Source organism: Crinia signifera, chromosome 4 (assembly GCF_055691185.1).
Source record: "Crinia signifera chromosome 4, ASM5569118v1, whole genome shotgun sequence".
NCBI classification, from domain to species: domain Eukaryota; kingdom Metazoa; phylum Chordata; class Amphibia; order Anura; family Myobatrachidae; genus Crinia; species Crinia signifera.
The window spans coordinates 305,625,225-305,769,403 of record NC_139220.1 but is presented as its reverse complement, the minus strand read 5'-3'; the positions used below and the strand labels follow the sequence as shown (position 1 = coordinate 305,769,403).

The 144,179-nt window shown below is 40.9% G+C and overlaps 3 protein-coding genes and 1 pseudogene across 3 annotated transcripts; 1 reads left to right on the top strand and 3 right to left on the bottom strand.

The window, feature by feature from the left end:
* Window positions 1-25,778: 25,778 nt before the first annotated feature.
* LOC146073303 (uncharacterized) lies at window positions 25,779-26,468 on the bottom strand. Its single transcript, XM_083180481.1, has one exon. It carries the CDS (start codon window positions 26,466-26,468, stop codon window positions 25,779-25,781), a length of 690 nt encoding a protein of 229 aa, XP_083036607.1.
* Window positions 26,469-46,139: 19,671 nt separating this feature from the next.
* On the top strand, window positions 46,140-62,520 carry LOC146073302 (uncharacterized). The gene is made up of 4 exons (XM_083180480.1): window positions 46,140-46,202; window positions 48,802-49,028; window positions 60,611-61,110; window positions 62,459-62,520. The coding sequence occupies exons 1-4, from the start codon at window positions 46,140-46,142 to the stop codon at window positions 62,518-62,520; spliced, it is 852 nt and encodes a 283-aa protein (XP_083036606.1).
* A 2,521-nt stretch (window positions 62,521-65,041) lies between these two features.
* Window positions 65,042-110,556, bottom strand: LOC146073301 (uncharacterized; annotated as a pseudogene).
* A 30,178-nt stretch (window positions 110,557-140,734) lies between these two features.
* Window positions 140,735-141,676, bottom strand: LOC146073300 (uncharacterized). The gene has a single exon (XM_083180477.1). It carries the CDS (start codon window positions 141,674-141,676, stop codon window positions 140,735-140,737), a length of 942 nt encoding a protein of 313 aa, XP_083036603.1.
* Window positions 141,677-144,179: the final 2,503 nt, after the last annotated feature.

The window sequence follows — 144,179 nt, the reverse complement described above, 5'->3', positions numbered from 1 at the left end:
TGGTCAGAAAGAGTGAACTAGAATAAGGGCCTCAGTTCCTGCTGGAGCCTGCTGAAAAATAGCCCTGGTGTTTGTCCCCCTGATAATGTCATATGTGTGTACATATGTTACATGTATGTTTTGAGAATAATAGAAAGGTGTGTTTGTAGATAGTGCTACACTTCAATGTCACATGTGAACACAACCATGTCTAATAACCCACATTGATATATGAAACATGCACCATTGGTGTGATGTGAGGTTATGGGCACAGTTCTGCTCATGTGAAGTATGTGATGGGACAAGAGAAAGTGTGTTTTGGAAAGAGTTGTTGTAACATGTTCCATATGATGCTACTGAAACAAGAATGAGCAAACTGTGCACATGTAGCTGGTGAGAAACTACACATCCCAGTATGCCATCCCATAGTTAAATTACTCCATAATAACCACATTGTGAAGCTATGGTGGAATGTGTAGTTTCACAACAGGTGGAGGTGCATAATTTGGCCATGGATGATGTCATTTCTGCATAGTGATGTATGTATGTGCATTTAGTGGCCTAATGAATGAGATGAGACACTGAAATGCCTCCTAATGGAGACATTAATGTGTGTGTGGGACACATATGGCTAAAAAACATAAGATCACCCACACTAGGAAATGTCACGTAGCTAGGGGTACCACCTAGTCCCTTTAATTCCGGACACATATTAATTACACAGGTTCTGTGGCTGGCTGACTTCAAGACTCCACTTCACCTAATTTTAAACTGCCACAGAACCTGTGTAATTAACATGTGTCCGGAATTAAAGGGACTAGGTGGTAACCCTACACGTAGCACAGTGGTGCACATATCTCATGGTGATATTTTTATTTTTAAACTTGTAGGTGGACTGACTTCAAAACGGCAATGAAGAGGAAGATGACTGACCGGTACAACCACAGCATGTCCACCGGGAGAGGGCCTATGCCCGATCATTTGGAGTATACCCCCCTGGAGCAGGACGCCTTGGACGTAATTGATGTGGGCGAGGTCAGGGGGATCTCCAATATGGACAGTGAGCTCCCGGCGGAGGTCTTTGCTGCTGCTTTTGATGGTAAGTCACAGTAATGCATTGTATTTTGAAAGATATTTTTTAGTGCGTATGTGATGGTGACATTGTTTTCAATTATTATCCTAGCAGAAGCAGAAACCCAGGATGCACCGGCAGCATCTTCCTCTGCAGAGCCACAGGTGGAGCAAGTGGTCCAGCCTCCACCAAGACGTCACCCCCAGCCCCAGCCACAGGAGACATGGGATGAGAGCGTGTTGGTGATGCTGGAGAGGATCGAGCAGCAAGGGGTGGATGCTGCGATCCGTCAGCAGCAGGTGGGGGAATTTCTGGCGGAGTGGAAGGCCACAAACAGGCTGCAGTGTGAGGCCTTGAACCGCATTAATGACACTCTGGCGGCTGGCATGCAAAGCATTTGCCAACACCTCAGCCGCCAGAATGAACTTCTTGCGGAGCAGCTGACCACCGCCAGGTCCCTAAGGGACAATCCCCCATCTGCTGGCCCACCCCAAGCTGCTCCCCAACCTTCCACCTCTGCTGACCCTCCTGTGTCCACTAGGGGAAGACGCCGCAAGCCAGCTGAGCCAAAGGCCCCTGTCCCCAAGGCCCCATCTAAAAGGGGGAAAAAAGGGCCCAAATAATGAGACCTGGTTCACTTCCTCTGTGGTTGGACCCCAAATGTTTAAATTGCACTGGACATCCACTTCCTGAGTTGGCCATCTATCCATTTGCGTGCCATGGGCATTAAAGTTTGTATTTTGACCTCTACAAATGCAGGATAAATTTTTGGTGGTGTGTATCTTGCTTAGTATTCACCCTAGTTGTTGCAGTACGTATTCTGGTGTCCCCATTTCTTTCACCATTGCATTTGCAGGGTAACACATGTTTGGAGATATGCAACCTCTTGTTCTGGCTGTTTTTTTTATTTTTGTGTCTATTTTATTTGTTTATTTGATTTCTTACATTAAAGTGTGAAATAAGCTGTGATGCTGAACAGCAAATAAATTTATTTTACCAATTAAATCAAAATTGTGGTATGTGTAATTTCTTGTGTGAAACAAATACTAGATTTATGTGTACTTACTGACCAGGGTATTTTTGAACATTTGTTGAAGTGTGGTAGAAGTTTCCCATGTGTAACCCTCTCCATGGCCATTCCCATGTTCCTATCCAACTTTTCCCTGCTAATTAGTTTGTGTCAGCACATGTGCAGAGCAACTTAATAGGTGAGAAAGCAGTTTGTGTGCAGGTGAGGTAGCTCCTACAGTAGTAGGTAAAAGCAGGTCCAGAACAATGCTTTCCTCATGGAGTGGGTGAGGCAGACAAACAAGGGTGAAAAGGTAAATTTGTGTAGGAATGCATATGTGTCCTCCCTAAAAAAAGATGTGTGAATGGGCCAAACATGATAAAATTGCTTGTGAACAAACATGTATAACTTTTTAAATATATATGATTTTACAGTGTCATAAGCAGATGTAGGAATCCTTTGTTAGAGAGATGTGAGTGCAATAATGTGATTGGTGGCATCTTACATCCAGAGTGTAGTCAAATCCAATTCATAGCAGATGAGATAGTGGTACAGTTCAGTATTTTGGGTACTATACAAAGATTGTGTGCAAAATAGTGGGCATGGGCTTCAAACATTGCTGAAACATCCTTTGTAGGTGTTAGATGTGGTTTATGTTATTGTATCCTAAATACAAAACCTATGTTTGTATTAGAGTGAACACGTTGACACATGTTGACTTGTGTAGATTGAGTGTGCTACTGTGTAAAGTCTATTAAAGCACGTAGTGAATGTGTCTAACTGTTTAGCAAATAGCTACCTTAGCATATATAAGCAGGTCTTAAAAAGATTCTTACCTTAAATTAAACAAACCTTTAAATGTCGAGAAGTATAGAAAGATAAGCTTCCAATGTGTTTGCGTGCTGTGTGTGGCTTGCAGGTAGTGAAATAATGGTTTGGACTTAATAGACTGCAGCATTGCTTATTACATTCAGGTGTATGTGTTTGAGTAGTAATCAGCGTTAATTAGCAAACTCAGGCGCACGCTGGCATGCGGTATCTGTAGGGGTGGTCTGAGCTGGCGGTTGGCGGCCGCCTGTCTGGTGTCCGAAATGAACGGTGCTTTAGGCGATCGTGCGGTAGTAGCACCGCTCATTTTTGGTGCACACCCCCGTGTACGCCCATATTTACGCCCATTTTCCCTCATTATTTCGGCCGCTCCCCTCAACACGCCCCTATGCCGCCCCCAATACCCGTACACTCGCGTACAGGTTTTTTCGCACGTTGAGACCCGTCCGTAAGCGTTGTTGAGTGGTCGCGCCTGCGCATTAGCGAATTTGCGCATGCGCAGATCATGAAAAACCCCGGAACGTACGCGTACGGCCCGGCCGCACCAACCAGAATAAGGCCCAATATCCCTTAAATGCAGGATGTGCAACAATGCTCAATATCTTAAACATACATGGTACCGCCCTTAATGCAGGAGGTGCAAAAATTTATGGATATGACTATAATCAAAATTTAAGATAGCAAGGAAGAACCCCCTGGACTTATCTTATGCAGGTTGCAGTGAGCAAAATAGTCACAGGTATCTCCAGGGAAAGAAGGGAACAGAAAAACCACGGTATAACTGAGTAGGTCAAACAGGATTCTATAACCGGCATCACTGAGAAGGCTGAGCCAGGTTTTATTTGAAAAAAAGCCTGTCTCCATCCAATGCGGGACGAAACAGCTGAGACCGCCTGCCTAGCAGTGTCTCCAACACTTCTGCCCTGCTACCCGGCAGACATAAGAAGAATATGACCGCCACAGACCCCCATCCCAGAGCTCCAATGCGGCCACCCTACCCAGGGTGCTGGGATGGACCTGCCACCCAGCTTCCCCCTAACAGTGCTGCTCTTCTGAGCATTGCCTCTATAGACTGTGCCTTTGTGAATTTCTGTGAGTGCTGTTTCTTTTGAGTGCTTTTCCTTGTTACTATCTCTGTGAGTGCTGTTCCTGATAGAAACATAGAATTAGATGTAAGATAGGAACCATTTGGCCCATAGTATAATAGTATAATGTATAATAAATAGTATCATAAAAAATAATAATAATTTAAAAAAAAATGATAAAGAATATAATATAATCAATTAGATGGCTTAGTCCATGAGATAATAGCCAGGTATCTGCCCAATTACGAAAGTTGACTCCCATAATTGTTGAGGAATCAAATTAGAGTTGAGTCTAATGTACACAATAACCTTGTACCAGAATCTCTTCAGTCTCTAACAGTCCCACATACAATGCAAAAAATTGGCTGTAGTTATACCACATTTAAGGCACAATCAATTTCCTTTAAATTGGAATATAACAATACTGACAGATTCCACCTCTATACAGACAATATATCTTCCCAGGTGCAGTAGTTACCCCCCCCCCCCCCCCCCCCCCAAAAAAAAAACCACAGGTTAAATTTTTTTTTTAAAATCTGAATCCAAACAGACATAATCGGCTTCTTTCCCCCCATTGCTGGGTCCGCACATGATTCCTTTCACTGCAAGACACTGCAGCCAATCAGAGTGTGCTATAGTAGCAGAGCTCCCTTGATTGGCCTAGCTCCACTGACCTGTCAGTCAGGTGGAGCATTTTTCTGTTTAGAACAGGGAGGGAATCCTCAAAACCACAAAGGTTAATTAGATCAGACCACACATTGGAAATCACAAAGTTTCCGTGGCTATTTAGAGTGGAGAATCCCTCCCCATTCTAAATAGAAAAAGTGCTCCGCTTGAGTGACAGGTCAGCAGAATTTAGCCAATCAATAAATCACGAGGGGACCCAGCATTAAGGGGAAGGAAGCCCTTGTATATACTACAGAACCCAATATCTCATTTTTACACTTATTGACATCTCTGGGCATCAGTCAGGACTGGAGGTACTGTAAAGGGTGGCCACCAGTCCCCCAGGGTCCCAGCATGTACATACCAGCCACAGTTCTCATGCTTTGGCCATGGGACCTAAGGGGTGATTCTGCTTGACCCAAAAAGCTGCAAAATTCATAGCTATGAGGGTTTTTAAATGCCCCCCACAAAAATGCCCGCTCCCCTTGCACGCAAATTTTCCCACATGCATGTGAATGGATGTTTATCATAAATATCCATTTGCAGCCCATTTAAGGCCTGGTGGCACCGCTCTGGTGTCTTAGATGTGTGGCATCCCTGTTTATGAAGTGGGCGACCAGCTGACAACCGCTGACGTCAACTGCCTGCCCCCGACACCCATGTCACAGGTGCATTTCCATGGGAACACCCAGAGTTTTCATGGGAACGAGAATGAATGCTGGGCATTCCCATAGGTGCGACCCTCCCACTGCTAGGTGAAAATGGGCTATTTAATAAGCAATATGCCACACCCGATCGCACCAAGTGGCATGCGCAGTCTCCAACTATCGCTCCCCTGTGCGAACACACAGGGGAGCGTATCGATGAGAATCAGAGCCCTTATGTAAAAAGTGTGCCCTGGATGTGGCATGACATCACTGGCTGTTTGAGCCTGGTGCTGGTTTCCCAAATATGGGGGAAACTACTCCTTTTGTCCATCATAGTTTGGAAACCAGAACTGGACCAAGAGCCTGCTTCTGGTTATTGAAATACAGGAGTCCCATTTTATTTCCCCCCTGTATTTCTGCAAACTGGACCAGACTCAATGAGCCCAAGGCTGATTATGCTCATGGGGTGGACCCCATGAAATTTTTAAAAATTATTATTTTTCTATTTTTATACAGAGAAGCATCGCGTAGATCTGACTGATACGTGCAGGATTCAGCCAAATACGCCTGGAAAATGCTGAGTGTTTCCAGTTGTATTTCCTGCTGAATAACAGGCCAAATTCATCAGTGCCAATGTTATTAAATGAGCACTTCACCATAGAAATCGGGGGAAATTTACTAAAAGAGGAATTTGGTACTCACCGGTAATTCCGTTTCTCCTAATCCGCAGGGGACACTGCCTTATACCATGGGGATTGGGATGTGGTCTGGAGGAGCCGGCACTTTAAGAAAATCTGTCCTGCTGGCTACTTCCCCTCCCATTCCCCATCAGACTCCAGTCTTACGGAAAAAACTGTGTCCGAGAGGAGAGGAGACCCGGAACCTCAGAGAGGAAAGCCAACAGTTAATATTACCAACCATAGGCGAATCTAGAATTATGGTAATGGGTGGTCCCAGATCTAGACATAACAGTAGGGGGGAAACAAAGTTATTCACAAGGAATAATCAGGCGCCTGGTGTAGAGCTGAATCTCCAAATAAAAGCAGCTGCTCAGATGTGGGGGTAGTCACTCCCCACTTTAGTGAAAACGAAAAAGAAACGACACGCACTAGGCGAGTCGAGCAGCGCTTAACACAATGAATACTACCACTGGGTATAAAGGTAACAATTTTTACTGTTAAAAATGCATACAAATAATACAATAATGTAAATGAATAAAAAGTATTAGGTGGGGAAATAAACGTAAATTGGAATTAATACAACCAATAATAAAGAGATAAAATTGAAGAATATGAATCCTCGTCTCAGTGGACACAACTGTGGAGTCTATAATTCACTTATTGGAGATCGGGTAAGTGCACATTACCAGAATGAACAATGATGTCCCACGGGAAGTGTAGCAAAACTGGGAATCCTCACGATGTAGATGGCCAGGTGGAATGGCCACTGGAGGAAGTAATTGAATTCGGATGGAATCAGTCCTCTAATTGAACAGCGAGAGAAGATGTATATTCTTGGTCTCAGATCGCCGGAGGGTCCAAAACAAAATGCCCAGTAGATGTTGTTATAGTGGGTTAGGCTTCCGTGTCTACAGTGACTCACACTGGTATGGATGTTGTGACCAGGAGTTGCTGACCACGGTGTCCGCCGTTTTGAAGAAACCACAGTGGGAATTATAGATGGTGATGTTCACAAATAGTGAAATGTCCACAGTGAAGTCCAAGGGTTTGAGGAAAATCAACTAACGCGTTTCACTGCGTCCTGCAGCTTTATCAAAGGTGTGGGGAACTGGTTACCTGGTACAGGTATATATACCCCTACTAATGGGGGAAGCGATACACCTGTGGGATACACTTATCATTTTATTTCATAAACCATAATACAAATTAATAAGAAAATAAGAAGGCAGACATACATCATAATAAAAGGTTAAAAACATTTAATGTATCATGAAAAAACGTAATAGAAACTATAAAACAAGATATTATCTATGCTGGTGATTCCGGTCACGTGACTAGAGCCAGGTCACATGATCGGAAAGATGACAGCATAACCAGCAAAAATACATCTAAAATGCACAATATAGCAAGGATCTCACTTTGCTGAGAGTGAGATAGTACAGCGCTTCTAATAGGAGGGAGGTATATGTAAATAATCGCCACATAATTGCAGTAGTAAACGTAATTAAAGCGGTGGAACGCTTATGCGTTCCAACCATGTAAACGGATCACTTCCGCTTCCATCCTGGAAGTGATACATACGTCAATGCGCTCTGTGTATTCGTGCGCTCTGTGCGTGTGGGGCGGACGTCAGTACCATCACCATGGAAATGTAACCATGGCGATGGATGCGGCGTCTGAGGCCGGAGACGTAGTTAGGAACAAGAGGAGGTCACGTGACCATATGTAATACATTGACTCCAGCGGAACTGAATACCTCCCATCTAATGGAGCGCACATGCGTTCCAAATGAATGGTACATAATTTTAAATAGATTTTTATGGGAGAATATTCAAAGAAGATTAGAAGAAATACTGTTAAACAACAAATGTTTTAAACCTTTTTAAACCTTTTTAATATTTGTCTCAGTACTATCTTAAAAAGATAACTTTCCTCTTAGGGATACATTGCATAGACAAGAGGAGTGGGAAGGAACCATCATTAGAGAAGATAAATGAATGGCACATAGTTACAGGGTACATAACAATAGAAGCAGCTCATAGTTTCAAAACATTATAGAGTTATCATAATGAATACTGGATACATTAGATCTATTTTGACTCTCAACTAGGCAAACATTGTTTGCATTGTCACATTGTAAGTATTCTCATTTGAAAAAAGAGACCACATCAGGGAAATAGCAAGAAATATATTATGTATGTGTAAAGGAAAATAATTTCTCTTCACACATGGGTACGGAAGGGTAATGGTGAAAATCATTATACTGTAATCAGGTAAGTTACTTCAATCATTTAAAAATGTATATACCGGCCAGAGGATATATATTATATTATCATAACATGTACATATATATTTTGTATAACCAGATTATATTAAAGGACAATATTAAGTTCCATTGCTTCGTTCAAACCCCTTGGGAAGAGGCAGTCCATTTTAAAGGTCCAAAAAATTTCCTGTTTACATAAAGTTCGGAACCTGTCCCCGCCCCTTTTTGTGGGTGGGACATGTTCCAGTCCTGTTAATTTTAGATGTTTAGGATCTTTTTCATGACATTCGGAAAAATGTCTGGAGACACTATGTAATAAGGAACCCTTGAGAATATTGCGACGATGTTCGAGGAACCTGGTTCTTAGAGATCGGGTGGTCCTGCCCACGTATTTTAAATTACAGGGACAGGTGAGAAGATAGATGGCAAATGATGTATTACAATTTATGAATCCTTTTATGTTGATTTTTTCTGTAGGTGTGTTTATTATAGTCAATTTATTGGTTATAAAGTTGCATGTAATGCATTGGTTGCCACCACACTTGTAACACCCTAAGGGTTTTGTTGGGAGCCAAACTGAAGAGGTGATGGATATTTTAGAACTGGGCACTGGGCATTTCGTTTTGGACCCTCCGGCGATCTGAGACCAAGAATATACATCTTCTCTCGTTGTTCAATTAGAGGACTGATTCCATCCGAATTCAATTACTTCCTCCAGTGGCCATTCCACATGGCCATCTACATCGTGAGGATTCCCAGTTTTGCTACACTTCCCGTGGGACATCATTGTTCATTCTGGTAATGTGCACTTACCCGATCTCCAATAAGTGAATTATAGACTCCACAGTTGTGTCCACTGAGACGAGGATTCATATTCTTCAATTTTATCTCTTTATTATTGGTTGTATTAATTCCAATTTACGTTTATTTCCCCACCTAATACTTTTTATTCAATTACATTATTGTATTATTTGTATGCATTTTTAACAGTAAAAATTGTTACCTTTATACCCAGTGGTAGTATTCATTGTGTTAAGCGCTGCTCGACTCGCCTAGTGCGTGTCGTCTCTTTTTCGTTTTCACTAAAGTGTGGAGTGACTACCCCCACATCTGAGCAGCTGCTTTTATTTGGAGATTCAGCTCTACACCAGGCGCCTGATTATTCCTTGTGAATAACTTTGTTTCTCCCCTTTTTAAGTCCATCAGGCTGCCAGTATGAGCTGCTTCTCCAACTTCAATGAAAGACAGAGTAGGAGGCAGACATACATCTCAAAGTGGGATCAACCCCAAGAATCAATAGTGAGTAAAAGTAATGATGAATGTATTACTCTTTTTGAAAAATTGGAGGACTTGTTGAGAGACGAGACAAAACAATGGCTTGATAGTACCAATTTACAAAAATATGCCGAGAAAAAGATGTTACCAAGAGGTCTTCGTCTACACAAGCCCTCCATTTTTCAGGAAAATTCGGATTTTCAGACCAAATGGGATACTATCCTTGACAATTGTTCATTCTTATTGATGGATTTGGTGATAGATTATAGAAATAAAAAGGTTAAAGATTTGGAAACTGAAATAGAATGTATAAAGACCAAATTAGAGCCCTTTAACCAAACGAGAGAATTCAAAGAAAAAGATACCAGAGTCATAGAAAGACTCATGAAGTTCGAACAAGAAGTTATAGACAACAAATGTAAAAAGTTTCAGAGAGACCTTACAGATTATCAATCTAACAATGTTCGGAACTATAGACTTAAACACAGGAACTCTAATCAATCAAGATCCAACAATCAGACATATAATAACAGTAGAAACAGATATAATGACAATAGAAGACAATCGGAAAGAGTAGCCGAAATTAAAGTATATGATTCACCTCAATACAGGGAAAAATATTCCAGTAAACTAAAAAATACTCCATCAGATTTGAGAAATTCCCAAAGAAGACCTTATCAGGGATCAAATACCAATTCTGAATCTAGCCATCAAGCATCAGGAGCCAGACCCAAGGACCCTATAAATAGAACTCCAAAAAATTCTAACACAGACCATTTTTTAGGATCCCGCCAATACAGGGAAATGGGGAAATACCAGGGGGGCGGCACCCCCAAAAAAAGACGCCACTCGAGTATAGAGGAGCAAGAGGAGGAAAGAGGGTTCAACGTAAGAAATTAATTTAAAAAAAAACGATCACTAATATTTTTAATATCTCCTCGAGAAAACTTAACGAAGCAGAGTCCCGATTGTTACAAAAAGGTTTAAAATTTTCGCCCTCCACGGACGCTAATATTTTCACACTCTTTGTTGAGCTTAACAGATATATTCGAACATTATGCAGACAAAGATATTTTGCGTCCCAAAAATCCAGCAAAGACTATGACCCGGGATTCCCCATCCTCCTCGACAGTGGTGACCAAACTTCATTGGACACACTGGCCGAGTTGTGGATGGAGAGTAACAACTCCCCTCAAAAAATCTTTGACATAGATAAATCGAAACTGAGAAACAAATCAGATTTTTACCCTATTAAGGCGAAGGGAACTAGTATCGAGTCTTTTTATAAGACAACACTTGATGATTTCAAATCACTTTGCTCTTCTGAGAAACAAAAATCTAAAATTAAATTTAGAGACAATCTCACAACATGGGAGAAAAAAGCCCTTATCGGTCTCCTCCATAGTCTTCAGGGAGGCCGATAAGGGCGGAGGGATTGTCATCCAGGATAGAGTGTGCTATATAGATGAAGCACTTCGACAATTATCTAATCCTTCTTTCTATACCAAATTGTCTAACAATCCCACCCAAAAGTACATCATGGAGCTAAAAACTTTTCTTGATCAAGCCACCTTGAATTCTATTATCACAAAAAATGAGTATCATTTTTTATTTAATCCTCACCCTTTGGTCCCCATTTTTTATCACCTCCCCAAAATCCACAAACACCTCACTTCACCCCCTGGTCGTCCTATTATTTCTGGTGTCCAATCACTCACCTCCAACCTTTCCCAATTTGTCGATGCCCACTTACAATCTAGAGTAACCACCCTCAGATCACACATCCGTGACTCTACACACTTTTTGAACCTTATTAAGGATATCACCTGGAAAGAGACATATCACTTTTTGACCCTTGATGTGGAGAGTCTTTACTCTAATATACCACACGAACTGGGTGTTAAAACTATAATAAAAAGATTGAGGGAAGATGGTGATCTGACGGTGGAGTTATAGCAGTTTCTTACAGATTCCATTTCCTTTATCCTTAAACACAATTATTTTCTTTTCCAAGACACTTTTTATTTACAGGTGATGGGAACGGCCATGGGGACCAGATTCGCGCCAAGTTATGCCAATCTTTACATGGGGGAGGTCGAGGACCAATTAATCTGGGAGTCCCCCTTTGGCGCGAATCTGGTCCTCTATGGCCGTTATATAGATGATTTGTTTTTCATTTGGGACGGGGACCTTACTTCTATCACTCATTTTGTTTCACATTTAAACTCTAATTCTTTTAATCTTAAATTCACTTTTGATTCTCACCCACACACAATTAATTTTCTTGATCTTACTTTGGTGAGCACCAATGGCTCAATACAAACTAGTAATTATCAGAAACCTGTTAACACCAACTCATACTTAAATTTTAGAAGTGCCCATTACCCCCCTTGGGTGAAAAATATCCCCAAGGGACAGATGCTCAGACTTAGACGGAATTGTTCTGAATTGTCATTTTTTGACAAACAAGCCAAGGATTTAATCACTGCCTTCCAGGACTGTGGATATCCGTCCCAGTTAGTACAGGAAGCCTACAAATTTGGTAGAGAAAAGGATAGAGATTCCCTCCTTTGTGACAAACCCCCAAAAAATTCCCTCCCGACAAAAAATAATCAGATCTCATTTATCTCTACGTTCAATAGAAATTATCAGGATATACAAAAAATTATAAGAAAAAATCACTCGATACTAAAACAGGATCCCTTGTTAAGAGAGTCGTTACCCCCTCAACCCTCCTTTATCTTCAGAAAAAATAAATCACTAAAGAACCTCTTGGCCCCCAGTTGCTTGAAGGATCCCAAAGTTATTTCTAAAATATCCATCACCTCTTCAGTTTGGCTCCCAACAAAACCCTTAGGGTGTTACAAGTGTGGTGGCAACCAATGCATTACATGCAACTTTATAACCAATAAATTGACTATAATAAACACACCTACAGAAAAAATCAACATAAAAGGATTCATAAATTGTAATACATCATTTGCCATCTATCTTCTCACCTGTCCCTGTAATTTAAAATACGTGGGCAGGACCACCCGATCTCTAAGAACCAGGTTCCTCGAACATCGTCGCAATATTCTCAAGGGTTCCTTATTACATAGTGTCTCCAGACATTTTTCCGAATGTCATGAAAAAGATCCTAAACATCTAAAATTAACAGGACTGGAACATGTCCCACCCACAAAAAGGGGCGGGGACAGGTTCCGAACTTTATGTAAACAGGAAATTTTTTGGACCTTTAAAATGGACTGCCTCTTCCCAAGGGGTTTGAACGAAGCAATGGAACTTAATATTGTCCTTTAATATAATCTGGTTATACAAAATATATATGTACATGTTATGATAATATAATATATATCCTCTGGCCGGTATATACATTTTTAAATGATTGAAGTAACTTACCTGATTACAGTATAATGATTTTCACCATTACCCTTCCGTACCCATGTGTGAAGAGAAATTATTTTCCTTTACACATACATAATATATTTCTTGCTATTTCCCTGATGTGGTCTCTTTTTTCAAATGAGAATACTTACAATGTGACAATGCAAACAATGTTTGCCTAGTTGAGAGTCAAAATAGATCTAATGTATCCCGTATTCATTATGATAACTCTATAATGTTTTGAAACTATGAGCTGCTTCTATTGTTATGTACCCTGTAACTATGTGCCATTCATTTATCTTCTCTAATGATGGTTCCTTCCCACTCCTCTTGTCTATGCAATGTATCCCTAAGAGGAAAGTTATCTTTTTAAGATAGTACTGAGACAAATATTAAAAAGGTTTAAAAAGGTTTAAAACATTTGTTGTTTAACAGTATTTCTTCTAATCTTCTTTGAATATTCTCCCATAAAAATCTATTTAAAATTATGTACCATTCATTTGGAACGCATGTGCGCTCCATTAGATGGGAGGTATTCAGTTCCGCTGGAGTCAATGTATTACATATGGTCACGTGACCTCCTCTTGTTCCTAACTACGTCTCCGGCCTCAGACGCCGCATCCATCGCCATGGTTACATTTCCATGGTGATGGTACTGACGTCCGCCCCACACGCACAGAGCGCACGAATACACAGAGCGCATTGACGTATGTATCACTTCCAGGATGGAAGCGGAAGTGATCCGTTTACATGGTTGGAACGCATAAGCGTTCCACCGCTTTAATTACGTTTACTACTGCAATTATGTGGCGATTATTTACATATACCTCCCTCCTATTAGAAGCGCTGTACTATCTCACTCTCAGCAAAGTGAGATCCTTGCTATATTGTGCATTTTAGATGTATTTTTGCTGGTTATGCTGTCATCTTTCCGATCATGTGACCTGGCTCTAGTCACGTGACCGGAATCACCAGCATAGATAATATCTCGTTTTATAGTTTCTATTACGTTTTTTCATGATACATTAAATGTTTTTAACCTTTTATTATGATGTATGTCTGCCTTCTTATTTTCTTATTAATTTGTATTATGGTTTATGAAATAAAATGATAAGTGTATCCCACAGGTGTATCGCTTCCCCCATTAGTAGGGGTATATATACCTGTACCAGGTAACCAGTTCCCCACACCTTTGATAAAGCTGCAGGATGCAGTGAAACGCGTTAGGTGATTTTCCTCAAACCCTTGGACTTCACTGTGGACATTTCACTATTTGTGAACATCACCATCTATAATTCCCACTGTGGTTTCTTCAAAACGGCGGACACCGTGGTCAGCAACTCCTGGTCACAACATCCATACCAGTGTGAGTCGCTGTAGACACGGAAGCCTAACCCACTATAACAACATCTACTGGGCATTTTGTTTTGGACCCTCCGGCGATCTGAGACCAAGAATATACATCTTCTCTCGCTGTTCAATTAGAGGACTGATTCCATCCGAATTCAATTACTTCCTCCAGTGGCCATTCCACCTGGCCATCTACATCGTGAGGATTCCCAGTTTTGCTACACTTCCCGTGGGACATCATTGTTCATTCTGGTAATGTGCACTTACCCGATCTCCAATAAGTGAATTATAGACTCCACAGTTGTGTCCACTGAGACGAGGATTCATATTCTTCAATTTTATCTCTTTATTATTGGTTGTATTAATTCCAATTTACGTTTATTTCCCCACCTAATACTTTTTATTCATTTACATTATTGTATTATTTGTATGCATTTTTAACAGTAAAAATTGTTACCTTTATACCCAGTGGTAGTATTCATTGTGTTAAGCGCTGCTCGACTCGCCTAGTGCGTGTCGTCTCTTTTTCGATAACAGTAGGGGGACCTTTGCGCGGCGCAGTCGCGCGGCAAAAAGGGGGCGTGGCCTCATGGGAAGGAGGCATGGCATCACAAAAAGGGGTGTGGTATTACACTTTAGACCATACACAGTAATGCCCATTACACATTTTAGCAAACTCCATAATACCCATTACACATAAAGCCACACGCCGTAATGCCAATTACACATAAGGCCACAGACCATAATGCCCATTACACATTGTGCCACATATCATGATGCCCATTACATGCTATATAACAAACCGTAATGCACATTACATATTTGCCACATAAGTGCTGCTTACCTACGTGCTCATTGCTAGGGGGTTCTTGCTTGATGGCACCATAGTACCCATTACATATGATGCCGTACACCATAGTACCCATTACACATGATGCCGCACACCATAGTACCCATTACACATGATGCCGCACACCGTAGTACCCATTACACATGATGCCGTGCACCATAGTACCCATTACACATGATGCTGCACACATAATGCCCCTTACACATGATGCAGCACACATAATGCCCCTTACACATGATGCTGCACACATAATGCCGCTTACACATGATGCTGCACACCGTAATGCCCCTTTGAAATAATACCCCTTTCACAACAGAAAATGCAGGGATTTACCCTGGAATATGGTTTACCCTGGAATATGGTTTACCCTGGAATATGGTTTGTTAATAGGATCATGCATGGACATTCCCAGGTTGACCCTTTATACACCAGCCTAGTCCCTGCATTTTCTGGTGTGAGGGGGAGAGACAACCACTCTCCCTAACCCCCTTTAACAAACCAGCTATATCTTTGGAACCAACTGACCCATTTACATGAGACCAGTATCATATTGAAGAACTTTTGAGTTGGCTTCGAATGATTTTGGTCCCGTGAAACTGGGCTGTTTGGTTCCAGAGAAATCTGCCCTCAAAGAACATAAACAGTCATGAAATTACATTTAAGAAATGAAAAAAAAAAAAAACGGTTTAACCTCAATATCCCTGGAACCAATTACCCATATAGATCCAGCCTGGTATCAGATTGAAGGCCCAGCGATTTGGGTTCGACTGAGATCAACCTTGAGCTTCAGTGATGCCGAAGGGGGAACTGGCAGCCGTTGAACTGGGTGGGGGTCCCATGTTATCCTATAGGGAAAACATTCCAGCTTTGCCTTGCTGTATCTCCGGTTCCCAGAGGGCTAGAGACACGGGGCTGGGCTCGTTGGAAAGCCCCATCCCTCAGCTACAAAATGGGCTAATGGGTGGTCCTGTGCACCCCCGGACCACCCCCTAGATTCGCCTATGTTACCAACAAAAAAACCATCACCAGTGAAATCACTCAGACACACTTTCTTACTGGTCCATGCAGTAAATTAGACATAACCAAAAATATGATAAGAAAAAAAGAAGAAGCGCTGGGAGGGCGCGCAGTGTCCCCTGCGGATTAGGAGAAATGGAATTACCGGTGAGTACCAAATTCCTCTTTTCTCCCACATCCAGCAGGGGACACTGCCTTATACCATGGGGATATTACCAAAGCTACCCCCACGGGTGGGTCAGCGCTACTCTCCCTGCAACACGGCCCTGCCAAAATATGCCTCTGGCCGTGCAAAAGTGTCAAATTTGTAAAACCTGACAAAAGTATTTGACCCTGCCCAAGTAGCCGCCCGGCATACCTGGGATAAGGACACTCCTCTGGCTGCCGCCCAAGACGTCCCCACTGACCTAGTGGAGTGGGCTGACACTCCTGCCGGAGTTGGCTGAGAAGCAAAACAATAAGCCTCTCGAATAGCTAGGCATATCCAGCGAGCTAATGTCGCCTTAGACGCTGGAGATCCCCTTTTTGCTGCATCATAAAGGACAAACAAGGAATCAGTCCTCCTGACCGATTCTGTACGTCGCACGTAGCACCTTAATGCTCGGACGACATCCAAGGATGCCAATTCTCCTGAAAATGCTGGTACTACAATTGGCTCATTAATATGAAATGCCGAGACAACCTTTGGTAAAAAATCCTGTCGAGTTCTGAGCTCCGCTCTGTCTGGATGGAAAACTAGAAAAGGCGAACGACAAGATAAGGCGCCTAGATCTGAGACTCTACGCGCTGAAGCTAACGCCAGAAGCATCAGAATCTTCCATGTCAGATATCGTAGATCCACCACTTCCAAAGGCTCAAATCTTTCTGACCGTAGGAAATCCAAAACTAAACCAAGGTCCCATGGTTCTGTGGGTGCAGAAAAAGGTGGTCTTAATCTAAGCACCCCCTTCAAGAACGTCTGCACTTCTGGAATCAGAGCCAACCTTCTATGAAAGAAGACTGATAGAGCTTACACTTGAACCTTTAAAGTGCTCAAACTCAAACCAGACGAAAATCCTGATTGCAAAAAACGTAGAAACCGAGGCAAAGAGAATACTGCCTTTGGAAGCTGCTGACCACACAATGTATGCCTTCCAGATCCTATGATAATGGGCTGAAGTGACATCCTTCCTTGGTCTCACCATCGTAGGAATTACTGCGGACGGAATACCTCGCCTTCTCAGTAATTCGGACTCAACAGCCAGGCCGTTAAATGAAGCCGACGTAAGCCTGGGTAAATGCACGGCCCTTGAAGAAGCAAATCCTCTCTCAGCGGTAGTCTGTATGGATCGTCCACCAGTAGGCCTCGCTGGTCTGCGTACCACAATCTTATCGGCCAATCTGGAGCGATCAGAATGACTATTGATGACTCTCTCTTGATCTTCTTGAGCAACCGAGGAAGAAGCGGGAAAGGCGGGAATGCATAGGCTAGCTTGAATTGCCACTGAACGGAGAATACGTCTGTCGCCACTGCCGCCGGGTCTCTGGACCGAGCAAAATACAGAGGCACCTTGTTGTTCCTTCTGGATGCCATCAGGTCGACCTGAGGCACCCCCCACCTGACCGTCAACTGGTGGAACACCTCTGGATTCAATTCCCATTCTCCGGGGTGAAGATCTTTCCGACTCAAATAATCCGCTTCCCAATTGTCCACCCCCGGGATGAACACAGCTGACAGGCTCAAGGCATGCCGCTCTGCCCACTGAAAAATTGGCCGAACCTCCTTCATTGCTGCACGACTCCTCGTGCCCCCTTGCCTGTTGAGGTAGGCCACTGCCGTGGCATTATCGGATTGAACTTGGATCACTCTTTCCTGAAGAAGCTGGGATGCATGAAACAATACCAACCGAATTGCCCTCAATTCGAGAATATTGATGTGAACCTGGGCTTCCTGCCAGGACCAACGACCCTGAAATGAATGACCCATGACCACCGCTCCCCAGCCTCTGGTGTTGGCATTGGTTGTCACCAATGTCCAATCCGTAGGACCGAATTGGCGACCCTCTGACAGATGGTCCCTGTCCAACCACCACAGCAAGGACAGCCTCGTACTGGGCTTCAGCCTTATCCGTTTTTTCATGTGGAGGTGAGACCCCGACCACTGGGAAAGGATATCCAACTGGAACTCCCTGGATCGGAACCTCCCGTATTGTAGGGCTTCGAACGAGGATACCATCTTCCCCAGAAGCTTGATGGCCAGATGAACTGTTAAGAATTTCTCTTCCAGTACCAGCTTCACCATTGTCTGCAGGGACAAGATCTTCTCCCGAGGAAGATAAATCCTCTGTTGGACCGTGTCCAATAACAGCCCAAGGAACACCAGGGTCTGTGTCGGATGCAACTGAGACTTCGGGAAATTTATTATCCACCCGTGCTGTATCAGAAAACGGTAAGTGAGTAAAGAATCTGACATCAACTTCTCCTTCGATGGAGCCTTGATCAGTAGATCGTCCAAATATGGTATGATCACAATCCCTTGCCGACGAAGCGCTGCCACCATGCACGCCATTATCTTTGTGAAAATACGAGGCGCAGACGACAGGCCGAATGGGAGAGCGCGAAACTGGAAATGAGTTTCCTGAATAGCGAACCGAAGAAACTGCTGATGATGTTCCCAAATGGGAATGTGGAGATAAGCGTCTCTTATATCCAGGGACATCAAAAATTCCCCTGGCTTGCCACTACCGACCGCACTGATTCCATTTTGAATCTGCGGTACAAAATTAACTGATTTAAGCTCTTTAGGTTGAGAACTGGTCGAAACGTCCCATTTGTTTTGGGCACTAGAAATAGATTCGAATAAAATCCTAGCCCCCGTTGATCTGCTGGAACTGTCACAATTACCCTTGATTGTACCAGTTTTTCTACTGCCAGATTGAGAGCTTCTCTCTTTTGCTCTCTTAACGGGAGACCTGTAGAAAAAAATTTTTTGGGAGGGAACGCTGTAAGCTCCAGTCGATAACCCTCTGAAATAACTTGGAGAATCCAAGGATCTATACAAACCTGCTGCCAAACTCCTACGAATGACAGCAGCCTTGCACCCACCTGGGAACTCCCCAGATGGTCGGGCAACCCGTCATGCAACGGGCTTCTCAGGGGGCTTCTGCTCCTGACGGCGAGCTGAGGGCGCTGCAGGCAAAGACACGGCTGCTCCTCTGCCGCGTTTACCTCTGAAGGCAGAAAACCCTCTGCCTCTATCTCTGTTCGCCCCTGCACCTCGAAAGGCCCGAAAGGAAGGACCCCCATAAGGTCTCTTGGAAGCTGGTGCCTGAGTCGGCAAAAAAGTCGACTTCCCACCTGTGGCCTGGGAAATTAATTTGTCTAACTCAGGACCGAACAAAATTTCTCCATTAAATGGAAGAGCCTCCACTGCCTTTTTAATCTCTGCTTCCGCTTGCCAAGAACGGAGCCACATAGAAGGCCTGGCCAGCACCGAGGATGCAGAAATCTTGGCACCTAAGGTAGCTGAATCCGTGGCGGCCTCCACCAAATATCCAGCTGCATCCTGGATATACTCAGCCAAAGGTATCAGCTCCGATCTAGGCCTATCACCTTTCAGGCCCGCCGCCAATTGGGCTGCCCATTTCTCAACCGCCTTACTCACCCACACTCCCGCCAAAGCGGGTCTTAGGAGAAAACCAGAGGCTGAGTAAATAGACTTCAGAGTAGACTCCAGTCTACGATCTGGAGCTTCCTTTAGCGCCACAGCCCCTGGAATAGGAAGGGTTGTGCGTTTTGACAGCCTGGACACAGATGTATCCGCCGGAGGCGGGGATTCCCATCTATTCCTAGAATCCTGCAAAGGGATACAAAATTTTAAACCTCCTGGAAACTTGGAACTTTTTATCTGGAGACTGCCAAGCCTCCAATAAAATTCTATCCAGTTCAGGAGATTCAGGAAAATAAACCTGACGTTTAGGAATCTTCCCAAAAATGGACACCGGAGCTGGGATCTCTGGATCAGAGACTTCCAAGGTTTCTTTTACTGTCCTAATAAGAGCGTCCATGCCCTGAGGATCCTCCTCAATAAATTCCTCCACTGGAGCCTCAAAGTATTCTCCAGCAACTTCACCTTCTTCAGCCGAGGAATTATCCTCATCTGACTGAAATAAAACCTCAGCCCTCCTAATCCTAGGAGAGCCCTGAGAAACAGAGGGAAAAGATCTCACTAAAGAATCTACTGACCTCAATAGAGATGTCGCCCAGGGAGGCTCGGCTGATGATAGGGACTGTATCTGAGTATGCAGAACTTCTCTTTCTCTGCGAGACGCTGCCAGTTCTGCTGTTAGATTTGCCAGAACTGCAGTTAAGTCCGACGTCTGCTGATGCATACCTGCAGACTGCGGTGCATTATAACATGACTCACAAACAGACACACCTTCTAGATGCTGTTTAAACTGCACCTTGCATTTCTTACATGTATAACGCTTGAGAGAAGCCTTAGAAGCCCTCCTTTCAGCCATGATCATTCACAGTGCACACCCACAGTGAATCTATGCTGTGTCTGTCAGGGAACAGGTGAGAAGCTCCAGCAACCCTGCTTTTTCTTCCACTCCCCAGTCCAACTCCCCAGACCACAATACCTTTCTTGGGGATGGGAGAGGGACAAACGAATCATGCAGCACAGGTACCCTGCCACTGGGAGCTGCCGCAGCTGAGGAGACCAGACACCGCTTATCGACTGTATGCTATGCCGACCAGAAGGCAGACTCACTTCAGTGAACTGCCCTTCCGGCTTTAAGGCCTACTTCCTGTTTCCAGCCAGCCGTCCGCCCTGTAAACCTCCTTTCCGGGAACAGTGCACACGGAACCAAGACGCTGGCCAGAACCTACACACGCTCAGGTAAGCGTGCCCCGCATATCAGTCATGCCGCTGCTCGCCCCCAACGAGTTGGAACAGGGCCCGGGTGCTGCCTATATCCCAGCAATGCCAGGACCACACCAAAAAATAAAAATCCTATAAGGGGTGTGTTGGATAGCCTATGGGACCGTAACGCAAGCCGCGTGCAGCTGCGGCGGTCCCCCGGGATTTCTTCAAAAGATAACTCCGGTGGCCGAGTCCAGGAGGTGCCCTGCAAGCAGCGCCGACCTGGCTCCCCCCTAAGGTACCGTAGACTATTGCTACAAAAATAAAAATAAAATAAAAAATCTTCGGTCTCCAGAGAGACGTGGCCGGGACTCCTCCGGACACTTTTTTCCAAAGACTGGAGTCTGATGGGGAATGGGAGGGGAAGTAGCCAGCAGGACAGATTTTCTTAAAGTGCCGGCTCCTCCAGACCACATCCCAATCCCCATGGTATAAGGCAGTGTCCCCTGCTGGATGTGGGAGAAAGGAAATTTGTAAAAAAAATAGGTGTATTTGTATTCAGAAATACACTTATTGTTGACATTTACTATCCCGAAACTACGGCAATTCGTATTCGTATCGATGTGCTATCAAGGAGGAGGACAAATAACGATACGATCCTTGGAAAGTTACTAAGATGTGATTGCTATTTCAGATGGGATGTTGATATGGGCCATCAATCAATAGCTAAACTGAGCTGATTGGACTTTCTATAGCAGCATTCTTTTACACCAGCGCTGCTGACACTATAACATATTCTGCACTATATAATTAGAGGACAGATTATCATTCCAACCAGCAGCTCATTAGATGCTCACACAACTTCCCCATTGTCTAAGTATTAGATAGCTTAATGAGATGTTGGTTAATGCTGGCTGGTCACCCCAACCTCTCGCCTACACCTTCCCCCTCCCCTGGGAGACTGCTCTTTTCACAGTCAATGTAGAAAGCTTAAATACTGTATATTGCATCCAAGTGCTCTAAATCAAGTAAAATGGGGATTGGGGGAGGGGGATTGGGGAGAGTTAAATCTGCACTGGCCAGTGGTAATAAGCCACTGTTTACGTTTTTTTTTGTGAAGGTGTTCTGAGAAGCCTGTGAAAGACTGGCAAAAAAAATCCTGTTATGGATAGATTGGTCCTAGACACCAAAATAAATGTGTGGTGTATTTTTTATTGGACCACCAGTGATGCACCCCTGAGTATATGAAGTATTAGGTAACACTTATTCCAAGAGAGGAGGAGAAAAAAAGAAGTACTCTGGGTGGGGGCACCCTTATATCACAGCCAATACATTTGTTTTTATTGCTTATGTCTAAAACATAGGATTTTTATTAGAGGAATTATTAAAATCTTTAGTGCAATATTATTTCCTTGTTTCACAGTAGCGCTCTGCAAAATTATGGTGTTTGGTAATAAGGTTTTTTTTATTGCCTGGCAGCTGTCACACAGATCTCTGAAACTCTATGTGTGACAGTTGCGATCCTCATATATCCCAAATAATTGTACCAATGTGCAGGTAAGTTATTCTTGGGGGATTTGAAGCATAGGTCACATATAGGGCCTTATTCTGGTCGATGCGTAAATTTCCAAATTCTTTCGGATGGCGTTTTTTAGCCATCTGCGCATGCGTGGGCAACGCTATGCGCATGTGCCACGCAAGGTCTCCGTACTTGTTCTCACTAATACCATACAGAAAAGTGCACCGCATTCACTCTGGAAATATGGGCGTAATATGGGCGTCATTCGGAACTACACAGCGGCGTAGTTTCAAAGTGGGCTAAACTGGGCGTAAACATGGGCGTACACAAGGGAGTGCACTAATTCTGGTAGGCGTGCATTCGGACAGAACACCAACTGCAAATGAACCAAAAGCCAGAAAATATGCGGTCTCCATAAGCAAGTATTGCTTTGTGGACACCACTCGGTCATGCGCTAGGCAATCGGAATGCACCTGAACCAATGTCAGCTGAACACAATACAATCCACTCCTCTACTCATTTCTCATTACTCATTAATTACACTCTTGTCATTTCTTCAATTGGAAACATTGCAGCTTAAATGGACCATTACAAAACACACAAATATATGCTCAAAGCACGGCTGCATTTTTTACACACATTACCAATGTTGCCTAATTGCATAAGTGGGTCATGTGACCAATTTGTGAGTTCCGATAATAGTGGTGAGTTTTGCGCTAATACACCGCATCGGTGTGTACGGGCAGATTCCCGTATGTTCTGACGTGGTAAGACCATGCAGACGCTGTAAGAATATGTGTGTGTCCACCGCACACGCAAGGTTTGGATGTTGTCCGTAAACACGCCCTCTTCTTAAAGTGTGAGTCCGTCTGAATGCGGAGGACTGGTGGGCGTTTCTTCGTACAATGTCCGCACAGCGTGGTGTGCGGTCCGCTCTGAAAGAATTCAGAAATTTACGTACCAACCAGAATAACCTCCATAGAGAGGCAGGTCGTGCTTCCCTTAAAATAGAAGTTAGTCTGCCCTGAAAGCCAAGAGTCTCCTCTTTTATATAGTACTGGTTTTGCTGGTATATAATGCCATATGCCATATACCATGCTGTGCTAGTTATGGCAGGAGAAACGCCATAGGCAGGCTAGATGATTGTGGCTCCATCTGTATCTCCCCTGGTCCCATCATCTAATACATGGGTCCTCAAACTGCGGCCCTCCAGATGTGGTGGAACTACAATTCCCAGCATGCCTTGCCACAGATTTAACACTCCCTTATAGGAAAACTGTGGCAAGGCATGCTGGGATTTGTAGTTTCACCACATCTGGAGGGCCGCAGTTTGAGGACCCATGATCTAATATGTAGAACAATGTACAAAAGGATTTAATACTTATAAAATATATTAGATCAGCAGCCAAAAACAGAATCATATCATTTATAAAGATAATTTTTTATTCAACTACAAGTATTATGGGGATAACTGTCAGTAACATAAATAGTAGTTACTGATATTGTTTGATTATAATCACTGTCATTTTAATTAAATTCTTGATCATAAACATGGTAAACAATGTGTTATCAATGGGATTTTATTCAAAACATGGTGTAAAAACAAAATATGTGCTGTTACCCACAGCAACCAGATATCAGCTTTAATCACCCAGTGCCAGCAAGCAAACAACTGTATAATCAGTGATTAATATGGGATACAGGGGACTGATGTCCTAGTTGCACCATTATACAATATAATACATAGTATATGAATCAGAGGGAGGTAAGACAGCAATAGGAATGTATGAGGGATAGAATAAGGAGGTATAATAGGGACTGGGAGGAGATGCTGGGACTCTGTAATGGATATAAAGCTCGGTACTTGTTTAGATTCATGGCGGCTGATATATCGGATGCAATATCGGCCGATATATCAACCGATCCGATGCGATCCGATTTTTTACCTGTACATAATCCCACTATCCACAACACATGGAGTTGATTTTAGATAGTGTGACGAGAAATCCGCATACGCTCGCCACGCTTCGGGCTCGGTAGCTTGCTGCGCTCACCACACTATATAAGATCAACTCCATGCGTAGTGGATAGTGGGGTTACGAACAGATAAAAAAATCACATCGGATCGCATTGGCAGATATCGCATCCAATATATCAGCCGCCATGAAACTAAACAAGTACCTAAAGCTCTTTCCTGTACTATCCCCAGCACCAGTGTGAGCAGAACAGCTGTATATTACAGGGCACAGTAATGGCAGCCACATCGTCATTGTCTGTTATACTGCAGCTCTATTTCCCAACAGAGAGATTGTCCCAAGGGTAAAGCAGCCCCCAGCTTACTGGTCACAGCTCTCCTGTCTTTAGCAAGATGGATTTATATCAACTTATTGCCATATTCATACTGTAACAATAAAGTTACCTTCCTGAACACATAATGTGGTGATACAACTTACTATTGATTCGCATGCAACAGTCAGACCCTCAGAGTGACTATGTATGTGAGTAATAAGGTTGATCTCTTTAGTAAAACACTTGCTGCACTCAGAGCATTTATATGGCTGATCCCCTGTGTGACTCATTGGATGTATAACAAGTTTTTGGGGTTTATTCTAATTGCCTCACAAGGTTGCAAATTCACAGCCTTGTGAGTCCACCAAACCCCACCTGTGAATGCCGGGCTGCTCGCCGAAACTTGCAGCCGGTGTTCCCACGGACAGGCTGCAAATGGATGTTTAATATAAACATCCATTCGCAGGCTGTTATGAAACACCTACATCATTCCATGGTCGCCGACCATCAAATGATGTGGAAGGCACATGCACATCTAAGGTTGCTCAGAGAAACTGTAGATGTGTGTGCATTCTGAAGGAATTGGGCAAGCAGCTGATATCTGGTGATTTTAAGCCACCTGCCCCCTCACCTGCATCATCAGCCCATTAGAATGAGCACACCCAGCATTCTCAATGAAGCGCTGGGTATTCCCATATGAAAATGGACCAGTTCAGTGCCCCCTGTCTTTCCGCCCTCTGCCCACAAGGTTAGTTGGGTGTGAGCACCCAGCGAAAAGGTTGATTGCCATGGGTGCACGCACCCAGCATCTGCACATGCGCAGAACTGACCCTACACATGTACAGACACATAACATCTGTGTCGCCCGGCTCTGCTGTAAAATGTAATCTTATGCTGTGCCAAAAGCCCAACATCAAACACCTTGCGAACGAAGGGGTCCGAATGTACGGACTTAAATAAGGTCCCTTGTTTCTTAGTGAAACACTTGCTACATTTAGAGCATCAATGTGTTTTTATCCTGTGTGAATCCTCTGATGAAGAAGAAGACTTTTCTTTACTGTAAAACACTTTCTGCATTCAAAGCATTGAAATGGTTTCTCTCCTGTATGACTCCTCTGATGTTCAGAAAGATGTGATTTCTGAGAAAAACACTTGCTACATTCAGAGCATTTATATGGTCTCTCTCCTGTGTGACTCCTCTGATGTACACCAAGTGCTTGCCTGGTGATAAAACACTTGCTACATTCAGCACATTTATATGGTCTCTCCCCTGTGTGACTCCTCTGATGTCTGAGAAGATGTGATTTACATGTAAAGCGTTTGTCACACTCAGAGCACAGATATGGCTTCTCTCCTGTGTGACTCCTCTGATGTCTGAGAAGATGTGAGTTAGATGTAAAGCGTTTGTCACACTGAGAGCACAGATGTGGTCTCTCTCCTGTGTGACTCCTATGATGGATGAGAAGATCTAATTTGTTTGCAAAGCCTTTGTCACACTCAGAGCAATTATATGGTCTCTCTCCTGTGTGAATCCTCTGATGTATAATAAGAATTGACTTACGGGTAAAACTCTTGTTACACTCAGAACATGTAAATGGCTTCTCTCCTGTGTGAATCCTCTGATGGATGAGAAGATCTGATTTACATGTAAAGCGTTTGTCACACTCAGAGCACAGATATGGTCTCTCTCCTGTGTGACTCATCTGATGTATAACAAGTGCTTGCCTGGTGATAAAACACTTGCTACACTCAGAACATGTAAATGGTTTCTCTCCTGTGTGACTCCTCTGATGTGTGAGAAGCTGTGATTTATATCTAAAGCGTTTGTCACACTCAGAGCACAGATGTGGTTTCTCTCCTGTCAGACTCATCCTGTCATAGATAAGATACAAATTAGCTCTGGAAGGTTTCTCCCATGCAGAAAATGAAAATGTCTTAAGAGAATCCTCCAGAGGTGTATAGGAAAACACTATCTATAGTTGGTTTGAACCGTGAATAATGTCCTTTTAACAATAGTCTTGTAATGTTCTTAGCAGAATTTCTGGATTAAATCTGTAACATAAAAAAATAAAAATTTGAATTTCAAATACAATTGTATTGCATAAAGCACGACAAGTAATAATAGATTATTCAATGCATGTCAGACTGATATATATCCATGGCAATAGGCAAACATCCAAATGGTATATCATAGCAAATACAGTGGGCAAGAAATAGCACAATATAATAGTCAGTAATGTCATTCCATTAATATACCAAATAAATATGAGGCAGTTTGTCATAAATGAGGAATTAATACATGAAAACTCTTCCAAGATCCCTTTGTGGAGATAATCGCAGTATTGCTGTCCATAAATATATCACAATCCAATGCATGTCATATGTTGTAGGGAATATTTCCCAAGACTCTCTGTTGTTCACACCACGTGGAATATTTTAGAGCATCTGCTATTCTACATTGGAATTCCCTTGGTAGAGTGGAAACATAACCTTCCTACATATCAAATACACCTGGTGCTAAGTGTTCTTCATTCAGAGAAGTTTCTATCCAGGCCCAGACAGATATTGGCCCCAGGATTATAGTCTATAAAGTGTAATTTGTCATAAACAAAGTTCCCATTTCCCATGAAGCAATGTATAGATTGAGTAGTGCGGCCAGTGCTGCTGACTGTCTGAGAAAGGGGAGGGGCCCTGTCTATTATGTCAGTCCAGGGTCCCACATATTCTGATGGCAGCCCTGATCCTAATGATTGCTTATCAGCTGGGAATGGAATATAAATGACTGTGATCTAATGAGAAATTCCTAATAAAATGCCAAAATTGACATAGTAATGGGCAAATATAGAAGCAATGGAGGAACTATATCCTCTACAAGGACTGGCTATTTGGGCCACTACCTGTATATTGTTTCTGTGCTACCATTACCTCTTGTTCCTGTGTGTTATCTATATCTGTTTGTGGTGACAAATCAACTGATATTTCTGTTTCATGTGCGCAGTGTTTGGGAGATAGAAGTTCCCGTATCCTCACACTTTAATCATGATATATGTTACTAGTATGTTATTGCAACAATCTTAATGAATCACCATTCCTTGATTATATTTTACATACAAAAAACGGATATATATATATATATATATATATATATATATATATATATATATATATATATATATATGGATGCCATGACCTGAAGAAATTGCTTATTAAAAAGCAACGAAACATTGTCCTTATAGGATGGCCTGAGAGTTTCATTTATTCAAGATGCTTGGAGTACTGCTCCCCCCCCCTTCCCTCTCTCTCTCTCTATATATATATACTAGGTGATTCATCGCACCCTACGGGCGCTCTTCACACCGTCGTAAGGGGCTGCCCCCTCTTAATTTGTGAACATTTGCATATGAGAAAGATGGTTAGAATTGTATGAAAGATGCCTGTATTGCAACTTGAGTTATAGGTGAAATGTGTTAAATAGAGAGCATATATGTGGAAGGGGGTGTGTATTGTTTTGTTTAATTAAAAAGCGGTTACAGAGTAAGATGTACATTGATAGTGTGGATGGTACAGTGACATTTGTGGGTGTGGGGGGGCTGTGTGTGCATGTTGTTTAGGTGTGTGTGTGCAATAGTATAGTAGGGTGTTTCTGAGTCAGAGGCTCCCCACTGGCGGAGGTCATGAGACAGGAAAACAGAAGGCTGGGTAGTGATAGGGGTGTGTGGGCATAAGGGGGACTAAAGAGGAGGGTGGGAGATACTGTGCAGCTTCTGCCAGTGGGTGAGGGTCCAGCGTGGCAGTACAGGATGGTGGCCCTTAGTCAGTGTCTCCTCCTACTGGGTGGGAGTTCGGGTGCATGAGAGCAGGAGGCTGGGCTATGAGGCATGATAGGGGCATGTGGGCAAAACAGCGTCAGCGACTCCCCAGTGGTGGAAGTTACGGTTCAGGAGAGCAGGAAGCTGGGTAGTTATAGGGGTGTGTGAGTATACGGGGGACTAAAGAGGGGCTTAGGGGTGCTGCCGTGGGTGGATGCCGTGAATTGCGGGAGGGGGGGTCGCGGGGGGGTGTGTGGGTACTGCTAATTGTGGGAGGGGGGGGCGCGGGGGGTTGCCGCAATGACAGGAGGGGGGGTCAGGGGTGGGGAATCGCGGTAGGGGGGTCGTGGGGGGCACCGTGAACAGCGGGAAGGGGGGCCCGGGGGTTGGCGCGAATCATGGGAGGGGGGGTCGCGGGGTGCCGCAATCGCAGGGGGGGGGTGTCACGGGGTGGGGCCGCAAATCGCGGGAGTCACCGGGGGTGCCGCGAATTGCGGGGGGTGTGCTGCAAATCGTGGGAGGGGGGTCGCGGTGGGGTGCCGCGAATCGCCACAAGAAAAAATCAACACAGAAAGTTCAACACATGTAAATGTTGACATAAGTGTGGCACTTCATCGATGTCCATATCGACACATGAGAATGAATATGAAAACATTAAAAAAAAGAAAAATAAATCTTCAAAAACTCATGTCAACTTTTTTCATTGTCGACCATAGCCGTGCCAGTGTTTTGCATGTGCCATTTAATCCTGGGGTTGCCGTGAATCGCGCGCGGGGGTGGGGGGGAGGGAGGAGGGGAGGGGTGTCCGCGAATCACGGGAGGAGGGGTCGCGGGGGGGGTGTGGGTGCCGCGAATTGTGGGAGGGGGGGCACGGGAGGTTGCAGTGAATCGCGGGAGGGTGGGTCGCGGGGGCGGGGGGTTGCCACAATGACAGGAGGGGGGTCAGGGGTGGGGAATCGCGGTAGATGGGGTCGTGGGGGGACCCGGGGGGTGGCGCGAATCGTGGGAGGTGGGGTCGCGGGGTGCCGCGAATCGCAGGAGGGGGGGGTGTCACGGGGTGGGGCCGCGAATCGCGGGAGACACCAGGGGTGCCGCGAATTGCGGGGGGTGTGCTGCAAATCGCGGGAGGGGGGTCGCGGGGGGTGCCCCGAATTGCCACAAGAAAAAATAACACAGAAAGGTCAACACATGTAAATGTTGACATAAGTGTGGCACTTCATTGGTGTCCATGTCGACACATGAGAATGAATATGAAAACATTGAAAAAGTGAAAAATAAATCTTGTCAACCTTTTTCATTGTCGACCATAGCCATGTCAGTGTTTTGCATGTGCCATTTAATCGTGGGGATGCCGTGAATGGGAGAGGGGGGGGGGGTGGTGCATACCTCCCAACATTACCCTCTCCAGGAGGGACACATTGCTCTGTTTCTGGACTTTCTTCTTAATTTATGGATTACCATCACCTGTGCTTAAACACCTTTCTTATCAATTACCCTGTTTAAAACAGGTGATGACAATCATAAATTAAGATGGAAGTCCACAACCCAGCGTTACAGCTCCAGACACACTTTGAGTGACAGATGTAGCCAAATATATAAGAGATATATATATACACAAGTAACTAGCCAACATAACCATAATGTTGGCTCCCAAACAGGGCAAAACGTGAAGCTCCATTGGGCGCCATCTAGTGACTGCCAGCATGCACAACACTCCAATTCCCCATAAAGGTGAGGAGCAGCATTATCCTTTTATTACGTCAGATATATTATACAAATGATCCCACAGTATGATAGAGAATATATAGATATAGTCCATATGGTACTTATACATGATATCATATAACGGATAAAGAACACATAGAGATATATAATGTACATATTACTGATTATATATATTGTATCACATATGGTATTATACAGTATAACTATGTGACATGTAAATGATTCCTGCCCCTACATTACTGACACATACAATTTAGATGAAAAATGATAAAGTCCATTTAATATATTTATACATATAATGTGAACTTTCATGAATTTGTATATTGATTTATGAATACTTAACTGCAATGTCACACATAGGATAAGGCCATATTATTCTATAATATAGTAATATTAACTAATTATATATTGGTCAAATAAAATGTAATCACTAATAACAAGGCAATATTCACGAAAGAATAGTAAAATTGATTGTGTAATTATCAGCATAATAGGCATAATAGGCATAATATATTATGTATAATATAATCACCTTACTCTGGGGATCCTTCCTCTGTCTCTCTCTTACTCCTCCGTCCTCCCAGCTCTCCAACCAGTAACTGATCCAACAGCTCCTCCATCAGCTCCCAGTGGCCTGATACAGCCTATTTATAGTCACTCCTCACCATCTCTCCCCAGTAGTTCCCAGGATGCCCTGCAGGAATTCTTACACTGAGAGGTGACATGCAAATTAGGGTCACATGACATTAGTATACAGTCATTCACCACAGCAGCTCCTCCTGCCCAGCTCCTTGTCTTGTAAATGAGGTATAAATATTCCTAAAGTGACTTACTACAATGATAAATGCTAATTACACCCTGGCAGGGTAACACCTTGTATAGTAATTAGATCACAACAGCCTCTGGCATCCTGTTATGTCACCAAAGGGACCTTTTGTTTAGGAGTCACCTATTGTCTGGCCAGAGTTTCAGCAGAAAGACTTGTTCTACATATCGTTAATAGAAGGAAAATCACTCTCTTTTTATTGGGGGCACTCTTTTAAATTTATCTCCTCTATTCACATAATAGAAGATATTAATTGAAAATAGTATTAGTGGCTATCTACATTAGGACAGCGATTATAGCCCCTATCGCCCCCGTGTGTACACAGCATTAGTCTGCAAGTAAGATCTAAATATACATAGTAAATAATCCAGTTATACAGTTGCTGAATGGAAAGTGCCTGTAATTATAATCCTGTCAGCACTGGATACATATAGTTAGTTTCACAGACTGTACAAAAGGGAAACACATAGATATTACCAGTGATAATCTAATTAGGTATAAACTGTGCTCAACATGTACAAGTATATCAAGGGCCAATATAAGGGACTGTCACACACCCTATTTTCTACTAGAAAGGAATCTAGGATGCGAGGGCATGAGTATAGATTAGAAGAAAAAAGATTTCATTCAGCTAGTAGAAAGAATTTCTTTACGGTCAGAACAGTCAAACTCTGGAACTCTCTTCCCGGAGAGGTGGTAACGGCTGGCTCATTAAATGCGTTCAAGGCAAAGTTGGACAAACATTTACTGGAGAAAAACATCCATGGGTACAAATAAGAAATATAATCTGTCTGTAAAATACCAGAACCTACCAAATCAGCAATGGATATCTATACCAGGTTGAACTAGATGGACGCAAGTCTTTTTTCAGCCTTACCTACTATGTAACTATGTAACTATGTCTGTTTATAGTACATCACATATGGGCAAGGTGGCAAAAGACAATGCTAAGAACACTTCAGCAATAGTAATAGTCTTATTTCATGTTTGAATGTTGCCTTCAGCCCGAGAGTAGTCACGTGATTTGATATGAGAGCACACAATTAGTGGTGTAATTACACAATTATCCCAGTGTAAGTGCTTTTACATGGAAACATCACATTTCTAGTGCAAGACAAGTAACTATGACACTATCGGGATATAATCTCACACTGTCTTGTCTGCTGTAGGTATATATTTTTCCCATGATTATCAATCAGTGACTAGTCTAATGTAAGATTATTAATTAAAGAATTTCACATAATTTGTATGGACAATTTGTATTTTACATATCCATAGAGGCAGGTAGCCAGGGAATATATTGTCAGGTAACTCAAGAGGTATAATGGCGTCAGTGTCCGTCTTATTACCTGACAGCAGCTTTTATATAACCAAACGTAGTAATAGCAAAGCGCTGGAAATTGTTTGTCCCTGCTGCCGTCTAGAGGGGATAGTCAACCCCTCTTTAGAAGAAAAGACAGTAAATACAAGGTAGACGACGCGAAGGGACACTGGATACTTGGTTTGATAAAAATCAATATAATTTTGATTACTAATACAAAAAAAAATTTAAACACTTTTAAAAAGTGAGAACACCGGCCGGTGAAATTTACATAAAACAAAATAAATCACATAAAAAAGCATTTATATTCAGCATACTATTCACTATTCTTAGTGTGCTTTTGGTGTGTTCAGCACAAGCAGGTATTTTTCAGGTGGTTCATATCCACACTCTATCTATCTTTCACATTCAGAATGCAGATAGAAAGCAAAGACAAATAAATTGCAGGCTTTTGGCTTGGTTAGGCATGCATGGGGTTAACTTCTGCAAAGCAGGGATTAACGGCAGTCTGGTACTTATGTAATATGTGGGCTCCCGTTTTTCTTATGAGACCGCTGCACTCGCCACGCTTTGGGCACGGTGGCTCGCTGTGCTCTTCACACTATATAAACTCAACTCCATGCGTAGTTGGATAGTAGGGGTATGAAAAAATGGGGTGCATTTAACATGGGAGCCCAGATAATACATAAGTACCGGCAGTCTTTTGTGAGACAATATTAGTCTGTAGATATAAATGTTAGATCTCTCCAAAATCACACTCCAATGCAAACAAATTGCTAGTTTCCAGCCAGATGTTAATGCTCAGTCACTTAGCCATAAAAATAGGCTTTTAGTTGTTAGTAAGCTTTAGAAGTATAAATGCGAAGAAAGTAAGAGTTATACTTATGCTCCGTGGCTATTCATTTTGTAATCCACTTTAGGGGAGTTTTTGTTCAATTGCCCACGCCGTGAGCGGGGTTCCCGGCTGCTCCGTTTGTCTTGTCAATCTTGATTCTGAGATAGGACGTTGTCTAAAGTGCGCTTAAGCAGAACTTGATCACCTAAAGTTGGACACTTCCTGGGGAGGGCTGACAGACTGCCGTCATATACTGAGGGATGCTTCGAAATATATGGGAGAACATTGGAGAGCAATGTACCCGTAGTGGTGATATGCCATTTTTATATGTTTTTATGTGAGTGCAATTTTATAATAAATATAATTGTTGCGAATATGGAGTTGTCCTGCGTATATTTGCTTTGTTTCCCACAGGGTGCAAGAAATAAACATGAGGGATGAGCCAGAGCTTTGTAATTGGTCCTATTTACGACCTCAAAGCTGTTTGCTTTGAACAGAATGTGAGTGCAGCTAGAGGAATTAAAGACCTTTCAAAATCTTATTGTGCAGAGAAAAAGCACAGTACACCACCTTTCAAGTATTGTGACAAGGAAAGTACTATTATTGTATAAAGAGGTGGTGGGATAACTATCAGCAGCGCCACTGTGACGCACAACTGTTTGTTTGCGGTCTTCATATCTAAAAGCAAAGACAGAATATCCTATCTGTGATAACTTGATCTGTTCTTAATCTATTTTTGAGTTTTACATCAAGTTTTACATCAAGAAAACTTAAAATCAATTTAAGACCCAACATATCCTTTTATATCATTACTGATTGGCATTATGGTTGTGTAAATATGTCTATAACTGTTATAATTTAAAACACTTATTTTCCTGCTGATATGTAGAACAAGTCTTTCTGCTGAAACTCTGCCCAAACAATAAATAAAAAAGGTCCAATTAATCTAATTAGAATACAAGGTGTTAACCTGCCAGCGTGTAATTAGCATTTCCTATTGTAGTAAGTGACTTTAGGAATATATACACCTCATTTACAAGACAAGGAGCTGGGCAGGAGGAGCTGCTGTGGTGAATGACTGTATACTAATGTTATGTGACCCTAATTTACATGTCACCTCTCAGTGTGATAATTCCTGCAGGGCATCCACGGAACTACTGGGGAGGGATGGGGAGGAGTCACTATAAATAGGCTGTGTCAGGCCACTGGGAGCTGATGGAGGAGCTGCTGGATCAGTTACTGGTTGGAGAGCTGGGAGGACGGAGGAGCAAGGGAGAGACAGAGGAAGGATCCCCAGAGTAAGGTAATTATATTATACATGATAATATACTGATAAATATACAATCATTTTTAGATATTATTTTAGAGATATCATCTTATCAGTAAGTCAAGTTTTATTTGACAAATATATAAATTGTTATTATTACTATATGATAGAATTTTATTTAAAAGGTGCATTACTGTGAACGTTGGACCTAATTCAACATGGGTTACTATTTATTGAAATTGCAATCCTACCGATTATTGAATAACTGCAATTTGTGAATAAATATCCATATACATAGCCGTCACAGATTGATTGAAAGGAAGGCGATGTTTAGGAGTGGAAACATGGGGTTCTCTGGTTGTGCTTGTAAATATGCTGGGGTGCCAATGTGATTCTGGGGAGGGTCTCTGATGTCAGCGATGACCACTTCCAGCCTGGCTCTTTATCAGATTATTGGAAGCTTTGGGCAACCCATACAATAGGGCAATATCACATACAATCCTTCGATTTTGATCGCATCTGTGCGATAAATCGAAGGACAGTATGCAAAATTATGGGTCCCCTGATGCGATGCGTGGGCCCGCCTATTGTATGTAGCATCGAAAAATATTATGTCCTGCACATAATATTTATCTAAATGCATGAACGATGGCATGTGGTTTTTAACAAACATAGCCTTACCTTGTCCCCATAAAATTCAGCTGGGGACAAGGAATGTCTCATAGGGTTGTGTTAACCCGCAATCTGAGAAACATCAAACATCCCTGCTGATACATTTATATATTTTTTTGGTACGTGGTCAAGTGTTCAGCTGGCAATATCAGTGCACCCAGACTTAATGAGACTGTCAATTAAAATGTCTTAATACATATACTAGCAAATTATAAAAAATATTTAAAGAGTGCCCCAAAAAGAGAGTCATCTTTTCTCCTTTTGTTTTTTTGACTATTATATTGCACTATTACTTGACCACTGTATTTGCTATAATATACCATTCAGATATTTGACTATTGCCCTGCATATATAACATTCTTGCATGTATAGAATAATGTACCATTACAATGGAGTTTAATTTAAAAAAGTATTAAATCTACCCTAGTAATCTTTATAATTAATAAGTTGACTTTTTCTTGTTACAGGACAATTAAAATACAGGATATTAGAATACATTGTTGAATGGACAATCTCTGATAAATCCAACCACAGACGTAATTTCTTCTTACACCGCTGGAGGATTCACTAAAGTTACTCTCATATTCTGCCTATTTGTATCTCATATAATATATGATGAGTCTGACAGAAGAGAGACCACATCTGTGCTCGGAGTGTGACAAATGCTTTACATGTAAATCACATCTTCTCATCCATCAGAGGAGTCACACAGGAGAGAGACCGTATCTGTGCTCTGAGTGTGACAAATGCTTTACATGTAAATCAGATCTTCACAGACATCAGAGGAGTCACACAGGAGAGAGACCACATCTGTGCTCTGAGTGTGGCAAACGCTTTACACGTAAATCATATCTTCTCATCCATCAGATGAGTCATACAGGAGTGCAACCATTTACATGTTCTGAGTGTAGCAAATGTTTTTCTCAGAAGTCACATCTTGTTACACATCAGAGGACTCACACAGGAGAGAAACCATTTACATGCTCAGAATGTAGCAAATGTTTTACCTCCAGTCAAGATCTTGTTCGACATCAGAGGATTCACACAGGAGAGAAACCATTTACATGCTCTGAATGTAGCAAGTGTTTTTCCCAGATGTCATATCTTGTTATACATCAGATGAGTCACACAGGAGCAAGATCACATATGTGCTCTGAGTGTGAAAAATGCTTTACATGTAAATCTAATCTTCTCAGACATCAGAGGATTCACACAGGAGAGAAACCATTTACATGTTCTGAATGTAACAAGTGTTTTATCACCAAACTAGAACTTGTTCGACACCAGAGGAGTCACACAGGAGAGAGACCACATATGTGCTGAGTGTGAAAAAAGCTTTACATGTAAATCTAATCTTCTCAGACATCAGATGAGTCACGCAGGAGAGAAACCATTCATATGTTCTGATTGTAACAAGTGTTTTATCACCAAACCAGAACTTGGAAGTAAGACAAGACATTTATTCCTCCAGCACACAGAGTGGTATTAGTAACCAATCTTGAACACTACATGATAATAAAATTCAGAGATATTGGTTACATATATACCTGCACAGGTGTATGATATGCCCCCAAGCCACATCAAGTCTTCTCTGTATATTGGGGGTCATAAGCTAGGAAGCCCAGTGCAGCACGCCAGTAAGATACTATAGTGTTAATAAATATTAGTGATAGGAAGCCGAAGCTATATATAGAGAGAGATAAAATAAAAAAAAAATGAAATGTAATTAAAATAGAAGAGAGATAGTGTTAGTGAGTGAAAAGACCCCACGATCTGGTAGAGATGGGACCCAATCGCCTGATCCTATATACCACTGCAACCACCCGCCGATGGTGGGCATAGGGTGGAACATATGATCTCTTATACACTGGGATGTAATATGTGTAAATAAGCGAGCGCTTTATATATAAAGATCTGGCCTGGTCTCGATAGGGCAGATATATAGTCAAGGAGTGTTTAGATCTTTCCAACAACTGAAGGAGAGTTATGGAATATCAAACAATAACCTGTACAGGTATCTTCAATTAAGACACGCAGTAGAAGCCCAGTTTCCACAGGGCCCCCCGGAGATTTGTAATTCACCCATAAAGAAGGTGTTACTTAAACTAGGACAGAAAGGAAAAATGTCTAAACTATATGAATTAATTAATCAAGAGGTTATCCCGGATCAATTTGCCAAGCTTCGGTTGAAGTGGGAAATAGATCTGGGATCTCTCTCTAATGAACAATGGGAACAAATACTAGGATCAATAAGGCACACTACTCCGTGCATTAGATTCAGGCAAACTTTTTTTTACATCCTTCATAGAGCCTATCGGACGCCGGTATTTCTCCGGCGGGTAGGCTTTACGGATAACTCCAGTTGCCCGAGGTGTGGGAGCGGGGTTCTGGCATATGTTATGGGAATGTTCGAGTATATATGGTTTCTGGGAGGCTGTGTGGAGGGATATACAACTCACAACTCCGTCACTTCCTATTATTAATCCAATAACTTGTCTATTTGCGGTAGATTTGGAAAATTCACACTCATTAAATGTATATGAATATGTACTATGCCTTACCACATTAGCCAAAGTAATAATAGCGAGAGTATGGTTCTCCGCAGATACTCCTAACATATATAAATGGAGAGCGTTGGTTAACGAGGTTGCTCGACATGAACGGCATATGTTTAAAATTCGTGGAGCCATTCATAAATATTAGGAAAAGTGGGATAGATGGTGTACATCAAGATTAAGCAGGGAGGTGGAATGTAGTGAGCCTAGATAGAAGAAGGCAAAGGCATAGATAAGATAACATGGAAATCTGTATATGACCAAAATTAAGAATTAGGAATTAGATCATAGTAATTTCTGTTAATTAGGGAGAGTTTATGAATGATCGCTGTTATTGTACTTGGCTAATGCATACATTTAAGTAAAATGGGAAGAGAGAAAGAGGAGAAAGGAAAAAAAAGAAGATATAAGTAAAATTAATAAAATGTAAATTGATAACAGATGAGGGCTGCTAGGATGGCGAACAAACCAAAATTTTATTTGCTAATTAGATTTATTTATTTATTTATTTTTTGGTAACTCCACTGTGTATAATTGAGGAACAATGTTATATAGAGTCTTGGCTTAAGGGTCCCTTACACAATAGGATAAGGGAAGAATAGAAAGGGAAGTTAAGAGGGAGGGGGGTATATAAATAAATGATTATATAGGGGCACGTAAATTTGACACATAGTAAACACAACTAGTCTATGAAAATAAAAGGAAGACTAGCTGATAAATACACTATATCTCCACGGCACAAATGATTATATTAAGCAGATTAAGGAAAGGGAAGGGAGGACGGGGGGGGGGGGGGGGGGGAATTACATTAAGTATAAATCACAACACTTTATTTTTTTTTTATTTTTTTGGAGTGAAAACTGCTTAGGACTATCTGGGCCAGGCTGTGCATACTATGTATCCATATCTGTAAAAAGTGGAAAATGTATGTTTGTTTGTTATTAATTTGGTTGTTAATTGTTTGTATTTTGCTTTGTATTTTAAAAGTATGAAAACAATAAAAAAATTACTTAATTAAAAAAAGAATCCCATCTACCAAATGGTTCTCGGGACTAGGGGATCAGAATTCAGGAGGCAGAGCAATCTGTCAACGAGTATATAAAACTACATACCAGGTGTGTGGAGCTAGAGCAGTAACCAGCTGCTGGAAGACTGATATCTCTGATTCTGGGAACAGTAGAGACAAGCTACTAGTGTCTTTTGAAGGGGGGGAAGTACCAGCTTTTGGAATATACTCTCAGAAAAACTCTAAGTCAGAGAGAACCTGAAATATCTGACTGGGAAGAGCAATAAACAGGCTTGGATGGGGACCACTGCTTTGAAGTCAGATGTCTCTGGTTCCCAAGGGCCGATTTTTTTAATTCTTGTACCCATGGAAAAAGGGTACCCTCAGTTTTCATGCTAGGGCCCTTAGACTCCTAGGGGGTTTTCAGGGTACTCAGAAACCCCCCTACGTGCGCTACTGAGAAGTACCCGTATCCTCACACTTTAATCATAGTGGGGCAGATGTATTAAGCCTTAACAAGCGATAAATCCAAGGGTAATAAGGAGAGATAAACGTCCAGCCAATCACCTGCCTTCTGCCATGTTACAGCCTGTGTTTGAAAAAAGTCAGTAAGGAGCTGATTGGCTGGATGTTTATCTCTCCTTATCACCCTTGCATTTATCTCTTGATAAGGCTTAATACATCTGCCCAAATATGTGTTACTAGTATGTTATTGCAATAATCTTAATGAAACATTATTTTTTTTTTAAATTCAATATTCTTTATTTGTTTGCTATTTTTCATATAAAAAGATTTGACATAATTTACATACACACATGACATAACTTTACATTGACATGACATTCAGTACATACCTAACATACAACCCCTTAAACATATTCGTGTTACCAAGTCTCATTATTGTACCATTATTTCCTTTCCTAACTCAGCTGTCAAGTCTCAATCATTGTTTCTATTATTTGTTGCATAGTCTTTTTTTTTTTTAAGCTATTATTGGTTCTTCATTGTCTGTACTTGCTAAATACAGGTTCCGCCATCTATCCCACTTATCATGAAATTTCTTACACGTATTTCTAGAGTAAAACATATATTTTTCATGTTTCCTTAATGAAACATTATTACTTGATAATATTTGTACAAACAAAAATCTGATAATTTTAAATATTTGTATTCCAAAATGCAAGTTATTTGATCTTATTTTATCTAATTATATTAATGTAGAATGTATAATTACAGTGTACACTTTGAAGACACTGCCCTGGCGTAGAATTAATGTAGAATGTATAATTACAGTGTACACTTTGAAGACACTGCCCTGGCGTAGAACATATGTTCACACGAAGTCCACGTGACGAAACGCATTGGGGCGTGGCCTGGCGTTGATCGTTCCTGAAGGAGTGTAACCTTTCCAAACAGCTGTGCCTCGTGAGGCTACATGACACTGGGTGTGCTCTAACTTTACTATGAGGTCTGTTTACTGATCCATATTCACTCTTCTTTACGAAAAGACTGAAGAATATCAATTAACTGTTTAATTTCTGGCATAAATATGGTATTAGTATGGCCAGTATGTTTCCACTTATATAGATGTCCAAGATCGGGACCTCAATTAAGTATTTTTCAGAAATTTTTCTCCAATGGATAGATCATTTTATGGTCCTTAGAGATTAAATTCAATTTTTCAAAGGAACAAATAAAGATTCCTGGTATCACCAGCAGTAGTGTTATCCTCTGTGTCCAATGTGAAAGAAACCGAGGAGAACACTACTGCTGGTGATACCAGGAATCTTTTATTTGTTCCTTTGAAAAATTGAATTTAATCTCTAAGGACCATAAAATGATCTATCCATTGGAGAAAAAATTCTGAAAAATACTTAATTGAGGTCAAGATCTTGAACATATATATAAGTGGAAACATACTGGCCATACTAATACCATATTTATGCCAGAAATCAAACAATTCATTGATATTCTTCAGTCTTTTCTTAAAGAAGAGTGAATATGGATCAGTAAACAGACCTCATAGTAAAGTTAGAGCACACCCAGTGGAGAGCTCATTCATTCCTGAGCCACTAACAATAATACCAATACTGACAATTATCCATTGTTGAAATAAGGAGAAACCCCTATACAGATCAATAAAGATATTTTTAAAGCACCCCTGATGAAGTCTCGTAGTGAGACGAAACGCGTAAGTATTTTGTACACCACTATCTAAAAGAAAATCTGTTAAGAAACTATTGTGTGAAAAATTACTTGTTTTAAAAGTGTTTTTTAAAATAAATGTTTTATATTTGAGAAATGTGTCTATGGATGTTTTGAGATAGGAAAGACAATTATAATTACTGTGCGCTATATAGCACTATTGTGGTCGTAATATATATATATATATATTTTTATATATATATATATATATATACACACACACACACACACAAGTAACTAGCTAACATAACCATAATGTCGGCTCGCGAACAGGGCAAAACGTGAAGCTCCATTGGGCGCCATCTAGTGACTGCCAGCATGCACAACATTCTAATTCCCCATAAAGGTGAGGAGCAGCATTATCCTTTTATTATGTCAGATATATTATACAAATGATCCCACAGTATGATAGAGAATATATAGATATAGTCCATATGGTGCTTATACATGATATCATAGAACTGATAAAGAACACATAGAGATATATAATGTACATATTACTGATTATATATATTGTATCACATATGGTATTATACAGTATAATTATGTGACATGTAAATGATTCCTGCCCCTACATTACTGACACATACAATTTTGATGAAAAAGTCTCTTTTTTATACATATAATGTGAACTTTCATGAATTTGTATATTGATTTATGAATACTACACTGTCACACGTAGGATAACACCATATTATTCTATTATATAGTAATATTAACTAATTATATATTGGTCAAATAAAATGTAATCACTAATAACAAGGCAATATTCACAAAAGAATAGTAAAATTGATTGTGTAATTATCAGCATAATCCTATGTATAATATAATTACCTTACTCTGGGGATCATTCCTCTGTCTCTCTCTTACTCCTCCGTCCTCCCAGCTCTCCAACCAGTAACTGATCCTGCAGCTCCTCCATCAGCTCCCAGTGGCCTGATACAGCCTATTTATAGTCACTCCTCCCCATCTCTCCCCAGTAGTTCCCAGGATGCTCTGCAGGAATTCTTACACTAAGAGGTGACATGTAAATTAGGGGCCCATAACATGAGTATACAGTCGAACATAGGTCACAGAAATGCTCTAGGACACTGGCGCATTGAATTACCCTACATACAGAGGATCAACATATGGAGACCTTTAAGATTTTCAGAAAGAATGACTGACAAATCTCTAGGGTGGCAAGCCAATTCTCTTGAATCCGGCTTGGTCAACCGGATAATTTTTTAAATGGAGAGTATAAAGAGAATCTAGGCGCCTTATGTGGTTTATAAAAATATATACAATTTTATTACACCGACAATAAAAAATATATATCAAGAATTCATAAAAAATGCATAAAACAAGTTTTAGCACATACAAGATTTTTTGGGGCAATGCCCGGTATGTTAGGGCAGGTAATGGGGGTTAGGGGAAGGCGAGAAGGTAAGAATGGGGAAAAAAACAGGGAGCAAGTGGGAAATAGTAGGCACTTTAAAACAATAATATATATCACAAAAATTGGACTCTTCTATATATATTTATCTCTTAAAACTGCAGTGAGTACTTAGCTGGGTATGTAGTAAAAAAAATGGTTTCTTTGAAAAAGAAAGTAGAAGTCCTTTCCCTTGGTTAGGAACCAGGAGGTAGAGCAGTAGTCTCTGGGCACAAATGGCAAGGAGGATTGGAGGGTGGTCCCGACGCGTTTCGTCCACTAATGGACTTCTTCTGCTCCCCTTGAAGAAGTCCATTAGTGGACGAAACGCGTCGGGACCACCCTCCAATCCTCCTTGCCATTTGTGCCCAGAGACTACTGCTCTACCTCCTGGTTCCTAACCAAGGGAAAGGACTTCTACTTTCTTTTTCAAAGAAACCATTTTTTTTACTACATACCCAGCTAAGTACTCACTGCAGTTTTAAGAGATAAATATATATAGAAGAGTCCAATTTTTGTGATATATATTATTGTTTTAAAGTGCCTACTATTTCCCACTTGCTCCCTGTTTTTTTCCCCATTCTTACCTTCTCGCCTTCCCCTAACCCCCATTACCTGCCCTAACATACCGGGCATTGCCCCAAAAAATCTTGTATGTGCTAAAACTTGTTTTATGCATTTTTTATGAATTCTTGATATATATTTTTTATTGTCGGTGTAATAAAATTGTATATATTTTTATAAACCACATAAGGCGCCTAGATTCTCTTTATACTCTCCATGAGTATACAGTCATTCACCACAGCAGCTCCTCCTGCCTAGTCCTTGTCTTTTAAATGAGGTATAAATATTCCTTAAGTGACTTACTACAATGATAAATGCTAATTACACCCTGGCAGGGTAACACCTTGTATAGTAATTAGATCACAGCAGCCTCTGGCATCCTGTTATGTCACCAAAGGGGCCTTTTGTTTAGGAGTCACCTATTGTCTGGCCATAGTTTCAGCAGAAAGACTTGTTGTACATATAATTAATATAAGGAAAATCACTCTCTTTTTGTTGGGACACTCTTTTAAATGTATCTCCTCTATTCACATAATAAAATATATTAATTGAAAATAGTATTAGTGGCTATCTACATTAGGACATGTGATAATGCTAGGCAAGTTCTAGAGTTTGTAACCAGTAATGGATAGGAAGGGGAGTTATTCCCACCTATTGAAGGTTACACTAAAACTAAGCTTTTAAAAATCATATATTAAAATATTGCACATATACACACATATATAACTGTCACAGAGAGAAACAAAACATCAATGGTCAAATAATCACATTCAGAGGGATAGTAACAAGTTTGTATATCCCAGGGAGGTGATGTAAAGCGCACTGTTGTTTAGTACAATCTAATTAATTATACTGATACTATGGGGGACATTTTGTAGGATGAGAGATCGGGAAAGTGAGAGATTTGGTAAGAAAACTCCAGTTATTTTAAAGCGGCAATCATTTACTCTGCAAAACCAGTTTGATTTTGCAGTGTAAATGATTGCCACTTAAAAAAAAAAACTATTGATTTCTTAACATATCTCTCACTTTCTAAATCTCTCATCCTATTACATTTCACCCCTATGTATCACTTAGGGCAGTATTCAATGAGGCTGATTCGCCATGTTCTATGGCGATTTTGTGCTATTTTCGTGCTGTAAGGCGATTTTTTGACTAAAACGGTGAATCACCCTAATCAATGACCAGATGGCAAATACATTTCAAGGTTATTATCGCCATGCTTCACCGAGTAGCAATCACTATCTTTTTATGGTGAAGTGGAATGTGAACTTTTAAAATAAAGTGTTTTGTTTTTTACATTTGGTGTAAAAAAATCAGGAATTTTATTCTGAGAAGGGGCATGCTATTTGTATTCATGTGCTTACAGTACATGAATATATATTTAATAAAAAAAAAATATATATATATATTTTTTACACAGAGCAGCCAGCAGGGGGCCGGGGGCCGGGAGCCGAGCCGCTCATTAGATATTCATATATTCACTGCACCCATCATATATAGTGCATCACATAGGGGCGGGTGGCAAAAGACAATGCTAAGAACACTTCAGCAATAGTAATAGTCTTATTTCATGTTTGAATGTTGCCTTCAGCCCGAGAGTAGTCACGTGACTTGATATGAGAGCACACAATTAGTGGTGTAATTACATAATTATCCCAGTGAATGTGCTTTTAGATGGAAACATCACATTTCTAGTGCAAGACAAGTAACTATGACAATATCGGATATAATCTCACACTGTCTTGTCTGCTGTAGGTATATATTTTTCCCAAGATTATCAATCAGTGACTAGTCTAATTTAAGATTATTAATAAAACAATTTCACATCATTTGTATGGACAATTTGTATTTTACATATCCATAAAGGCAGGTAGCCAGGGAATATATTGTCAGGTAACGCAAGAGTTATAATGGCGTCAGTGTCCGTCTTATTACCTGACAGCAGCTTTTATATAACCAAACGTAGTAATAGCAAAGCGCTGGAAATTGTTTTTCCCTGCTGCCGTCTAGAGGGGATACTCAACCCCTCTTTAGAAGTAAATACAAGGTAGATGACGCAAAGGGACACTGGATACTTGGTTTGATAAAAATCAATATAATTTTGATTACTAATACAAACATTTTTTAAACACTTTTAAAAAGTGAGAACACCGGCCGGTGAAATTTACATAAAACAAAATAAATCACATAAAAAAAAGCATTTATATTCAACATACTATTCACTATTCTTAGTGTGCTTTTGGTGTTTTCAGCACAAGCAGGTATTTTTCAGGTGGTTCATATCCACACTCTATCTATCTTTCACATTCAGAATGCAGATAGAAAGCAAAGACAAATATATTGCAGGCTTTTGGCTTGGTTAGGCATGCATGGGGTTAACTTCTGCAAAGCAGGGATTAACGGCAGTCTGGTACTTATGTAATATCTGGGCTCCCGTTTTTCTTATGAGACCGCTGCGCTCGCCATGCTTCGGGCACGGTGGCTCACTGCGCTCTCCACACTATATAAACTCAACTCCATGCGTAGTTGGATAGTAGGGGTATGAAAAAATGGGGTGCATTTAACATGGGAGCCCAGATAATACATAAGTACCGGCAGTCTTTTGTGAGACAATATTAGTCTGTAGATATAAATGTTAGATCTCTCCAAAATCACACTCCAATGCAAACAAATTGCTAGTTTCCAGCCAGATGTTAATGCTCAGTCACTTAGCCATAAAAATAGGCTTTTAGTTGTTAGTGAGCTTTAGAAATATAAATGCGAATAAAGTAAGAGTTATACTTATGCTCCGTGGCTATTCATTTTGTAATCCACTTTAGGGGAGTTTTTGTTCAATTGCCCACGCCGTGAGCGGGGTTCCCGGCTGCTCCGTTTGTCTTGTCAGTCTTGATTCTGAGATAGGACGTTGTCTGAAAGTGCGCTTAAGCAGAACTTGATCACCTAAAGTTGGACACTTCCTGGGGAGGACTGACAGACTGCCGTCATATACTGAGGGATGTTCCGAAATATATGGGAGAACATTGGAGACCAACGTACCCGTAGTGGTGATATGCCATTTTTATATGTTTTTATGTGAGTGCAATTTTATAATAAATATAATTGTTGCGAATATGGAGTTGCCCTATGTATATTTGCTTTGTTTCCCCCAGGGTGCAAGAAATAAACACGAGGGATGAGTCAGAGCTTTGTAATTGGTCCTATATACGACCTCAAAGCTGTTTGCTTTGAACAGAATGTGAGCGCAGCTAGAGGAATTAAAGACATGTCCCTTTTCCCCAAAATCTTATTGTGCGCTATCTTTGTTTCATTTGAGTTACAGAGAAAAAGTACAGTACACCACCTTTCATGTATTGTGACAAGGAAAGTACTATTATTGTATAAAGAGGAGAATGATCAACAAGATGACATCATTATTGGATAATGCTTCACACCCGCTCAAAAACATTTTGACAGATCTGTGTAGCACTTTCAGTGATAGGCTACTTCACCCTCGATGCTCAACGGAGAGATATCGCAGATCGTTCCTTCCGGCTGCAATTAGAATGTACAACTGTCATGGTCTGAAGAAGACCTGCATGTTCCTAGATTCTTGAGTTATATTGTTTGGATCTTATCTTTTTATGTGTGTTCGTATTATTATGCTACTACTCTTATCTGTACTTGAACCTTGCTGTAACACTGAAATTTCTCCATTGTGAGACGAATAAAGGGATTCTATTTCTATTTCTATTTGGGATAACTATCAGCAGCACCACTGTGACGCACAACTGTTTGTTTGCAGTCTTCATATCTAAAAGCAAAGACAGAATATCCTCTATCTATTTTTGAGTTTTACATCAAGTTTTACATCAGAGAAAGATAACTTAAAATCAATTTAAGACCCAACATATCCTTTTATATCATTACTGATTGGCATTATGGTTGTGTAAATATGTCTATAACTGTTATAATTTAAAACACTTTCATTTTCCTGCTGATATGTAGAACAAGTCTTTCTGCTGAAACTCTGCCCAAACAATAAATAAAAGGTCCAATTAATCTAATTACAATACAAGGTGTTACCCTGCCAGTGTAAAATTAGCATTTCCTATTGTAGTAAGTGACTTTAGGAATATTTACACCTCATTTACAAGACAAGGAGCTCGGCAGGAGGAGCTGCTGTGGTGAATGACTGTATACTAATGTTATGTGACCCTAATTTACATGTCACCTCTCAGTGTAAGAATTCCTGCAGGGCATCCTGGGAACTACTGGGGAGAGATGGGGAGGAGTGACTATAAATAGGCTGTATCAGGCCACTGGGAGCTGATGGAGGAGCTGCTGGATCAGTTACTGGTTGGAGAGCTGGGAGGACGGAGGAGTAAGAGAGACAGAGGAAGGATCCCCAGAGTAAGGTAATTATATTATACATGATAATATACTGATAAATATACAATCATTTTTAGATATTATTTTAGAGATATCATCTTATCAGTAAGTCAAGTTTTATTTGACAAATATATAAATTGTTATTATTACTATATGATAGAATTTTATTTAAAAGGTGCATTACTGTGAACGTTGGGCCTAATTCAACATGGGTCACTATTTATTATAATTGCAATCCTACCGATTATTGAATAACTGCGCATGTGTAGCATCCACATTGCACATTGACACATGCAGTTTGTGAATAAATATCCATATACATAGCCGTCACAGATTGATTGAAAGGAAGACAATGTTTAGGAGTGGAAACATGGGGTTCTCTAGTTGTGCTTGTGAATATGCTGGGGTGCCAATGTGATTCTGGGGAGGGTCTCTGATGTCAGCGATGACCACTTCCAGTCTGGCTCTTTATCAGATTATTGGAAGCTTTGGGCAACCCATACAATAGGGCAATATCACATACAATCCTTCGATTTTGATCGCATCTGTGCGATAAATCGAAGGACAGTATGCAAAATTATGGGTCCCCTGATGCGATGCGTGGGCCCGCCTATTGTATGTAGCATCGAAAGATATTATGTCCTGCACATAATATTTATCTAAATGCATGAACGATGGCATGTGGTTTTTAACAAACATAGCCTTACCTTGTCCCCATAAAATTCAGCTGGGGACAAGAAATGTCTCATAGGGTTGTGTTAACCCGCAATCTGAGAAACATCAAACATCCCTGCTGATACATTTATACATTTTTTTGGTACGTGGTCAAGTGTTCAGCTGGCAATATCAGTGCACCCAGACTTAATGAGACAAGTGTTCAGCTGGCAATATCAGTGCACCCAGACTTAATGAGACAAGTGTTCAGCTGGCAATATCAGTGCACCCAGACTTAATGAGACTGTCAATTAAAATGTCTTAATACATATACTAGCAAATTATAAAAAATATTTAAAGAGTGCCCCAAAAAGAGAGTCATCTTTTCTCCTTTGTTTTTTTTGACTATTATATTGCACTATTACTTGACCACTGTATTTGCTATGATATACCATTTAGATATTTGCCTATTGCCCTGCATATATAACACTCTTGCATGTATAGAATAATGTACCATTACAATGGAGTTTAATTTAAAAAAGTATTAAATCTAACCTAGTAATCTTTATAATTAATAAGTTGACTTTTTCTTGTTACAGGACAATTAAAATACAGGATATTAGAATACATTGTTGAATGGACAATCTCTGATAAATCCAACCACAGACGTAATTTCTTCTTACACCGCTGGAGGATTCACTAAAGTTACTCTCATATTCTGCCTATTTGTATCTCATATAATGATGAGTCTGACAGAAGAGAGACCACATCTGTGCTCGGAGTGTGACAAATGCTTTACATGTAAATCACAGCTTCTCAGACATCAGAGGAATCACACAGGAGAGAGACCATATCTGTGCTCTGAGTGTGACAAATGCTTTACACAAAAATCATATCTTCTCATCCATCAGAGGAGTCACACAGGAGAGAGACCGTATCTGTGCTCTGAGTGTGACAAATGCTTTACATGTAAATCAGATCTTCACAGACATCAGAGGAGTCACACAGGAGAGAGACCACATCTGTGCTCTGAGTGTGGCAAACGCTTTACACGTAAATCATATCTTCTCATCCATCAGATGAGTCATACAGGAGTGCAACCATTTACATGTTCTGAGTGTAGCAAATGTTTTTCTCAGAAGTCACATCTTGTCACACATCAGAGGACTCACACAGGGGAGAAACCATTTACATGCTCTGAATGTAGCAAATGTTTTACTTCCAAGCGAGATCTTGTTCGACATCACGGGACTCACACAGGAGAGAAACCATTTACATGCTCTGAATGTAGCAAATGTTTTACCTCCAGTCAAGATCTTGTTCGACATCAGAGGATTCACACAGGAGAGAAACCATTTACATGCTCTGAATGTAGCAAGTGTTTTTCCCAGATGTCATATCTTGTTATACATCAGATGAGTCACACAGGAGCAAGACCACATATGTGCTCTGAGTGTGAAAAATGCTTTACATGTAAATCTAATCTTTTCAGACATCAGAGGATTCACACAGGAGAGAAACCATTTACATGTTCTGAATGTAACAAGTGTTTTATCACCAAACTAGAACTTGTTCGACACCAGATGAGTCACACAGGAGAGAGACCACATATGTGCTGAGTGTGAAAAAAGCTTTACATGTAAATCTAATCTTCTCAGACATCAGATGAGTCATGCAGGAGAGAAACCATTCATATGTTCTGATTGTAACAAGTGTTTTATCACCAAACCAGAACTTGGAAGTAAGACAAGACATTTATTCCTCCAGCACACAGAGTGGTATTAGTAACCAATCTTGAACACTACATGATAATAAAATTCAGAGATATTGGTTACATATATACCTGCACAGGAGTATGATATGCCCCCAAGCCACATCAAGTCTTCTCTGTATATTGGGGGTCATAAGCTAGGAAGCCCAGTGCAGCACGCCAGTAAGATACTATAGTGTTAATAAATATTAGTGATAGGAAGCCGAAGCTATATATAGAGAGAGATAAAATAAAAAAAAAATGAAATGTAATTAAAATAGAAGAGAGATAGTGTTAGTGAGTGAAAAGACCCCACGATCTGGTAGAGATGGGACCCAATCGCCTGATCCTATATACCACTGCAACCACCCGCCGATGGTGGGCATAGGGTGGAACATATGATCTCTTATACACTGGGATGTAATATGTGTAAATAAGCGAGCGCTTTATATATAAAGATCTGGCCTGGTCTCGATAGGGCAGATATATAGTCAAGGAGTGTTTAGATCTTTCCAACAACTGAAGGAGAGTTATGGAATATCAAACAATAACCTGTACAGGTATCTTCAATTAAGACACGCAGTAGAAGCCCAGTTTCCACAGGGCCCCCCGGAGATTTGTAATTCACCCATAAAGAAGGTGTTACTTAAACTAGGACAGAAAGGAAAAATGTCTAAACTATATGAATTAATTAATCAAGAGGTTATCCCGGATCAATTTGCCAAGCTTCGGTTGAAGTGGGAAATAGATCTGGGATCTCTCTCTAATGAACAATGGGAACAAATACTAGGATCAATAAGGCACACTACTCCGTGCATTAGATTCAGGCAAACTTTTTTTTACATCCTTCATAGAGCCTATCGGACGCCGGTATTTCTCCGGCGGGTAGGCTTTACGGATAACTCCAGTTGCCCGAGGTGTGGGAGCGGGGTTCTGGCATATGTTATGGGAATGTTCGAGTATATATGGTTTCTGGGAGGCTGTGTGGAGGGATATACAACTCACAACTCCGTCACTTCCTATTATTAATCCAATAACTTGTCTATTTGCGGTAGATTTGGAAAATTCATACTCATTAAATGTATATGAATATGTACTATGCCTTACCACATTAGCCAAAGTAATAATAGCGAGAGTATGGTTCTCCGCAGATACTCCTAACATATATAAATGGAGAGCGTTGGTTAACGAGGTTGCTCGACATGAACGGCATATGTTTAAAATTCGTGGAGCCATTCATAAATATTAGGAAAAGTGGGATAGATGGTGTACATCAAGATTAAGCAGGGAGGTGGAATGTAGTGAGCCTAGATAGAAGAAGGCAAAGGCATAGATAAGATAACATGGAAATCTGTATATGACCAAAATTAAGAATTAGGAATTAGATCATAGTAATTTCTGTTAATTAGGGAGAGTTTATGAATGATCGCTGTTATTGTACTTGGCTAATGCATACATTTAAGTAAAATGGGAAGAGAGAAAGAGGAGAAAGGAAAAAAAAGAAGATATAAGTAAAATTAATAAAATGTAAATTGATAACAGATGAGGGCTGCTAGGATGGCGAACAAACCAAAATTTTATTTGCTAATTAGATTTATTTATTTATTTATTTTTTGGTAACTCCACTGTGTATAATTGAGGAACAATGTTATATAGAGTCTTGGCTTAAGGGTCCCTTACACAATAGGATAAGGGAAGAATAGAAAGGGAAGTTAAGAGGGAGGGGGGTATATAAATAAATGATTATATAGGGGCACGTAAATTTGACACATAGTAAACACAACTAGTCTATGAAAATAAAAGGAAGACTAGCTGATAAATACACTATATCTCCACGGCACAAATGATTATATTAAGCAGATTAAGGAAAGGGAAGGGAGGAAGGGGGGGGGGGGGAATTACATTAAGTATAAATCACAACACTTTATTTTTTTTTATTTTTTTGGAGTGAAAACTGCTTAGGACTATCTGGGCCAGGCTGTGCATACTATGTATCCATATCTGTAAAAAGTGGAAAATTTATGTTTGTTTGTTATTAATTTGGTTGTTAATTGTTTGTATTTTGCTTTGTATTTTAAAAGTATGAAAACAATAAAAAAATTACTTAATTAAAAAAAGAATCCCATCTACCAAATGGTTCTCGGGACTAGGGGATCAGAATTCAGGAGGCAGAGCAATCTGTCAACGAGTATATAAAACTACATACCAGGTGTGTGGAGCTAGAGCAGTAACCAGCTGCTGGAAGACTGATATCTCTGATTCTGGGAACAGTAGAGACAAGCTACTAGTGTCTTTTGAAGGGGGGGAAGTACCAGCTTTTGGAATATACTCTCAGAAAAACTCTAAGTCAGAGAGAACCTGAAATATCTGACTGGGAAGAGCAATAAACAGGCTTGGATGGGGACCACTGCTTTGAAGTCAGATGTCTCTGGTTCCCAAGGGCCGATTTTTTTAATTCTTGTACCCATGGAAAAAGGGTACCCTCAGTTTTCATGCTAGGGCCCTTAGACTCCTAGGGGGTTTTCAGGGTACTCAGAAACCCCCCTACGTGCGCTACTGAGAAGTACCCGTATCCTCACACTTTAATCATAGTGGGGCAGATGTATTAAGCCTTAACAAGCGATAAATCCAAGGGTAATAAGGAGAGATAAACGTCCAGCCAATCACCTGCCTTCTGCCATGTTACAGCCTGTGTTTGAAAAAAGTCAGTAAGGAGCTGATTGGCTGGATGTTTATCTCTCCTTATCACCCTTGCATTTATCTCTTGATAAGGCTTAATACATCTGCCCAAATATGTGTTACTAGTATGTTATTGCAATAATCTTAATGAAACATTATTTTTTTTTTAAATTCAATATTCTTTATTTGTTTGCTATTTTTCATATAAAAAGATTTGACATAATTTACATACACACATGACATAACTTTACATTGACATGACATTCAGTACATACCTAACATACAACCCCTTAAACATATTCGTGTTACCAAGTCTCATTATTGTACCATTATTTCCTTTCCTAACTCAGCTGTCAAGTCTCAATCATTGTTTCTATTATTTGTTGCATAGTCTTTTTTTTTTTTAAGCTATTATTGGTTCTTCATTGTCTGTACTTGCTAAATACAGGTTCCGCCATCTATCCCACTTATCATGAAATTTCTTACACGTATTTCTAGAGTAAAACATATATTTTTCATGTTTCCTTAATGAAACATTATTACTTGATAATATTTGTACAAACAAAAATCTGATAATTTTAAATATTTGTATTCCAAAATGCAAGTTATTTGATCTTATTTTATCTAATTATATTAATGTAGAATGTATAATTACAGTGTACACTTTGAAGACACTGCCCTGGCGTAGAATTAATGAAGAATGTATAATTACAGTGTACACTTTGAAGACACTGCCCTGGCGTAGAACATATGTTCACACGAAGTCCACGTGACGAAACGCATTGGGGCGTGGCCTGGCGTTGATCGTTCCTGAAGGAGTGTAACCTTTCCAAACAGCTGTGCCTCGTGAGGCTACATGACACTGGGTGTGCTCTAACTTTACTATGAGGTCTGTTTACTGATCCATATTCACTCTTCTTTACGAAAAGACTGAAGAATATCAATTAACTGTTTAATTTCTGGCATAAATATGGTATTAGTATGGCCAGTATGTTTCCACTTATATAGATGTCCAAGATCGGGACCTCAATTAAGTATTTTTCAGAAATTTTTCTCCAATGGATAGATCATTTTATGGTCCTTAGAGATTAAATTCAATTTTTCAAAGGAACAAATAAAGATTCCTGGTATCACCAGCAGTAGTGTTATCCTCTGTGTCCAATGTGAAAGAAACCGAGGAGAACACTACTGCTGGTGATACCAGGAATCTTTTATTTGTTCCTTTGAAAAATTGAATTTAATCTCTAAGGACCATAAAATGATCTATCCATTGGAGAAAAAATTCTGAAAAATACTTAATTGAGGTCAAGATCTTGAACATATATATAAGTGGAAACATACTGGCCATACTAATACCATATTTATGCCAGAAATCAAACAATTCATTGATATTCTTCAGTCTTTTCTTAAAGAAGAGTGAATATGGATCAGTAAACAGACCTCATAGTAAAGTTAGAGCACACCCAGTGGAGAGCTCATTCATTCCTGAGCCACTAACAATAATACCAATACTGACAATTATCCATTGTTGAAATAAGGAGAAACCCCTATACAGATCAATAAAGATATTTTTAAAGCACCCCTGATGAAGTCTCGTAGTGAGACGAAACGCGTAAGTATTTTGTACACCACTATCTAAAAGAAAATCTGTTAAGAAACTATTGTGTGAAAAATTACTTGTTTTAAAAGTGTTTTTTAAAATAAATGTTTTATATTTGAGAAATGTGTCTATGGATGTTTTGAGATAGGAAAGACAATTATAATTACTGTGCGCTATATAGCACTATTGTGGTCGTAATATATATATATATATATATATATATATATATATATATATATATATATATATTTTTATATATATATATATATATATATATATACACACACACACACACACAAGTAACTAGCTAACATAACCATAATGTCGGCTCGCGAACAGGGCAAAACGTGAAGCTCCATTGGGCGCCATCTAGTGACTGCCAGCATGCACAACATTCTAATTCCCCATAAAGGTGAGGAGCAGCATTATCCTTTTATTATGTCAGATATATTATACAAATTATCCCACAGTATGATAGAGAATATATAGATATAGTCCATATGGTGCTTATACATGATATCATAGAACTGATAAAGAACACATAGAGATATATAATGTACATATTACTGATTATATATATTGTATCACATATGGTATTATACAGTATAATTATGTGACATGTAAATGATTCCTGCCCCTACATTACTGACACATACAATTTTGATGAAAAAGTCTCTTTTTTATACATATAATGTGAACTTTCATGAATTTGTATATTGATTTATGAATACTACACTGTCACACGTAGGATAACACCATATTATTCTATTATATAGTAATATTAACTAATTATATATTGGTCAAATAAAATGTAATCACTAATAACAAGGCAATATTCACAAAAGAATAGTAAAATTGATTGTGTAATTATCAGCATAATCCTATGTATAATATAATTACCTTACTCTGGGGATCCTTCCTCTGTCTCTCTCTTACTCCTCCGTCCTCCCAGCTCTCCAACCAGTAACTGATCCTGCAGCTCCTCCATCAGCTCCCAGTGGCCTGATACAGCCTATTTATAGTCACTCCTCCCCATCTCTCCCCAGTAGTTCCCAGGATGCTCTGCAGGAATTCTTACACTAAGAGGTGACATGTAAATTAGGGGCCCATAACATGAGTATACAGTCATTCACCACAGCAGCTCCTCCTGCCTAGTCCTTGTCTTTTAAATGAGGTATAAATATTCCTTAAGTGACTTACTACAATGATAAATGCTAATTACACCCTGGCAGGGTAACACCTTGTATAGTAATTAGATCACAGCAGCCTCTGGCATCCTGTTATGTCACCAAAGGGGCCTTTTGTTTAGGAGTCACCTATTGTCTGGCCATAGTTTCAGCAGAAAGACTTGTTGTACATATAATTAATATAAGGAAAATCACTCTCTTTTTGTTGGGACACTCTTTTAAATGTATCTCCTCTATTCACATAATAAAATATATTAATTGAAAATAGTATTAGTGGCTATCTACATTAGGACATGTGATAATGCTAGGCAAGTTCTAGAGTTTGTAACCAGTAATGGATAGGAAGGGGAGTTATTCCCACCTATTGAAGGTTACACTAAAACTAAGCTTTTAAAAATCATATATTAAAATATTGCACATATACACACATATATAACTGTCACAGAGAGAAACAAAACATCAATGGTCAAATAATCACATTCAGAGGGATAGTAACAAGTTTGTATATCCCAGGGAGGTGATGTAAAGCGCACTGTTGTTTAGTACAATCTAATTAATTATACTGATACTATGGGGGACATTTTGTAGGATGAGAGATCGGGAAAGTGAGAGATTTGGTAAGAAAACTCCAGTTATTTTAAAGCGGCAATCATTTACTCTGCAAAACCAGTTTGATTTTGCAGTGTAAATGATTGCCACTTTAAAAAAAAAACTATTGATTTCTTAACATATCTCTCACTTTCTAAATCTCTCATCCTATTACATTTCACCCCTATGTATCACTTAGGGCAGTATTCAATGAGGCTGATTCGCCATGTTCTATGGCGATTTTGTGCTATTTTCGTGCTGTAAGGCGATTTTTTGACTAAAACGGTGAATCACCCTAATCAATGACCAGATGGCAAATACATTTCAAGGTTATTATCGCCATGCTTCACCGAGTAGCAATCACTATCTTTTTATGGTGAAGTGGAATGTGAACTTTTAAAATAAAGTGTTTTGTTTTTTACATTTGGTGTAAAAAAATCAGGAATTTTATTCTGAGAAGGGGCATGCTATTTGTATTCATGTGCTTACAGTACATGAATATATATTTAATAAAAAAAAAAAATATATATATATTTTTTACACAGAGCAGCCAGCAGGGGGCCGGGGGCCGGGAGCCGAGCCGCTCATTAGATATTCATATATTCACTGCACCCATCATATATAGTGCATCACATAGGGGCGGGTGGCAAAAGACAATGCTAAGAACACTTCAGCAATAGTAATAGTCTTATTTCATGTTTGAATGTTGCCTTCAGCCCGAGAGTAGTCACGTGACTTGATATGAGAGCACACAATTAGTGGTGTAATTACATAATTATCCCAGTGAATGTGCTTTTAGATGGAAACATCACATTTCTAGTGCAAGACAAGTAACTATGACAATATCGGATATAATCTCACACTGTCTTGTCTGCTGTAGGTATATATTTTTCCCAAGATTATCAATCAGTGACTAGTCTAATTTAAGATTATTAATAAAACAATTTCACATCATTTGTATGGACAATTTGTATTTTACATATCCATAAAGGCAGGTAGCCAGGGAATATATTGTCAGGTAACGCAAGAGTTATAATGGCGTCAGTGTCCGTCTTATTACCTGACAGCAGCTTTTATATAACCAAACGTAGTAATAGCAAAGCGCTGGAAATTGTTTTTCCCTGCTGCCGTCTAGAGGGGATACTCAACCCCTCTTTAGAAGTAAATACAAGGTAGATGACGCAAAGGGACACTGGATACTTGGTTTGATAAAAATCAATATAATTTTGATTACTAATACAAACATTTTTTAAACACTTTTAAAAAGTGAGAACACCGGCCGGTGAAATTTACATAAAACAAAATAAATCACATAAAAAAAAGCATTTATATTCAACATACTATTCACTATTCTTAGTGTGCTTTTGGTGTTTTCAGCACAAGCAGGTATTTTTCAGGTGGTTCATATCCACACTCTATCTATCTTTCACATTCAGAATGCAGATAGAAAGCAAAGACAAATATATTGCAGGCTTTTGGCTTGGTTAGGCATGCATGGGGTTAACTTCTGCAAAGCAGGGATTAACGGCAGTCTGGTACTTATGTAATATCTGGGCTCCCGTTTTTCTTATGAGACCGCTGCGCTCGCCATGCTTCGGGCACGGTGGCTCACTGCGCTCTCTACACTATATAAACTCAACTCCATGCGTAGTTGGATAGTAGGGGTATGAAAAAATGGGGTGCATTTAACATGGGAGCCCAGATAATACATAAGTACCGGCAGTCTTTTGTGAGACAATATTAGTCTGTAGATATAAATGTTAGATCTCTCCAAAATCACACTCCAATGCAAACAAATTGCTAGTTTCCAGCCAGATGTTAATGCTCAGTCACTTAGCCATAAAAATAGGCTTTTAGTTGTTAGTGAGCTTTAGAAATATAAATGCGAATAAAGTAAGAGTTATACTTATGCTCCGTGGCTATTCATTTTGTAATCCACTTTAGGGGAGTTTTTGTTCAATTGCCCACGCCGTGAGCGGGGTTCCCGGCTGCTCCGTTTGTCTTGTCAGTCTTGATTCTGAGATAGGACGTTGTCTGAAAGTGCGCTTAAGCAGAACTTGATCACCTAAAGTTGGACACTTCCTGGGGAGGACTGACAGACTGCCGTCATATACTGAGGGATGTTCCGAAATATATGGGAGAACATTGGAGACCAACGTACCCGTAGTGGTGATATGCCATTTTTATATGTTTTTATGTGAGTGCAATTTTATAATAAATATAATTGTTGCGAATATGGAGTTGCCCTATGTATATTTGCTTTGTTTCCCCCAGGGTGCAAGAAATAAACACGAGGGATGAGTCAGAGCTTTGTAATTGGTCCTATATACGACCTCAAAGCTGTTTGCTTTGAACAGAATGTGAGCGCAGCTAGAGGAATTAAAGACATGTCCCTTTTCCCCAAAATCTTATTGTGCGCTATCTTTGTTTCATTTGAGTTACAGAGAAAAAGTACAGTACACCACCTTTCATGTATTGTGACAAGGAAAGTACTATTATTGTATAAAGAGGAGAATGATCAACAAGATGACATCATTATTGGATAATGCTTCACACCCGCTCAAAAACATTTTGACAGATCTGTGTAGCACTTTCAGTGATAGGCTACTTCACCCTCGATGCTCAACGGAGAGATATCGCAGATCGTTCCTTCCGGCTGCAATTAGAATGTACAACTGTCATGGTCTGAAGAAGACCTGCATGTTCCTAGATTCTTGAGTTATATTGTTTGGATCTTATCTTTTTATGTGTGTTCGTATTATTATGCTACTACTCTTATCTGTACTTGAACCTTGCTGTAACACTGAAATTTCTCCATTGTGAGACGAATAAAGGGATTCTATTTCTATTTCTATTTGGGATAACTATCAGCAGCACCACTGTGACGCACAACTGTTTGTTTGCAGTCTTCATATCTAAAAGCAAAGACAGAATATCCTCTATCTATTTTTGAGTTTTACATCAAGTTTTACATCAGAGAAAGATAACTTAAAATCAATTTAAGACCCAACATATCCTTTTATATCATTACTGATTGGCATTATGGTTGTGTAAATATGTCTATAACTGTTATAATTTAAAACACTTTCATTTTCCTGCTGATATGTAGAACAAGTCTTTCTGCTGAAACTCTGCCCAAACAATAAATAAAAGGTCCAATTAATCTAATTACAATACAAGGTGTTACCCTGCCAGTGTAAAATTAGCATTTCCTATTGTAGTAAGTGACTTTAGGAATATTTACACCTCATTTACAAGACAAGGAGCTCGGCAGGAGGAGCTGCTGTGGTGAATGACTGTATACTAATGTTATGTGACCCTAATTTACATGTCACCTCTCAGTGTAAGAATTCCTGCAGGGCATCCTGGGAACTACTGGGGAGAGATGGGGAGGAGTGACTATAAATAGGCTGTATCAGGCCACTGGGAGCTGATGAAGGAGCTGCTGGGTCAGTTACTGGTTGGAGAGCTAAGAAGACGGAGGAGTAAGAGAGAGACAGAGGAAGGATCCCCAGAGTAAGGTAATTATATTATACATGATAATATACTGATAAATATACAATCATTTTTAGATATTATTTTAGAGATATCATCTTATCAGTAAGTCAAGTTTTATTTGACAAATATATAAATTGTTATTATTACTATATGATAGAATTTTATTTAAAAGGTGCATTACTGGGAACGTTGGACCTAATTCAACATGGGTTACTATTTATTGAAATTGCAATCCTACCGATTATTGAATAACTGCAATTTGTGAATAAATATCCATATACATAGCCGTCACAGATTGATTGAAAGGAAGACAATGTTTAGGAGTGGAAACATGGGGTTCTCTGGTTGTGCTTGTGAATATGCTGGGGTGCCAATGTGATTCTGGGGAGGGTCTCTGATGTCAGCGATGAACACTTCCAGTCTGGCTCTTTATCAGATTATTGTAAGCTTTGGGCAACCCATACAATAGGGCAATATCACATCCAATCCTTCGATTTTGATCGCATCTGTGCGATAAATCGAAGGACAGTATGCAAAATTATGGGTCCCCTGATGCGATGCGTGGGCCCGCCTATTGTATGTAGCATCGAAAAATATTATGTCCTGCACATAATATTTATCTAAATGCATGAACGATGGCATGTGGTTTTTAACAAACATAGCCTTACCTTGTCCCCATAAAATTCAGCTGGGGACAAGGAATGTCTCATAGGGTTGTGTTAACCCGCAATCTGAGAAACATCAAACATCCCTGCTGATACATTTATAAATTTTTTGGTACGTGGTCAAGTGTTTAGCTGGCAATATCAGTGCACCCAGACTTAATGAGACTGTCAATTAAAATGTCTTAATACATATACTAGCAAATTATGAAAATTATTTAAAGAGTGCCCCAAAAAGAGAGTCATCTTTTCTCCTTTTGTTTTTTTGACTATTATATTGCACTATTACTTGACCACTGTATTTGCTATGATATACCATTCAGATATTTGCCTATTGCCCTGCATATACAACACTCTTGCATGTATAGAATAATGTACCATTACAATGGAGTTTAATTTAAAAAAAAGTATTAAATCTACCCTAGTAATCTTTATAATTAATAAGTTGACTTTTTCTTGTTACAGGACAATTAAAATACAGGATATTAGAATACATTGTTGAATGGACAATCTCTGATAAATCCAACCACAGACGTAATTTCTTCTTACACCGCTGGAGGATTCACTAAAGTTACTCTCATATTCTGCCTATTTGTATCTCATATAATATATGATGAGTCTGACAGAAGAAAGACCACATCTGTGCCTGGAGTGTGACAAATGCTTTACATGTAAATCACAGCTTCTCAGACATCAGAGGAATCACACAGGAGAGAGACCATATCTGTGCTCTGAGTGTGACAAATGCTTTACACAAAAATCATATCTTCTCATCCATCAGAGGAGTCACACAGGAGAGAGACCATATCTGTGCTCTGAGTGTGACAAATGCTTTACATGTAAATCAGATCTTCACAGACATCAGAGGAGTCACACAGGAGAGAGACCACATCTGTGCTCTGAGTGTGGCAAACGCTTTACACGTAAATCATATCTTCTCATCCATCAGATGAGTCATACAGGAGTGCAACCATTTACATGTTCTGAGTGTAGCAAATGTTTTTCTCAGAAGTCACATCTTGTCACACATCAGAGGACTCACACAGGGGAGAAACCATTTACATGCTCTGAATGTAGCAAATGTTTTACTTCCAAGCGAGATCTTGTTCGACATCACGGGACTCACACAGGAGAGAAACCATTTACATGCTCTGAATGTAGCAAATGTTTTACCTCCAGTCAAGATCTTGTTCGACATCAGAGGATTCACACAGGACAGAAACCATTTACATGCTCTGAATGTAGCAAGTGTTTTTCCCAGATGTCATATCTTGTTATACATCAGATGAGTCACACAGGAGCAAGACCACATATGTGCTCTGAGTGTGAAAAATGCTTTACATGTAAATCTAATCTTCTCAGACATCAGATGAGTCACGCAGGAGAGAAACCATTCATATGTTCTGATTGTAACAAGTGTTTTATCACCAAACCAGAACTTGGAAGTAAGACAAGACATTTATTCCTCCAGCACACAGAGTGGTATTAGTAACCAATCTTGAACACTACATGATAATAAAATTCAGAGATATTGGTTACATATATACCTGCGCAGGTGTATGATATGCCCCCAAGCCACATCAAGGCTTCTCTGTATATTGGGGGTCATAAGCTAGGAAGCCCAGTGCAGCACGCCAGTAAGATACTATAGTGTTAATAAATATTAGTGATAGGAAGCCGAAGCTATATATAGAGAGAGATAAAAAAAAAAATGAAATGTAATTAAAATAGAAGAGAGATAGTGTTAGTGAGTGAAAAGACCCCACGATCTGGTAGAGATGGGACCCAATCGCCTGATCCTATATACCACTGCAACCACCCACCGATGGTGGGCATAGGGTGGAACATATGATCTCTTATACACTGGGATGTAATATGTGTAAATAAGCGAGCGCTTTATATATAAAGATCTGCTGAGCAGCACACACCTGGTGATTTCCGCCTGCTGCCCTGAATCCAACCTCACCACTGTGCTGGTCCAGTAATAGGATCGATACGCTACACAGTGAATACCACTAGTATTGCCGTATAATAGAGATTGTTATAAACAAACCCCAGTAACTCTGTGACAACTAGTTCACTCGCTACTTATATAATTGAAAATTTAAATTGATACAGCTTTCTTCTGGATGTGAGCCAATTTGATACTGTGTATACACTCAAGCAAGACACCGACAGGCAGCCACTGTTTGGTATATGACTATAACGTCCCCCGAGTGTGATATAGGCAACACAGCCAACACGCAGGGAAGAGACTCTTTAATAATAAAAGTTCAATAAAGAATAAAAGTGCTAAGGGACGCCGCATGAGCCCAAGTTTTTAAATTGCACTTATCCTCACTTGTCCTTGTTTCATGTTTTATGTAGTATTGTCATATTTCTCAGCTCTTTTTTAAACATTTGACCCAATAAAAGGTATATTTTAAGTCTTGTAATTTACCTAAGGTGCACCACTACTGAGACAAACTTTGCTTCCTCTCCATTTCTTGCCCTCTCAATTATTAGGGCAGAGCAACTTGTTTGAATATTTGGCAGATCTGACAGTGTGTTATGAAGAAAATGGTTAAGTGAGGGGCCCTATAGAGACTCAGGTAGACCTGTTAGCCTTAGGTTATTCCTTCTGGACCAGTTATCTCTGGTTATGGTATAAAACATCTACAGTGTCTAGGTCTACTAATGGTCGACAGTTACAAGGTCGTCAAGGTCAAAAGGTGGACAGGGTCTAAAGGTCGATATTGAAAAGGTCGACAGGGTCTAAAGATCGACAGTCAAAAGGTTGACAGGGTCCAAAGGTCAGCAGGGAAAAGGTCGACAGAGTTAAAAGGTCAACATAAAAAAGGTTGACATGGTCAAAAGGTCGAGATGGAAAAAGTTCGACATGAGTTTTTCTTTCTTTTTGTTGTTGTCTATGTCAACATAGGTCGACATGGACACTGTCTAAGTGTACCGCGTTCCCTCACATGGCTCGCTGCACTCACCTTGCTTCGGGCTCAGTGTTTCGCTGTGCTCGGCACACTTTTATTCTCCCTCAACGCCCTAGTGGATGGTAAGGCATGAAATACCGCCTATCAGCACATGTCGGCTCAAAACTTTGTAAAAAATACATGTCGACTGTTTCCATGTCGACCTTTTAACCATGTTGACCTATTGACAATGTTGACCTGTACAGCTATCGTGGAGTCCATTCTATGTTCCTCTATTACAATCTGGTATGGAGGGGCCAATGAATCTGACAAACGAAGACTGCAAAGAGTGGTGAGGACAGCTGAGAAGATTATTGGGACGGACCTCCCCATGTCAGGGAACAATACTTAAGTAGGGTCAAGAAGCGAGCTGGGAAGATCGTGGCGGACAAACTCCACCCTGGTCATAACTTGTTTGATATTCTCCCATTAGGTAGACGCTTCAGGTCCATCCCTGGCAAGTCATCAAGAACCGCAAAAAGCTTCTTCCCGTTTGCTATTCAGCTATTGAACAATGTACTCTAAGATACTGCTAATCTAACACCTGACTGCTCTATCTAACCTTGCAAATTCTAACATGTGAATTTACTTTTGTATGCGCAACTGATGCAATGTATGTATGTCCTGTTATCCCTCATGCTTGAAGCTGCACTGTATCCATGAAAAGTTCCTAGTATACGAGAGTATACATGGCCAATAAAGAGATTCTGATTCTATTGTCTGTCAACCTTTAGACCCTGTCGACCTTTTGACTGTTGACCGTTAAACCCTGTCAACCTTTTAACTGTCGACCTTTGGAGCCTGTTGACCATTAGTGGTCGACCATATGACTGTCAACCTATAGTAATTCTATGACCAGTTTGGATTCCATTTTCTATCTTGTCCAATTTTAACCAAATCTGTTGTTGTGCTTTCTGCATTTCTGAAGTTTAGTTTTTTTAGAACTTCTTTGGAACAGTTCTCTGACTTTTTGTTCTTTCTCTTGGACCCGGTCAGAGATCTGTTTTCTCTGGCCTCTTATTTCCTCTACGGCCTGTTTCATAACCTCAGCCTGGGTCTGCAATATGGGTTCTAAGGTTTGTTTAATTGCTTGTACCATTGCTTGGAAATCCACACCTACCATACTATGCATTGGTGGAGATGATATACCCTCTTCCTGCCTGGTGGTGGCCAGGGGAGCTCGATTTCCTTGCTGCATTGCTAGGATTTGGGGTAGCACTGGCCATATTTGCTGTCTGGCGTATGTGTTCAGCTCAGTCCATCTGGGCTTTTTAGGGCATAACTGGTGAAAGGAATTTCTCCAGACATCGGGTATACCCAGTACATATTACAGTAGCTGTATTATCAGCACATTTAACTGCTCCTTAGACCCTCTATTTTTCAAGCACTGTCATCAAGGAGATACAAGGTTGGCATGATGTAGTTGTGAAATCAAGTGATAAGGGAGGTAATACGGTCATTTGTTCAGAAGAAAAATTTTAAAGGAAGCATATCACCAATTAAATGACATTTTTTTTACAATTCTACCCTTTTCAATCCAATGGAGAACTAAAAATATCAATATCATAATTTTTTTAATAAAGCTAAATCAGAAGGAACAATCACACAAAAAGAACATGAGTACATACAAAGTAACACTCCCAAAATGCCAACCTATTATATGTTAACAAAAATACATAAAAAATGGACAATCCACCTGGAAGGCCTATCTTATCAGAAAAGGCAGGATTGACAGAAAAAGCGTGCACATTTCTTGACCTTCATTTGAGACATTTTATACTCAACCTACCCTCATATGTGCAAGATATGGCAGATGTCCTATGTAGACTTCATGACATCAGTCTTGAGGACAACCAGTTTTTGTTCTCACTGGATGTAGATGCGTTATACACCTAAAGCAACCACAAGCAAGGTGTGGTAGCCGTTAAATACTTTAGGTAACAGGTAAATAATAGGTAAACAGTTTATTTTACAACTTTTGAAATTTTTACTACACCATAATGTGAAGGACATCATATCCCACAGACCTCGGGTGATATACAGAAGAGCCCCTACACTCAAGACCACCCTGGTGAAAAGCCACATTAAGACACAAGAGAAAACCACCAAACAAGGATCCGGCTTCTCAAGATGCTGCATGTGTACAGCATGCAGAAAAACCAGATACACCAGCACTAATCTGATCAAAGAAGTCCCCTCTTCCACTAATGATTTCATACATACCATCAAAGAGAGGATAAGCTGTAACACCAGTGGCGTCCTGTACCTTCTCCAATGCCTGTGCGGACTCCAGTATGTCGGAAACATTAAGAGAAAACTCCATACTAGGATCCAAGAACATCTGTGCAACATCAGTAATAAAAAAGAGAACCATAGTATACCGGCACACTTTACAGAAAAACATAATGCCAACCCCAAAGACCTGACATTTATAGGTCTGAAAAAAATACAGACCTCATGGAGAGGAGGAAACTATGAGACGATGTTGTCCAAAGAAGAAACAAAGATGATCTACGAAATGGGTACCCTCGCACCGAACGGGTTAAACATCGACTTCGAGATCGCCGCATTCCTCAAAGATTGACAAAGCCTACCTTATCACACCATCACTCACCCCACATACCTGATGGACCTCGCATCATATGCAGCCAGCACTATATTCTCATTTTTATGATAATCTTTTTGAGATACTCTAGTGTTATCCCCATACAACACTAGACCCCTCTATATTACCTATGACATACATAGAGCTCAATGTCAATGAGATGTTCCCCTTTTTGTTGCACTACTAAAATGTTTTGACATACTCTTCATCCCCCTCCCCCCCATATATACTATCCACCTGTACGAACTTTTAAAATATTTATTATATTATATATTTCCTTTTTCCTCTAAAATTCTCCTATTACCCTACAAATAATTATTTACTCACAGCCAATTCATTATTTGATAAAACTCTCCAGGACGCTTCAGATCAGACTGTGTATATTCACATACATGTATATATATTTTTTACCCACAAGATGGCACTGGACACTGTGTCCCCAGCAAACTACTAGTTTGTCTGCAAAACGCCGATACCTTGCCTTATTAGCACTCTAATACCATCTGTCACTCGTGTATATGTTAGTAGTTATATGTTGTTTGCTATCCCACCACCAAGACCGTACAGGTAGCACACATTTTGCCTAAAGAGGGCGGAAGTCAATACATGAAGCCAAATCCTACAAGGGCGGATATACCTTAACACAGAGCTCACTACAGGAGTGAGGGCGGAAGCTGTATCTGGGCGGAAATGACGCAAGCGGCAACCGCGTCACACCAGCCCAGCTTAAATAGAGACAGAGATGGTTACCAGTCACTCTGCACATCCGGACAAAGCCCGCTTGACGGGTGAAACGCGTTGATCTCCAGAGACCTCCCTGACCGCTGCCTTACTTCACTGCAGCCGCGGGATTAGGACGAGTCTGCCGGCAGACACCACTCTATCTCTTAAAGAGATACACACAGTAATTTCCATCCATACCTGTTAAGGACCACAGATTGCGGGCAATAGTGTGGAACACTTCCACCAACCCCAACCTACCTTTTGCTCACTCAAGGCCTCAGAACTTTTGGCTCAAAGACTATTTGCTTTCCATACTCTGGACTTTATTTATGTTATATGTCTGTTTGTCATTGTATTATAGAACGTATACCGGTATTAGATCACCACCTTCCCCCCTTGTTTTAACAATTTCTGACCTACCTATGCAATTTACATACGTCTTTTTTTACCTGTTTTTATTTCATAATAAAAGCACTATCTTTATTATATACACAGACAGTCTGAAGTTTTCATTTGTATTATTGTGTGGTAAAGGTATGCACAGGAGTGCCTATTCACTCTAACCATAAAATAGAAGTTAGTCTGCCCTGAAAGCCAAGAGTCTCCTCTTTTATATAGTACTGGTCTTGCTGGTATATAATGCCATATGCCATATACCATGCTGTGCAACCTATGGCAGGACAAACGCCATAGGCAGGCTAGATGATGGAGGCTCCATCTGTATCTCCCCTGGTCCCATCGTCTAATATGTAGAACAATGTACAAAAGGATTTAATACTTATAAAATATATTAGATCAGCAGCCAAAAACAGAATCATATCATTTATAAGGATCAGTATTTATTCAACAACAAGTATTATGGTGATAACTGTCAGTAACATAAATAGTAGTTACTGATATTGTTTGATTATAACTACTGTCATTTTAAGTAAGTTCTTGATCATAAACATGGTAAACAATGTGTTATCAATGGGATTTTATTCAAAACAAAATATTTGCTGTTGCCCATAGCAACCAGATATCAGCTTTAATCACCTAGTGCCAGCAAACAAACAACTGTATAATCATTGATTAATATGGGATACAGGGGACTGATGTCTTAGTTGCACCATTATACAATATAATACATAGTATATGAATCAGAGGGAGGTAAGACAGCAATAGGAATGTATGAGGACGGAGGTATAATAGGGACTGGGAGGAGCTGCTGGAACTCTGTAATGGATATAAAGCTTGGTACTTGTTTAGATTCATGGCGGCCGATATATCGGATGCAATATCGGCCGATATATCAACCGATCCGATGCGATCCGATTTTTTACCTGTACATAATCCCACTATCCACAACGCATGGAGTTGATATTAGATAGTGTGACGAGAAATCCGCATACGCTCGCCACGCTTCGGGCTCGGTGGATTGCTGCACTCACCACACTATATAAGATCAACTCCATGCGTAGTGGATAGTGGGGTTACGAACAGATAAAAAAATCACATTGGATCGCATTGGCAGATATCGCATCCGATATATCAGCCGCCATGAAACTAAACAAGTACTTAAAGTTCTTTCCTGTACTGGCCCCAGCACCAGTGTGAGCAGAACAGCTTTATATTACAGGGCACAGTAATGGCAGCCACATCGTCATTGTCTGTTATACTGCAGCTCTATATCCCAACAGAGAGATTGTCCCAAGGGAAAAGCAGCCCCCAGCTTACTGGTCACAGCTCTCCTGTCTTTAGCAAGATGGATTTATATCAACTTATTGCCATATTCATACTGTAACATTAAAGTTACCTTCCTGAAACACATAATGTGGTGATACAACTTACTTATGAAACGCCTGCAACAGTCAGACCCTCAGAGTGACTATGTATGTGAGTAATAAGGTTGATCTCTTTAGTAAAACACTTGCTGCACTCAGAGCATTTATATGGCTGATCCCCTGTGTGACTCATTGGATGTATAACAAGTTTTTGGGGTTTATTCTAATTGCCTCACAAGGTTGCAAATTCACAGCCTTGTGAGTCCACCAAACCCCACCTGTGAATGCCGGGCTGCTCGCCCAAACTTGCAGCCGGTGTTCCCACGGACAGGCTGCAAATGGATGTTTAATATAAACTTCCATTCGCAGGCTGTTATGAAACACCTACATCATTCCATGGTCGCCGACCATCAAATGATGTGGAAGGCACATGCACATCTAAGGTTGCTCACAGTAACTGTGGATGTGTGTGCATTCTGAAGGAATTGGACGGGCAGCTGATATCTGGTGATTTCAGCCGCCTTCCCCCTCACCCGCATCATCAGCCCGTTAGAATGAGCACACCCAGCATTCTCAATGAAGCGCTGGGTATTCCCATATGAAAATGGACCAGTTCAGTGCACCCTGTCCTTCCGCCCTCTGCCCACAAGGATAGTTGGGAGCAACCAGCGAATAGGTTGTTCGCCATGGGTGCACGCACCCAGCATCTGCACATGCTCAGAACTGACCCTACACATGTGCAGACACATAACATCAGAGTCGCCCAGCTCTGCTGTAAAATGTCATCTTATGCTGTGCCAAAAGCCCAACATCAGACACCTTGCGAACGAAGGAGTCCGAATGTACGGACTTGAATAAGGTCCATTGTTTATAAGTGAAACACTTGCTACATTTAGAACATTAATGTGTTTTTATCCTGTGTGAATCCTCTGATGAAGAAGAAGATTTCTCTTTACTGTAAAACACTTTCTGCATTCAAAGCATTTAAATGGTTTCTCTCCTGTGTGACTCCTCTGATGTTCAGAAAGCTGTGATTTCTGAGAAAAACACTTGCTACATTCAGAGCATTTATATGGTCTCTCTCCTGTGTGACTCCTCTGATGTCTGAGAAGATGTGATTTACATGTAAAGCGTTTGAGACACTCAGAGCACAGATATGGTCTCTCTCCTGTGTGACTCCTCTGATGTCTGAGAAGCGCTGATTTACATGTAAAGTGTTTGTCACACTCAGAGCACAGATGTGGTCTCTCTCCTGTGTGACTCCTCTGATGTGTGAGAAGCTGTGATTTATATGTAAAGCGTTTGTCACACTCAGAGCACAGATGTGGTCTCTCTCCTGTGTGACTCCTCTGATGTGTGAGAAGCTGTGATTTATATGTAAAGCGTTTGTCACACTCAGAGCACAGATGTGGTCTCTCTCCTGTGTGACTCCTCTGATGTATGAGAAGCTGTGATTTATATGTAAAGCGTTTGTCACACTCAGAGCACAGATGTTGTCTCTCTCCTGTCAGACTCATCCTGTCATAGATAAGATACAAATTAGCTGTGGAAGGTTTCTCCCATGCAGAAAATGAGAATGTCTTTAGAGAATCCTCCAGAGGTGTATAGGAAAACACTATCTATAGTTGGTTTGATCTGAGAATAATGTCCTTTTAACAATGTCTTGTAATGTTCTTAGCAGAATTTCTGGATTAAACCTGTAACATAAAAAAAAAAAAAATGAATTTCAAATACAATTGTATTGCATAAAGCACAACATGTAATAATAGATTATTCAATGCACGTGAGACTGTTATATAGCCATGGCAATAGGCAAACATCCAAATGGAATACCATAGCAAATACAGTGGACAAGAAAAAGCACAATATAATAGTCAGCAATGTCATTCCATTAATATACCAAATAAATATGAGGCAGTTTGTCATAAATCATGAATTACTACATGAAAACTCTTCCAAGATCCCTTTGTGGAGATAATAGCAGTATTGCTGTCCATGAATATATCATAAGCCAATGCATGAAAAGATAAGAAAGGGGCAGGGGGTGAGAGGAGCCGCAAATGAGAAGGCTGAAATTACCCCATGTCCTATGTTGTAGGGAATATATCCCAAGACTCTCTGTTGTTCACACCACGGGGAATATTTTAGAGTATCTGCTATTCTACATTGGAATTCCCTTGGTAGAGTGGAAACATAACCTTCCTACATATCAAATACACCTGGTGCTAAGTGTTCTCCATTCAGAGAAGTTTCTATCCAGTCCCAGACAGAAATTGGCCCCAGGATTATAGTCTATAAAGTGTAATTTGTCATAAACAAAGTTCACATTTCCCATGAATCAATGTATAGATTGAGTAGTGTGGCCAGTGCTGCTGACTGTCTAATGCCCCGTACACACGGGGAGATATATTGTTCAGCAATATAATGCTCAGTAGTGTCTCCTTTTCATTAGCAACTAGAGATGGTCGCTGATGAAAGTGAACCTCTGCTGGGGGAGCCACAGAGGTAATCAGCTAGTCGCAGGAGCAAGCTCCTGCGACCAGCGATTAGAGTGGGGCTGAAAACAGAAGCGCACCCTGCATTTTATCGACGGGGGACACTCCCATCACTGGCAATATGGTCACCAGCGACCATATTTCCAGCGATTTCAGCCCCTATCGCCCCCATGTGTACACAGCTTTAGAAAGGGAAGGGGACCTGTCTATTATGTCAGTCCAGGGTCCCACATATTCTGATGGCAGCCCTGATCCCAATGATTGCCCATCAGCTGTGAATGGAATATAAATGACTATGTGATCTAATGAGAAATTCCTAATAAAATGCCAAAATTGACATAGTAATGGGCAAATATAGAAGCAATGGAGGAACTATATCCTCTACAAGGACTGGCTATTTGGGCCACTACCTGTATATTGTTTCTGTGCTACCATTACCTCTTGTTCCTGTGTGTTATCTATAGCTGTTTGTGGTGACAAATCAACTGATATTTTTGTTTCATGTGCGCAGTGTCTGGGTGATAGAAGTTCCCGTATCCTCACACTTTAATCATAATATATGTTACTAGTATGTTATTGCAACAATCTTAATGAATCATCATTCCTTGATTATATTTTACATACAAAAAACGGATAAATAAATAAATATATATATATATATATATATATATATATATATATATATATATATATATATATATATATATAATCCCCAATACTTCTCTCGCGCTTATATGCACAATACAAATTGGAACAACTTTAAATGACTTTAAATTCCAATTACGGCTGCTTAACCACCAGGTTTCCTGAGGGCTAGGAAACAATACCCACAATATACTTCCCAAATGGTGGTATAGCGCCTAAATCAAATGTCCATGTGTCACATCAGTGTTCATAAAACCATAATCGTTGGATTTCCAAGAGGTTCTTTATTCAACTCTTATAAAGTTCAAACAATGTCCCCATTGGAGTGGGCGTGAACCCCTGCGCCAAGTGTATTTCAAAGAAAGTCACCAGTAAATGCAAAGCCCCAGTAACTGGACAAGGGGATGCTTAGCACCAAAGTTAGTATTTCAAACTGCTGCTGCTTCTCTCTATGGGGTGAGAACTCTGGAATCCACAGAGCGAAGGATATCTAGAAGAAGGCAGAGAGAAGGCGCTTCATGGTGCAATAACATTAAAAAAGCTTTTTAATGGACAATGGTAAAATCCAGGCACAGGCAAATATGAGAGGGGACAGAAATGGATTAGTATACCACTAAATCCTAGGAGTGAGACCTGGGATGGCAAAAATAAAAAACCCGGGGGAAGAAAAGATGGGAAGAAAAATAAGGATTTGAAGCAAAAATGGTATAGGAAATATAGAAGGGAGGTACAGGATACAAAGTCAAGGCAAATACAAAGAGGGAACAAGAATTATATACGCAAACATAAACAGGAAGAGAGAGCTAAAAATAAAGGCTACTGTAAGAAGGAGACTAGAGGGAGAAGAATCAAGGAGGGGTCTAAGTTAGGATGAGTAAACCGGAAAAATTGAATATAGCCACCTGGAATGTTAATGGGTTAAATACGCCAGTAAAACGTAAAAAAGTTACTCAACATATTAAAAGGATAGGGGTAGATATTTTATTTATTCAGGAAACACATTGGAAGAAGGGCGATGAAAACACTTTAAAGAATAATTGGATAGGGGAATGCCTGGCAGCATCATATCACAATAAGACACGAGGAGTGGCAATTATCTTTGCGAAACACTTAACATATACAATTGAAGACACTAAATTAGATACACAGGGGAGATACATGATAATAGATGTAAGAATCAATGATTTAAAATATACCCTAGTAAATATTTACGCACCCAATGAAGCACAAAGTGTATTTTTTGCTCACATTTCACAAATATTATTAAGTAGGGAAACAGCAAATTTGATTATAGGGGGGGATTTTAATGAGGTGATAAACCCGCACATAGATAGATCAATTCAATCAAAAACGAGTAACCATAAATATAACCCAATGATACAAATGATGGAAGACCTAGGGGTGAGTGACCCATGGAGAATAGCCCACAGAACCGAAAGAGCATATACGTTCTGCTCAGGAGTATACCATTCTTCCTCGAGATTAGACTATATACTGGTCGAAAATAATTTGATTCCCAAAATAACGACAAGTAAAATAGACACTATTTTGATCTCGGACCACGCGGTAGCTTCCATTACCATGAGTCTACCCCAAGACAGGGGAAAAACCAGAATATGGAGGTTTCCTAGTTATCTCTATCAATCGGACCAGTTTCGGAGTTTCCTTGAAGATAAATGGGAAGACTATAGAGAGAATAATAAGGAACACATGGGAAACCCAATCCTACTGTGGGAGGCCTCAAAGGCAGTAATAAGAGGAGAGATAATAGCCTATACATCTAAACAAAGAAAAATAGCACAAGAAAAATTAATATACTAAAAAAATCAACCACATTGGCATACCAGAATTATATTAACAACCCAATAGAGGAGCTATTAGAAAAATACCAACAAGAAAAACAACTACTTGAAAGCTACCTACTGGCACAAGCAAAACAAAACCTAGACTATACTAAAAACCACTTTTTTAGGTGGGGGAATAAAACGGGGGCCTTATTGGCAAATATGTCTAAACCACCCAAAAGTAAAAATCACATAACTGCAGTGAGAGGAGAAAGTATAGGGACAATCTGGACCAAACCTCAGGAAATAATAAAGAAATTTGAAAATTATTATCAGGATATATACGAAGCGCATCCCACAGACCAAGACAAAATAGACGAAACACTTAAGGAAGCAAAACTTCCAAAACTCTCACAGAGCCAGAAAGAGCTGTTAGAGGAGGAAATTAGAGAAGAAGAGATTATAGACACCATTGCCAATATGGCGCTAGGGAAAGCACCCGGACCCGACGGGTTATCAATAGAATATTATAGGATACTCCAAAAGGAAGTGACCCCGATTCTTCTGTTGATATTTCGTCAAATACACAAAAACCATATCCTATACCCAGCATTCAATTATGCACACAATATAATGATACCCAAAGCCGGGAAAGACCCCTTAGAACCCTCATCTTACCGTCCGATAACCCTCCTTAATGTAGACTTTAAAATAATGGCCAAAATTATGGCAACAAGACTACAGAATATAATAGCCCCAATTCTAACAGAACACCAACTAGGCTTTGTGAGTGGGCGACATGCGGTTAAAGGGATTAGAACTGCCATAACAGCGATAATAGCGGGTGCCAAACAGGGGACAAATATACTCTTAAGCTTAGATGCACAAAAAGCATTCGATACTGTCTCATGGCAGTATCTGGAAAAAGTCCTGCAACATAGGGGATTTGGGATTAACTTTAGAGAGGTAGTCAAGTTATTTTACACCACCCCAGTTACATCGCTTATGATAAATGGCCAAAAAAGTAGAAACATAGAAATGTCTAGAGGAACAAGACAGGGCTGTCCCCTATCACCCCTCCTTTTCAATTTAACATTAGATCCAATGCTACGTATAATACAAAACTGGACCCCACTTAAAGGTATCCAAGTGGGAGCCCAGACCGTCAAAATAACAGCTTTTGCAGATGATCTCCTGCTCTATGTGGCAAATCCGGAGGAATCTCTGAAACCTCTTATGATAAAGCTAAAAGAGATTGGTACTCAATCTGGGTTCGGGGTAAATTTCGAGAAATCAACTGCAATGACCCTAGATACCAAATGCATCAAACCCAAGTGGGCACAAGATGTAAATCTAAAATGGGCAAAAGAAGGATTCAGATATCTAGGGGTTTATCTCCCCAAAGATATAACGTGCCTACATGACTTAAACATAAACAATGCTATAAACCAATTAAAAAAAGAGATCAGAGGATGGAAACATCTAAAATTGTCATATACAGGGGCTACCGACATCTTGCAGAAGACACTTTTGAATAAATGTTGTTTTTTTTAAAAACATTATATAGTATTTCATTGAAATATTATTTGTGATTGTAATTAGAGGCGCACTCTGAACTCCCTTCTATCTCATTTCTATTACTTTGGTTCCTGTCTAACAGAGGATCCCTCAGAGTTGCTGCCACTAGCAAACGTTAGCGCGGTTTGGGTATCTTTTTCTTTAATATATATATATATATATATATATACACAAGTAACTAGCCAACATAACCATAATGTCAGATCCCAAACAGTGCAAAACGTGAAGCTCCATTGGGCGCCATCTAGTGACTGCCAGCATGCACAACACTCCAATTCCCCCATAAAGGTGAGGAGCAGCATTATCCTTTTATTACGTCAGATATATTATACAAATGATCCCACAGTATGATAGAGAATATATAGATATAGTCCATATGGTACTTATACATGATATCATATAACTGATAAAGAACACATAGAGATATATAATGTACATATTACTGATTATATATATTGTATCCCATATGTATCCCATACAGTATAATTATGTGACATCTAAATGATTCCTGCCCCTATATTACTGACACATACAATTTAGATGTAAAATGATAAAGTTCCTTTAATATATTTATACATATAATGTGAACTTTCATGAATTGGTATATTGATTTATGAATACTTAACTGCAATATCACACATAGAATAAGGTCATATTATTATATTATATAGTAATAATAACTTATATATTGGTCAAATAAAATGTAATCACTAATAACAAGGCAATATTCACAAAAGCATAGTAAAATTGATTGTGTAATTATCAGCATAATCTTATGTATAATATAATTACCTTACTCTGGGGATCCTTCCTCTGTATCTCTCTTACTCCTCCGTCCTCCCAGCTCTCCAACCAGTAACTGATCCAGCAGCTCCTCCATCAGCTCCAAGTGGCCTGATACAGCCTATTTATAGTCACTCCTCCCCATCTCTCCCCAGTAGTTCCCAGGATGCCCTGCAGGAATTCTTACACTGAGAGGTGACATGTAAATTAGGGTCACATAACATTAGTATATAGTCATTCACCACAGCAGCTCCTGCCCAGCTCCTTGTCATGTAAATGAGGTGTAAATATTCCTTAAGTGACTTACTACAATGGGAAATGCTAATTACACCCTGGCAGGGTAACACCTTGTATAGTAATTAGATCACAGCAGCCTCTGGCCTCCTGTTATGTCACCAAAGGGACCTTTTGTTTAGGAGTCACCTATTGTCTGGCCATAGTTTAATTGGGGCACTGTTTTAAATGTATCTCCTCTATTCACATAATAGATTATATTAATTGAAAATAGTATTAGTGGCTATCTATATTAGGACAGCGATTATAGCCCCTATCGCCCCCGTGTGTACACAGCATTAGTCTGCAAGTAAGATCTAAATATACGTAGTAAATAATCCAGTTAAACAGTTGCTGAATGGAAAGTGCCTGTAATTATAATCCTGTCAGCACTGGATACATATAGTTAGTATCACAGACTGTACAAAAGGGAAACACATAGATGTTACCAGTGATAATCTAATTAGGTATAAACAGAGTGTCTATAATACATCACATACGGGCCGGTGGCAAAAGACAATGCTAAGAACACTTCAGCAATAGTAATAGTCTTATTTGATGTTTGAATGTTGCCTTCAGCCCGAGAGTAGTCACGTGACTTGATATGAGAGCACACAATTAGTGGTGCAATTACACAATTATCCCAGTGAATGTGCTTTTAGATGGAAACATCACATTTCTAGTGCAAGACAAGTAACTATGACAAATGTTAGCAAGTGGAATGGGAACTGGTCTGCAGCGCTGGACAATATGAATAAATTTACTGGAAATCCCAAAGAGAAGCAGTCCACTCCGTAGTATCAAGGTAAAAAAAAGTACTGAATGCTTTATTAAATAAAAAGTAGAAGTTTGTGTACCTAAGAGACAGGGGACAACCCAATCTCCTAGGAGCCCCGGCGCTGGTTGATAGAGATATATAATTAATAAATAAAAAACAACTCTTAATGAGTGAATTTAGAAAAATATATATATACAAGATATGTTCTGATTGGCTGCTGCAGAAGTGAGAAGTCTGCCAGACTTCAAAAAGTGGAAGAAAAAACAGTTTTTTCTTTCCACAACAATTGTATACAAAAAGGGAACGCACTGCGCTGTCAATCAGAATTATGATGATAGCAACGTTGCAATAAATATATATATATATATATATATATATATATATATATATATATATATATATATATATATAAGCACACCAAGCACAATGAGTGGAGGACGCGCTGAAATTGGATGTAAAAATTCTTTATATGGACATAAAATTAAATTGAAAGATAAGGTGGGTAATAAACGAAAATTGGAGTATAATAAACACTAAACACATACATATATGACCATAAATAATATAGTAAGATTGAGGTGGGTAATTAAACTAAAACTGGAATATAACTGACATTTAACATGGACCACAAATAATATGCTAAGATAAAGGTGGGTAATAAACTAAAATTGGAGTGTAATGGACACAATTGCATATATTAATACATAGTAAAATTCTTGATATTAGGCCAGTATAATGAGAATAAAATAGCAGACTTTGTGAATTTCATAGACCACCGTAGGCTGGCGTCCCAGCGGGGATGTGGGGGTGGTATAAAAAAAAGGGTAGAAATGTCCCTTTAATGGATTGCCGTTCTGGAGTGGATACAAATAAAAGTACTTATAGCAGCCAAGGTTTAGAGCCAAATAGACCTGGATTAGCGTGTAAATTGACACGCACAGGAGTTCATGCAGGTGTTTAGTAGGCAAAACAGGCAGGCGGGTAATTGCAGGTTAGTAAAGCGTAGCAGGCACAGTTAGTGGTAAACCCACGCAGCAGGGATTTGACAATTGCGCTTGGATAGCGGGTACAGATACACTCACTGCGTCTTGAGTATTGCGCCTCAGCGAGCTGCTTTGCGGGTGGCCTGTCGAGTGGGTGCACGCCAGAGATCGGTTCCTGAAGACGGCTGTACGCCGGGCTGCGTATTTAAATGGATACGGCAAAAGCACCTCCAGCCGGGTATCGTCACGGCAGAGGGTCCTGGGACTGGAGATGAGGGCGGAAGTCCGTCACAAGTCTGCTGAATGAACTGGCGGAAGTGGGGCGGAAGTGGGGCAACGCGTTTTGTCTCCCAAGCCACTGGAGACTTTTTCAAGCTGTGTTTAAGCCAATACTAGTGCTTCATATTTATAGGTCCATCCTTGATTAGATAAGTGGTCAATTATTCACTTAATGGTAACAGCAGCATGTAGGAAATGGTTACTGGTACAAATATACAACTAAAGCATACAGCGTGTCCTCTGGACTGAGTGGATATATATACACATATCAGAAATGAAAAAAATATATATAATAAAAAATAAATAAAAATAAAAATATATATTAATATACATAATTAATAAATACATATAGAAAGGAACCAAGTAAAAATTATTAAATATAGTTACTGGTATACACTAAGGCTAATTCAATTAACATGATAGGCATAAGAAATAATAAAAATTATATATATATATATGTATAAGAAAAAAATACACCTATATATAGAAAACATGCAAAAGGTTAATACATATATACGGTAGTATCGCGCATAGAATTGCGCATATTATTCTGATCTCATGTATGGTATTTTGAAATTCATTTTAACTGTTATTAATTATATTGTTTATTTTAATAAAAAATATATATACATAATTACCATAGTTTTCTATTAGTGACGTTTTGAAAATAACATTAAGGGTATATGTATATACTTCTCACAAAGATGCTCACATCTACTACAAAGACATGTACATATGTACAAGTGGCAGTACGGTTCCTTTGTCCTGAAAGTACCCATCCAGATACACTACACAGTAAAGATCTGCAGGTGAGCGCAGAAGGAGGAAGGAATAACCGTAGTGGCAGTGCGGCTTCCAGAACCCAAAGCGCAATACCGTGAGTCCGGGTGGAGCTGAGATCTGGGGAATCCATAAGGACTAGAGAGGTAACCGTAGTGGCAGAACGGCCTCCCAGCCCTGAAACACCCCATACACCCAGATAGGTGTACCCACCATAAGGACCTATAGTGCAGTCTGGAGTATACAGGGATACTTGCGTCTCCAAGAATCTAGTGAGCTACCTTTAAATTGTTTTCTCTCCTATGCAAAGAAGAGAGTGAATCCTTTTTTATATACTTTTAGACTGTTTTTGTGTGATTTTTTAAGGAAATTTTCTTCCTTTTATGTGACTTTTTATTTAATAAAGCATTCAGTACATTTTTTTACCTTGAAACTACGGAGTGGACTGCTTCTCTTTGGGATTTCCAGTAAATTTATTCATATTGTCCAGCGCTGCAGACCGGTTCCCATTCCACTTGCTAACATTTGTACCTTTTTTGGGTGTTATTGAGATTGAAACACCATTTGAGAACCACTGCAGCAGAGGGATTAAGGAGCGCTAGAGAATTCCCGGAACTCTGCTTTTTTTCACAAGTAACTATGACAATATCGGGATATAATCTCACACTGTCTTGTCTGCTGTAGGTATATCTTTTTCCCAAGATTATCAATCAGTGACTAGTCTAATGTAAGATTATTAATGAAAGAATTTCACATAATTTGTATGGACAATTTGTATGTTACATATCCATAGAGGCAGGTAGCCAGGGAATATATTGTCAGGTAACGCAAGAGATATAATGGCGTCAGTGACCGCCTTATTACCTGACAGCAGCTTTTATATAACACATAATATCCTGTACTGTTCTTCATGGCAGGTAAGTGTCCATAAATCTGTGTTTTATTGGTTCAAGGTATAAATTACTGTCTCACCTTAGGAAAATAGTAAAAGACAGTGTAGTTAAAGGAGAATAGTCTCCCCGGTGTGTCTCTCCGGACTGCTGCTGGTCACTATATACGTATATCCAATATGCAGTGTATGGTAACAGGTGTTTTCAGAGGGGTCACCCTCCCTGTTACCAGCCAGTACCAGTGACTGCTAACTGCCACTACAAATGGGGCTTTAGTGGTATGGTGAGTGAGCAGGTCCTAGTTACTGGGACTCTAGGGATATAAATAAGTTGAATATCTGCTGTCCCACTCACCTAGGAGGCACCTTGTGTAGAAATACCCCAGCACAGAATGTTGTCCTTCAGTGGTTGTGATGAGAGTATTCAGGGAAAAGAGTTGGGATAGGTAGGAGATACATAGAACAGCCTTTTACCTTTTCCTAGTGTGCTGATGCCTTCACATACAATTGGATTGCATTGGTGGGTGGTGAGTGACGTTCAAGCTGGTTTTACATTGCCAAAACCTGCTTTCAACCCGTTTTTGTAAACATGTCTTAAAATGGTTCAAAAGCCGGTTAAACCCCTTTCATATTGCATGTTGTAAAGGTATATTGCAGTTTCAATACCATTGTTGTACCTTCAGATTCAACCCGTTTCACCCATAGAAAGCCATACAATGTTATTTAAAAGTTTTTTTTTCCCGTTTCTGAGCTGTTCAGACTGGGAAAACGGACAGGGAAAACGGCTCAGAAATGTGTAGGATCCTGCTTTTAACATGTTTCAAAATACCGGTATTCTGTAACCGGTAAATTGACAATGAAGCTTTCACACTGCAGCTGTTCCCATTTTAAAATGGTAAAAACAAAACGGCAATTTACCGTGTCAAAGCTGCAATGTGAAGCTGGTTTTAGCCAGTGGTGGGGCTGTTAAGGTGAAATAAGGTGAGATGTATGTATCAATATCTGTATGCACGTGCTAAAGCATAATGCCTGTAGAAAGGAGATATGGGGAGACAGAGAGGTACCTTTTTGATCTGGCTGATAACCCGTGTCGGAATCTGCCTGAGTTACAGATGGAGCCAGGCTCCCTCTTGCTGGTGAATCGCCAGAACGTCACCGCTGGCGATCCGCCAGCAGCCCGGCTCTCCATCTGACTGAGACGCGCATGCGCGTCTCAGTTTCCGTACGGCGGGGCGACGGGAACCTGTCCGTCTCCACTTCAGGGAGACGTACAGGGTTAGGCGGGGGGTGCGGGGAGGCGGTGGGGACCCCGGGTGACCGCCAACAAGCCGGCGGGGACCCGGGGGAAGCGCCGTTCGGAAGGGGACGCGCACGCATCTCATGCGCGTGCGTCCCCTTTCGCAGATACAGATGGCGGGTGGCGGGGGATGGCGGCTGGCGTCGCCATCACCATCCCCTGCAAAGACAAGCCCGGCTCCATCTGTAGCTGCTGTGACATCCGCCGTGCATGGTGGTTAATGCACCAGATGATCATATCGTACAGGGGGCTTCCTCGGTGTCTGCGTTAGCATTTATACAATGCAATGCTGGAGCCCAATAAAATGCAGAATTATAAATGCATATTCCAGTACAATTTTTTTTTCCAAATTTTGTGCTATGAATTGCAAGAATTTATTTTGTTAAAATAAATGATTATTCTGAATTGCAGGAAGGTATGATGGAAGGTCGACGTGGGTTAGGTCGACAGCGTCATTAGGTCAACACAAGCATTAGGTCGATATGGGAAGGTCAACAGTCAAAACGTTGACATGGGGTTTTACTCTGTTTCTTGAGTTGACTTGTGCCGACAGGTGGTATTTCATGCAGTTTTGCTATGTGGCCATGCTGAAACTGATGCAAGGCATGCTGGGATGTGTAGTTCATCAACATCTGGAGGGCCGGTGTTGCCCAGCCCTGCACTAGGGTGTGGTGGGAGAATGGGGACGTGGTTCTATGTTTCAGTGTCCATGTCGACTGTGTCGAAATTCGGGACAATTTAAAAAAAAAACATGTCGACCTTTCTACCGGAGACCTTCTGCATGTCGACCTAATGCTTGTGCCGACCTAATGACCCTGTCGATCTAATCAATGTCAACCTTCAGTCATGATGACCTTCCTGCATTTCGACCTTAATGCACGTTGACATAATGCTTGTCGACCAATTTACTGTCTACCCAATGATCCCATTTCTAGGGATTTATAGGGTGGTTATAAGATGGCAATTCATATTTATTATTATAAACATTATTGCTCTCTGTGATATAAAATTGTATTATTATTTTAGAAAATGCTTTTGTATGGTTCAAATTTTAAATATAGTTGTTGAAATCTATATAACAATCACATTAAATCAGGGCCGGCCTTAGGCATAGGCAAACTAGGCAATTGCCTAGGGCGTTTGGAATGCCTAGGGGCATCAGCAGCTTCTGCTGATTAAAATGATATGCAGCATGCCTATATTCTGTGTGAGTGAGGCTGTATCTGCATATGAAATAGTGTATTCATGAAAATCACTGTAACATAGCATTCTGTATGCAGGTACAGCTCCTTGTGTGTGCTGGTCATAACAATGCAAATAAGACGAATTTTCAGCAAAAAAAGGCACCCAACATTAGCAGAACTGGCCAGGAGCTGCATGGCCTATTGAGACAAGATTTATGAGGAAACATCTGTATCCAAGCAGAGGCAGAGGTCACAGTGTTAGCGGCTGTGCGAGTGCTTTCTGCGGGTGGGTTGGTTGTGCAATAGTGTTCGGCATATGTGTAAGGGGCATTATGTGTGTCATGTATGAATGCATTAATAATGTGCGACATGTGTTACAGGCATTATGTGTGTCATGTGTATAAGGGCATTAATAATGTGCAACATATGTGTAATGGGCATTATGTGTGTCATGTGTATAAGGGCATTAATAATGTGCAACATATGTGTAAGGGGCATTATGTGTGTCATTATGTGTATGAAGGGCATTAATAAAGATTGGCATAATGTGTAAGGGGCATTATGATTATAAGGACATTGATAATGTGTGTCATGTGTAAGGGGCATTACTGTTTGATATTATCAGTGGTGCTGAGAGAAAGGGGTAGGGGGTACAAATTACTCAGGCTAGAGTCTGATGGGAGGGCCAACCCCCTCCCCTTAAGTGACAGCAGCAGCTGCAGCTCTTCTCCTCTGCCCAGCACACACTGCTTTGTGCTGGGTTGCAGTGTGGCCATGGAGGTGGTTAAAATACAATATTTTCTCAGGATTTTTTTCTAAGGGTATAATGTCAATAATGTGAGGAGTAATGTATATAAGGTAAAGTGGTACTACAGTGTGATGTAACGTGAATAAGGGACACCATCGCATGATATAATGTGAATAAAGTTGCACTACTGTGTGGCATAATTTGAATTGGGGGTAAAATTGTGTGGCCATGCCCCTTCCCAGCAAGAACACACCCCTGTTTGGGTTGTGCACCAAATGTGTGCACTGTTTCTATTTAAAATATTGCTGGTAGGAGCACCAAAATGATGACTGCTATGATGAGAGTTGATGGTGCTGGGAAAGGGGAGCAGGGTTAGAGGCAGAACTAGTGGCGGTGCTAGGGGGCACCAGCCAAAATCTTGCCTAGGGCGTAATTTAGGCTAGGGCCGGCTCTGCATTAAATAAAATTAATTGATATCTAGAGAGTTATTTAGATGAAACTTTAAATATTCTTAACCCCTTCACGACATTTGACGTATATATACGTCATGGCCGGGAAGTACTTCCCGACACATGACGTATATATACGTCATGACTTTAAACTGTCACTGCGTCTCGAGACGCAGTGACAGAGGGACGATGTCTGCTGTCCCTGACAGCAGACATGTCCCTGCATGCCCAGGGGGGGCTGCGATGTCGCCCCCCCGTCGGCGATCGCTGTGATTGGCTGTTCAGTGTGAACAGCCATTCACAGCGTTTTCCTGTGTTACCAGCGAATCAGACGCTTGGTAACACAGGTGTCAATCACCGCCGGGCATCAGGGGGCATGAGGGGGTCATCGGTGACGATGACACCTCACCCCACCCTCACCCCACCTGCCCCCAAGGCTGTGATTGGTCCGTGGGACCCACGGACCAATCACAGCCAAGGCGCGACATTTAAACTAACGGTGACTGCGCTGCAGACGCCATTCCGGTCTGGAATAGCGTGCAGAGCGGTCACCGTGCCTATCTGCCGTGATACTGACCTGATCCTTGCTAATACTTACCTGATCCTTGCAAATACCTTACCTGATCACTTGATCACTGCTTGTAGCGTGCTGGACGCTTCCTGGATCTGACTTCCTGAGACTTCCTGCTGCTGCTGCAGTGTGATAGAGAGATAGAGAGATAGAGAGAGAGAGATAGAGAGAGATAGAGAGATAGTGACAGAGAGAGCTATATTTTGTGTCTGCTACCCCCCCTTTTTGGGGGTGCAGGGGTTTTTTATATATAAATAACTGTCACTGCTGCTGCTGCTGCAGTGTCATAGTGATAGATAGTGATAGATAGTGAGAGATAGTGATAGATAGTGATAGATAGTGAGAGATAGAGAGATTTGTGTCTGCTACCCCCCCTTTTTGGGGGTGCAGGTTTTTTTTTTATATATATAACTGTCAGTGCTGCTGCTGCAGTGTCATAGTGATAGATAGTGATAGATAGTGAGAGATAGAGAGATAGAGAGAGATAGTGACAGAGAGTGATAGAGAGTGTATATTTTGTGTCTGCTACCCCCCCTTTTTGGGGGTGCAGGTTTTTTTTATACATATAACTGTCAGTGCTGCTGCTGCAGTGTGATAGATAGTGATAGATAGTGATAGATAGTGATAGATAGTGAGAGATAGAGAGAGATAGTGACAGAGAGTGATAGAGAGTGTATATTTTGTGTCTGCTACCCCGCCTTTTGTGCTGATCATTCACAGCGTTTTCCTGTGTTACCAGCGAATCAGACGCTTGGTAACACAGGTGTCAATCACCGCCGGGCATCAGGGGGCATGAGGGGGTCATCGGTGACGATGACACCTCACCCCACCCTCACCCCACCTGCCCCCAAGGCTGTGATTGGTCCGTGGGACCCACGGACCAATCACAGCCAAGGCGCGACATTTAAACTAACGGTGACTGCGCTGCAGACGCCATTCCGGTCTGGAATAGCGTGCAGAGCGGTCACCGTGCCTATCTGCCGTGATACTGACCTGATCCTTGCTAATACTTACCTGATCCTTGCAAATACCTTACCTGATCACTTGATCACTGCTTGTAGCGTGCTGGACGCTTCCTGGATCTGACTTCCTGAGACTTCCTGCTGCTGCTGCAGTGTGATAGAGAGATAGAGAGATAGAGAGAGAGAGATAGAGAGAGATAGAGAGATAGTGACAGAGAGAGCTATATTTTGTGTCTGCTACCCCCCCTTTTTGGGGGTGCAGGGGTTTTTTATATATAAATAACTGTCACTGCTGCTGCTGCTGCAGTGTCATAGTGATAGATAGTGATAGATAGTGAGAGATAGTGATAGATAGTGATAGATAGTGAGAGATAGAGAGATTTGTGTCTGCTACCCCCCCTTTTTGGGGGTGCAGGTTTTTTTTTTATATATATAACTGTCAGTGCTGCTGCTGCAGTGTCATAGTGATAGATAGTGATAGATAGTGAGAGATAGAGAGATAGAGAGAGATAGTGACAGAGAGTGATAGAGAGTGTATATTTTGTGTCTGCTACCCCCCCTTTTTGGGGGTGCAGGTTTTTTTTATACATATAACTGTCAGTGCTGCTGCTGCAGTGTGATAGATAGTGATAGATAGTGATAGATAGTGATAGATAGTGAGAGATAGAGAGAGATAGTGACAGAGAGTGATAGAGAGTGTATATTTTGTGTCTGCTACCCCGCCTTTTGTGCTGATCACTATATCTGAGGTGATCAGCAACTTTTTGGGGGCGCAGAGGTTTTTTTTTTTTATATATACCTGTCAGTTGCTGCCAGTTGCACCAAAGGTTGTGCACCTGCTGCCCCTCACTGGTAATCAGTGTCGCATCACTGATCACCTTTTTTTTTTTTTGTGGGTGCTGTGTGGTCTTTTTTTAATTTTTTTTTTACACACATTGTGATTTTGTGGGTGTCCTGTGGCCACTGTGCGCTGATCAGTGACGTACATCACTGATCAGCTTTTTCGGCACAGGGTTGATCTATTTTTTTTTTTTTTTGATCAAATTCCTGTTGCCTTTGAGCGCTGTTCAGTGACGGACGTTACTGACCAACATCTGTGCTCAATTTTTGGCGCAGGACCTTTTTTTTTGTTTTTTTAACCCCTTCAATTTTTTTTTTTTAACCCCTTCAATTTTTTTTTTTTTTAACCCCTTCAATTTTTTTTTTTTGTATAAAGTATTTTTTTTTTCTGCACTACATACACACTACAGACTACATACCCCCCGGGTTGAAATAAAGTTTGTACCCCCCCCTACACTATACACGTGTTGAAACATTTCACTACCAGTAACACAAAAATAAAAATGTCATCCCAAATGTCATCCCAAATGTCATCCCAGTCATCCAGAAGAATGTATTCAGTGGAGGAGGCATATGCCATGCTTGCTTCTGATTCTGACACAGCCAGTGAGGCAAGCGGGGAATTTGAAGGATTCGTCTTAAGCTCCTCTTCCTCCTCTGGTGATGAGGGACCCCCTCAAAGACGCCCCCGTAGAGCAGCTGAGACCCCCCCCCCAATAATTGATCTCGTATGGACCCCACCACCAGACAATTTTGAGCCCCAGGTTCCTGAGTTTTTGGCCATGCCAGGAATCCAATTTGATTCCACAGGTCTCAGAGAAATTGACTTTTTCAAATTATTTTTCTCTGATGATTTTATAATTTAATGGTGGACCAAACTAATTTATATGCCCAGCAGTTTATTGCTCAAAACCCCACGTCATCATTTGCTAGGTGGACCCCTGTAGATGCAGTAGAGATGATGACGTTTTGGGGTCTGGTGTTTCATATGGGCATAGTAAAAAAGCCACAAATTAGGCAATATTGGAGTACAGATGTTCTGTACAGCACCCCATTTTACCGTATGGCCATGACTCGGACTCGTTTTGAGGCAATCCATAAATTTATACATTACACCGATAATGCACAGTGCCCACCCAGAGATGATCCCACCTTTGACAGGCTATTCAAAGTCAGGCCGGTCATTGATCATTTCAGTGCCAAATTTGCAGAGCTATACATCCCTGATAAATGTATTAGCATCGACGAGTCCCTTATACATTTTAAAGGAAGGGTTAAATTCCGCCAGTACCTTCCCAGTAAGAGGGCAAGGTATGGCATAAAAATGTATAAGCTGTGTGAAAGCACCACAGGGTACACCCACAAGTTTAGGGTATATGAAGGGAAGGATTCAAGAATTGAACCGCCAGAATGCCCCCCCTCCCTCGTAGGTGTTAGTGGAAAAATTGTCTGGGATTTAATGCACCCCTTCCTGGATAAGGGTTATCACCTCTATGTTGATAACTTTTACACCAGCATCCCCCTGTTTAAGGCCCTTGGTTCAAGAGGTACAGCAGCTTGCGGTACTGTGCGTAAGAACCAAAGAGGCCTCCCAAAAACGCACATTGCCCAAGTAATGAGAAGGGGTGAAAGCAGGGGAATATGCACCGAAAATATGTTGTTGGTCAAATATAAGGACAAGAGGGATGTCCTTATACTGACAACAATTCATGGAGACAGTACCACCTCCATCCCTGTACGAGGTACCAGTACCCACACCTCAAAACCAAATTGTATCCTAGATTACAATAAGTACATGGGCGGAGTGGATCTTTCAGATCAGGTACTGAAGCCGTACAGTGCCCTGCGGAAAACAAATATCTGGTACAAGAAGCTGGCCGTGTATATCATCCAGATGGCACTGTATAACGCTTACGTGCTATTCCGTTCTACCGGCCAGAGGGGGACATTTATGCACTTTCAAGAGGAAGTCATAAAGGGCCTAATATTTGGGAACCAGCAGGCAGAGGGCCCCAGTACTTCTAGTACTGGCCCCCGTATTGTACCAGGGCAGCATTTTCCCAACGAAATCCCCTCCACTGCAAGAAAGGGCAGGACACAAAAAAGGTGCAAAGTTTGCTATAAAAAGGGAATAAGAAAGGAAACTATTTTCCACTGTGAAACTTGCCCCGACAAACCCGGCCTATGTATAAAGGAGTGTTTCAAAATATACCACACATCTATGGATTATTAGGTTCATCATTTCACCGTGCTTCGGGGGTCTTGCTAATGCCACATAGCACCCACCATTCATTCCACCAGAATCTGAGCTGCAAAATCCAAAAATCACTCCTTCCCTTCTGAGTCCTGCCATGCACCCAACTGGTATTTTTTGGTCACATGTGAGGCATTGCCGTACTCTGGAGAAATGGGGGCACAGATTTTGGGGTGCTTTGTCTCCTTCATTCCTTGTGAAAATGAAAAATTTTGAGCCAGAACTGCATTTTTGTGTAAAAAAATGTAATTTTTCATTTTCACTGCCCAGTTGTATCAAAATTGGTGAAACCCCTGGGGGTTTGAAATGTACACTATACCCCTAGATGAATTCCCTGCGGGGTGTAGTTTGCAAAATGGGGTCACTTGTGGGGGGGTTCCACTGTATTGGTAATGCAACATAGCACCCACCATTCATTCTACCAAAATCTGTGCTCCAAAATCCAAAAATCACTCCTTCCCTTCTGAGTCCTGCCATGCACCCAACTGGTATTTTTTGGTCACATGTGAGGCAATGCCGTACTCTGGAGAAATGGGGGCACAGATTTTGGGGTGCTTTGTCTCCTTCATTCCTTGTGAAAATGAAAAATTTTGAGCCAGAAGTACATTTTTGTGTAAAAAAAAATGTAATTTTTCATTTTCACAGCCCAGTTGTACCAAAATTGGTGAAACCCCTGGGGGTTTGAAATGTACACTATACCCCTAGATGAATTCCCTGAAGAGTGTAGTTTGCAAAATGGGGTCACTTGTGGGGGGGTTCCACTGTATTGGTAATGCAACATAGCACCAACCATTCATTCCACCAAAATCTGTGCTCCAAAATCCAAAAATCACTCCTTCCCTTCTGAGTCCTGCCATGCACCCAACTGGTATTTTTTGGTCACATGTGAGGCATTGCCGTACTCTGGAGAAATGGGGGCACAGATTTTGGGGTGCTTTGTCTCCTTCATTCCTTGTGAAAATGAAAAATTTTGAGCCAGAAGTACATTTTTGTGTAAAAAAATGTAATTTTTCATTTTCACAGCCCAGTTGTACCAAAATTGGTGAAACCCCTGGGGGTTTGAAATGTACACTATACCCCTAGATGAATTCCCTGAGGGGTGTACTTTGCAAAATGGGGTGACTTGTGGGGGGGTTCCACTGTATTGGTGCTTTGGGAGTCTTGCTAATGCAACATGGCACCCACCATTCATTCCACCAAAATCTGTGCTGCCAAATCCAAAAATCACTCCTTCCCTTCTGAGTCCTGCCATGCGCCCAACTGGTATTTTTTGGTCACATGTGAGGCATTGCCGTACTCGGGAGAAATTGGGGCACAGATTTTGGGGTGCTTTGTCTCCTTCATTCCTTGTGAAAATGAAAAATTTTGAGCCAGAACTGCATTTTTGTGTAAAAAAATGTAATTTTTCATTTTCACTGCCCAGTTGTACCAAAAATGGTGAAACCCCTGGGGGTTTGAAATGTACACTATACCCCTAGATGAATTCCCTGAGGGGTGTACTTTGCAAAATGGGGTGACTTGTGGGGAGTTCCACTATATTGGTGCTTTGGGAGTCTTGCTAATGCAACATGGCACCCACCATTCATTCCACCAAAATCTGTGCTGCCAAATCCAAAAATCACTCCTTCCCTTCTGAGTCCTGCCATGCACCCAACTGGTATTTTTTGGTCACATGTGAGGCATTGCCGTACTCTGGAGAAATGGGGGCACAGATTTTGGGGTGCTTTGTCTCCTTCATTCCTTGTGAAAATGAAAAATTTTGAGCCAGAACTGCATTTTTGTGTAAAAAAATGTAATTTTTCATTTTCACTGCCCAGTTGTATCAAAATTGGTGAAACCCCTGGGGGTTTGAAATGTACACTATACCCCTAGATGAATTCCCTGAGGGGTGTACTTTGCAAAATGGGGTGACTTGTGGGGGGGTTCCACTGTATTGGTGCTTTGGGAGTCTTGCTAATGCAACATGGCACCCACCATTCATTCCACCAAAATCTGTGCTGCCAAATCCAAAAATCACTCCTTCCCTTCTGAGTCCTGCCATGCGCCCAACTGGTATTTTTTGGTCACATGTGAGGCATTGCCGTACTCGGGAGAAATTGGGGCACAGATTTTGGGGTGCTTTGTCTCCTTCATTCCTTGTGAAAATGAAAAATTTTGAGCCAGAACTGCATTTTTGTGTAAAAAAATGTAATTTTTCATTTTCACTGCCCAGTTGTACCAAAAATGGTGAAACCCCTGGGGGTTTGAAATGTACACTATACCCCTAGATGAATTCCCTGAGGGGTGTACTTTGCAAAATGGGGTGACTTGTGGGGAGTTCCACTATATTGGTGCTTTGGGAGTCTTGCTAATGCAACATGGCACCCACCATTCATTCCACCAAAATCTGTGCTGCCAAATCCAAAAATCACTCCTTCCCTTCTGAGTCCTGCCATGCGCCCAACTGGTATTTTTTGGTCACATGTGAGGCATTGCCGTACTCGGGAGAAATTGGGGCACAGATTTTGGGGTGCTTTGTCTCCTTCATTCCTTGTGAAAATGAAAAATTTTGAGCCAGAACTGCATTTTTGTGTAAAAAAATGTAATTTTTCATTTTCACTGCCCAGTTGTATCAAAATTGGTGAAACCCCTGGGGGTTTGAAATGTACACTATACCCCTAGATGAATTCCCTGAGGGGTGTACTTTGCAAAATGGGGTGACTTGTGGGGGGGTTCCACTGTATTGGTGCTTTGGGAGTCTTGCTAATGCAACATGGCACCCACCATTCATTCCACCAAAATCTGTGCTGCCAAATCCAAAAATCACTCCTTCCCTTCTGAGTCCTGCCATGCGCCCAACTGGTATTTTTTGGTCACATGTGAGGCATTGCCGTACTCGGGAGAAATAGGGGCACAGATTTTGGGGTGCTTTGTCTCCTTCATTCCTTGTGAAAATGAAAAATTTTGAGCCAGAACTGCATTTTTGTGTAAAAAAATGTAATTTTTCATTTTCACTGCCCAGTTGTACCAAAATTGGTGAAACCCCTGGGGGTTTGAAATGTACACTATACCCCTAGATGAATTCCCTGAGGGGTGTACTTTGCAAAATGGGGTGACTTGTGGGGGGGTTCCACTGTATTGGTGCAACATAGCACCCACCATTTATTCCACCAAAATCTGTGCTGCAAAATCCAAAAATCACTCCTTCCCTTCTGAGTCCTGCCATGCACCCAACTGGTATTTTTTGGTCACATGTGAGGCATTGCCGTACTCGGGAGAAATTGGGGCACAGATTTTGGGGTGCTTTGTCTCCTTCATTCCTTGTGAAAATGAAAAATTTTGAGCCAGAACTGCATTTTTGTGTAAAAAAATGTAATTTTTCATTTTCACTGCCCAGTTGTATCAAAATTGGTGAAACCCCTGGGGGTTTGAAATGTACACTATACCCCTAGATGAATTCCCTGAGGGGTGTACTTTGCAAAATGGGGTGACTTGTGGGGGGGTTCCACTGTATTGGTGCTTTGGGAGTCTTGCTAATGCAACATGGCACCCACCATTCATTCCACCAAAATCTGTGCTGCCAAATCCAAAAATCACTCCTTCCCTTCTGAGTCCTGCCATGCGCCCAACTGGTATTTTTTGGTCACATGTGAGGCATTGCCGTACTCGGGAGAAATAGGGGCACAGATTTTGGGGTGCTTTGTCTCCTTCATTCCTTGTGAAAATGAAAAATTTTGAGCCAGAACTGCATTTTTGTGTAAAAAAATGTAATTTTTCATTTTCACTGCCCAGTTGTACCAAAATTGGTGAAACCCCTGGGGGTTTGAAATGTACACTATACCCCTAGATGAATTCCCTGAGGGGTGTACTTTGCAAAATGGGGTGACTTGTGGGGGGGTTCCACTGTATTGGTGCAACATAGCACCCACCATTTATTCCACCAAAATCTGTGCTGCAAAATCCAAAAATCACTCCTTCCCTTCTGAGTCCTGCCATGCACCCAACTGGTATTTTTTGGTCACATGTGAGGCATTGCCGTACTCGGGAGAAATTGGGGCACAGATTTTGGGGTGCTTTGTCTCCTTCATTCCTTGTGAAAATGAAAAATTTTGAGCCAGAACTGCATTTTTGTGTAAAAAAATGTAATTTTTCATTTTCACTACCCAGTTGTATCAAAATTGGTGAAACCCCTGGGGGTTTGAAATGTACACTATACCCCTAGATGAATTCCCTGAGGGGTGTACTTTGCAAAATGGGGTGACTTGTGGGGGGGTTCCACTGTATTGGTGCTTTGGGAGTCTTGCTAATGCAACATGGCACCCACCATTCATTCCACCAAAATCTGTGCTGCCAAATCCAAAAATCACTCCTTCCCTTCTGAGTCCTGCCATGCGCCCAACTGGTATTTTTTGGTCACATGTGAGGCATTGCCGTACTCGGGAGAAATTGGGGCACAGATTTTGGGGTGCTTTGTCTCCTTCATTCCTTGTGAAAATGAAAATTTTTGAGCCAGAACTGCATGTTTGTGTAAAAAAATGTAATTTTCCATTTTCACATCCCAGTTGTACCAAAATTGGTGAAACCCCTGGGGGTTTGAAATGTACACTATACCCCTAGATGAATTCCCTGAGGGGTGTAGATTGCAAAATGGGGTGACTTGTGGGGGAGGTTCCTAACTTTTAGCACTTATGGTGCCTAGAAACCTACATGGTGCCTAAAAAAAAATCTCATAAAAAGGAGGCTCCAAAATCAAGTAGGTGCTCCTTCTATTATGAAGCCTGTGGTTTGGTCAACGTGCACACTAGGGCCACATATAGGATATTTTTGAAAACAAAAGAATTGGGGGAATCAATTTTTAGTCACATTTCTCTAGTAAAATCTACTGTATTCGTTAGAAAAATGTATTAAAATTGAAACTCTGAAAAAAAAAAGAAATTTTCAAATTTCATCTACACTTTGTTTTAATTCCTGTGAAACACCTAAAGGGTTAACAAACTTCCAAAATGCTGTTTTGAATACTGTGAGGGGTGCAGTTTTTGAAATGGCATCATTTATGGGGGTGTCTCACATACAAGTCCCTCAAAGTCACATCAGAACTGAACTGGTCCCTAAAAAAATCAGTGTTTGAAATTTTCTTGAAATTTTGAGAATTTGCTAGTCATATCTGAAGCCTCCTAGTGTCCAAAAAAATGAAAAGGAGGTTGAAATAATGATTGCAACATAAAGTAGACATATGGTCTTTGTTAGTTATTAACTATTTTGAGTGGTATGATTATTTGTCTCACAAGCAGAAAATGTGACATTTTGCATATTGCTAAATTTTCCATTTTTTCACGATATTTTGGTATTTTTCACAAAAAAACACAGACTGTATCGACCAAAATTTACCACTAACTTGAAGTACAATGTGTCACGAGAAAACAATCTCAAAATCACTGGGATAAGTAAAAGCAAAAAAAAGTTATCCCCACTTAAGTGAGACATGTCAGATTTGAAAAAAAGGGCTCTGTCATGAAGGCACAAACTGGCTCTGTCATGAAGGGGTTAATGGTTTCTCAATAGTGTTGGTCTGTTTGATTGATTTGGCACAATTATTTCTATTACATTTTTTAGCCTTTAAAATTAAAAAAGGTGACTGTAGTCTGCTGTAAGAAAATGTATTATTTTATTTATAAAACTGATTTTTTGCAGTTTGTGATATCTAAAAAAAATATATATTGTGTATGTTTTTTTGTATCTTTTTGTGACCAGAACTAACTTTAATATTGTGTATTGTGTCTGTGATGGTGACGCTTGTGATGAATATAGTGTGTTATGTACTTTTTTTTTTTTTTTTCATTTTAGAGTCATTATTTAAAAGTGCTTCTAATGTTGGTAATACTATCTATCCTCTGTCTCATGGGCCCTTATTCTGATCGGTGCGTACTTTTCCGAATTCTTTCGGATGGCGTTTTTTAGCCGTCTGCGCATGCGTGGAGAACGCGACGCGCATGTGCCATGCATGGTCTCCGTACTTGTTCTCATTAATACCGTACAGAAATGTGCACCGCAATCACTCGGGCAATATGGGTGTGTTATGGGCGTCATGCGGAATGACACAGGGGCATAGTTTCAAAGTGGGCTAAACTGGGCGGAAACATGGGCGGACACGGGGGAGTACACATATTTTGGTAGGCGTGCATTCGGACAGCACGCCGAATGCACGCGAACAAAAAGGAAAGAAATGTGCGGTGTCCAAAAGGCTACTCTTGCTTTGCGGACACCACTCGGTCATGTGCTAGGCAATCGGAACGCCTAATCAGGACGGACGCACCTCAACCAATGTCACCTGAACCCAATACAATCACATACTTTACCCATTACTTGTTAATTACACGCTTCTCACTGCTACAATTGGAAGCATTGCAGCTTAAAGGGAACATTACATGCTGCACTTGTCACACACTTTTACACTGCAAATAATGCACACAACTTCATATTAATAATACTAATACACATGGCACTTCTGCATGTATCAATTAATACAGACATTTGTGGGGCCAAAATAACATTTATTAAAGAAACTTTGGCAAAAATTTCAAAAACATCACAAAACAAATGGTACCATAACAGGACTACAAAGAAATAATATAGAATAAATAGCCACAGCAGAATCATTAGGAACACATCAGGTGGCTTCACAACAAAAGTACAGCACCAACACTTCAAGTACAGCACACAGTAATGGTAGCCGAAACAGGGCAACAGGGGAACCAAACATGACGTTTGAACCGCGGGCAAAAGTGGTGACCCTGGGCACGGATTTGGACACAGGATGCTGACACACACAGCTCAATGGAAGATTTGGGAAGACATAACGGTGGAGATTAATGGGGACACAAGTTCATTTGCGGGCACGTTTGCCCCTGGCAGGCTCCTTGCGACGTGCAGCAGCTCTTCGGCCTCGTCCACGGCCAGAGTCAGATGGTGGCTCATGTGGAGCACATGCTGGGGAGGGGGTGGATGTTCTTCCCCCTCTGGCAGCAGGGAGTGATGGTGTTGGTAATGCACCCGAAGCGGGTGACATTAGGGCCCTATTGCTGGTAACTAGCTCCACCATAAGTTCATTATGGCGGAGGAGGAGGTCATTTTGCCGCAGGGCTTGATCAGCCAGCACCTGCAGGCTAGCAGCAATAGCTTGCTGGCTGGCACTCATAGCCTGCAGGCTCGCAGCAATACTCTGCTGGCTGGTGGTCAAACCCTGCAGCACCTCCTCGGCCCTACGCACCCGCTCGAATGCCGACTCTCCCTGCTGCACAATACTATCCAGCACACGGCCCCACATGGACAATTCAGCCGCGGACAATACCGGCTGCTGCTGCACGGGCCTGCTACTGGGGCCAGGTGGCACGTGCCCGGGTCACCAGGATGTCAAGCTCCCGCGGTTCATATGCCATGTTTCTTGTGGTTGGTTCCTCTGTTGCCCCACTGCGGCCACGGGCACGGGCACGGGCACTGCCACGGCCACAGGTTGCTGTACTTGAAGTGCTGGGCTGGCTACTCTGTTGGGAAGCCACCTGCTGTGTTCCCAATGATTCTGCTGATGCTGAGGATGGCCCAGCTGCTGATTGGCCTGATGTTGATGGGCCATCTGGGTGCTCTGGGTTGAGGGGGACATAGGTTGTGTTGGCCTCCATGCGGGACAAGAGATTCTGCACCACCTGGTCTTCCTCTGACTCTGAGGCAGCCATGTTTGCAACAAGTGTTTGCATTTCTAGGACAACTTTAAATACTATTTCTGTAATTGGCGTTAATCAGCTGCAACCTGCGTTCCGTACGGCCGCGTCCTGTACGCCAGCGTCAACCGTGCGGCGCATACGGCCCGCCCCTTGGTGTTGAAAAATATTTCCAAAAAACCTGGCAAACTCAGTAAGTCTGATTTATTAGCTACATGCAGATTCCAACACCAATGACCAAATAAAACTGAGGTCAGACATGAAATGTATATTTGAATGTACTTCTGTACTGTGCACTTGTTTGCTATGTAGTACAACTGACACTACCCATTCCATATGTCAATCCAGTCCACCACTTAGCCACAAGTAATCAGTGCTAGCGTCCAAATCACATGTGAAAGCACTCCAAATTCAGGTTAGATGCTAGCTACTTTTCATTCCACCTCTGTAGTAGGGGCCAGTAGAAGGTAAGTGTACACATGGCAGCATGGCCTAATTTTGGGAAAAGGTCTGCCACTATTTGCTATGTTTCTGCTGCATAGCTTTCATTATAAATTAGCTGTTTAGTACCTTGTTGAGTTAGGTGTAAGTGTCTAGTGATGCATACTATTTCACCTCTTGCTTATACCCATGTTTGGTGAATGTTATAGATTAGATATAATGTGTTTCCATCTTATTTTACACTGTTTAGGATGGGTGTGCGATGCAATGGGTTAGCCGTCTGTTCGGGCGCATACACGCTGTTAGTGTAAAAATGAACAATAAAGTTAATACCAAATATCACTCTGATCAACCAATGACAGCACATGATTGTTTGATTTGTGCCATTGCTAAGATGGCGGCTTATGGCAGAGCAGCACCTTTTTCGCCAGCAGAGCTGAGGACACTGGTCTCCGTTATGGAGACCAGGCTGGGGCGGGCGGGCCCCTTTATAACGAACAGGCAGAAACGCTCTGCCTATGCGGTGGCCCGCCGCCGGATATACGCACGCACCCAGGTGCGGTGGACCATCGCTCAGCTGGAGCGGCGGTGGTCCGACCTCCGGCGCAGGGAGCCAGAGAGGCTTCAATCAATAAGGGCCAGCATTGCTAGATGTGAGTATTTCAACAGTAAATGTGGATTTGGACACCTGACATTATTTAATCCACTAAGGTCACCAGCCTGATCATGAGTTAAACATGGCATACAATATATGAGTGCTACTTTCTGTTTGACACCCTGTAATGGTCATAAAATATGTTATTGGGGAGGATTAATGCTTGTGATGCTTACAATGGGCCAAATGTCACAGCATACCTGCCATGTTACAGGCTGTGTTTTGTAAAGGCCACTGAGGAGCTGTTTGCATGTACAATTATCAGTACTTTTAACCTTTGCATTTATAGGTTGATAAGGCTTAATACAAATTACCACTAATTGGCACTTTTTAGATTTTTCCCAAATACAGCACGTGCACAAACAAGGCAGGCCCGGGAGGAGGCAGAGGCGGCCCAGGCCCAGGAGGAGGCAGAGGCGCCCCAGGCCCAGGAGGAGGCGGAGCCAGCTATGGGCGAGGAGGAAGATAATGAAGAAGGGGTGGCGGAGGAAAGGGATGGAGTGGAGGAGGCTGTGTGGCCAGTGGAGGCAGAGGTGGTGGCTTTCAACCACGAGGTGGCAGCCGAGGAGGAGGTCGTGCCAGCCGAGGAGGCCCAGGAAGAGGGGGAGGATGAGGAGGCCTGTGAGGTGGAGCAGCCGGCCGAAAGTGGTATGTATACATAAAGAATCGTTATTCCTTTTGTCATCCACTATTTGATATGTAGCACTGTTGAGTCAAATGTGTTTGAAAATACTATAAAGGCAAACAACAAATTGGGTAGCAACAGACACACTTTGGGGTTAGATAGGGTGGCCAAACCATCCCTTTCATCCTGGACACATATTAATGACACAGGTTGTGCGGATGGCTTTCAGGTCGAATTGAAGTGCCACTGAACCTGTGTAGTTAATCTGTATCCAGGAAGAAAGTGATGACTTGCTCATGTAAGGGTTACATGTCCCTGCTGGTTGCATACAATCTGTAGGCTCATATAGGTGAGTAGAGTTTACTGGTGAATGATCTTTGTAAACTAGATTCAGTATGGCCTAAATGGAGTATGGACAGGCGTGGCTTAGACTGGAGTAACAAGTGGTCAGTGCCCCTGGGCCCTCCTCTAGCTAACCACCCCCTGCGGTCTGCATGTATGTTTTGCACCATAATTGTGTGTGTATTTGGTCTTAGTAATGCTTTTCAGCATGTGAGTGGGTTAGTGCTGCAGCTTACCCGAACTGGCATTCTGACAATGATTTCTGGAGCAGACCATCAGCAGCCAAGCCATGCTTGATTGCACAAATGTACTGAGCATTCCTGAGAGTTGTGTAACTCCCCTGCCAGGCTCCATCATATAACAGACACTGAACTTTGTTTGCAGAATTGTGATTGGTGCAGCGCGTGGCATGCTTCTCAGAGCTTAGTCATGGGTGGGTTTGGATTGAGAAGGAGCAGTATGACTGTGAGGTGTTCTACAGAGTAAAGGGTAGAGGGCCAAAATCAGGCTTTCCATGTAGTATGTATGCATGTATGTATAGGTGTATGTCTCATATATATAGTTAGATATGTGTGTGTGTGTGTGTATATATATATATATATATATATATATATATATATAGAGATATATATATATATATATATATATATATCTATATATAAATATATATATATATATATATATATATATATATATATATATATATATATATATATATATATATATATATATATACACACAGACCTGTCACAATGCATGTTTAAAATGTAGGTTTGACTATGTTAAATGTATGCATGAATATCATTAGTCATTTTTAAATTTGAATTTCCTCCACAGATGAGCCTGCCCAAGCAGAGGAGGGTCACCGTGGGGCCCTCCTTCGTCTACGAGGCCTGATGCGGCAAATGTTGAGCCTCATCGAAAGCATCATTGATGCGGAAAATTAATTTTCAGTTTTTTATTCTTGTTTGTAAATAAATATTTATTTAAAGTTCAAAGTGGTCAGTGTTTTTTCCTAACATGCTAAAGTATATGTGTAAGTTGTTTAAAATGTTTAAAATAAGCAAAATGTACATAGTGTATATAGATGTATGTTAGGGTCACATGCTGTAAGGGTTAATGTGTGTCATGAATGTAGTAGGAATGTGGGTTAGTATAGATGAGCATTTAATTGATTGAAATTGATAACAATCCCTTTTTCAGGAGGTTGCCTAATAGCCTAAGTGGGTCATGTGATCGCTGTGTGTACTCAGTACATAAGTGTTGGATTGTGCGTAAATACTCCGCATCGGGGCGTACGGATAGCTTCCTGTACGTTCTGACGCGGTAAGACCATGCTTGTGCGGGAAGACCGTGCAAGAATCTGTACGTTTCCACCACACACGCACAGTTTGTATGTCGTCCGTACACACGCCCTGTTCTTAAAGAGTGAGTCCGTCCGAATGCGGAGGACACGTGGGCGTTTCTACGGACGATGCCCGCACGCTGCCGCACAGCGTGGCGTGCGGACCGCACCGTAAGAATTCGGGAATATCCGCACCGATCAGAATAAGGGCCATGGACTGATTACATTTATGTTAACTGATGTCGATTATCTTCCCCAATTCTTAACCTTAGTAAGTTTATAATCCATTTTTATCTATTTCATGTTATTTAAAATTGTGACTATTTGATGCTCAAAGTGGGATAGATTTATCCATATATCCTGTATATGGAATGAGAGGTAGAACAATGTTTTGATCTTCCAATGTATCTCCTTATGGTCTCTCTTCCACTTTCAACAATAAATCTAAAACACAACTTGTGCAATGTAAAAGACATAAGGACCTTATCTAACCCTTTACCTAATAGACAAATGATCTGCATCTATCACCCAGAACACTTCCTTCTGGCCCCAAATCTCGGATTTACTATATAACCAACTCCTAGCACTCACTTGTTTTCCCACATTAAGGTCATCCATCTCTGCTTGGACCAGACCAGGACAGTATGGATGCAGTTTCTATTGGGACTCCGATATTGGCATTGGGACTGTTATTATTATATATAATTATAGGATCGACCATCATTTACATCACAAACATCACTAAACTTATCCCCACGTGGTTAGATACTGTAACAACATATGCTTGGACTGTGCTTCTAGGAGTCAGACACCATCGGTTGTCCCATAAAATCGGTCTGGTGAGAATCACATGGACAAGCAGAGACATTTCCTAATATACATCTGTGTGCAGGAACCTGTGTGTCATTTTATCTCTTCTGTTGTTTTAATACTTGTATTAATAAAAACTATTTAGATATGATTTACAGGCAATCTATTCTATGAAATCAGTGGCTGAATTACAGGGTAGCAGCCCCTCTATTGTCTGTATCACTGGGTGATCACGTGTTGTAATATCATGTATATCTTTCCTCCTGTTGTCAGCCATGGATCAGACTATGGAACAGGAGCATCCATGTACTATCAGTGACAGCAGTAGTGCTCATTCCAATTCTAATATTAAAATAAATCTGTGGGAAAGTGTAATATAGGACAATACAGGATCAGTGTTGGATAATCTCATAGAAGCCCTAAGCTCTACCTATAAGTAGTCAGGTGATGGTGAGATGTGTCTGATGATTATACTCATTGGAGCCCTGAAAGCCAAGAATCTCCTGTTTTATATGGGACTGGTCTTGCTGGTAGATAATGCCATATGCCATATACCATGCTGTGCTAGTTATGGTGGGACAAACACCATAGGCAGGCTAGATGATGGAGGCTCCATCTGTATCTCCCCTGGTCCCATCATCTAATATGTAAAACAATGTACAAAAGGATTTAATAAATATAAAATATATTAGATCAGCAGAAAAAAACAGAATCATATAATTTATAAGGATCAGTATTTATTCAACAACAAGTATTATGGGGATAACTGTCAGTAACATAAATAGTAGTTACTGATATTGTTTGATTATAGTCACTAAGTCATTTTAATTAAGTTCTTGATCATAAACATGGTAAACAATGTGTTATCAATGGGATTTTATTCATAACATGGTGTAAAAACAAAATATGTGCTGTTACCCACAGCAACCAGATATCAGCTTTAATCACCTAGTGCCAGCAAACAAACAGCTGTATAATCATTGATTAATATGGGATACAGGGGACCGATGTCTTAGTTGCACCATTATACAATATAATACATAGTATATGAATCAGAGGGAGGTAAGACAGCAATAGGAATGTATGAGGGATTATAGGGGGGGCGCGGTCATGACGGCGTGCGTGACGTGAGGGAGGATCTTGCCTTCCGGTGACTCCATGCGGGAGAGCTGATCCTCGGTCCGACCCTCCTGATGAAACGCTACCTGGAATGGGAGTAAGGTGCCGGCTAGCAAAGAAAAGTCCCCCCGCTGTTTGGAGCAAAAGTTGACTACGATGTCTGGCAGACTGACTGATATCTACCAAAGCCGCACGGTCTGAGAGTGCTACTCCCCAGTACACCGGGGGTGAGAGCTCCGGAGGGGGTGTGGCGCAGTCGTGATCCAGCCGTGGAGCGGGTGCCATTTGATGCCGTCAGACGCCGCCAGCCACCACGTGAGATGTATCTACAGGACAGTGTGAGGCTGGACGGAGAGAGGCAGTAAGGAGAAAGGCTGCTAGACGAAACCAGACGCCGCGTGGGAACTGCTATCCGAGTCATCAGTAAAGCCTGTTGGTGATGTCCGAATACTGGTGAGCTGAGTTTAAGTCGCCCTACGGCTGAAGCAGGTAAAAGCCGTGAGAAGCGGGATAAAAGTCCACACACATAGACATTATCAGTGGGGTGTGCACGGGCAATCATTACCCTCGTAAGGGGCGCCTAGACTCGGAACCAAGGTCCAAAGCTAATGCCTTAAAAAAAAACCCGTGCAGTCTATGTGGTTTTGAGGTTGCTTAAGAGACTGGGCAGTAAAGGGGAAAATAAAAAACCCTGAATAGCCGTTTAGCAGGTATAGAGTGATACTTAAGTCCTGCCGCACATCGAACTAAGCCGCAGCATAAGTTTGTTCAAATCTTTGATCATCGCTGCAATTGGATGCTATTCGTTTTGGTGGGGTAACTGTTGCCCTGTTGCCTGTTGCATTGTCTAAGGCCAGGATTGCCGTTTGTGTCTCAGTGTGTGTGTGGTGAAGATCCGCAGGGCTAAAACAAGTTTAATCTTTTTTTAGAATATACTTGTATATTAATATCTCCTCAATATGGGGAAAGCAAGCCAGACCACTACGGCAGCTAAACTGGAAAAGTTCGCGCGAACACAACCACGTAATACCAGTAACTCCAGAGAGACTACTCTTCTTAGTACCCCCACAAAGGAGAGTAATGGGGCGGAGGCCCTTAAAGAAGTGACCTTACAGCAGGTCCTGGACGCCGTTAATGCCAGCGAGAGCCGGTTATCGGTACAACTCGGTAAGGTCCAGTCTGATATAACCCTGTTAAGAGAGGACGCTCAGAAAATTCGATCTAGGGTAACAGAGGTGGAGACCAGGGTCTCCAATATTGAGGACACTTTATCCCCCCTGCAGGCCCGTGTTGGGATACTTGAGAAAGTGGTAAAAGACCTGCAATATAAGAATGTTGATATGGAGGGGCGGATGCGCCGTAGCAACATAAGAATTGTTGGTCTGGAGGAAAGAGCTGAGGGGACCTTGCCTGAGAAATTTGTTGAGGAATGGATAAAGCAGACCCTTGGGTTGGAGATTCTATCACCCTTCTTCACTGTAGAACGGGCGCATCGCGTTCCCTCTAGGCCCCCAGTGCCTGGCGCATATCCACGCACGATAATCGCCAAGTTGCTTCACTATCGTGACCGGGACAATATCCTGAGAGCTGCTAGAAGCAAGGGGGAATTGTTGCATAATGGGAATAAAGTTTCCATCTTCCCGGATCTCCCACTCGACGTGCAAAGGGAAAGAGCTCGGTTTCGAGATATCAAGTTAAGGCTGAGAGAGCTCAACGTTAAATATTCGATGCTCTACCCGACAAGGTTGAAAGTCATTGTGAATGACGAGGCAATGTTCTTTACTAGTCCTGGAGCTGTTGCGGAGTGGTTAAATAAATACTACCCTGCGGATCGGCAGCTTATCCCTTAAAGTCTATAATTTGACTATGATGGTCTGGACTTTATTATGTTTGGGGACCTGAAGGCCTGAGGGCAGCCTTATCTTGTGGTAGTTGGGGAATTATATTAAGATGTGCTGAAATAATTGAGTATGTTATGGCTTTATGGTATGCTTTTCTTATGTTTTCCATTTTCTGTTCTCTATTCTCTACTTTAAATGTTTTTAATAATGTCTAATATTAAATGTAATTTGGAATTGTCGGGGCCATAATATTGGATTGGAATGGTAGATTGGATGGGGTAGCAGCAATGAGGAATCCTAGGTAATCCTTAGTGGTTAAATAGCAGTATTCCCAGTAGTGGTAATAAATAAGATTGTCGGTATCCGTTGGGAAATAAGATCTGCATATATAGTAAAAAGCTGCTAGTGTTGTTTTCCCCCTCCATATCTGCTATTCCAGCTGCATGCATAAATTCTTGCTCCCAGTATTGGGAATATGTATAAAAATTGTTTAGGTGAAAATGGTGGCGTTGATTTGGAGGAGGGCTGGGGGGTACTCCTGTGGGGTTACTGGAGGGTAGGCACGCCTAGCGTTTCGTGACTGTCAGTGAATAGCCTCTAATGAATGGGCGTGTGATGGTTTTTATGTTGTTTGATTGAAGTTAGGGTATTGTACCGGGATAGGTATACCTAGATGGGTAGGTTATACAGGGAGGGGGAGGGATCGGGGTTAATGTTCAATGTTGTTTGTTATGCTACAAGTGCCTGTTTTGATAGTATTTTCCTTGATGCTAGGTTGTATACTTATGGGATAATTGCGGATCCTGTGGTTAATTTGACTCTAAAGTGTCAATGATATCTGTACTGACTTGGAATGTTAGGGGGTTGGGTGATAGAATAAAGCGCTCCTTGGTACTTAGCCATTGTAAATCCATGCAGGCTGACATAATCTGCATGCAAGAGACCCATCTATTTGGAGACAAGGTGGCGGTAGTTGAAAAGACATGGATAGGAATGTCATTTCACTCTTGTTTCTCCCCATATGCTAGAGGAGTTTCAGTTTTGATTAAAAAAAATGTTAAAATTGAAATACTCTCCTCCAAAATTGATAAATTAGGAAGGTATGTGTTCATTGAAGGGTGTATAGATATGGTCAGATATTGTATTCTTGCTATATATATCCCACCCCCTTTCTCCTTTGAGGTACTGAGACATGCGGTGGAGTTCGTCACCGAAAGACCAAATAGCTCCGTAATCTGTCTTGGCGACTTTAATGCGGTTATGAACCCAAGCATGGATAGGTGGAAGCGCAACCAAGATTATGCTGATAGTAACAGTAATGTTGCTAACTTCATTGGAGAAATAGGGTGGAGGGACATTTGGAGGGAAAGGCACCCGCATATTAACCAATACTCTTGCTACTCTGCCACCTACCATACTTTTTCTAGAATAGATATGATTTTAGTTTCTGATAATGTGATAAAATCGGTAGACTTAATCGAGTATAAACCGCAGGGTATCTCTGACCATACACCGATCTTAATGCAGTTGGATACTAGACAAAAAAGGGGATTTACATACTGGAAATTCCATCCCTCATGGATCCCGTATCTTGGTGGGTTAGCAGAGACGAGTGAGTTGATTGAGGAGTTTTTCCAAACTAATGTAGATACTGCCCAGTTTAATGTTGTGTGGGATACTCTCAAAGCCTATCTGAGGGGCAATTTGATTAAAAAAGTAGCTGGGATTAAAAAGAAAAATCAAGAAATAGCTCTAGACCTTGAAAAATCAATGTCAGAAATGGAAAAAAAATATATTCAGGATAAGTCAGATGAGGCACGCCATGATTGGCTAACTACTAAACAAAAATGGGTGGAGCACCTGCAAGTAATGGTTAATCAGAATTTAATAAAACAATCTTATTCCTTTTATCAAAATTGTGATAGATCCGGTCGATATATGGCACACTTGGCCAGAGTTAACAAGCCCTCTAATATTATCCCTAAGATAATTACTGAAGACGGTCAAGTATGTTTCACCTCCGGTGACATTGCAGAGGCCTTCAGGGAATTCTATCGGCATATCTATCAATCCAGAATCGATGTGGAAGAGGCTACGTTAGTGGAATATTTAAGGGAAAGTAGACTTCCCACCTTATCGGATGAAGAAAGGTCTGTACTAGACTCCCCCTTTACATTAGAGGAGATATTGGACGCGATTAAATCTATACCAGCCAATAAGGCGTCAGGAATCGATGGTCTCCCGGGGGAACTATACAAAGTATTGGCTGTGAACCTCGCTCCCAAATTATTAACACTTTTTCAGGACATGGAACAAGGAGGTATACTACCAAATTCCATGTCCGAAGCTATTATAACTCTGATTCCAAAAAATGGGAAAGACCCACTCCGGGTGGACTCATACCGTCCAATATCGCTGATGACGGTGGATGCCAAGATTTATGCTAAAATCTTGGCAAATAGGTTCAACAGTGTTATTGGCGGTATAGTCCACCCGGATCAAAATGGTTTTATGAAGGGGAAGTCCACAGCCAATAACTTAAGCCGGGTTCATATGTATTTACAGATGGCAGATATGGTCAAACACGAGGTTGGGGTGGCATCTTTTGATGCTAATAAGGCCTTCGACTGTGTGGAATGGCCATATCTGAAACAGACCTTAATGGCCTTCGGTCTGAGCAATAAATTTATCGATAGGATATTTTTACTATATAGTCATCCCTCGGCCCGTATCCTAGCGAATGGTTATGTTTCTGAGCCCTTCCCACTATTCCGGGGTACGCGTCAGGGGTGTCCATTGTCGCCCCTATTATTTGCGGTGGCAATGGAGCCTCTGGCGTGTAGGTTGAGGAACGGGATTGGGAGGGTTGGTATAGGTTATAATATAATCTCTCTCTATGCTGATGACCTCCTTGTTGGATTGATGGACGGTGCCGATAGATTTCCGGAGATAATGTCTATTATAACTGAATTTGGCTGTTACTCTGGATTGGAAATCAACTATAGTAAATCACAATTATTGGCATTGGGTTCGGTCAGGGCCTCAGATAGTATGGGTATTCCAGTCGTGCAAAAAATTAAATATCTGGGGATTATTGTGTCAGGGAGACCTGCTGATTACATAGAAGACAATATTCTCCCCTTGTTTGAGGAAATAAAAAAGAAGTTTAAAAGTTGGTTGAGACTCCCACTTACATTGATGGGTCGATCCAACCTGGTTAAAATGTCAATTTTGCCTAAGATACTTTATATCTTGGTGCATTCCCCTATATATATTGGTGATAAGTTTTTTAAACGATTGGATTCTATGATCTCCATGTTTCTCTGGCGTAATAAGCTCCCCAGAATCAAATTAAATACGCTATGTAATGCAAAAGACAGTGGTGGTATAGCGTTACCCAATTTTAGATATTATTACCATGCAGCCCAGATGAATCACTTGGCTGGGTGGGTTAACAAAGATGAAAACACGGAAGATCTGTTAGCATTTGTAGCTAAGGCCGCCCCTGGGTTATCTCCCCTACAGATTCTTCTGGGGAAAATAGCCCCTAAACATAATCCACCTCTTCTGAAACAAGCTAGAACTATCTGGAAACGGGTGGAGAAAAGTTTACAGTATGAGGGAGTGGACCCAGAATACTGTATTTTTCAGCTCCCGCAATTTCAGAAATTGAAAGTCCAGCAGGGAAATAGAATATGGGCTCAATATGGGATCACCAGTTTGAACCAGATTTTTGTTGGAAATAATTTGAAAACCTTCTCCCAGATGCGTATGGAATTTGGGCTCCCACAGGGAATGTTTTTTAGATTCTTGCAGATGAGAAGTGCCATTCAATCTGAATCTCGTTCTAGGGAATGGGAAATAAAAGAATCCCCAGTAAAAAAGATGTTATCCAAGATCCCTAGGGGTAAACGGCTGTCGAGGTGCTATAAATCCCTGATGGAGCGGACTCCAGTGGGTGACTTGGAGAAATTACGGGTGAAATGGACCAGAGATATCCCTGCGGTAGACAAGGATAATTGGGAAGAGGCCTTAAAAACAATAACCTTGGCTACCAAATCAATCAGAACCCAACAAATTCAGCTGAACATTCTGCATCGGACATATATGACTCCAGAAAGAATCAGTAAATTTTCTGAAGGTACAGGAAATAGGTGTCCTAAATGTAAGATCATAGGTGGGAACTTCTGGCATTTGATGTGGGAGTGTCGAGCATTACAGCGCTTCTGGTTGGGGGTGATGAGGGCTATGCTCAGGATGGGGATCCCAGACCTATGTATGCAACCTAGCTGTCTTGTGATGGGGATATGGCCGGTAAATGGTATGAACAAAGACGACAGACGACTAGTTATTAACTTGAGTGCGTTGGCAAAGGTAGTAATTGCAAGATCATGGATGTCGCAAAAAGGCCCTGACATAGCGGCATGGTATTCCCTAGCTAATAAAACGGCTGAGTATGAGAAATATGTATATATTACAGACAAGGCAGTTGAGAAATACTATTCGATATGGGGGAAATGGTTACATTTTCAATGCACCATTTTGACTTAGTAGATACATTGTATGTGATATCTCGATTGATCAGTTGACCAGGGTATTAGCAATTGTTCTGTTAACAAAAAGAAAAAACAGGCACTTGTAGTCTATGTAGTATTGTTAGTACGTATTTAATTGTTTGTTTTTGGTGAGTGTGGTAATAATGTAAATTAATTTAAGAGAGGAAATGGACCAATGATATGCAAAAACGAATTGCCAGATCACTTTGCATCTAGAAGGGATGTATTATTGACGATCGAGGTTATTCTGACTATGGGTAATAACGTATGAGGGTGTTATACTACTCTTAATCTTTTTTCTTATTATTATATAATCTTTTTTTCTTTTTAAATTATATATTTTTTTTTTTAATTATACTGCACTGGTAATTAAATGTCGACACAAAAGTTTTTGAAATCACCCATAAAGGTGCACGTAGCCAACACCAGATTTAGCAACAGTATAAGCGACGTAAATATTATATATTCACTGAAGAGGAATTATTCTCCCTCTATTTTTCTATTGGTAAAGTTTTTTATCTTCTAAAACTTTTTTTTCTGTGAAACACAGATATGCACATTGGGAATATGGTATGAATAAGGAACACCTTGTGTGTACACTGGTTCTAACACAGTAGTTTCGGAAAGGGATATATTGGCGAATAAGATTTGTTTGCTTCAGAAGGGGTAAGAAGGGTGTAATAATATGTAAATGGGATTCTATATCTAATTTATACACAATGGTAAATTTATACCTTTTCCTACTCCAAATCTTTATACCTCCGCTACCTTTTAAGTTTCTCTTCTTCCTTTTCTATAGATAAAAAGGTTTGGGAGTTAGAAAGGTATAGACACACTCTGGGAAGAAAATAGTTGGTTGATATCTCTGGAATAGTAGTACCTGGGTACATAAATATTTGATGTACAAGGAGGAGGGAAAGTCCTAATGATGAAAGTGTTGTTTATATCTATAACATGTCTAGGGTGATATGTCACTATGGCAACTGGTTTATTCTCTCTCAACTTTTAATTGTTGTTGTATGCATGTATGTGATCTGTATTTTATATGTTGTTCTTGTATGTTTGTTAATATTGAAAATTAATAAAGAATAAAAAAAAAAAAAAAATAAAAGGAATGTATGAGGGACAGAATAAGGAGGTATAATAGGGACTGGGAGGAGCTGCTGGGACTCTGTAATGGATATACAGCTCTTTCCTGTACTAGCCCCAGCACCAGTGTGAGCAGAACAGCTGTATATTACAGGGCACAGTAATGGCAGCCACATCGTCATTGTCTGTTATACTGCAGCTCTATTTCCCAAAAGAGAGATTGTCCCAAGGGAAAAGCAGCCCCCAGCTTACTGGTCACAGCTCTCCTGTCTTTAGCAAGATGGATTTATATCAACTCATTACCATATTCATACTGTAACATTAAAGTTACCTTCCTGAAACACATAATGTGTGATACAACGTACTTATGACACACATGCAACATTCACACCCTCAGAGTGACTGTGTATGTGATGAACCACTTGAGTGGTGTGCCCGGATATTTTCCGGCTCAGCTGTGCTGCCGCAAAATGAAGGTGTGCACCAGTGGTGTCCAGGTGTGCACCACTGGTGCATCACCTCTCCAGGCACCCTTCCCCCTTCCATCCATCAAGCTCACCTCAGCTCCAGCGATTGTACACTGGAGCTACCCTGACCCCACCACCATTAGTTCTAGTAAATAGCAGGCGGCAGGCTCGGGATGTTCAGCGCGGCTCGGGGGGACTCAGGATTTCAGGTGCCCGAGTCCTCCCAAGCCATCCTGAGCAACCCGAGCCTGGCACATATTATGATCGGTGGCTGGGGCAGCGGCAGGGCACAGGAGCGTAAGGTGCCGGAGGAGACATGAGGTGGGTGGGAGAGATGCAGAGGGGTGGCCCACAACTCTGTGGTGGGTTTTGCTGGGGCAGGACAATCCTGCCCGGTAGGTTTGTCTTGCCCCAGCAAAACCCACCACTCAAGGGGTTAACAAGGTTTATATCTTTAGTAAAACACTTGCTGCATTAAGAGCATGGATATGGCTGATCCCCTGTGTGATTACTTTGAAGTATAACAAGTTTTGGGGGTTTTATTGTAATTGCCTCACAAGGTTGCGAATTTGCAGCCTTGTGAGTCCACCAAACCTCACCTGCAAATGCCGGGCTGCTCTCCCCAACTTGCAGAAGGTAATCCCACGCACAAGATGCAAATGGATGTTTAACATAAACATTCATTTGCAGGCTGTGGGGAAACACCTACATCATTCGATGGTCACCAACCATCGAATGATGTGGAAGGCACACGCACATCTAAGGTTACAAAGAGCAACCTAAGACATGTGTGTGCATTCTGAAGGAAGTGGGCGGGGAGCTGACATCTAGTGATTTCAGACGCCCGCACCCACACCCACGTCATTGGCACATTAGCATGAGAACACCCAGTGTTCTCATGGGATCACCCATGAAGCGCTAAGTGTTCCCATATGAAAATGGACCAGTTTTGTGCCCCCTGTCCCCCCCCCTGCGTGCAAGGTTGGGTGTGAGCACATGGTTGCACGCAGCCAGCATCTGCACATGAGCAGAAATGACCCTGCACATGTGCAGATAAATAATATCAGAGCCACCTGGCTTTTCTTTAAATGTCATCTTATGCTATGCCAAAAGCCCAACATCGGACCATTGCAAACGAAGGGGTACAAACGAACGGACTGGAATAAGGTCCCTTGTTTCTTAGTGAAAAACTTGTTACATTTACAACATTAATGTGTTTTTATCCTGTGTGAATCCTCTGGTGAAGAAGAAGATTTCTCTTTTCTGTAAAACACTTTCTGCATTCAAAGCATTGAAACGGTTTCTCTCCTGTGTGACTCCTTTGATGTTGAGAAAGAGTTGACTGCTGAGAAAAGCATTTACTACATTCGGAGCATTTATATGGTTTCTCTCCTGTGTGACTCCTCTGATGTTTAACAAGATGTTGCCTGGTGATAAAACACTTGCTACATTCAGCACATTTATATGGTCTCTCTCCTGTGTGACTCCTCTGATGGATGAGAAGCGCTGATTTACATGTAAAGCGTTTGTCACACTCAGAGCACATATGTGGTCTCTCTCCTGTGTGACTCCGCTGATGTCTAAGAAGATCTAATTTATATGTAAAGCTTTTGTCACATTCAGAGCAATTAAATGGTCTCTCTCCTGTGTGAATCCTCTGATGTATAATAAGAGTTGACTTACGGGTAAAACTCTTGCTACACTCAGAACATGTAAATGGCTCCTCTCCTGTATGAATCCTCTGATGGATGAGAAGCTGTGATTTATATGTAAAGAGTTTGTCACACTCAGAGCACAGATGTGGTCTCTCTCCTGTGTGACTCCTCTGATGTGTGAGAAGATGTGATTTACATGTAAAGCGTTTGTCACACTCAGAGCACAGATGTGGTCTCTCTCCTGTGTGACTCCTCTGATGTCTGAGAAGATGTGATTTATATGTAAAGCGTTTGTCACACTCAGAGCACAGATGTGGTCTCTCTCCTGTCAGACTCATCCTGTCATAGATAAGATACAAATTAGCTGTGGAATGTTTCTCCCATGCAGAAAATGAGAATGTCTTTAGAGAATCCTCCAGAGGTGTATAGAATAACACTGTGTATAGTTGGCTTTATCAGAGAATAATGTCCTTTCAGCGATGTCTTCTAATGTTCTTAGAAGAATTTCTGTAACATAAAAAAATCAATATGTAAAATATAGAAATGACCGGTGTAGATCTAGATATTTTTATTTTCAAATAAATTTGTATCGCATAAAGCACGACAAGTAATCATAGATTATTCAATGCATGTGAGACTGATATATATCCATGGCAATAGGCAAACATCCACATGGTATATCATAGCAAATACAGTGGTCAAGAAATAGCACAATATAATAGTCAGTAATGTCATTCCATTAATATACCAAATAAATATGATAGTTTGTCATAAATGAGGAATTAATACATGAAAACTCTTCCAAGAAACCTTTGTGTAGATAATAGCAGTATTGCTGCCCATAAATATATCATATCCCAACCCTGGTCCTCAAGTACCCCCAACAGTGCACGTTTTCCAGGTCACCCGGCAGGGGCACTCATAATTCAGGCACATTTGTAAAGATCCACATGTGGAGCTTATTATGTCACTTGTGATTCTGTGTGGAGACCTGGAAAAAGTGCAATGTTGGGGTGACTTGTGAACCAGGGTTGGGAACCACTGCATTAGACGTTAAGAAAAGGGCAGGGGGTGAGAGGAACTGCACATGAGAAGGCTAAAAATACCCCCTGTCATATGTTGTAGGGAATATTTCCCAAGACACTCTGCTGTTCATACCACATGGAATATTTTAGAGTATCTGCTATTCTACACTGGATTTCCCTTGGTAGAGTGGGAACATAACCTTCCTACATATCAAACACACCTGGTGCTAAGTGTTCTCCATTCAGAGAAGTTTCTATCCAGGCCCAGACAGATATTGGCCCCAGGATTATAGTCTATAAAGTGCAATTTGTTATGAACAAAGTTCACATTTCCCATGTAGCAATGTATAGATTGAGTAGTGCGGCCAGTGCTGCTGACTGTCTGAGAAATGGAAGGGGCCCTGTCTATTATGTCAGTCCGGGGTCCCACATATTCTGATGGCAGCCCTGATCCCAATGATTGCCCATCAGCTGTGAATGGATTATAATCAAAAGCCAAAATTGACATAGTAAAGGGCAAATATAGAAGCAATGGAGGAAATATATCCTCTACAAGGACTATTTGGATACTCAAATATTGAATAGGTTGTATACCAAACCAGTAATCCAGAATCTCACAAATCAGGAGTAAATACCAAACCAGTAATCCAGAATCTCACAAATCAGGAGTAAATAGCCGTGGAATAGAGTGCTTCTATGAAGATAATTAGCTCAAAATGAGCTAAAAATGTATGGCCTTTAGTCCAGCCATCAACCATATATAAATGGCGTGTATCAGTTGGATCCCAAAGCTGAAGTCTTCTGAAGTATTTTTATGTTCTCATAATTTAACCTATACATTGAGTATTGTCAAAATAAATCCTTATATAGTGCCCTCTGAAACCTTCTTTTCATTCATTCATATATATATATATATATATATATATATATATATATATATATATATACACACATATATATATATATATATATATATATATATATATATACACACACACACATATATGTATATATATACATATATATATATATATATATATATACATATATATATATATATATATATATATATATATATATATATATATATAAATACAAGAGGTGAAAAAAATATTTTTTATTCGAAAATTATTTTTATTTACAGTTACAAGGGACGGCGATGGGGTCGAACATGGCCCCATCGTACGCTAATTTATTTATGTATGATTATGAGTTGACCAATATTCTGCATAATTTACGATTTTCAAAATTTATTTCTCTTTACGTTTCGATTTATCGATGATTTATTTTCTGTGTGGACCGGTGGGATTCAGCAGCTTGATATATTTATAGAACAGCTTAACAGCATCACAGGAACCATTAGATTTACATCTGTCAGCAGCCCTACATCGGTTAATTTCCTAGATGTGTGTGTATCTATTAATAATGGACATTTTCAAACAACCATTTATAAAAAGCCTACGGATCAGAACTCTGTCTTACTGGCAGAGAGCTTTCACCCACAACCCCTCAAGCGGGGATTACCATTTTCTCAGATGGTTAGAATCGTGAGAATTACCTCAGACAAAGATCTTATGCCAGCATTACAAAAAATGGGACTGGACTTCATACAAAGAATGTACCACAAGGGTGAAATAGAGGAGTCAATTAACAGATGCCTGACCCTAGAGAGAGAGAGCACTTTATCCAAGGCCATTGATACTAACCCACAGGAACGCTTAATCTTCCCGACTACATTTTCGATTTCCTCACCTAAATTAAGGGAGGTAATCAATAAAAATTGGTATATCCTGGAGTCCGATCCAATCATCGGGAAGTTCTGCAAGGAAAGACCTATGTTCGCATACAAGAGAAGCAGTAACCTTAAGGACCGAGTTACCACTGCGGACATTAGCCCTATAGGCAGTAGCACGAACTGGCTATCCATGAGAACGGGAGCTTTCAGATGCAGCGGCTGTGTAAACTGTTCCCACATCATCACAGGGTAGCATTTTACGCATCCAATTACTGGTACCAGATACCCTATCAAGCATAGGCTGAACTGCGAGAGCAAGTACGTTGTTTATGTTTTAGTTTGCCCGTGTCAAAAATGATATGTCGGCAAAATGATAAGGATGGTGAAGGAGAGAGTAGCCATGCATCGTTCCAGCATTAAAAAGGCCCTGACCACCAGGGATGCCAGCACACCACCAGTAGCCCGACACTTTTTTGAGGCAGGCCATAATGTACGTGACTTTAAATTCATGCCACTGGACACCATTAAACCACTCAAAATAGGTGGTGATCGCCATCTTTTGTTATTGAGAAAAGAGAGCGAATATATTTACAAATTGAACTCTCTTTTTCCAACAGGCCTAAATGAAGAATTGAATATGAACGTTTTCTTGTAATTTTGATAGGGGAAATGAGGGCTGCTGACATTGAGTTAGTTTACTTACCTTGGCAATACCTATAATCAGCTGAACCCCATGACTGTATAATATGTAAAGTAGTTCTCCCATAGGTCTTGAACTGACCAGCATAATATATGTGTCTTATTTTTTATAGGAATGATATTATGTTACAAGACGGAGCTGTGGGGAAGTTGATGTCAGTATTCCTTACTTTGACTAGAGTAGTCTAGCGACACCAGTTGTCTTATTCTAGCGTGTTGTTTGTTAGTCTTTTTTTAATACCCTTATGGGTTCACATGCATCTTTTTCCTTTTATTTAATTTGGATAGGGGAATGTGGGTGTCTGTCAGACGGCATACTGCATTTTTATGCCCACCAGAGAAATTCACTAACTGCATGCCAACAGCATTATCCCCTTTCTTACCGTGCGCTACACGTACTCCAGCCATATAGTCCTGCAGACAGTGCTGTAACGCAAATAGTTAGCTGTCATTAGCTTGTATAAAATATTGATTAAGGGTATTGGCTAATAGGACACCCGGAGCAGGCAAGCGGCCAGCAGTGTTAAGACGTGACTCGTCTGTCATTTGCTGTAGCTACAGCTTTGCCCGGAGCCGAGTGACGTCGGGTGGGCGGTAACTCCGTCCACTCCGACAGTTGCTATGGCAATCCTGAGACGCCGTAAGACCCAGGTAATAGCGGAAGCGCACTACAGGATATGACGCGTGCGTGTCACGCCGCGACTTCCAGGTATGGAGACGGACAGCCGGGAATCGGGAGCTGGGCATCACAGGTGATCACAGGTGAGGTAAGGTGTAGTTTAATTTTGGCGGGCATCCCATCCCCTACATATACGCAGGTCAGCTTAGTATGCTGCATGCCCTTGATGAAGGAGGTAGCACTCCGAAACAGCTGTCGGGCGGATCTAGCTCATGAATAGGGATATGCTGCTTGGACTTCCATTTACAGCTCCCTCTGAAAAATTCTGATGAGTATCCATGAATTACTTTTTTGAATATGCTAAACCTGTGACCAAATTGATGTCTTCCTCTCACTAAAGAATTTTTTTTTTTGATATTTACTAAACGGTGGTGTGCTGGTTCGTTTGTCCTGGCTTGGATAAAGTTTGTGGCTATATAAAAGTGTATGCTCCAGCACCTGCATCATTTAAAACTTGAGTATGCGGTTTCTCCACTATATGATATTTGTATACATATATATATATATAGAAAGAGCTGGAGACCGGCACACTCACTTGCACAGACACTTTTATCTTGCTAGGCTGGGTGCCCCCACTATAGTAATCATATAGACAGTTGTTTGGAGGTGCGGCACTCCCCGCAAATTAACAGGACATGAAGCAGTTTAAAGGCCACACTTATGTTAGTACCGTTTGCAGTGGTATCCCACCACTGTTTATTGAGCTTGATACGTTTTAAAAATGTCAACCCAGGTATAACTTCTCATCCACAGAATTCTCCCCGAAATCTCCTCCTCAGCAACCCATACTGGGGTAGTGGAATAGATGGGAAAAATAGAGAACACAATAGTATAATATTGCAAACACAGTTTATTGTCACCGCAAATAATGACAATTATAATGCGTACAATGTGGTAAAATAAATGACGCTTATCTGATGCTGTTTCCACAGCAGTTCAGGTGGGCGTCCAAGGCAGTTAAAAAGGTCCCTTTTTAACTGCCTTGGACGCCCACCTGAACTGCTCAGGGTTGCTGAGGAGGAGATTTCGGGGAGAATTCTGTGGATGAGAAGTTATACCTGGGTTGCCATTTTAAAACGTATCAAGCTCAATAAACAGTGGTGGGATACCACTGCAAACGGTACTAACATAAGTGTGGGGTGCCGTTGTGTCCATTTGTGGTGAAGGGGAAACCAATATACTCGAGATACTGCACTAGGAGGCGCTCTTCTCACCTCTTGTATTTCTAGACTTAAAAAAACAGTTCCCAAGAACAGAAACCAACAGGAGATGAGCTGCCGCCCAAGAAGCAAGGGACTGTGCAACCTAAACACAGGACTGTGTTTTTGGAGACAGACATTAGGATAAGCCAGCGCTAGTACCACCAAACATACAATATATATATATATATATATATATATATATATATATATATATATATATATACATACATACATATACTGTATGTACATACAGGGGCGTCAACAGCAGTGTAGACCCCTGGGCATAGCAATTTATTGGGGCCGCTACCGATCCTCCAGCGGTAGAGGTGGGGGAAGCTTTGATGGCCCGCGGGTGGTAGGGGGTATTATATCAACCACTCAGCATGTAGGGCCTGGATCAGTAATTTCCACTAATTACCACTTTACTGCACAGATGGTGGGAAATGGGGTAAGAGAAGGGGACATTGGGCTGAATCAAGGGGCCCTGAGACATAATTTCCAGGGTGGTAGAGGTTGTTTAATATGCAGAGGAGAGGTGTATAGTGGAGTGGGCTTATTATTCATAATTTTCTGGTGGGAGGACAGCTTGCTTGACTGCAGATATCTCCAGTTCCCGGAAATAGATTTCTTAGATTTTAATGGAAAACTCTAAGTCAAACAGAACCTAAAATATCTGACTGGGAAGAGCAATTAACAGGCTTGGATGGGGACCACTGTTTGAAGTCAGATATCTCCGGTTTCCAAGGGCTGATTTTTAAAATTCTTGTACCCATGGAAAGAGGGGACCCTCAGCTTTCAGCCTTGCACACTTAGACTCCTGGGGAGGGGTTTTTGGTACTCAGGAACCCCCCTGCGTGCACCATGTGACAGCCAGCATGCACAACACTCCAATTCCCCCATAAAGGTGAGGAGCAGCATTAGCCTTTTATGTCAGATATATTATACAAATTATCCCACAGTATGATAGAGAAAATATACAGTAGATATTTTGTAGAAAAATTTAATGAAATAAAGTCCCTTTATTTTTTTTTATAGGAATAGCAATTTACTAAAGGAAATTTGTAAAAAAAATAGGTGTATTTGTATCCAGAAATACACTCATTTTTGACATTTACTATCCCGAAAATACGCAATTCGTATTCGTATTGATGTGCTATCAATACGAATACGAATTGTCGTATCTTTGGGATAGTAAGGGGGAAATTTACTAAAGGAAATTTGTAAAAAATAGGTGTATTTGTATCCAGAAATACACTTATATTTGACATTTACTATCCCGAAATAATGGCAATTCGTATTCGTATTGATAGCATATCAATACAAATACAAATTGCCGTATTTTCAGGATAGTAAATGTCAAAAATGAGTGTATTTCTGGATACAAATACACCTATTTTTTTACAAATTTCCCCCGTTACCTCAATCCATAAAGGATCCTTATTAGGATATCAATATGCCTATTCGAAGCATGTTTAAATTGCTCTACTGCAGAGGTTCTCAAACTGTGGGTCCTGACCCCAAATTTCCCCCTAAATGTCAAAAATAAGTGTTTTTCTGGATACAAATACACCTATTTTTTTTACAAATTTCCTTTAGTAAATTTCCCCCATAATGTGAACTTTAATGAACTTGTATATTGATTTATGAAAACTTAACTGCAATGTCACGCATAGGATAACACCATATTATTCTATGATATAGTAATAATAACTAATTATATATTGGTCAAATAAAATGTAATTACTAATAACAAGGCAATATTCACAATAGAATAGTAAAATTGATTGTGTAATTATCAGCATAATCCTATGTATAATATAATTACCTTACTCTGGGGATCCTTCCTCTGTCTCTTTCTTACTCCTCCGTCCTCCCAGCTCTCCAACCAGTAACTGATCCAGCAGCTCCTCCATCAGCTCCCAGTGGCCTGATACAGCCTATTTATAGTCACTCCTCCCCAGCTCTCCCCAGTAGTTCCCAGGATGCCCTGCAGGAATTCTCACACTGAGAGGTGACATGTAAATTAGGGTCACATAACATTAGTATACAGTCATTCACCACAGCAGCTCCTCCTGCCCAGCTCCTTGTCTTGTAAATGAGGTGTAAATATTCCTAAAGTCACTTACTACAATGGGAAATGCTAATTACACCCTGGCAGGGTAACACCTTGTATAGTAATTAGATTACAGCAGCCTCTGGCATCCTGTTATGTCACCAAAGGGACCTTTTGTTTAGGAGTCACCTATTGTCTGGCAAGAGTTTCAGCAGAAAGACTTGTTCTACATATCAGTAATAGAAGGAAAATCACTCTCTTTTTATTGGGGCACTGTTTTAAATTTATCTCCTCTATTCACAAAATAGAAGATATTAATTGAAAATAGTATTAGTGGCTATCTACATTAGGACAGCGATTATAGCCCCTATCGCCCCCGTGTGTATACAGCATTAGTCTGCAAGTAAGATCTAAATATACGTAGTAAATAGTCCAGTTAAACAGTTGCTGAATGGAAAGTGCCTGTAATTATAATCCTGTCAGCACTGGATACATATAGTTAGTTTCACAGACTGTACAAAAGGGAAACACATAGATGTTACCAGTGATAATCTAATTAGGTATAAACAGTGTGTCTATAATACATCACATACGGGCGGGTGGCAAAAGACAATGCTAAGTACACTTCAGCAATAGTAATAGTCTTATTTCATGTTTGAATGGTGCCTTCAGCCCGAGAGTAGTCACGTGACTTGATATGAGAGCACACAATTAGTGGTGTAATTACACAATTATCCCAGTGAATGTGCTTTTACATGGAAACATCACATTTCTAGTGCAAGACAAGTAACTATGACAATATCGGGATATAATCTCACACTGTACTGTCTGCTGTAGGTATATATTTTTCCCAAGATTATCAATCAGTGACTAGTCTAATGTAAGATTATTAATTAAAGAATTTCACATCATTTGTATGGACAATTTGTATGTTACATATCCATAGAGGCAGGTAGCCAGGGAATATATTGTCAGGTAACGCAAGAGATATAATGGCGTCAGTGTCCGCCTTATTACCTGACAGCCGCTTTTATATAACACAGAGTATTCTGTACTGTTCTTTATGGCAGGTAACTATCCATACATCTGTGTTTTATTGGTTCAAGGTACTGTATAAATTACTGTCTCCCCTTAGGAAAATAGTAGGAGACAGTGTAGTTATAGGAGAACAGTCTCCCCGGTGTGTCTCTCCGGACTGCTGCTGCTCACTATATATACCCAATATGCAGTGTATGGTAACAGGTGTGTTCAGAGGGGTCACCCTCCCTGTTACCAGCCAGTACCAGTGACTGCTAACTGCCACTACAAATACGAGTGGGCTTTAGTGGTATGGTGAGTGAGCGGGTCCTAGTTGCAGGGACGCAATATAAATAAGTTGAATATCTGCTGTCCCACTCACCTAGGAGGCACCTTGTGTAGAAATACCCCAGCACAGAATGTTGTCCTTCAGTGGTTGTGATGAGAGTTTTCAGGGAAAAGAGTTGGGATAGGTAGGAGAGACATAAAAAAGCCTGTTACCTTTTCCTAGTGTGCTGCTGGCTTCCACATACAATTGGATTGCATTGGTGGATGGTGAGCGACATTCAAGCTGGTTTCACATTGCCAAAACCTGCTTTCAACCCGTTTTTGTAAACATGTCTTAAAACGGTTCAAAAGCCGGTTAAACCCCTTTCCTATTGCATGTTGTAAAGGTATATTGTAGTTTCAATACCATTTTTGTACCTTCAGATTCAACCCGTTTCACCCATAGAAAGCCATACAATGTTATTTAAAAGGTTTTTTTTTCCCCGTTTCTGAGCTGTTCAGACTGGGAAAACGGACAGGGAAAACGGCTCAGAAACGTGTAGGATCCGGCTTTTAACATGTTTCAAAATACCGGTATTCTGTAACCGGTAAATTGACAATGAAGCTTTCACACTGCAGCTGTTCCCGTTTTAAAATGGTAAAAACAAAACGGCAATATACCGTGTCAAAGCTGCAATGTGAAGCTGGTTTTAGTCAGTGGTGTGGCTGTTAAGGTGAAATAAGGTGAGATGTATGTATCAATATCTGTATGCACGTGCTAAAGCATAATGCCTGTAGAAAGGAGATATGGGGAGACAGAGAGGTACCTTTTTGATCTGGCTGATAACCCGTGTCGGAGTCTGCCTGAGTTACAGATGGAGCCAGGCTCCCTATTGCTGGCGAATTGCCAGAACTTCACCACTGGCAATCCGCCAGCAGCCCGGCTCTCCATCTGACTGAGACGCGTGTGCGGCAGGGCGATGGGAACCTGTCCGTCTCCACTTCAGGGAGATGGACAGGGTTAGGCGGGGGGTGCAGAGAGGCGGTGGGGACCCCGGGTGACCGCCGACAAGCCGGCGGGGACCCGGGAGAAGCGCCGTCGGAAGGGGACGCGCGTGTGTCCTCTTTCGCAGACACAGATGGCGGGTGGCGGGGGATGGCGGCTGGCGTCGCCATCGCCATCCCCTGCAAAGACAAGCCCGGCTCCATCTGTAGCTGCTGTGACATCCGCCGTGCATGGTGGTTAATGCACCAGATGATCGTATCGCACAGGAGGCTTCCTCGGTGTCTGCGTTAGCATTTATAAGATGCAATGCTGGAGCCCAATAAAATGCAGAATTATAAATGCATATTCCAGTACTATTTTTCTTTCAAAATTTTGTGCTATGAATTGCAAGAATTTATTTTGTTAAAATAAATGATTATTCTGAATTGCAGGAAGGTATGATGGAAGGTCGACGTGGGTTAGGTCGACAGGGTCATTAGGTCAACACAAGCATTAGGTCGATATGGGAAGGTCAACAGTCAAAACGTTGACATGGGGTTTGACTCTGTTCTTTGAGTTGACTTGTGCCGACAGGTGGTATTTCATGCCCTACCATCCACTAGGGCAGGGCTGGGCAACACCGGACCTCCAGATGTTAATGAACTACACATCCCAGGATGCTTTGCATTAGTTTTGCTATGTGGCCATGCTGAAACTGATGCAAGGCATGCTGGCATGTGTAGTTCATCAACATCTGGAGGGCCGGTGTTGCCCAGCCCAGCACTAGGGTGTGATGGGAGAATGGGGACGTGGTTCTATGTTTCAGTGTCGAAATTCGGGACAGTTTAAAAAAAAAACATGTCGACCTTTCGACCGGAGACCTTCTGCATGTCGACTTAATGCTTGTGCCGACCTAATGACCCTGTCGATCTAATCAATGTCAACCTTCAGTCATGATGACCTTCCTGCATGTCGACCTTAATGCATGTTGACATAATGCTTGTCGACCAATTTACTGTCTACCCAATGATCCCATTTCTAGGGATTTATAGGGTGGTTATAAGATGGCAATTCATATTTATTATTATAAACATTATTGCTCTCTGTGATATAAAATTATATTATTATTTTATAAAATGCTTTTGTATGGTTCAAATATTAAATATAGTTGTTGAAATCTATATAACAATCACATTAAATAAAGTTAATTGATATCTAGAGAGTTATTTAGATGAAACTTTAAATATTCTTAATGGTTTCTCAATAGTGTTGGTCTGTTTGATTGATTTGGCACAATTATTTCTATTACATTTTTTAGCCTTTTAAATTAAAAAAAGGTGACTGTAGTCTGCTGTAAGAAAATGTATTATTTTATTTATAAAACGGATTTTTAGCAGTTTGTGAAATCTAAAAAAAAATATCTTGTGTATGTTTTTTTGTATCTTTTTGTGACCAGAACTAGCTTTAATATTGTGTATTGTGTCTGTGATGGTGACGCTTGTGATGAATATAGTGTGTAATGTAATTTTTTATTTTATTTTAGTCATTATATAAAAATGCTTCTAATGTTGGTAATACTATCTATCCTCTGTCTCATGGACTGATTACATATATGTTACCTGATGTTGATTATCTTCACCAATTCTTAACCTTAGTAAGTTTATTTTTTTTTTATTGTTATTATTTGATGTTCAAAGTGGGATAGATTTATCAGACCAGACCAGGACCAGTATGGATGCAGTTTCTATTGGGACTCCGATATTGGCATTGGGACTGTTATTATTATATATAATTATAGGATCGACCATCATTTACATCACAAACATCACTAAACTTATCCCCACGTGGTTAGATACTGTAACAACATATGCTTGGACCGTGCTTCTAGGAGTCAGACATCATCGGTTGTCCCATAAAATCGGTCTGGTGAGAATCACATGGACAAGCAGAGACATTTCCTAATATACATCTGTGTGCAGGAACCTGTGTGTCATTTTATCTCTTTTGTTGTTTTAATACTTGTTTTAATAAAAACTATTTAGATATGATATACAGACAATCTATTCTATGAAATCAGTGTCTGAATTACAGGGTAGCAGCCCCTCTATTGTCTGTATCACTGGGTGATCACATGTTGTAATATCATGTATATCTTTCCTCCTGTTGTCGGCCATGGATCAGACTATGGAACAGGAGCATCCATGTACTATCAGTGACTGCAGTAGCGCTGATTCCAGTTCTATTATTAAAAAAAAATCTGTGGGAAAGTGTAATATAGGACAATACAGGATCAGTGTTGGATAATCTCATAGAAGTCCTAAGCTCTACCTATAATGCTGCTTTCACACTGCAGAGACGGGTAAAGACCCGTCATTCTTAAACGGCACTTTAAAACGGGTCTGAGCCTTAACACCTTTCACATTGCAGGTGAAAACCACTTTTAAAAAACATTTAATAGCATTCACACATTCAACCCCCAAGGGACACGGTTCAAGCCATAGAAATAGAGCCTTTCACACTGCAAAAAAATGACTCTTAAATGGGTAGAACCCTGATTTTTACCTATTTAACAAATACCGGTATATGTTAAATGGGTAAAGCCCCCTGGAGCTTTCCCACTGCAGCTCTACCCGTTTAAAAAGGCTAAAAAAGGCAATTTACCATTTAAGAGCAGCAGTAGGAAAGGGGTATGAGTAGTCAGTTGATGGTGAGATGTTTCTGATGTTTAAACATCTCACCAAGAATCTCCTGTTTTATATGGTACTGGTCTTGCTGGTATATAATGCCATATGCCATATACCATGCTGTGCTACTTACGGCGGGACAAACGCCATAGGCAGGCTAGATGATGGTGGCTCCATCTGTATCTCCTCTGGTCCCATCTTCTAATATGTAGATCAATGTACAAAAGGATTTAATACTTATAAAATATATTATATTAGCAGCCAAAAACAGAATCATATAATTTATAAGGATCAGTATTTATTCAACAACAAGTATTATGGGGATAACTGTCAGTAACATAAATAGTAGTTACTGATATTGTTTGATTATAGTCACTAAGTCATTTTAATTATGTTCTTGATTTAAAACGATCTGAGCCTTAAGACCTTTCACATTGCAGGCAAAAACCATTTTTAAAAAGCATTTAATAGCATTCACACATTCAACCCATTTAACCCCCAGGGACACGTTTCAAGCCATAGAAAAAGAGCCCTTCACATTTCCCAAAAAATAAATGGTGGGATAACTATCAGCAGCGCCACTGTGACGCACAACTGTTTGTTAGCGGTCTTCAAAGCAAAGACAGAACATCCTCTATCTGTGAAAACTTGATCTCTTCTTAATCTATTTTTGAGTTTTACATCAAGTTTTACATCAATAAAAGATATCTTAACATACATTTAAGACCCAACATATCCTTTTATATCATTGCTGATTGGCATTAGGCATTTACAGTCAAAACTGTTTATAAATACATTGCAGCTCAACAATTCCTAACGTTTTCTTATTTTTATATGAAAACAGAATGTTTATGGTTTTGTGAATATGTCTATAACTGTTATCATTTAAAACACTGTCATTTTCCTGCTGATATGTAGAACAAGTCTTTCTGCTGAAACTCTGCCCAAACAATAAACAAAAGGTCCAATAAATCTAATTACAATACAAGGTGTTACCCTGCCAGAGTATAATTAGCATTTCCCATTGTAGTAAGTGACTTTAGGAATATTTACACCTCATTTACAAGACAAGGAGCTGGGCAGGAGGAGCTGCTGTGGTGAATGACTGTATACTATAGTGTGAGAATTCCTGCAGGGCATCCTGGGAACTACTGGGGAGAGATGGGAAGCAGTGACTATAAATAGGCTGTATCAGGCCACTGGGAGCTGATGGAGGAGCTGCTGGATCAGTTACTGGTTGGAGAGCTGGGTGATCGGAGGAGTAAGAGAGAGACAGAGGAAGGATCCCCAGAGTAAGGTAATTATATTATACATGATAATATACTGATAAATATACAATCATTTTTAGATATTATTTTAGAGATTTCTTCTTATTAGTAAGTCAAGATTTATTTGACCAATATATAAATAGTTACTATTACTATATAATAGAATTATATTTAAAAGGTGCATTACTGTGAACGTTGGACCTAATTCAACATGGGTCACTATTTATTATAATTGCAATCCTACCGATTATTGAATAACTGCGCATGTGTAGCATCCACATTGCACATTTACACATGCAAATTGTGAATAAATAACCATATACATAGCCGTCACAGATTGATGGAGGAAGACAATGTTTAGGAGTGGAAACATGGGGTTCTCTGGTTGTGCTTGTGAATATGCTGGGGTGCCAATGTGATTCTGGGGAGGGTCTCTGATGTCAGCGATGACCACTTCCAGCATGGCTCTTTATCAGATTGTTGGAAGCTTTGGGCAACCCATACAATAGGGCAATATCACATACAATCCTTCGAGTTTGATCGCATCTGTGCGATAAATCGAAGGACAGTATGCAAAATAATGGGTCCCTCCGGTTGTATGTTGCATCGAAATATATTATGTCCTGCACATAATATTTATTAAAATGCATGAACAATGTGGTTTTTAACAAACATTGTTTAGGTAAGTTATTGCTTTTAATTCAACACCAAAAAATATTTTGAAATATTTTCAATAGCTCCTATTTCACACCCCGTATATAGCATTTATCAAGTAAGACATCACATAACTGTCTATGGTGTAAGGTTCCTCAAGTAGACTTCCTCCATTATTTCTGGTCTGGTATTTTACTAGGTCAGTTGTGGCTTTGAGTTACGAAGTTCTCTCTAGGTTACCTAGTCAATTATATTCCATACACAGCTAATGGGCAATCTTTGGGATAATACCTACTACACATAGGACAGCTAAGGTTTGTAGAAAACAAATATTAGCAATTTGTGCTGCTGCTGCCCAGAATTAAATATTACATGTTTTCCATGTTTTCTCCATCCCCCATCCAACAGGGGATCTTGTTGGTAAGGCAGCTCCCAAAGCAAATATTTATTCAACTGGGAGCGCGAAACAAGGGTCTGTTCTACAATATTAAAAAATAATTAAATTTTTCTGCCTTCCTTACAGATGTTTGAAAACAGATTATTCCATGTCTTTTTTTAACAGGGACTGGATTGAGTCCTCTCTAAATAAGGATGTCTTAGCCCCAAGTTTTGTTTACATGTGGGAAAGTTATGTTTATATTATACTGAGTAGAATACAGATACTCTATAATATACCACATGGCATGAACAATGGAGATTCTTCTGAGATCTTCCCTTCAACATTTGAAAGGGATTTAATTATAGCCTTACCTCTGGCCCAGAGTAGATACCGGAGGCCAGGGCTAGTTGTCCTGTGTGGTCAGGCTTTGTGGCCCTCTTCTTTTCTTCTCATGTATTTGTTCATAATATTTTTTTTCAGGATAGCAGTACTGGATCTTGGAGGTTTTGTCAATAATGTAATTAATTCCCCATTAATGACAAACTGCATGCTTTTTATTTGGTAAATAGGTGGAATGACATTACTGACTCTTATATTGTTACTTGACCACTGTATTTGCTATGATATACCATTCAGATATTTGCTTATTGCCCTGCATATATATATCACTCTTGCATGTATTGAATAATGTACCATTACAATAGAGTTTAATTTAAAAAATTATTAAATCTACCCTAGTAATCTTTATAATGAATAAGTTGACTTTTTCTTGTTACAGGTCAATTAAAATACAGGATATTAGAATACATTGTTGAATGGACAATCTCTAATAAATCCAACCACAGACGCAATTTCTTCTTACACCTCTGGAGGATTCGCTAAAGTTACTCTCATATTCTGCCTATTTGTATCTCATATAATACATGATGAGTCTGACAGAAGAGAGACCACATCTGTGCTCGGAGTGTGACAAATGCTTTACATATAAATCACAGCTTCTCATCCACCAGAGGAGTCACACAGGAGAGAGACCACATCTGTGCTCTGAGTATGACAAACGATTTACACATAAATCACAGCTTCTCATACATCAGAGGAGTCACACAGGAGAGAGACCATATCTGTGCTCTGAGTGTGACAAACGCTTTATACGTAAATCACATCTTCTCATCCATCAGAGAATTCACACAGGAGAGAGACCACATCTGTGCTCTGAGTGTGACAAACACTTTACCTGTAAATCAGGTCTTCTTAGACATCAGATGAGTCATACAGGAGTGCAACCATTTACATGTTCTGAGTGTAGCAAATGTTTTACTTCCAGGCCAAATCTTGTTCGACATCACAGGACTCACACAGGAGAGAAGCCATTTACATGCTCTGTAAGTAGCAAGTGTTTTACCTAGAAGTCACAACTTCTTAGACACCAGATGAGTCACAGAGGAGAGAGACCACATAATTGCTCTGAGTGTGAAAAAAACTTCACATGTAAATCTCATCTTCTCAGACATCAGAGGAGTCACACAGGAGAGAAACCATTTACATGTTCTGATTGTAACAAGTGTTTAATCACCAAACCAGGACTTGTTCGACATCAGAGGAGTCACACAGGAGAGAAGCCATTTACATGCTCTGTATGTAGCAAGTGTTTTACCCAAAAGTCACAACTTGTTAGACACAAGATGAGTCACACAGAGAAAATGCCCAGAATGCAGCAAGTGTTTAACAAAGATAACACTTATTAATCACATAAGGAGTCACTCTGGGGAATTAGTGTTGCATGTATCTCATAAGTAAGTTGTATCAGCACTATATGTGTTCCCAGGAGGTAATATTTATTTTATGAATATGGCATTTAGTATAAACTTATCTTGCTAGAGACAGAGCTGTGACCAGTAAGCTGGGTCTGCTTTTCCCTTGGGACAATCTCTCTGTTAGGAAATAGAGCTGCAGTATAACAGACAATGACGATGTGGCTGCCATTACTGTGCCCTGTAATATACAGCTGTTCTGCTCACACTGGTGCTGGGGATAGTACAGGAAAGAGTTTTCTGTCCACTACTGTGCTTCTCAAAAAAAGAAAGGGGTTGGGGGGTTTGGGAACCGCACTAAATATTGGGGAACGGATTCTTATACTTTAATTATTAATTATTCTAATGTTGGGGTTTATAATTGACTTGTGCTATTTGAGATTTATCTCTACTTTTCATCACCTTTCACATTAGGCTCACAAATTGCCCTGTTGTGTGACTATTCTATGGTGGTCAGGGGTGCACCCCCGAGTTATATGAAGTTACTATATAACAAAAAGGAAAAAAAGAAACTTAGGTGGGGTGCCTGCTAGATTCCCAAACATATTTTGTGAACACATATTTCTGTGCACTCCTTTCAAATTAAACAATATGTCCAAACAATGACTTTACATATCTTATTGTCCTTCTGTACTTAGAAGTTGTTTCAAAGGCCTGGGTTATTTCGATGCTTTTGCCACCTGTAGATCTAAATATGCCTCAGTCTCTGATGGGGTAGAACAATCATTGTACAGTTCACCATCAAACAGCCACAATCGCACTGGATACATAAGGGCACATTTCCTGTTCAATTTGATTAGCATTGTACATAGCAGACTAAATTCTCCTCTGGTCCTTGACACTTCAGATGTGTAGTCCTAAAATATTAAGTTATGGTTTTCTTCCCATTGTAGATCTTGCTTTCTCCTAGACGCTGTCCATATTGCTTCCTTGTGAAGAGAACTGCTCTTGGGCATATTTTTTCAATATCTCCATCTCTGGGTTTGGCCAATCGTGTGCCCTCTCTATTATTAGGTCGGAGCAACTTGTTTGAATATTTAGCAGTTCTGACAGTGTAAAAAGAAGAAGCGGTCACCAGAAATGGCGCTTCTGACAGTGCAGTGGATACCTGAATTTATATTCTGGACCCAAATAAGGAAAGTTTTTTTTTTTTTTTTACCAGAAACAGTTTTATTTGAAAAATATAACATAAACAAATGACATTTTGCACATGAAAAAGAATTTCTCATAAAATGCAAATGCAATTGGGTTGTTACAATATAAAATATAAAAGCATACAACCATGTAAAAGACGGGGGCAATTCAAAGTCTCTATCTCACCATTAGAGGGTGGTGTGGTGGGCTGTGGTGCTATGAGATGGTAAGTCCCGGGGTTAGCATAGACGTGCGCACCACCGCACAGGCTTAGATGGCAAAACAAATGTGAAACACCTTGCGCTGATACAGCAGCTAACAAATCTCTGGGTGTCCCCCCAAGGGCACCCAAAATCCCACTAGTGGGACAACAATACTTGTAACAAATTTGAGATAAATCAGCGCTGGAGGTCTCTGGGAGATACGATGTCACAATTCCTATGCTTTTAAGCGCTTCCAAATTGCTTCATCCTCTCCATGCAGAAAGCCTCTGGACAGAAACTTACATCCAATTTCTGACTGGTGTGTGTGTAAGGTATCTCTCAGTTTTTCAAACTGCACTCAGTTCACAATGCAGCGTGTGGCGGAACTTACGTTAGAATTCAGCCCCGCGTACACTGAAAGGTATCCTTCACCACCTCAGGATAAACGATAATTCCAAATTTCTATATATAGAGGATAGAAACTTACATTAAATTTCTGCTCCGCGTTCCTCAAAAGGTTTCTTTATATGCCAAGGAGACTGCACTTCCATTCAGAAGAATTTGTTCACAGCACGGCAAACAAAGGATAAAAAGTTTTAAAAGGTGTAAAAGTACATGAGCCAGGAACAGGGCCGTTTCAAGACAATTTAGCTCCTAGGGCGAAGAAAAAAAAATGCGCCCCCCCCCCATACATAACATGGGATAATAGAAATTGCGCGCGCCGAAATAGGGGGTGTGGCTTAATTTTAAAAGGGGTGTGGCTTAATGTGAGGCGTGGTCTAGCAGGAAAACAATTACCTTATATCATATATTGTTATTGTCCTCCCGCACTTAGGTTGGCCGGCTGAAGGCCACACACAGTGACCTAGTACGCCTCACAGATCAAGGCCAAACAACGACAGGCTACTTAAATCATTATACACTATTTATCCGTGATGCCAATTACACATTACGCCGTACACTGATGACGATTACATATTACGCCGCACACCAAGATGCCCATTAGACCCCACACTGTGATGGCAATTACACAATACTCCACACATCGTAATGCCCATTACACATTATGCCCCATGTGCCGCTGCCGAACAACTGATGCCGTTTACTAATATGCCCCCACAGTGCCAGATATGCCCCCACAGCGCCATACATATGCCCCCACAGTGCTACACATATGCCCCCACAGTGACACAAATATATGCCCCCACAGTGCTACACATATGCCCCCACAGTGCCACAAATATATGCCCCCTCAGTGCCACAAATATATGCCCCCAGTGACAGAAATATATGCCCCCACAGTGCCACACATATGCCCCGTGACAGAAATATATGCCCCCACAGTGCCACACATATGCCCCCAGTGACAGAAATATATGCCCCCACAGTGCCACAAATATATGCCCCCACAGTGCCACACATATGCCCCCAGTGACAGAAATATATGCCCCCACAGACAGTGCCACAAATATATGCCCCCACAGTGCTACACATATGCCCCCACAGTTCCACAAATATATGCCCCCACAGTGCTACACATATGCCCCCACAGTGCCACAAATATATGCCCCCACAGTGCTACACATATGCCCCCACAGTGCTACACATATGCCCCCACAGTGCCACAAATATATGCCCCCACAGTGCTACACATATGCCCCCACAGTGCCACAAATATATGCCCCCATAGTGCTACACATATGCCCCCACAGTGCTACACATATGCCCCCACAGTACCACAAATATATGCCCCCACAGTGCCAAACTCACTTTTGTAATGCTGCTTCCGAGGGGAGGGGAGCGCATCCTGCCTCTCTCCTTCCCCTTCAGTGTGTGTACCTGAGCTGAGCCGTCAGCCATTCATATCTCGCGCCCGAGATCTGATTGGCTGACAGCGGCAGCCCAGTGACTTGAGCGAGGGGACGGAGAGACGCACGATGCGTTCCCCTCCCCTCTCCAGCGTGTAGTCGGGCCGGCCGGGGAGACGGCGGCGGCGGCTATGGCAGGCAGCTACAGGGTTTTGGGGGGGAGAGAGACTGCCGGGCGCCCTGGCTGTTTCAGAGGCGGACAAGCCGTGCGGCGCCCCGGGCTGCTGCACGGCTTGTCCGCCTCTAGAAACGGCCCTGGCCAGGAAACACAGGACGCCGCTGGCGGAGGTCAGGCACAGAGTGCTGCAGACACAAATGGACCTTCTCTGGCTGCTTTGCGGCTGGGTGTAGATCCGGTCCCGGCTGTGTGGCTTCTTTATGATCAACGCATTTCTGGTGCCGACTGCACCCTTTTTCAAGATGAGCCACTACTGTCTCCAGGTGATTTTTAAAGGATCATCCATTAGTCACATGGTATTACTTCATACAATCATTTGCACCTAAACCCTGCTTTTTTTGGATGCTGAGCATTAACCTTTTAAATACTAGACTACCGTCTATAAGCATATATGTCCATTTATACAAATACTAAAACGTGTCAGTTTATACAAGTGTTAAAAACATTATGCAAGAATAAAAACATAATATCTTATTATAAAAATATAAAGGAAACATTATAAAAACATTATATACACATAATATAGACCAGATAGCAATTCTTATTAGGTTAGCACAGAGGTTGAAGCGGGGCATTGGGAGCAAACAAGAAGCAAATGTTAAAATAGGTTAAAAGCAACACTGAATATGACATCAATTTATATAAACCCTTTGTACTCATAGTCCACATTCAATCCATGTGGAACAAAGGTTTGTAAAGAGAAAATGGTTGTCATCTCAGATAGTGCCAATCTCCTGTCAAGATCATTAACCCTCCAATTGGGCTTACATACGCTGATCCCACAAAAACTCTTAAGACCCCCAATCTTACAATTATGGTGGGTTTTAAAGTGCATAGATACATTGTGCAGATCATAACCATTTTTTATGTTTCTCACGTGCTCAGTAAGACGTTCCTTGAGCATTCTGCTCGTTCTGCCAACATATTGTTGTCCACATTTGCATTCCAAAAGATATATCACATTTTTGGTTGCACAAGTGATGAAATCTCTAATTGGATATGTTTTGGAAGTTACATTAGATTTCTACATGACTTGCACATAGCACAGAATCCACATCTATAGAAGCCCTTGGACAAAATCCTAGTGGTCATTTTATTGACAGGTTGAGCGCTCTTTACCAGCATATTCTGGAGGTTCTGTGCTCATCGGTAGGTAAATTTAGGATTTGGTCCAATGTATTTTTTAAGACTTGGATCCCTAGTGAGTACAGACCAGTGTTTCTTTATAATGGCTTCAAATTGTTTGTGTTGGCTTGTGTATTTGGTTATAAACCTGATATCTCCATATTCAACATTAGTATTCTTGGTCTTAACCTTTAGGATATCAGATCTTACAAGATTTTTACTCTTCAATCTAGATTTCTGCACAATGTCCGATTTATAACCTTTTTGAATTAACTGGTTTTCCATCAACTTTGCTTGGCTTTCAAAGACCCCTATGTCAGTGCAATTTCAGCGAAGCCTTTGAAATTGGCTGTTTGGGATGCTTTTGATCCAGTCTAGAGAGATGTACATTTAAGCCAGCAGGCGACTTAAACCTTTCAAAAATATCAACTCATTTCAAAATAATTATGCAATCATTTTTTTATATACATATAAACTCCATACATAATCTGAAAATAAACATAAGTTGTCCTTGTAGCCATTAGTATTAATAGAAGTAGGCCAGGATTGACTTAGACACTGGGTGTCACTCGTGTAAGTGACGCTATAGTCCATACACACAGACCAATTTGTGCTGAATTTCTAAGTTATTCAGTCAAATTACTTAGAAAAGCAGCCCAAATTGCTACGTGTGTAGGCCCCATATTTCCAGGAGGCTTGTGAATCGTGTTAAAGTGGGGACACAGTTGTCCTTGTGGCCATTAGTGGTCCAGGATTGACTTAGTCAGAGGTGACACAAGGATACACAGTTTAGGATTTTTCTGTCCAATCTGTTTGGTGGGAACAAAAATCTGGAAATGTATTGGAGCAAATGACAATCAATAATTTGCTCTCAAATGACGGAAAACAGACAAAAAATTCGGGGAAACGGTTAATTGGTCGACAAGCATTAGGTCGACACCACTAGGTTGACACGCTGCAAGGGTGGGAACAAAGGTGTTTTTCTTCAATTCAAATGTATTTTTAAAACATAATATATAATTTGTATTACTGGGAATTTTAATGTAGAAATACTCAATTCTTTTTAAACAAATACAAACAATTTTATATTATATTTACTAACGTTAGAATATTTTAGTTTGTTTTATAAGTTGTGGATTAATTTGAAGTTTATCAGCTTCCGATGCAAAATCAGACCTATCTTGATTGATGCATCCTTGTCCACAACATTATCAGCCAGGTAGCAACCAACAGTTAATGCTTTTAAGTCAGGTGTGAGTATGCTTTACATTAATAATACAATATTTAACTGTCATATGGTTTGGGATACGGCCAGTAGGTCTACAAGCATTGGGCCAACAAGCATTAGGTTGACACCATTATGTCGACATGCATTAAGGTTAATATGCATTATGGTCGACATGCAGGAAGGTCGACAGGACTGAAGGTCAACATGGGTTAGGTCGACACTGTCATTAGGTCAACACAAGCATTCTGTCAACATGGGGAAGGTCGACAGTCAAAAGGTCAACAAGGGGGTTTTAAACTGTTTTTGAGTTACCATGTGCAATCAGGTGGTATCTCATGCCCTACCATCCACTAGGATGTGGTGGTAGAATATAATAGTGTGCCGAGCGTAGCGAGTCACTGTGCCCGAAGCATGGCGAACAGGGACGGATTTAGGGCCTAATGGGCCTTGAGCTGAAAATGTTCAAGGGCCTGTTATGAAAAGTGGAGGAAATGAGGCCAGTGTCACTTTTCATATTAGACCCCAGTGTCTCCCTAATGATAGAAATGTACAACAATGGCATAAATGTGTAACATAGGAATGCGATTCTAATACTTATGATTAATGGGCCTTTCTTTTGGTGGAGGCCTGGAGCCGCAGCTCCAGCCGCACCATTGGTAATCTGGCCCTGATGGCGAGGCACCATGCCGAAGCATGGGGAGTGTAGCGAGCCATGCGAGGGGACGCGGTGCTACATTTCATTGTCCATGTCGACTGTGTCGAAATTTGGAACAATTAAAAAAATAAAACATGTCGACCTTTTGACCATCGACCTTCCGTATGTCGACCTAATGCTTGTGTGGACCTAATGACCCTGTCAATCTAATCCATGTCGACCTTTCTGCATGTCGACCGTAATGATCCCATTTCTATGGTTTTATTGGTTAGTTTTATGATGGCAATTCATATTTATTATTATAAACTTTATTGCTCTCTGTGATATAAAATTGTATTATTATTTTAGCAAATGCTTTTGTATGGTTCAAATATGAAATATAGTTGTTGAAATCTATATAACAATCACATTAAATAAAAATAATTGAGATGTAGTAATCTATTTTGATGAACGTTTAATTAAATATTCTTAATGGTTTGTTTGATTGATTTGACACAATTGTTTTCTATTTTCTATTTCTATTTCTTTTTTTTAGCTTTTTAAATTAATAAAGGTGACTGTAGACTGCTGTTTTAACAAAATGCATTTTTCTGTTATAAAACAGATATTTGCGGTTTGTGATAATTTTGTGTATATTTTTTTGTATCTTTTTATGACTAGAACCTGCTTTAAAATTGTGTATTGTGTCTGTGACTCTTGTGATGAATATAGTGTGTAATGTACATTTTTTTTTTCATTATAGAGTCATTATTTAAAAGTGCGTCTAAGGTTTGTAATACTATCTATCCTCTGTCTCATGGACTGATTATATGTTATTTGATGTAGATTTACTTCCCCAATTCCAACCTTAGTAAGTTTATAATCCATTTTTATCTATTTCATTTTTTTTATTGTTATTATTTCATGCTCAAAGTGGGACAGATTTTTCGGTACTTGTTTCCTAGCACGGCGCCCATGATTTTCAATCGTATGACATCTTATGAATTGTATCGCATCGCATGCCATATAGCCAAATGCGATGCGATTTAAGCATTTTTTTTAATTGTTATTATTTCATGCTCAAAGTGGGATAGATTTATCAGTACTTGTTTTTAAGCACCCTATACTATTTTTAAATGTATAAGCCTTACAATGTTAAATGGACCCCCACACCACCCCCACTATCAACGCCAACCCGAAGCATGGCGAGTACAGCGAGCCCGCGAGTGGCGGCGGTACGCGTCTTCTGACCTTTTCATACCCCCACTATCTACTTCAGCGTGGAATTGAATTTATATAGTGTGGCGAGCGCAGCGAGCCACCGAGCCCAAAGCATGGCGAGTGCAGCGAGCCCCGCAAGGGGAAGCGTATTACTTTACCGCTTCGGGTTGCCGTTGATAGTGGCGGTGGCATGGGGGTGCTTTTAACATTGTAAGCACCCCTTATGGTGCTTATGCAATTAATAATCTTATAGGGGGGCCATTTAACATTGAAAACACCCAGTAAGGTGCTTATACAATTTAAAATCGTATCCCATCGCATTGTATGCCATTCTATGCCATATACAATGGTATACGATATTAAATTATATAACATCGGGTGCCATCGCGTAACATCGCATCACGTACCATTGTAAGGCTTATGGTATACAATGCAATAGGCAGGGGCGTAACTATAGCACCACAGCCCCCGCCACCGCGGGGGGCGCTGTGCATGTGGGGGCGCCGGGGGCTGCGGTGCTATAGTTACCCCCCCCAATCCCCCGCTGACTTACGTATCTCGCTGGTCCCGGCGGCTCCGTTCTTCTGATGAGGACCACCACAAAATGGCCACCCCCATATAGCACACTGTTCTCTGAAACTGTCTGCTGTATGGGGGCGGCCATTTTGTGGTGGTCCTCAGCAGAACGGAGCCGCCGGGACCAGCGCGATAGGTAAGACTGCGGGGGAGGGGGTTAGCATGGGCGGCGGGGGGGGGTGCTTGACGGGGAGGCGGCGGGGGGTGGGTATGGGCGCCCCCCCTAAAGGCGGGGGGGCGCCCAAAACATAGCTACGCCACTGGCGATAGGTGCCGTGCTAGGAAACAAGTACCAATTTATCTATATGTCCTGAACATGGAATGAGAGGTGGAACTATTTATTGATTTTCCAATGTATCTACTTATGGTCTCTCTTTCACTTTTCCCCAAAAAATCTAAGATCTAAAACACAACTTGTGCAATGTAAAATACATTATCTAAATCTTTACCTAATAGGTAAAGGATCTACATATAGAGTGTCACCCAGAACAATTCGTACTGGCCCTATATAACAAACTCCTAGTACACACTTGTTCTCCCAAAGGTCATCCCTCTCTGCTTGGACCAGACCAGGACCTGTATGGATGCAGTTTCCATTTACGACATCATTGGGACTCCTATATTGGATTTGAAACTGTAATTCAAGCATAGCACAGAACCAGTGAGGATTCACCATCGTTTACATCACAAACATCACCAAACTTATCCCCACGTGGTAAGATACTGTAACAACATATGCTTGGACTGTGCTTCTAGGAGTCAGACACCATCGGTTGTCCCATAAAATTGGTCTGGTGAGAATCACATGCAGAGACATTTCCTAATATACATCTGTGTGCAGAAACCTGTGTGTCATTTTATCTCTTCTATTGTTTTAATACTTGTTTTAAAAAAATCTATTTAGATATGATATACAGACAATCTATTCTATACAATCAGTGTCTGAATTACAGGGTAACAGCCCCTCTATTGTCTGTATCACTGGGTGATCACGTGTTGTAATATCATGTATATCTTTCCTCCTGTTGTCGGCCATGGATCAGACTATGGAACAGGAGCGTCCATGTACTATCAGCGACAGCAGTAGTGCTGATTCCAATTCTAATATTAAAATAAATCTGTGGATATAGTGTAATATAGGACAATACAGGATCAGTGTTGGATAATCTCATAGAAGCCCTAAGCTCTACCTATAAGTAGTCAGGTGATGGTGAGATGTCTGATGTTTATACTCATTGGAGCCCTGAAAGCCAAGAATCTCCTGTTTTATATGGTACTGGTCTTGCTGGTATATAATGCCATAGGCCATATACCATGCTCTGCTACCTATGGCGGGACAAACGCCATAGGCAGGCTAGATGGTGGTGGCTCCATCTGTATCTCCCCTGGTTCCATCTATATAATAAGTTGAAGAGTCTGTGTGCGTGTGTGTGTGTGTGTGTGTGTGTGTGTGTGTGCGTGTCCGTCGCATTGCGGACACACCGTGGCACTCAGAGACACCAAATTCAGCAACAAGATACCTCTGGACCCAGTGGTGTGCACCTCGAAGCCCTTTTTGGGAAATTTCACATAGAAATTTAAAAAACACCAAGTTTTAATTTTCCTTCATTGATGTTCTGGGGATAAGATCGATGATCTGGGAAACCGTTTGCGAAGGAACAACTCCACACCTGATTTCATTGCTGTCATTGAGTATGAAAGACACATTCTAACATTATGGTGAAGGCTTTAAACAATTAGGAAATAATTGAGGATATACATAGACCACACATAACACACACACATACACATTGTACACGCACACACAGTACACCACATACGCAGACATAGCACACAACACACACATTTATACGTAGAGCACCTCACACACTTACACATTGGACAGATACACACACACAACACACCACATGCAGTACAATACAAATCCATGCACACTACAACACATACCCAAAAACAGTACAACAAACACACACTTAAACATTGCCAGGATACGCAAAGCACACTACACACACATATATACGTAGCACACCTCACAAACTTACACATTCGGCAGATACACACAACACAACACACACACACACATAACACACCACTCACAGTACAACACACACCCACATTCACTATAACACACACCCAAAAACAGTACAATACACAGAACACACACACTTAAACATTGCACAGATACACACAGCACACTACACACACACACAGATTTATACATAGCACACCTTACGCACTTACACATTGGGCAGATGCACACAACACACACACATAACATACCTCTAACAGCACAACACACACCCACATTCACCACACACACCCAAAAAACAGTACAACACACAGAAAACACACACTTAAACATTGCACAGATACACAAAGACACAACACACACATACTGTATATACATAGCACACCTCACACACTTACACATTGGACAGATACATACAATACAACATACACAACCACATACACTACAACACACACAAAAACAGTACAACACACACAAACACACAGAACACATAAAAAATTATTTGCCGTTTATTTAACAGTCTGTACCGGCAAATAAAAACTGTACCTAATGTACCGTTTCTACTTTGTACCCCATATCCGTCTCTCCAGTCCTCCAGCCTGTCACTGCGCTCCCCGGCCAGTTGCACTGAGAAATCTTTGTCCTGGCCAATGCACCCATTGATCAATACAAAGTGGCTACACTGGATATCAGGCACTGCTCTGCCTTAAGGGTTTCCCAGACTCTTTTGGTTCATAGATAATGTTTGGTCGATGGGCATGAGCGCTGCATGCATTTGTTTGAATGTTATGAGTGTAAGAAGTTGAAGAATAAGACTGAGATGAAGATTTGTCACGTTATAGTGTACAATTTTCTCAATAAATCGTGAAAAAAATATGTGTACATAGAAGTACAATCAAGAAATGAAAGTAGGATTAAAAAATAAATTCCGATTCAAACTGATAATGGTTTGGATGGGGGTGGGTTGCGAAACAAATCTATAGGTGGAGGGGGGTATGGATATTGTGGGCATAATTGGTGTTTGGTACACCTACAGGGGGTCCCCAGTTGATGAGAAATTTTCACTACAGTGTCACCGTAGGGGGATTTCCAATTGGGGTTCAGGTGGTCTTTTAGGGACCCCTTTACAATCCCGTTGGTCTCTTCTCCTGGAGCCTACAGTCTCCCTCAGTGATTGACTATCATTAAGGGAGACCGTAAGCTCAAGGAGAAGAGACCTACAGGATTGTAAAGGGTACCTAAAAGACCACCTGGACCCCAATTGGGAATCCCCCTATGGTGACACTGTGACCGTGACACTGTAGTGAAAATCTCATCGATTGAGGACCCCCTGTAGGTGTAACAAACACCAATTATGCCCACAATATCCATACCCACACCTATAGATTTGTTTCACAACCCACCCCATCCAAACAATTATCAGTTTGAATCAGAACTTATTTTTTAATCCTACTTTCATTTCTTGATTGTACTTCTATGTACACTTACATTTTTTTTTCACGATTTATTGAGTAAATTGTACACTTTTTAACATGGCAAATCTTTTTCTCAGTCTTATTCTTCAACTTCTTACACTCAAACCTTATCAATGCACCCATTGATGATTGTGATGGCTGGATCAGTGGATTGGCCCGGCGGGTGTAGGGAAGAATTTGGCCCATTCCCAGTGGTGCATTACAGTGGTGCGGGTAGCGTGCGTCGCGTCATGACATCATGTGGCCAGGCCCACAGACCTGCTTCCACACTCAGGGGCTGCCCCACTGTTTTGTAGAGATGCCTGGTGCATGTGCTTTACAGATCCCCAGACCTCAGAGACTGCTGCAGGCAGGTTCGGTGAGGGGAGTGGCACTGGCAGGGAGCAGTGAATTTTTAATTAATGATGGCGCGGTAAGTAACGCCCACCCCGGGTCCCCACGCACTCAGCGCCTGTAATTACACACCCTAGAAACTGTACCATTGAAAGTATAGAAATGGAGGTGTGGCCACGTCCCTTTCTGATTTTGTACTAATTTCTGACCCTCAGATGTTGGAGGCTATGTCATAGGTGCTAAATCTCAGGAGTGGATATGGAATTCATCAACACATACAAGTTATCAACTCAGGAGCATTGTGTTTCAAACAACAACACCACACCTGATTTCATTGCCGTCATTGAGTATCAATGCAAACACATTCTAACATTATGGTGGAATCTATTACAAATTACAATCTTAGGACTTTGGCACAGCATACTGTAAGATGACATTTTTCAGCAATTTTGGAAATAAAGAAACCCCAGGTTTTCCCGGGCAACGCCGGGTGGGTCAGCTAGTCATCTAATATGTAGAACAATGTACAAAAGGATTTAATACTTATAAAATATATTAGATCAGCAGCCAAAAACAGAATCATATCATTTATAAGGATCAGTATTTATTCAACAACAAGTATTATGGGGATAACTGTCAGTAACATAAATAGTAGTTACTGATATTGTTTGATTATAATCACTAAGTAATTTTATTTAAGTTCTTGATCATAAACATGGTAAACAATGTGTTGTCAATGGGATTTTATTCATAACATGGTGTAAAAACAAAATATGTACTGTTACCCACAGCAACCAGATATCAGCTTTAATCACCTAGTGCCAGCAAACAAACAACTGTATAATCAGTGATTAATATGGGATACAGGGGACCGATGTCCTAGTTGCACCCTTATACAATATAATACATAGTATATGAATCAGAGGGAGGTAAGACAGCAATAGGAATGTATGAGAGACAGAATAAGGAGGTATAATAGGGACTGGGAGGAGCTGCTGGAACTCTGTAATGGATATACAGCTCTTTCCTGTACTAGCCCCAGCACCAGTGTGAGCAGAACAGCTGTATATTACAGGACACAGTAATGGCAGCCACATCGTCATTGTCTGCAGCTCTATTTCCCAGCAGAGAGATTGTCCCAAGGGTAAAGCAGCCCCCAGCTTACTGGTCACAGCTCTCCTGTCTTTAGCAAGATGGATTTATATCAACTTATTGCCATATTCATACTGTAACATTAAAGTTACCTTCCTGAAACACATAATGTGGTGATACAACTTACTATTGATTCGCATGCAACATTCAGACCCTCAGAGTGACTATGTATGTGAGTAATAAGGTTGATCTCTTCAGTAAAACACTTGCAGCACTCAGAGCATGTATATGGCTGATCCCCTGTGTGACTCATTGGATGTATAACAAGTTTTTGTGGTTTCTTTTAGTTGCTTCCACCAAACTCCACATGAGAATGCCGGGCTGCTCACCCCAACTTACAGCAGGTGTTCCTACACACAGGCTGTGAATGGATGTTTCATAGACATCCATTTGCAGGCTGTAGGGGAACACCCATATCATTCGATGGTCAGCGACCATCGAATGATGTTTAAGGCACACGCACATCTGCTTAGAGCAACCTTAGATATGTGTGAGAATTCAGAAGGAAGTGGGCGGGCAGCTGACAACCGGTGATATCATCTGCCTGCCCCTGTACCCGCATCATTGGCCCATTAGCATGATAATGCCCAGTGTTATTTAGGGATCACCCATTAAGTGCTGGGTGTTCCCATATGCAAATGGTCCGGTCCACCGCCACCTGCCCCCCCTGCCCTCAAGGTTGTGTGTGTGCACCCATTGAACAGCCCCCTACAGATGACAATGCACATGTGCAGACACATAAGATCAGAGCCGCCCGGATCTGCTGTAAAATTTCATCTTATGCTGTGACAATAGCCCAACATTGGACCCCTTGTGAACGAAGGGGTCCGAACAAACAGACATGAATAAGGTCCCTTGTTTCTTAGTGAAACACTTGTTACGTTTAGAACATTAATGTGTTTTTATCCAGTGTGAATCCTCTGATGAAGAAGAAGATTTCTCTTGTCTGTAAAACACTTTCTGCATTCAATGCATTGAAATGGCTTCTCTCCTGTGTGACTCCTCTGATGTTCAGAAAGGTGTGATTTCTGGGAAAAACATTTGCTACATTCGGAGCATTTATATGGTTTCTCTCCTGTGTGAATCCTCTGATGTCTGCGAAGATGTGATTTACGTATAAAGCATTTGTCACACTCAGAGCACAGATGTGGTCTCTCTCCTGTGTGACTCCTCTGATGGATGAGAAGATCTGATTTATATGTAAAGCTTTTGTCACACTCAGAGCACAGATGTGGTCTCTCTCCTGTGTGACTCCTCTGATGGATGAGAAGCTCTGATTTACATGTAAAGCATTTGTCACACTCAGAGCACATATGTGGTCTCTCTCCTGTGTGAATCCTCTGATGTCTGAGAAGATGTGATTTACGTGTAAAGCATTTGTCACACTCAGAGCACAGATGTGTTCTCTCTTCTGTGTGACTCCTCTGATGGCTAAGAAGAGATGATTTACATGTAAAGCCTTTGTTACACTCAGAGCAGATATGTGGTCTCTCTCCTGTGTGACTCCTCTGATGGATGAGAAGATGTGATTTACATGTAAAGCGTTTGTCACACTCAGAGCACAGATATGGTCTCTCTCCTGTGTGACTCCTCTGATGGATGAGAAGCTGTGATTTACGTGTAAAGCATTTGTCACACTCAGAGCACAGATATGGTCTCTCTCCTGTGTGACTCCTCTGATGGATGAGAAGATGTGATTTACGTGTAAAGCATTTGTCACACTCAGAGCACAGATGTGGTCTCTCTCCTGTGTGACTCTTTTGATGTATGAGAAGCTGTGATTTATATGTAAAGCATTTGTCACACTCAGAGCACAGATGTGGTTTCTCTCCTGTCAGACTCATCCTGTATTAGGTAAGATACAAATTAGCTGTGGAAGGTTTCTCCCATGCAGAAAATGAGAATGTCTTTAGTGAATCCTCCAGAGCTGTATAGAAGAACACTATCTATAGTTGGCTTGATCAGAGAATAATGTCCTTTTAACAATGATGTCTTGTAATGTTCTTAGCAGAATTTCTGTATTATACCTGTAACACAAAAAAAACAAAAAAAACTGAATTTCAAATATAATTGTATTGCATAAAACATGACATGTAATAATAGATTATTTAATGCATGTGATCCTGTTATATATCCATGGCAATAGGCAAACATCCAAATGGTATATCATAGCAAATACAGTGGGCAAGAAATAGCACAATATAATAGTCAGTAATGTCATTCCATTAATATACCAAATAAATATGGTGCAGTTTATCATAAATGAGGAATTAATACATGAAAACTCTTCCAAGAAACCTTTGTAGAGATAATAGCAGTATTGCTGTCAATGAATATATCATAAGCCAATGCATGAGAAGATAAGAAAGGGGCAGGGGGTGAGAGGAGCCGCACATGAGAAGGCTAAAATTACCCCCTGTCATATGTTGTAGGGAATATTTCCCAAGACTCTCTGTTGTTCATACCACGTGGAATATTTTAGAGCATCTGCTATTCTACACTGGATTTCCCTTGGTAGAGTGGAAACATAACCTTCCTACATATCAAATACACCTGGTGCTAAGTGTTCTTCATTCAGAGAAGTTTCTATCCAGTCCCAGACAGATATTGGGCCCAGGATTATAGTCTATAAAGTGTAATTTGTCATAAACATAGTTCACATTTCCCATGCAGCAATGTATAGATTGAGAAGTGCGGCCAGTGCTGCTGACTGTCTGAGAAAGGGAAGGGGCCCTGTCTATTATGTCAGTCCCGGGTTCCACATATTCTGATGGCAGCCCTGATCCTAATGATTGGCCATCAGCTGGGAATGGAATATAAATGACTATGTGATCTAATGAGAAATTCCTAATCAAAAGCCAAAATTGACATAGTAATGGGCAAATATATAAGCAATGGAGGAACTATATATTCTACAAGGACTGGCTATTTGGGCCACTACCTGTATATTGTTTCTGTGCTAACATTACCTCTTGTTCCTGTGTCAGTTTGTGGTGAAAAATAAACTGAGTGAAAGTCTGGGTGATAGAAGCAGGGGCAAATGCAGGATTTTCAGAAGGAGGTTTCCAGAGGGGCGGAGCAAATCACGGAGATGGACAATTAGGTGACCCAGTATATGGCGGGTCAGTTAAAGTATAATAGATAGACCAAATGTATGTAAATAATAGTAATAATAATAAAAATCACCGTTCCACTATACGGGCCGCCCTGGCAGGTGGCAAGTGTGAATTGCCCGTACCAAAGCACTTTGTTGCCCGTCAACATACTCTACCCTCCCTGAGGTACTGTATGATTGACCATATACCCCTCAGTTTGCGGGGTGGTAACCGCAGCCTGCAACTTCTTAAATGCGAGTCACGGTGGATTCACCGGTTGGATACTCTAGCACCGCGCGGCTTAAATGAATTAGCAGGTATAAGTTGCCTCACTCGTAAATAATTAATTGCATAAGCCATATCTGTGCAATATCCCATTAATATGTCGGCATGTCCCATTGTTCTAGGGGTAGTTAATGATACATGTATACTGGTATGTTGGGACAATTTTGACATTCATGAATGATATATATACATTTAATTGATCTACGTTGTTATTGTTCCACATATATCCTACCATATTAGTCCATTTATTCTGGGATGCATTTAGCCCTCTTGTAAGCCTTTCATTCTCCCCATTGCCTATGTTGACACTATAGTACTGGTTTTTATTACATTGTAATTTCATTCTAACTATTATGTGACCTTTTCTAGCGTGTTGTACTGTGGTTCCGCTTGCTCGTACTTTATGATTCTGGTTCATATACCTTCGACTATAGTTACTACATGATCGTTATTTAATTGCCCTTTTAACGTATCTTTGATATCTTGCAGTTCTGTCCTATGTATTATATATTTTGTATCTATATGTATTGTATAGTGTTATTTTTTGTAACTATGGTGATGGTAGCACTTTTATGACGTCATTTACGCTGCGCTGCTGTGCAGTCTAGCGTCTGACGTATATGAGCACATGGATATAAAGCAAAGTGAATTTTTTGGTCTCATTAGCCTGATGAAAACGTCCAAATAAAGGACGTTGAAACGTCGCCTTCGCAAACTCTGTGTACTTGAATTCTTCCTGCTTGGAGTGCCGCTCCACACACCCTGCAAGTATACTATTTCCAGTGCGGGCACCCAGCCAAGTTACTACTGCCTAGGAGCCGTGGATTGTGCCGGTCTATTGGACATATATATATATATATATATATACACACACATACATACATACATACATATTCATACATATATATATATATATATATATATATATATATATATATACATACATACAGGGGTCTCAACAGCAGTG

Coding starts and splice junctions, on each gene's coding strand:
- LOC146073303 (XM_083180481.1), bottom strand. CDS start 26,468: ATGAGTCACACAGGAGAGAGACCATATCTGTGCTCTGAGTGTGACAAA.
- LOC146073302 (XM_083180480.1), top strand. CDS start 46,140: ATGAGTCAGAGCTTTGTAATTGGTCCTATATACGACCTCAAAGCTGTT. Junction 46,203..48,801: donor CTGTTTGCTTTGAACAGAAT/GTGAGCGCAGCT, acceptor TGTAAATCACAG/CTTCTCAGACATCAGAGGAA. Junction 49,029..60,610: donor CATCTGTGCTCTGAGTGTGG/CAAACGCTTTAC, acceptor CCTGGAGTGTGA/CAAATGCTTTACATGTAAAT.
- LOC146073300 (XM_083180477.1), bottom strand. CDS start 141,676: ATGAGTCTGACAGGAGAGAAACCACATCTGTGCTCTGAGTGTGACAAA.